At 39.9% G+C, this 125,461-nt stretch overlaps 6 protein-coding genes and 2 pseudogenes across 6 annotated transcripts; 2 read left to right on the forward strand and 6 right to left on the reverse strand.

Moving 5' to 3' along the window:
* Window positions 1-26,630: 26,630 nt before the first annotated feature.
* On the reverse strand, window positions 26,631-33,585 carry LOC125176948 (olfactory receptor 51B4-like). Its single transcript, XM_047878899.1, is given in 3 exon segments — window positions 26,631-26,994; window positions 33,009-33,330; window positions 33,333-33,585. Coding segments are annotated over 3 exon segments (930 nt in total). The 5' UTR covers window positions 33,577-33,585.
* Window positions 33,586-46,103: 12,518 nt separating this feature from the next.
* Window positions 46,104-47,039, reverse strand: LOC125176942 (olfactory receptor 51B2). The gene has a single exon (XM_047878882.1). The coding sequence runs from the start codon at window positions 47,037-47,039 to the stop codon at window positions 46,104-46,106; it is 936 nt and encodes a 311-aa protein (XP_047734838.1).
* Window positions 47,040-54,345: 7,306 nt separating this feature from the next.
* On the reverse strand, window positions 54,346-55,239 carry LOC125176974 (olfactory receptor 51B2-like; annotated as a pseudogene).
* A 9,046-nt stretch (window positions 55,240-64,285) lies between these two features.
* On the reverse strand, window positions 64,286-65,218 carry LOC125176968 (olfactory receptor 51B2-like). The gene has a single exon (XM_047878938.1). The coding sequence runs from the start codon at window positions 65,216-65,218 to the stop codon at window positions 64,286-64,288; it is 933 nt and encodes a 310-aa protein (XP_047734894.1).
* A 6,896-nt stretch (window positions 65,219-72,114) lies between these two features.
* Window positions 72,115-73,083, reverse strand: LOC125176956 (olfactory receptor 51B5-like). Its single transcript, XM_047878919.1, has one exon. The coding sequence runs from the start codon at window positions 73,081-73,083 to the stop codon at window positions 72,115-72,117; it is 969 nt and encodes a 322-aa protein (XP_047734875.1).
* Window positions 73,084-90,313: 17,230 nt separating this feature from the next.
* LOC125176969 (olfactory receptor 51B6) lies at window positions 90,314-91,252 on the forward strand. The gene has a single exon (XM_047878940.1). It carries the CDS (start codon window positions 90,314-90,316, stop codon window positions 91,250-91,252), a length of 939 nt encoding a protein of 312 aa, XP_047734896.1.
* A 6,429-nt stretch (window positions 91,253-97,681) lies between these two features.
* Window positions 97,682-98,661, forward strand: LOC125146486 (olfactory receptor 51B6-like; annotated as a pseudogene).
* Window positions 98,662-104,270: 5,609 nt separating this feature from the next.
* Window positions 104,271-105,218, reverse strand: LOC125176864 (olfactory receptor 51Q1-like). The gene has a single exon (XM_047878766.1). It carries the CDS (start codon window positions 105,216-105,218, stop codon window positions 104,271-104,273), a length of 948 nt encoding a protein of 315 aa, XP_047734722.1.
* Between the last annotated feature and the right edge of the window lie 20,243 nt (window positions 105,219-125,461).

Consider the following 125,461-nt stretch of genomic DNA (forward strand, 5'->3'; position numbering starts at 1 on the left):
GATGGGTGAAGAAGGCATTCTGACCCCACTGGCAACAGGATTACTTGGCATGACTGCCCCCAACTACCCGCCTTGGCATCATTTATTTCTTTTCCTTTTGCTTGATTGATATAAGGAAAGGATTTATCGTTCACAGAGACATGAGTGTTCCAGTTACCAATCTCAACATAGATTAGTAAGTACCCTGGTTTCTATTTCGGCCTGCGTGCCTTTTATTTTGGCCAGAATCAGCCTTCAAGAGCCTATGTCAACCTACATATTCTGCAACTCAAGAATCTGACCGAGGTCTTGCCTGCTGGGGTCTGACTAGCTCTCGCTGGCCTTCCTACTGCCAGCATTACTCTGCCGATTGCTTTGTACGTGTGCAGCAGTGGGTGTATGTGCATATTCTTTGCACTTCTAGTTGTGTGTGTGTTTGGCTATTCATTCATTCAACACTGCAGAAGTGCTAAGGGTACAGAAGTGAGAAAAGCAAAGTCCCTGTTTTCATGAAATGGAAAGCAGGGAGGAGTTCGATGAAAGTAACTAAACAAGTAAAATACAGGGAATATGCCAGTGATGGTAAGTGCATGGAGGAAGAGAACCCCAAAATGAAGGGCAGACTGTGATGGGGACAAGTGTGGAATGATATTGCTACTTTAAATAGTGTGGTAGGAATTTTCTCATATGAGGGGACACTTGAGAGGATACCAATGGATGATGAAGAAGCAATTCATACAGAATCATCATTAAATGTTTAAGGCACAAGGAATTGCCCATATGAAGATTTCTTTCTTTTTTATTTTTATGTTTATTTATTTTGAGGAGAGACAAAGCATGAGCGGGGAAGGGGCAGAGAGAGGGAGACACAGAATCTGAAGCAGGCTCCAGGCTCTAAGCTGTCTGCACAGAGCCCAACGCGGGGCTTGAACCCACACACTGTGAGATCATGACCAGAGCTGAAGTCGGATGCTTAACCAACTGAGCTAACCAGGTGCCCCAGGCCATATGAAGATTTCTTAAGTTAGTAGATGCTTAGAATTTTCAGGGAATGACAATAAGGTCAATGCAGGAACAGATTAAGTGAGGGAGAGAGTAGAAGGTGTGGTCATAGCCTAATCTATAAAATTTGGAACAATAACAATATCTCTATCATAGAGTTGCAAGAAAAAACATATATATATATATATATATATATATATATATATATATATATATGACTCTCCTGGGTGGCTCAGTGGGTTGAGAACCCAACTCTTAGTTTCAGCTCAGGTCATGATCTCATGGTTCGTGAGTTCAAGCCCCACATTGGGCTCTGTGCTGACAGCTCAGAGCCTGGAGCCTCCTTCTGGTTCTGTGTCTTCCTCTCTCTCTCTGCCCCTCCCCTGCTCACACTCCATCTCTCTCCCTCAAAAATAAACATCAAAAGAATTTTAAATGAAAAAATGTATATCTAAAACATACAGATTTGTACACATATACATATATGTTTATGAATAATGCACACATTATAATTATATCTGCAGATACACACAGCTATATGTGTATACTTGTTCCTTCTTATTGACAAGGTATGTGTTCCAAGCTGCATAGTGGATGCCTGAAACTGCAGAGAGTACTGACCCCTATATCTACTATGTCTTTTCCTATACATACATACTTATGATAAAGTTTATAAATTAGGCACATTGAGAGATTAACTCTATTTTAACAATAATAATATGGAACATTTATAATAATGTACTGTAATAAAAATTATGTGACCTCCAAAGGATATGAGGTTTCTTTTTGGTATGAGTAAATGTTCTAAAATTGATTGTAGGGATAACTGCACAATTGCAGGTATACTAAAATCATAAAAATGTACACTTTAAATGAATGTGTAGGTGATTATATCCCAATAAAGTTGATGTACTTAAAAAGTTTTCAGACCGATAAACTTAGACACTTTCTCGAAGGCAGTAGGAAAATTTTGACTGGCCCTCACCACCCCAAAGGGATATTGCAGGATGGTGTTTGAGGAAGAGAATTCTGGGGGATGTTGGTAGGGACAAACAGTGTGGGCAGAAATAATAATCAGGAGACAATGGCGGCAGTTCCATAGTCTGTGAACCAGCTCAGAGGCCTGGGGCTGGAGAGCTGGCCTAGAGAAGGAGGAACCCATTTCAGAGGCACAACGGAAGTGTCACATTGAAAGTGTAAGCAAATTGCTCACCCGATGGGCCAGGTCAAAACACCAAAAAAACATTTCCTAAAACAGGGAAGAATCAAGAACGATTACACATGTTTGCCCACCACTTCCTCTTTGGGGGTCTTCCCTTTTCCAGGCCCCTAAAAAGTGAGTGACCTCTTCTTCTTCCACTTACTATGGTTCCATGTTTGTGTCCTAAATAAATTTCACCTCTGCAACATGCTGTAAATCGCAGTCCTCTGACAATTCTGGAGATCTTTAATAAGATCTCCTAGGGGATTGTATAGAACTTTGATCAGAGCCTTTAAGTAAAAATCCAGCTGTTCTGGGCTGCACTGAGACAGACAACATGGTCAAGATGAAAGAAGGGTCAAAAGTGAACAGAATTTGACCCAGTGGTTCGGCTGCAAGCACTGATCTCTGCCAAAAGAGGCAGGCAAGTAAAAACGTATGGGCACTGGTTAAAGGGGCGGGCAGAGTTCTAGGAAAGTTCCTGCATCTCTTTCCTTTGCTAAGAAAATGAATGAGGACTGTATTTCCTCAGACTGCGATGCAGCTTCTGCCACAACTGGCCAAAGCTTACCTTTTATTTATTTATATATATTTTAATGTTTATTTATTTGTTTTGAGATGGGAGAGGCAGGGAGAGGGAGAGAGAGAATCCCAAGGAGGCTCTGCGCTGTCAGCACAGAGTCCGATGCAGGGCTCAGTCACGATTCTGAGAACAGGACCTGAGCCAAAATCGGAATTTCAAAGCTTAACCAACTGAGCCACCCAGGCGCCCCAAAAGCTTACTTTTAGACAGCAGCCTTCAGAGTCTCTCTCTAATAATATGCCTTCTGCACAGCTCATTTGTTTAACAAATATTTGTTGATCACCTATTGTGAACCACTGTTCAAGGGTGTAGGGATACACAGATAAACATAGAGAACAGAAACAAATACAAAAATGCTGCCAATCCTTTTTTACCAAAAGGAACCAAAAGGGAAGGAAGGGGAGAAATGTCACCAGTTCCTTGGGAAATATGGAATTCATTTATTCTTAGACGGATAAATTTTAGGATCTGGGTTATGTACAGGTTGAGTAATTTCTTTATAAATTTTAGAGTCTAAAGTCCACACAGGTTGAGTGATTTCTGTGAGAAAGACCAGCTTTGCCTGACTCAGAATCATCAGTGTTGAGGAACTCCTCATCTCTGAATCTTGAATTTCCATGAGCCCTGAACTTTCTGCCCATGACTGAATTCTAGCTGGCATCCCAAGCGCCTGTATTCTCATCCGATTTTCCACCAGACTATAGCAGACCACGCTGGGCCTTGATGAAACAGGCATTCACTCCTTCTCCTGGTACTGGCTCAGAACCCCGTCATTTCAAATAACTACTATAGCAATGACCTGCTAACCTCAGCTTCTTGTTGTCCCAGTTCTTCACTCATGTATTTATCCCTTTGGTCAATAAATATTGACAGAATGATTTGCTTCCATGTCAATTTCCCCATCACAACCCTTGTTATTTTGCAGGAAAAATCAACTGTTTATCTGAATGACTAGATACCACCAGAACATATGAATTCCTTGAGCCCAGTGACATTGCCCCATCTACATTTATTCACATTAATAAACTAGAGTCTAACACAGAGCTTATTATAGAGCAGTACTCTGGATATGTTTGCTGAATGAATAAATGACTGACTCTTGTCCAACTCTCTTGTCTCAAACCCGAATTATTTCATTTCCACAGATGTGATCTTATTCTTCGGCTTCGAATCTCTAATCCTCGTGTCCTCACTCTTCACCTGAAGGGTAATACTGAAGTACCTTGGCATGGAATGAAAATGTCTTCTCAGGTTGGCTTCTCATCAATCTGTAGACTCTTTCGTTCTGATTCTATTCCCATGATTCACTTGATTCCCGTAAGGGGATACACAGAATTTCTGGCCTTGTGTTATTTCTCTCTGCATCTCTATCTCCTACTGTATTGCTTGCCACAGACCCATGATGAGAACAAAAATGTTAGCAATAATAATAACAGTGGTCATTTCTTCAGTATGTGACCTCTCTCAGGCACTTCTTAGGAGTTTATATGTAACATCCCAAAGCCATCAAAACAAACAGATGATTAATTACTACTCACATGTTATATATGATAAAGATGATAAGTGAATCTTTAATTTTCCCAAGAAGAACACAAACCAAAAATGTCTGACTCCTAAACTCTTTGCTCTCAACTACTGAGCCTCCTTACTCATACTATGAGGAATGAGTGATTCTCTGATTCTTCAATTAACTTTCAAGTTTCATACAATACCACTCTTTAAAGCATGTCTTTCAACTTAAATTATACTAGTCTCTCCATGCCCCAATTTTTTTCTATGTCACTTTTTTTAGGTAATTTTTATTTAAATGTTTCGTATTTCAGCCCTTCTCTTGGTTATTACACACATAACCCACTCCCTGTATTCCACGGTCTTTGTAAACATTCTTTAGTTAGATCTCCTTTCTTTTTTTTAAAGTTTATTTATTTATTTTGAGAGACAGCACAATAAGGGGAAGGGCAAAGAGAGAGGAGAGAGAGGATCCCAAGCAGTCTCCACGCTATAATAGTGTGGAACCTGACATGAGGCTTGAACCCATGAACTGTGAGATTGTGACCTGACCCAAAATCAAGAGCTGGACACTTAACTGACTGAGCCACCCAGGTACCCCAGGTAGATTTCCTTTCTCAATGTCTGCACTTACATTAGACAGGTTTCATGTAGCTTGTCTATTCCTGTACTTAAGAAAGAAGTCTTAACATCACTAAATCTTCTCTCTGTGCTCCTATAAGAGCCAACTAGACTGACAAAGGGTCACTCATTCACCAACACCGAACAGAAGCTATGCCAAGTATGTACCAGGACCAGTAATGGACCCTGGACATCCAAAACCAACATAGCTCAAGACCTCAAGAAGCTCAATGTCATAAATGAACCAAATGTTCATCTGAAAATTCTTCATGAGTCAGTTGAACTAATCTGTCTCTCATTTAAAATTTTTTCCCAATTGTGTAATTCCTCAAGTCATTTCACATTTCTGAAACATCGTTTTGCCTCCACTTACTTCTACAGAAACCCACTTCAACATCGTTCTTCTGGATACCTTGACTGGTCCTTTACCTCCTGCTTTTTCTCTCCCCAGGCACTGTCTCAGGGTTTTTATCCCTCTGTAACCCTTGACAGTTACTGGCACATGGGAGCTCTTTTGGCTTTTTTCAAGGAATATTTCTTCCCTATTGGGCTTGGAGTTGTCTGTATTTTCCAAATAAGTGTAGTAGCACAAAGACTGGCTTGAGATGTGTCCATAAATTGAGGGCTCCTAAGGGGTATTCCCAGTTGGATCAGACCCAGCACATAACCATGTGCCCTTTAAGAGTACAGGCTCTTTGCCACCTGGATGTCTGGAGGTGCCCTAAGATGGTGAGTAATGATTTCCTTTTCCTCTGTTTCATTCCTTCCTCTTTCATACCCACACGGCAACCCATGTCTACAGGACTTTGCAAAGTAGGTGTTCAGTATGAGGGACCCTAGAAAGGTGAGAGCTGGAAAAATCCTCACCAGCCAGCCCTGCCACATCTTAATTACAGGAGGAAACTAAGATGTTGCCCTGGATCATATGGCTGTGGGAAAGAATTGACAAGCCCACTAGCAAAGGTGCGATACTTCAGATTACTCTAATAGCATTAGATTAATGACTATACATTTGATTGTCAATGATTATATATTTGATGAACTAAAAATCCATATGCATGTACTAATAAGGATTTTTTTATACTTCTAGGTATGAGGGACAATCTACAAGATTAATATTTGATGAGCAATGACTGCTCATTCTATGGCATCTATTGAGACAACCAGAAATGATCTTTTAAATCAGAAGGGAATATATTCTGGAACATGTCACATTCTTCCTCATCCATCCCTTTCCCTTCATGATGCTGGTTAGGGTGGAGTTACAGTCACACAGTCAACTTCTCCTTTTCTTGCCATCTGTCCTGTAAGTCTCCTGCTGGGGACCCAGATAGCAGTCATCACTCAAGGCTGAAAACATCTGTCTACACACCCTAAGCCTCAGTGTGACTCAGCATGATTCAGCATGGCTGTCTTGGGGCCAGATCCTGTTCTAGAAGACTGTGCAGACCAAGAAGATAGGGACCAGAGCATTGACTCAGACTGGGGCCCTAGCAGAAATGTCTATGCTTGCACTATAGGAAGGCAGCAGTGGAGGCTTAGACAAAAAATGGAATATGAATTAATGGAGAATTGAAGCTTATTCAATCAGAGACAAGGAGGCTGAAGGGGATAGAGAAGGCTAGGCTTAGAGAAAGTACGGCCATCCAGTAAATGATTTGGGAGTGCCTATTATGTGCTAGACACTAATTTCAGTCCTTGAATCATACATAACACATGCATCTTGCTTCTAGGAGTCCTAGACAAAAATAATAGCTAAATGCAATACAGTATTTTCTATACTTAATAGAGTTATATATGTGGGCATTATGACTCTCTAGGTGTGGTTCTTTTCGGGAAGCAATAGACTGAAAGATTTTATAGAATTAAGGAAATGTAAGATGGGTCTTGAGAGATGAACATGGGTTTTTCATGATGGTGAATACCTGTTCCCCATCTCCCTTCCAGCAGGGTGCATGGAATTGGCTAAAAGGTAGTGAGACAGAGTAATTTAGCCTGAGAGAGGAGCCCCCCTGGTGCATCGTCTGGGAACGAGACTTCATCACTCATTTACAATAGTTCTCCCTTCCACCTCTCTTCTACATCACAGGTTTCATAAGCTTACTGGAGTCAGGAAATCACATAAAGGAATAGGGTGTCAGGTGGGGTGTGCATCCTTAATAAAATAAGGCGGTCGGTGTTTTAGCCAAATGTTGCCATGCAGGATTGAGAAGAACTCAGTGACACCAATACCACCCACTTCTTAGGTAACTTTGGTCAATGTGCTTAATGTCTCCATGTCTCTGAACTATACATTGATAATATGACTTTGCTCATAAGGCTGTTATGAGGAGTAATTTAGTTTATGGTGTAGAGATAGGAACATAGTATATGCTCACTTAGTATTATCCGTTATTATAATGTTATAAGTATGTACATAAAACTATTAGGGTCACACCATACTTTCAAAAGATAATTGAAAATATAACTTTCTTCTCCTTTACTTTTATTTTTTAAATAAAATTGTGTATACTTATTATCAAATTGTGTGTGTGTGTATATATATATATATATATATACACACACATACATATATATGATGATTTGATATACAAATACATAGTGAAACAATTACTACAGTCAAGCTAATTAACATAACTTTTCCTCAGAGTTACCTTTTTTGTTTTGTTTTGTTTTGTTTTGTTTGGTGTGTGATGAGAACACCTGAAATCTATTCTCTCAGCAAATGGCCAGTATTCAATACTGTATCACTAACTGTATACACCATGCTGCACATTAGATCTCCAGGCTTATTCATCCTATATAAATGCAACATTGTACCCTTTGACCAACATCTCCCCATTTCCCCAACCTCCCCAGCCCAGTAACCACTGTTCTACTCTGCTTCTACATACTCAACTTTTTTTAGATTCCATATACAAGTGAGATCATACAATTTGTCTCTTTGTGTCTGGCATTTCTTGATTTTCAATGTTGGCAGCAGATTCAGCTTATTTTGAAACCCTATTCAGACCTCCCCCAAACAATCCTATTAGAGTTATTTAGACAATTGGCCATCACGTTGCAACTTCTGGTCTACCTTCTCCCTCTCTGACCCTCACATTTGCCCATTCCCTTTACTTTTTGTCCTTGCCATACTTCCCTCCCCCTAGTCCTTGGACCAGTGAGTGTCTCCCCAGGCAATGTGAGACCTTATGTTCTGGATTAGAAGAAAAAACCCTGATGGCTGATTTTTGAGACAGAAAAAGTAGGAGAACATAGCCCAACACAGATGCTACAGGGACTTCTAAAGGACTGATGCTGAGTTCTTCTAGTCTGCGTGCAGATGAGAAAGACACTGTGAAGCCAAAACTGATTTTGGAGAAGTTCATATATGAGCAGGGTCTGGCTCTAGTAACATTTTGGAGGACTCTTGTCATGTTCTGTAAAAGGACGTTCAGGGACCATGCAGAACTTCTTCTCATGTTTTGTATTCCCAACTCATCACTACAACACTACCCCTAGCACAGTCTAGTGTTCTCAGTGCTTGGCAGTAGTTAGAATGTCACACAGACTTATTTGGGGCAGTGAGGTTCCAGGTTACTGCAGGATAAAGAGAGAGGCAGCGGGTTATGCCCAAGGAGTAATGGAAGAATATAATGCATGAACTCTGTCTTCCTTAACCACACTTGCAGATTGGCCAATGGCTCAAGGGGTCACTTGGGCAGTTATGGGTCTCCAGTGCTCTTGGGGACCTACCAGTAACCTGTAATCTGACAATCACTGTAATCCAAGCAAGGGCCTCTTTTCATTATGAACTTTTTTCCCCCCAATTTTTTTTCTTTCTTTCTCTCCCAAGTTTTCCTAAGGAGGTCCAACCATGTTGAGGAAGTATGGTATGCAACTGTGGTCTAACCCCTGATCTCCAATATCCTGGGTGTGTGAGTGGGAAGCAGGGGGAAGGAGGATTCATTTGTGTCTACTGGCTCCACAGGGCATAGTCGTCTACAGCAGCAGAATGGACCTGCACCCTAGCCTCTTACTGGCTCTGTGAGCTAGGACAGCTTCTTTTACTGCTTTGACCATTAGGCCCCACCTCTAAAGAGAGGCAGTGTAATAGACAGTAGGAGAGCCCAGACCACCTGGGTTCAAATCACAAATTAGCTACTTATTAGCTAAGTACCTTCAAGACATACTTTTTTTCTGTGCCTTTTAATTAAGGGATATTAATCCAATTCTGATATTCGTGTAAGGATAAACTAAGTTAATTCATGTCACAAACTTCAATTATATCTTCGTATACACTAAATACTCAAGAAATATTATTTATCACTAGCATTAATTGTAATATGTTTAATAATATACACTTTGCAGAACTATATTGAATGAGATTATTTAAATTGAATATTATTGAATGGCACCTGACATATAAAAATATTTCAAGGAAGTGTTAATTCCCATTCTCTTTTCATTTTCCTCTAGTCTAAATGTTCTCCATTTCTTTCAGTGTCTCTCCTGTGGTTGCTGGTTCCTTAATCATCCCATGTCCTGCTCACCTTCTGGTCAGATTCTTAGCAAACCTCTAATGCTTCAGAATTACATGCTCCCAGTGAAGTAAAGTTGTTGTCAGCTGGTTTCCTATGTTCCTTGTGGCTTTGGGTGCTTAATCCCTTAAAGCTAAGCTCTGGACTTTGACTGTGGTATCTGGGAGGATGGTCTTATTGGGGAAGGGGTGAGCTTCTATTGCACAACATCTCAGGCCATTGCTAAAGTAAATATTGGACCTTGAGGTCATCTCTACATCTTTAAGAGTGAGTGGTGTTATTTTCTAGAACTTCTCCTTTGCTTTGAGACATCTGGTCCCTGGAACCCATCTCTGTTACTGGTCCAGACTGTGTGTATCTCTTTTGATCTTCATAATAACCTCGTAAGATACATACAATTATTACCCTTATTGTATAGATGTCAAAACTGAGCTCAGAAGAGTCAAAGCATTTGCCCCTAGTTGAAACAATGTTTCCTAGTTGGAAAGATGGGGAATCTCATGTGGTAGTAGAAAACCAAATTTTGCCATGCTGTGCCTCCCTACCCTTTCCATGCTCGACTGTGAACTCACGGTCTATCTCCCCTGAGCGTCCTGGGCTCCACCCAGAGGCGCCAACCTGAGCTAGCCACCTATCTAAACCCACAGACCTGTAGCCCTTTTGGTCCCTGATAGCTGGCTGCTAGCCCTGCCCTCTCTGCGACCTCTGATAGACACATCTTGCACACCACCTCGCTAAGTCCCTATGGGGACCTCGAGTTTGCTGAGTCAAAGTTCACTGAATTCTAAACCCTAAGAGACTCCTGCTCCCAAAGTTATAGTCATTGACCTCTCCATCCTGCTCCTTCAGCCACAGGCCAGTTCCCTGCTTTCCCGGGGTCGTCTGTCCACACAACACTCCTCAGCAGCGTGGCAAAGGTCTTATGAGCAGTGCGTTGAGTCTGACTTGGGTCCAAGAACCAGCATTGCCCATTACATGTCTGACCTCAGGCAAAATGCCTTGACTCTTTTGAGCTTAGTCTTGCCATCTAAAATCAGAGATAATAATTGTATTACCTTAGACAGTTGACATGAGGATGGAAGGAAATATGACACACTGTCTGCAAAGCACTTACTTCATTGATTAGACTTTAGAACATAAAGGATCTCAATAAATAATAGTGGATTTTATCTTCTGCTAATCCTGCCTTTCTTCTCCCATGACTTTCCTACCTACTCTCCATCTCCTAACTCATCTCCATTCCCCTTCACGCTGTTAATTATAGTCATTCCTTTTATTACTTAGAGTGTTTCCAGATATTTAGAGTGATACTTGGGGATAAGCAATTAGCAGAAGAGGGATTTCTTGGAGAGCCATGCTCACCAAATGGATCGTCTTAGTAAGTTTGAGGGAGGGGAGGGAGAGTCAAGGTCAATGACAGGAGCTGAGGAAGGAATACCAAACAACTGGATTCAGGACCTCCTGGATGCTGAGACTACGAAATTGCTGATGAACACCTAGGTCCTGGGAGGGGGCCCTCAGGGGGGAACTCCTTGAGCTAACAGGGGCACAGACTGTGGAAAACAGTCTTTGGATGGAGGTGAGGAGATTCTGACAGGACAGAGTGAAGAGAAGGTCTCTGGAGGTTGGGCCTGGGGGCTTGCTGTCACATGAATGTACCTTGCTTAGGGTGGACACTGGTCTCTTTCCTCTTCACATCCTTTAGGGCCCCTGATTTTATACCAGGCTTCACAAAGCCCTAAAGTCCCATCTGCCAGAGTCCTGAATGGGGAAGGAGCAGAGTGGTTTTCACTTCACTCAAAATTCCTTCTTGCTCTGCTTCTCCAGGTGCCTCAACACATACACTTGATCATTTGATTCATCCGATCATGAAGTATGGGGAGATTTTTCTTTCATGTGTGTTCATCACTGTATATGTGACAGGGGAGTGGAGAATAAAATGTAATGGCATAGGCCTTCGCAGGGCTATGTGAGTGTAGGAATTCATCAAGACCAACCTTCTGCTTAGGGTGGGAATCCACTCTGAAACACCTCTTTCACATCCATACAGTCACAGATGAAACACTCTCTGCCATGGGGAAGAACCCATGGCTTTTCCACTGAGCCCTTGTTCTTCTTAGATGATTTAATATCTCTGAAGTTCTTACCTAGATAAAAATCCTTTAATCTGATGTCACATAGTATAACTCAAATCTGTGTTCCAAAAGGTAATTTTTTCATACTGGAATGTTCATACATTTGTCAAGTTGGGAGGCATAACAGTGAACCAGAGAGCCACAGTCCTTGAATTCACAAAGCCAATAATTTAACTGAAGACAATCACCGTAAACACCACTTCTCCACTAAGTCTACTCATCCCTGACCTCAGGGAAATAAGCTAAATGATATTCGTGCCCTGTATCTACAATAGTGCCTGGCCTGTAAATAAGCCTTTCGTTAATGTCAGTTTTTTTTTATCGTTCTATTGTTATAAATGAACTGATGTAAAGTGAAGAATAAAATAGTTTTTGGCTGTAGCAAGAATGATTATAGTTAGGGGCGCCTGGGTGGCTCAGTCGGCTCAGTGTCTGACTTCAGCTCAGGTCATGATCTCACAGTTCATGAGTTTGAGTCCTGCCTCGGGCTCTGTGCTGACAGCTCAGAGCCTGGAACCTGCTTCGGATTCTGTGTCTCCCACTCTCTCTGCCCCTTCCCCTCACTCTCTCTCTCTCTCTCTCTCTCTCTGTCCTTCAAAATAAATAAAATAACACTTAAAAAAACAACAAACATTTGGAGTACTTAGCATATATAAGACACCACTTGGAACTCTTTGCATATATTTACCCAATGTCACAACAATCTTAAGAAGATGTTAAAACCCCATCTTACGTGGGGCACCTGGGTGGCTCAGTTGGTTAAACGTCCCACTCGATTTCAGTTCACGTCATGATCTCACAGTTTGTGAGTTCAAGCCCTGAGTCGGGCTCTGCACTGACAGTGTGCGGACTGCTTGAGATCCTCTCTCTCTCTGCCCCTCTCCTCTCTCTCTCTCTCTCTCTCTCTCTCTCAAAACAAATATATAAACTTATAAAAACCCATTTTACAGAAAGAGAACTGAGTCCCACAGCCAGTGCAAGGTGCTGAGTTGCCAGCCGCTCACAAATTCTGGCCCTGGAGTCTGTGCTCTCATCCTCTGCTCCCCACTGCCTAAGGCTTCCCTGCAGCAACGGGTCTGAATCTCTGAAATGAGGCCGTGGGGAAGGCTATGTAGGAAGTGTGTCGCATTCCTTTGGGGAGATGTAGACCACCAGAAAGAAGAGGAGCCTCCGCTCTTGTTCACACAGGAGCCAGCACACACACACACCTCGTACCCAGTGGGCCTGGTTAAAAAAGAGAATTTCACTGCTGAGTGGGAGGACCTGAGGCCGTCCTGCTAGGTGAACAGCACTGGGTTCAATAACATACCTGGTTGAGAAGTTAAAGGAGCTTGTGAATTTAATCAACAAAAATTCTGAGTTATGAGAAGGGTCATTACAGAGAAAACTGAAGTTCAGAGAAGGATGGAACTTTTCCACTGTGATTTAATTCATCATGGGTCTGCCCAGGCCAGGACTCAAAGCTCCTGACTTGCTGTACAGGGTGCTTGCATCTTTTGCTCATTCAGAGAGAAGGAATAAATGGAACCTAAAATATCCTAGGTGGTTTCCATGCGAGAGCCAGGGCAGGGCAAGCTTCTGGTTGTTTCTTTAAAAATAAATATGTAATTGGGGCGCCTGGGTGGCTCAGTCAGTTAAGTGTCTGACTTCGGCTCAGGTCATGATCTCACGGTTTGTGGGTTCCAGCCCCGCGTTGGGCCCTGTGCTGACAGCTCAGAGCCTGGAGCCTGCTTCCAATGCTGTATCTCCCTCTCTCTCTGCCCCTTCTCAGCTTACACTCTCTCTCTCTGTCTCTGTCTCTGTCTCTGTCTCTGTCTCTCTCTCTCAAAACTAAAATAAACATTAATTTTTTAAATAAAAATAAATATGTAATTTAAATACACAAATAAGCAAACTGTACTTAGAGACTGGGAGGGAGAGGCAGCTCCTTCTGGGTCCTGGTTCTACAGATAGGGCTATCAGAGCCTTGGCAGGCTCCCTCCCATGGCTGGGCGTTGGAGCCAGTCAGCCCGGCACAGGGGAGAACAAGCCATGTCATTCTGACCTGGATGCTGAGCGGAGGAAAGGACAAAGGGCTCATAGTCCATCAAGTCAGGCTAAGACTGTTCTCCCCTGAGCAAAGAAGCAACCCTCAGAGGTCTGTGTATACCCTGCATCCCCTTTTGTGTGCCTGAGCCCAAAGAGCCTTCTTGCTCTGAAGGTGATGGCAAGGTCATCGCACTGTATGCCATCCCATCCAAGCCTCAGGTTACCCCCACACAGCCGTCTCATGTCCACATGGTGTGTTTGCCTGAAAGTCAGGACTCATGGAGAAATTTACACTTTCCATTTTTAACACTTTCTCTTGCTTCAATGGCTCATTTGGGGAAAATGTATATGTTGGTTTTTTTTCCCCCATAAAGTGGTGATGGGTTTAATTTCACAACTTTGCTGTGTTTGTGTAAATTCACAGTTGCTTTTAATTGTTTGTGTCTGGAAAATGACCTTATGGTGAATCAAAGAGAAAGCCACTACGAGTTCGGAAAATAAAAGCTATTATCTCTAAGCTTCAGCATTTTATCAATAAGAAAAAACATTATAAAACTAACAAAATATCATGATATATATGTGTGTATACACCCACAGATACACATATGTCATCTAGCCCTACACCTGACACATGGGAGAAAATCAAGGAAAGGCATTGCAGAGTATTTTTTAAAATTTATTCATTTATTTTGAGAGATATAGAGAACACAAGCAGGTGAGGAGCAGAGAGAAGGAGAGACTGAATTCCAAGCAGGTTCCACACCATCAGCACAGAGCCCAATGCGGGGTGTGAACACGTGAACTGTGAGATCATGACCTGAGATGAGATCAAACTGAACACCTGAGAACCCACTGAACCACCCAGGTGCCCCAGCTTTGCTGAGTATTCTGATGAACAATTCCTGAGCCTGCCTGAGGGAGGTAGACAATAGATAATACATAGGTAATGTTCCAAAAGAGTGACGAGTGTAGGGTTGGGATGGAGGTGAGAATTCAATTTTTTTTTATAACCAATTCTTTTTATAATCACAAACAGGGGCTTGGATCTTCCCAACAATGGGGACTGAGTTGAGAGAGCATAGTCAGAGGCCCTCTCATTCCTGGTTAGCTGTCCTCAGGTAGAAATCTCCGCAAAGAACTAGTGGTCCCAAAAGGGCACCGCCTGGAGGTAAATATTGCCTCCAAATGAAAGTGCAGACAAGTCCTCATCCTATTCCCTGAAGCTCTCAGAGAAGTGACCCTTGCCTACCTTCAGGGTTAGTGAAGATGTGAGAAGTCTGGGGCAGTGTCTCTTGGGGTTGTCATAATTTTCTCCTTGGCCTACCTGTGCAGCTCTCCTGTCTCTTTGCCAGTAGAAGTGGGTCTGAAAGGGTTGAGAAGCTGGGATCAGATTCAGGGAAAAGAGAAGATATTAGTGTCCATTCCCTATTAAAATGCTCCTGAAACTTTTTAGTCCACTCATCTAAGAAACATGAGTTGTGGGTCAGAAAATGATTTTTACCTCTTTTGGCTGCTTTTGACATCAGTATCTAACCTATGCACTGAGCGATTAAACAAAGCCAGTTATCTCACCTGGGACATGTGCATTTCAAACAGCGTGCACAAACAATCATGAAGGGAAGCATTTACTTTATCTATTCATCTATTGATCAATCGATCTATTCATTCATTCATTCATAAATATAAGCTAAAAGGTTAGACTGTGGTAGTTTTTAAAAGCTCAGTTGTGTGTGTTTGTGTGTGTGTGTGTGTGTGTGTGCGTGTGTGTGAGAGAGAGAGAGAGAGAAAGAGAGACAGACAGAGAGAGAGAGGAAGTAAAGTGAAAGTACAGTTCTGACACTCCCTAAGGTCCCAAAACTAGCTTGTAAATCTCTGTCAGCTGCTTCACTAATTTTGAGACTGTTGGGGGAGAGTAGACCCTGCCTTCCCTGTGTTTCAATATCCTCACAATAACCAGAGAATAATAATGTTTAAATATAAGAATAGTGCCATGTGTAGGAGGGTGGTATCTAAAATGAGGCTGTGGTATTTAAAATTAGACTGTGAGTTTAGTCTTTGGAAAATATATAGGACATTGGACAATTTCATTAACTTCTAGGAGTCTTGAGGTCTTGAGTGCAAAACTGAGATAGTAGAGTCTGCCTTCTAGTGTTTAAATTAGACTTCAATGATCTAATGCATCAATTGACTTACTATAGTGTGTAGCATAAACTAAGAGTCTTATAAATCTCACTTTAAAAAAAAGTTTATTTTGAAAGATAGAGAGTGCACATGGGGGAAAGGGCAAAGGGAGAGGGAGGAGGGAAGAGAGACAGAGAGAAAGAGAAAGAGAGAGAGAGAGAAAGAGAATCCCAAGCAGGCTCTGTGCTGTGAGTGCAGAGCCCAGTGATGTGGGGCTTGATCTCATGACTGCAAGATCATGACCTGAGGTGAATTCAAAAGTTGGATGCTTCCAAGAAGCATAAAATACCTAGGAATAAATCTAACCAAAGATGTAAAATATCTGTATGCTGAAAACTATAGAAAGCTTATGAAGGAAATTGAAGAAGATATAAAGAAATGGAAAAACATTCTGTGCTCATGGATTGGAAGAATAAATACTGTCAAAATGTCAATACTACCCAAAGCTATCTACACATTCAATGCAATCCCAATCAAAATTGCACCAGCATTCTTCTCGAAACTAGAGCAAGCAATCCTAAAATTCATATGGAACCACAAAAGGCCCCAAATAGCCAAAGTAATTTTGAAGAAGACCAAAGCAGGAGGCATCGCAATGCCAGACTTTAGCCTCTACTACAAAGCTGTATTCAGCAAGACAACATGGTATTGGCAAAAAACAGACACATAGACCAATGGAATAGAATAGAAACCCCAGAACTAGACCCACTAGTTAGTATGGCCAACTAATCTTTGACAAAGCAGGAAAGAACATCCAATGGAAAAAAGACAGTCTCTTTAACAAATGGTGCTGGGAGAACCGGACAGCAACATGCAGAAGGTTGAAACTAGACCACTTTCTCACACCACTCACAAAAATAAACTCAAAATGGATAAAGGACCTGAATATGAGACAGGAAACCATCAAAACCCTGGAGGAGAAAGCAGGAAAAGACCTCTCTGACCTCAGCCGCAGCAATTTCTTACTTGACACATCCCCAAAGGGCAAGGGAATTAAAAGCAAAAGTGAACTACTGGGACCTTATGAAGATAAAAGGCTTCTGCACAGCAAAGGAAACAACCAACAAAACTAAAAGGCAACCAACGGAATGGGAAAAGATATTTGCAAATGACATATCAGACAAAGAGCTAGTATCCAAAATCTATAAAGAGCTCACCAAACTCCACACCCGAAAAACAAATAATCCAGGGAAGAAATGGGCAGAAAACATGAATAGACACTTCTCTAAAGAAGACATCCGGATGGCCAACAGGCACATGAAAAGATGCTCAACGTCGCTCCTCATCACGGAAATACAAATCAAAACCACACTGAGACATCACCTTATGCCAGTCAGAGTGGCCAAAATGAACAAATCAGGAGACTATAGATGCTGGCGAGGATGTGGAGAAACAGGAACTCTCTTGCACTGTTGGTGGGAATGCAAACTGGTGCAGCCACTCTGGAAAACAGTGTGGAGTTTCCTCAAAAAATTAAAAATAGATCTACCCTATGACCCAGCAATAGCACTGTTAGGAATTTACCCAAGGGATACAGAAGTACTGGTGCGTAGGGGCACTTGTACCCCAATGTTTATAGCAGCACTCTCAACAATAGCCAAATTATGGAAAGAACCTAAATGCCAATCAACTGATGAATGGATAAAGAAACTGTGGTTTATATACACAATGGAGTACTACGTGGCAATGAGAAGGAATGAAATATGGCCCTTTGTAGCAACGTGGATGGAACTGGAGAGTGTGATGCTAAGTGAAATAAGCCATACAGAGGAAGACAGATACCTTATGTTTTCACTCTTATGTGGATCCTGAGAAACCTAACAGAAGACCATGGAGGAGGGGAAGGAAAAAAAAAGAAGTTAGAGTGGGAGAGAGCCAAAGCATAAGAGACTCTTAAAAACTGAGAACAAACTGAGGGTTGATGGGGGGAGGGAGGGAGGAGAGGGTGGGGGATGGGTATTGAGGAGCACTGGGTGTTGTATGGAAACCAATTTGACAATAAATTTCATATATTGAAAAAAAAACAAAACAAAAGTTGGATGGTTAACCGACTGAGCCACCCAGACATCCCTTAAATGTAATTTTTTAATAAATATTTTTAAGCACTTCTGGGTGTCAGTCTGACACTGGGTTTTAAACACAGTATCTTATTTAATCATTAATACACTATACAGCAAGTATTTATCTCCCTTTTCCAGGTGAGTAAAGTATAAGTCATATTATATAAGGAAATATCTGAATATTATATAGCTAGAATATAATTTTATTTGTATTATAGAATACTCTAACAATACAAATACATATAAACTAAGAATTAAAAGGTCTCATGCAACCCTTTCTTCTTAATATCATTACTTTCCCCTAAAGGTAACCAGCTTTAGCTGTCTGGTGTGAATCCTTCCAGAAAATATTTCTGATATGGGGGAGGAAGGTGGTGGGTGGGAGGCAGGGAGTGAAGGAAAGGGAGAAGGGGTGGAGGGGTGGGGAAAGAGATTTAATATTTGTTTCTTTATCTCATGAAAAAGCTATTTCCATTACATTATTACTCTTTCTGAAATGCTAGGATAAAGACAGACAGACTAATATCTAAAATCATTTTGAAAGACTGTGACATTTTGAGAATCCAAGCTGATTTTACTATCCTTTGCTTTATTATTTGGTATGGAGAATGAAGTGTTGACATTTTTCTCAGGAGATACAACTGGGGAAAAGGGGAAGTGGGAGGGGTACCCAGATGTCCCATCTCTGCAAGGTGGGGGCTCCCACCTTCAATCAAGAGACCCCTTCAATACTTTCTCAAGTGATGCTCCACTCATCTTGGCATATTCACTTCATGGGTGTCTCCTTCCCTCTAGTGGTCAAAGTAACAGGTGCAGCCTTCTTTTCCACAGAGTTCTTCCAGATACATTAGGGAATACGTTAGTACAAGAAAAACAATATTTTCATTGAAATTATCCCTTTTTTCTCATTGTGATTACCTGTGACATTCTCAATCTTCACAGTAATCACTCAGAGTCTACAGCAAGTGTGGACCACCAGGCCGTGAGACATTAAATCCGAGAAGGTGCACTGGTGCTCACTGGGGTATGCTGAAATGGCTTTCAAAGAGTGAACTTGAAAGTTTACTGATATTTTCCACAGAGAGTGAAATGATTGGTTGCTTTTCCAGATCAGTGCATGGGAACAGATAATGGACAATGGGTCCCATATTACGATAAGCCACACTAGCATAAAGCCATACCAGTTATTAGTCCAGACAAAAGTACAGGTGCAATAGGTCATGTCAGGCTGGAGGCAAGAAGGATGAGAGAAATGGTGGGGGCAAGACATGAAAAGTCATTTGATGACAATGATATAAAGACATACGGCACCCAACAGCAAGTGGGGGTGATGCCAACACTGCTGACGACTCTGTGAATAAAGGCAGAGGCATAACACACATAGTAGGAGACAGCCACATGGCAGTCAGAGGACTGGACCATCAGTGGAGACGATTTCATAAAGACAATCTAAAGCAGAAGGATACTTGAACATAAGCTTAAAAGTTAAACTCTGAGGCATTGCAACACAGGCTCCCCATGACAGTGGGAAGGATGTAGGAAGGTAAAGACCATCTGAGCCAACATGGGGAGGAGCATGGGCTCATCAAGCAAGGGTTCTGTCCTGATGTTGGCCAGGATGGCAATGCTGCCCACGGGGACAGCGTGGAGATAACAGAAAGGATAGAGACCTGGGTGGGGAGGACTAGGGAGGCTGTGAGGATGAAGTAGAAGATTGTTGATGTTAGTCACCACAGGCATGCTGGCAGAAGCTATGTCATGTTAGCAGAGGCTAACATCTTTTGTCTTAAATCCACTTGGAAATCTGGGTTATAGCTAAAATGACAGATGCATAATGATGCAATAATGGATTTAGGAAACATTTGGCGATTCTTTACAATTCATGAAGGATGATCAATCTAGGAGAACTTGAGGAAATGGGCAAATATGGGAGAGTGAACTATGAAAATATTCATCATTTTTGGAGGTCTGGAACTGATGGCCATTTTATCTCAGCCCATGAAGTGAGAATTTGAAATGGCATGTAACAGAAACCAGAAGCAAGGTAATAAGCCACAAGTACAAAGGTACAACAGAAATATGACTTGCCTCGTTCATTTTAGGCAGTCTCTCATACAATTCAGGTTTATTTATGGCTCACATCACAGTCACATGTGAAATATCTGTCAGTTCTGGGTGCTCACCTCCAAGCAGGGGCACAGAAATGCAAGCTCTTTCCAACATTTGGATTCACCATCCCAGAATCCTTTTTGCCACATGGAAGAATGGAAAGCATGATGAGAAGACACCCCTGGCTTGGCCAGGAATGTATTACCATCTTCACATTCCAGGACCAGCCACATGGCCAATAGCAAGGGCTGGTAGAAAAGACAGAGGAGCACATAGCTTCCAGTGATCTGTACTGTTTCCACCATTCCAGTCATGAGTGGACTCACACGTCCAAAAGCAATAGGAATATTGATGGTAAAATCAAAGGCATAAGAAAGCGCGTATGTATTATGCGTAAACAGGGAGGAAAAGACCTGGCGTGCCAAAAGATCACCAAACTCCATAATATTGGCTAAATCTAGCTTCTCTCACCTCAAAGTGGATCTTATTCCAGGACAAATAACTGAGGCTTTGAAAAATGTTTTGCAGGAATTATTATTTGTATAATAGTTAAGAGCACATATTCTGGAGCCTAAGAACCTGAGTTGAATTTTCCCCTCTGCTATTCACTAACTCCTTGACCTTGGGACAACACTTTGTGTCTCTGTGTGTCAGTCTCCTCGTCTGTAGAAATGTGGTTACTACAGATCCTGACCCACAGAGTCATTGTGAATAGTGAATGAGTTAATGTAGGAGCAGTGCCTTGGGCATCCTGTCAGCCACAATAACTGTATTGTTACTACTGTGATCCGTAGTGTTAAGTAGTATTACCTTTGAGTTATTCTTGTGCGTATGTTGAGAAGATGGGATCTGAAGCAAGGACATGAAGATCACATGTGAATGGGGGTGGGAATCAAAGAATGAGATTATATCATCAAGGGCTAAACATGGGTGTTTTGCTGAAAAGGGAGAGAGATTAGTCCCTTCTAGAGAGCAACATGGCAGAAATAACACTTTCGTTCCAGAGAAGCCATTTGTCCTACATGTATTCAGTGACCAGTAGCATGGCAAGGAGAGCTCTGACTCAGAGCTTGTGGGAACCAGGAGCCATGGACAGACGCACTGCTCTTCTGGTTCCCCCATCTGTGGACATGAGACAAACCTCTCTCCTTCCCACAAATACTAAAATATAGTTAGTCTAAAAGTGCTTAGAAGACTAGGTCCTCATTTTCATGGATAAGTACTCTATATAATGATCACTTTGGAAAGGGATGTGATTTTTATCAGGTAGATCATAACCAGGGGCTATTTCCTAATAGAAGCAGCAAGAACAAAATTATAAATGGGAAATTTTCAGTAATGTATAGAGCTTTTTGACCGGAGTATGATGTAAGCCTTTGTATCAAAAATATTTAGAGGTAAGTTAGGTGATGAATAATTTGAGAGTGTTAGAATTCATAAAAAATTTAGAGGCTTTGTACAATCTTCTATATGGTGCCCAGATACGTAATATGGTAGTAAATATTTTCCAACTTCCGCTGGGGCCTTCATAGTGGTGGGTAATATAAGACATAACCTGTGCCATTATTATGCAACTCTGATTGTTAAAAATGTCTTTCCTATACTGATCTAAAAGTTTACCTCCTTATAATCTAACACAACAGACTTTATTTTATATACAGAAACTCTGAATATAGAGATTTACTTTTTCCTCCCAACAGCACTTTCATACCCATACGTTATCTACCTATCTCAGTTTTCCTAAACATGTTTTTTTAATCCCTTTTAAATTTCTATTTGTGATTTTAAGGTCTTTGTCATCCTTATTCTGTTTTCTTCTTTACATTCTTCTCTGTGTATAGATTCCTACCGCAATTCATATTTAACAACGGGCTAACAGCTGCATTTCAGCATGCAAAGTCAGATTTCAGTTAAAACACTTAACATCACCATTACTCATTAGGCATGAATATTAATTATTAAAATTGATTTGTTGCATTCATCTCTTCCATCATGAGAACATCATGAAGACATATGGAAAGGGAATTCCTGGCACATTTTCTACTTTAAGGTAACTTCATATCAGTTAGCTCTCTCTTGTCTGCTCCTCGCCATGTGAGCTGATCATCTTTTCTGTGATCCCAAAGCCTCCTGGTAAATATGCTGCATTTCCTTAGAGCTCATTTCCACATATATAAATTCTGTGTTTGTGTGTCTTTCTCCCTAACGAGACCACACAGCTCTTTAAATTAAGGATTATATTTGGGATGCCCAGGTGCCTCAGTGGGTTAAGTGTCCAACTCTTGATTTTGGCTCAGATCATGACCTCAGGATAGTGGGGTTGAGCCCCATTTCAAGCTCTGCTCTGAGCATGGATCCTCCTTGGGATTCTCTCTCCCTCTCTCTCTCTCTCTGCCCTCCCCTTCTCGCTCACTCTCTCTCTCTAAAAATAAATAAATAAAACATTTTTGAAAATTAAAAAATGAATAAATTAAGGATTATATTTTATTCACCTTCATTTCTCTCGTACTCACTGTAAGACCTGGTACATATTAGGCACTTGATGATTTTTGGTGAATGGACAAATATCAAATGATTCCTCAGATATTTATTAGATATTTACTATGATACACACTTGTCATTGGGATTTAAGAAAGTAAAGAGATATCCAGGCATGGTGGGGAGGTATAGATACCGACCAAGTCAAAGTTGTAGCACCTGTAGGCACACTGAAGCACTTACAAGCAAACAGCCCACTTTCTTACACATATTATTCATAAATATAGCCCACTGACACACAGAAGCATGATGTGGATTTTACATATACTCTTGTGAATGTAGCTTTGCCAACCTCCTTCTCCTTTCTCTTAGGGTGACCCACCCTCATTCATCTCTCATGTGATAGCTTAAGTTCTCTACCCCTTCCCAAGTCTTTAGCAGATATACGGGTCCCATGTAAGTCATGACTGATGGGATGAATATTCTATTTGTTTTCATCTGATGAGAACATGAGGATGGAAAACTTTTCCCTCACTTGGACCACCAAATCTGTTTGTATGGATATATCTGATTAAATTCCACATTGTGTGATTTTTGGGTACTACACTCAACCTACATAGAGAATATGTCTATGTCTCAGTCTCTTCATTGGACAGTTAGGAGTTATAATGAAAAGTAACTCAAAGAATTCTCATAAGGAGCGTGAAGCTCTCACGGCATCAAGTAGCAATAATAAGATCTGAATACATAATTGATTTTATTATCTTTGTATTCCTTGCAGCATCCCAGTTCTACATCTAAGCTCTCAAGCCACTTTAGAAAAAATACCTGCATCTCCCACTTATAGTTATAGAGTTGAACCTTAATCTTAAATGTAGTACCTGTGATTATCCCTACTATAACTCATTTTGCTAGTTTCGTTCCCTGGCCCATCGCCAACAATATTTTTTGGATCCAGCTGTTCAGTAGTGATAGCATTTGATAATGATGCTAAGAGGATTGAGTGAACTATCAGAGGAGGGAGGGCCAATGAATGAAGCAAGGGGAATCAGCAAGAAGTCAGATAAAGGGACTGGTTGGGGAAGATGTCTCATGATGGAACACTCACAACATGGACAGAGAATAAATAGAGAAAGGAGAATGACAGACATAATATGGAGATACCAAGGCATATGTGATTTCTATACATGCATGAGTAAGAGAGATGGCAAGATAGGGAGATCTGGCATTTAATCTTTAAATGTGATAGAATTTTATGTGAGCAAAATGTCTTAGGAATGGACATGAGAAAGGATGGTCAGAGTGGAACATAACTGGAGGCTAATAACAACTGAAAATTATTAAGAAATGCCAGGAGAAGAGCGTCCAAGTAATGGAATATCCATATGAGAGCCACTACTCAACGGTTAAAGAAAATTGAACTGTTGATAACCACAACTTACATGAATCTCAAAGGCATTATTCTAAGTGAAAGAAACTAATCTTAAAATGTTACACACACACTGTATGATTTCTGTTATATGACATTCTTGAAAAGACAAAACAGTGGTGATAGGAAACAGATTAGCGATTGTGGGTGGGATGTATAACTCTACAAGGTAGTGTGAGAAAGTGACTTTTGGGGTGTTCACAGTTCTGCATCCTCAACAGCTCAATTTTTCAGTCTGCTAATTAAGACACCAAAAGAAAAACAGGTCCAATAATACCTGTGTCTTAAAAATGGAGGAAATAAGACTGAAGTGAGGCCTGGAGAGAATTACGTGGCTACAGAGTGTTTCTAGAGACCTCCCCCTTCCACCCTCCCACACCTGTGTGCAGGGTCATGCCTGTGCCCACAAACCACCCATGAAGGAAGGGGAAAAGGACAAGACCCAGAAAAAGGAGATTTTAGAGGTTTAGTAAAATGTTTGAAAATATCAGAGTGAAAAAATATTTTTCAGATTTCAGGCAAGAAAAAAGAGTCAAAGAAAGAAAACTACATTTTCATTATTATGTTAAATTAAGTGTCTAAAACCCTCACCTTTTATTCGTGAATCAAAATTGTTAAATAAGTGTTGAATTCTGTGTCCCTAAAGAGGATGTTTGAAAGCTGTGTGTTGCTTAGATTGCTTTGTCCCTTCGTGAATATGCCACAAACTGATTCACGTAAAGCTCTTAGAATAACACCTGAAACAGGGTATTTTCTGTGACTGATACACTGACGTCTGCAGTAGATTAAATACAGCAGCCCCAGCCACACCATGCAAATAAGACTGTTTATCTTTTTCTGAAGAGCTGCATTAAGAGTTTTGGAGGTTTACAGAAGAGCAAGCAGTCATCCTCAGGAAGCTCACAAGCCGATGGGGAAACAGAATTACTGCCCTTGCTGAATACTGAATGTCACCCCAATATTCTTTCAATAAATTCCCTTTATTAACTTAAGAGAGTTGGGGTCAATTTCTGTAACTTGAAATTTTTGTTGCTTATAAAGAATTATAAACAGTACAGTAAGTATAATGGTATTTTTCACATTGGATATCCTCTGGTTCTTCACTACTAAAAAATGCATCTCCAGATATACTGCATTTACGAAAAAGACGAAGAAAGTGTAAGAGTGGAGGCAATTGATACAGGCTTCTTCCAGTGAAAATGACAGACAAGGTTTTTCCATGTTGAATGAAGTTCCTGGAATACTCTTAGAGTGCTTACTCCTCTCCCTGGATATGGCATCAGTATAGAAAGTTTCTTAGGTGAGGCAGACAGAACCTAGACTGCACTGATTATTTCCTAGGTTCCTGGTACATAAAGTTTCAATAAGAAAATAGGGTGTTGGGAGGAGATCCAACTAGAAGAACCAACTTAAGAAAAACCAGAAGCCTTCAGAATGTATAAATATTTAGGTCACAAGTATTATTATTATTATTTTCGTCTTTGTAATGTTTATTTTTGAAAAAGAGAGAGAGAGACAGAGACAGAGCGCAAGTGAGGGAGGGGCAGAGAGAAAGAGGGAGACATAGAATCCAAAGCAGGCTCTGGGCTCTTAGCTGTTGGCACAGAGCTGATGTGGGGCTCAAACTCACAAGCCATGAGATCACGACCTGATGCCAAGTCGGACGTTCAACCCACTAAGCCACCCAGACACCCCTAGGTCATAAGCATTATTACCTATAACATAAACAACAGACAGTACATGATGGCTCACCAAAATGAACAGCATAAAACCTTACAAGATTTTGAGAAATTGAAAGAAAAAACTTCTCCATCAGTGCTACCATTACTTTTGCCAGGCTTTCAGACTTGATTATCAACAGGAAAAGTTCATGAAGTGAAAAAGCCCTGAGTTCTTTTAAGCAAAGGGAGATGGAAACAGGAGATTCTTAAATCTATACTCAATTTTTATAGAAGAAAAATATTAGTAAGTAAAGGATAAAGCCAAAAAGAAAAAAAAAATAGTATGTTGGTGTTCAGCAGCCATGGGCAGAGAACACGGGGTGCTAGGGGATCTGGCTTCAGCTGGCTGATAGGATATTGGTTGTGATTAGACTTTTAATCTGTATTAGTTTCCATTCAATAATAAAATCCACTGATATACTGAAGGAAACTGAGGGTTCAGGGTAAGCTTTCTAGAGTTCTGTACGTTTGCTAGTTTTCCTTACCAAAATGTGTTTACTTTCAGACCAACATGATTTCCAGTAGAGTTAGATTCAAAACACAGAGACGAGGAAATAATATATCACTCTAATTATCCTTTATATAACACACAAAATGTACTATCAGCTGCACGTCTTCATTCGGATGAACTGTCTTTGATCCAGGCTGTTTTTTCCCTCATCTGACATTTTCTGAAGTACTACTTATTCTTCCTTCACTTACAGGATCTGGAATGCCTCATCTCACCTGTTTCTTATAACCCTTTTCCCCCCAAATCACCAGAATTTTCTCTTCAATATATATTATATCTTCTAATAAAATATTCTATACATTCTATTCCAATATACATTCTAATACATATATTATATATATTCCAATAAAACATTCTATACATATTCTAGTCTAAAATATATATTCTAATACAGGTGAAATATTAGAATATATATCTACTCAAGTCAACTTGTAGCTTTATATGATAAGTAAAATCTCATCTAACTCTGAAAAAAAGAGATGGAGTATAAAATCAAACTTCTCTTCCAATAATGGGAGATGAAAAAAATCTCAGAGATCTCAAGATTCTGAAATACAAGCTCAAGCCCTTCTGTGCACAGAAAATAGGCAAATGATACTTCTCTGAATTTGCTTGGTCTTGATGCTATATATAATGGGGTTCATGAATGGAGGAAAGAGAAAGTAGACATAGCTCATAGTAATGTGGATCACATGTGGTGCATGTTTCCCAAACCTGTGGATGAAGGTCAGGCCAATCACAGTAATATAAAAGATCAGAACACAGCTAATATGGGAGACACAGGTGTTAAGGGCCTTAGCTCGCTCTTCTCCAGAGGCAATGCCCATAGCTGTCTTCAAGATTAAAATACAAGAGAAGAGAATAATCTGAGCATCTAGGAAGAAAGTCAAAGCAACCAGAATAACTGGATATACACGATTAAATGTAATATCAGGAGTTGCGGCAAGATGTCGGCTTAGGAGGACGCTGGGCTCACCGCATGTCCTGCTGATCACTTAGATTCCATCTACACCTGCCTAAATAACCCAGGAAACCGCCAGAGGATTAGCAGAACGGAGTCGCCGGAGCCAAGCGCAGACGAGAGGCCCACGGAAGAGGGTAGGAAGGGCGGCGAGGCGGTGCGCGCTCCACGGACTGGCGGGAGGGAGCCGGGGCGGAGGGGCGGCTCGCCGGCCAAGCAGAGCCCCCGAATCTGGCTTGCAAAAGCGGAGGGGCCTGACGGATTGTGTTCCCACAACAAGCGCGACTTAGCGTCTGGGAGGTCATAAGTTAACAGCTCTGCTCCGAAAGCGGGAAGGTTGGAGGACAAAGGGAGGGAGAGCTGCTGAGCCCCCGGACGACAGAGCTCAGTTTGGTGGGGAACAAAGGCGCTCGCCAGCTCCATCTCCCCCGCCCATCCCCCAGCCGAAATCCCAAAGGGAACCGGTTCCTAGCAGGGAACTTGCTCACTCCGCGCAAACACCCAACTCTGCGCTTCTGCGGAGCCAAACCTCCAGCAGCGGATCGGACTCCCTCCCTTGGCCACAGGGCCCCTCCTGAAGTGGATCACCTAAGGAGAAGCGATCTAAGCCAGTCCCTCCTGAAGTGGATCACCTAAGGAGAAGCGATCTAAGCTTGCCCCTCCTGCCCCCGAGCACCTTGCCTACCCACCCCAGCTAATACGCCAGATCCCCAGCATCACAAGCCTGGCAGGGTGCAAGTAGCCCAGACGAGCCACACCACCCCACAGTGAATCCCGCCCCTAGGAGAGGGGAAGAGAAGGCACACATCAGTCTGACTGTGGCCCCAGCGGTGGGCTGGGGGCAGACATCAGGTCGGACTGCGGCCCCGCCCACCAACTCCAGTTATACACCACAGCACAGTGGAAGTGCCCTGCAGGTCCTCACCACGCCAGGGACTATCCAAAATGACCAAGCGGAAGAATTCCCCTCAGAAGAATCTCCAGGAAATAACAACAGCTAATGAGCTGATCAAAAAGGACTTAAATAACATAACAGAAAGTGAATTTAGAATAATAGTCATAAAATTAATCGCTGGGCTTGAAAACAGTATACAGGACAGCAGAGAATCTCTTGCTACAGAGATCAAGGGACTAAGGAACAGTCACGAGGAGCTGAAAAACGCTTTAAACGAAATGCATAACAAAATGGAAACCACCACAGCTCGGCTTGAAGAGGCAGAGGAGAGAATAGGTGAACTAGAAGATAAAGTTGTGGAAAAAGAGGAAGCTGAGAAAAAGAGAGATAAAAAAATCCAGGAGTATGAGGGGAAAATTAGAGAATTAAGTGATACACTAAAAAGAAATAATATACACATAATTGGTATCCCAGAGGAGGAAGAGAGAGGGAAAGGTGCTGAAGGGGTACTTGAAGAAATCATAGCTGAGAACTTCCCTGAACTGGGGAAGGAAAAACGCATTGAAATCCAAGAGGCACAGAGAACTCCCTTCAGACGTAACTGGAATCGATCTTCTGCACGACATATCATAGTGAAACTGGCAAAATACAAGGATAAAGAGAAAATTCTGAAAGCAGCAAGGGGTAAACGTGCCCTCACATATAAAGGGAGACCTATAAGACTCGTGACTGATCTCTCTTTTGAAACTTGGCAGGCCAGAAAGAATTGGCACGAGATTTTCAGGGTGCTAGACAGAAAAAATATGCAGCCAAGAATCCTTTATCCAGCAAGTCTGTCATTTAGAATAGAAGGAGAGATAAAGGTCTTCCCAAACGAACAAAAACTGAAGGAATTTGTCACCACTAAACCAGCCCTACAAGAGATCCTAAGGGGGACCCTGTGAGACAAAGTCCCAGAGACATCACTACAAGCATAAAACATACAGACATCACAATGACTCTAAACCCGTATCTTTCTATAATAACACTGAATGTAAATGGATTAAATGCGCCAACCAAAAGACATGGGGTATCAGAATGGATAAAAAAACAAGACCCATCTATTTGCTGTCTACAAGAGACTCATTTTAGACCTGAGGACACCTTTAGATTGAGAGTGAGGGGATGGAGAACTATTTATCATGCGACTGGAAGCCAAAAGAAAGCTGGAGTAGCCATACTTATATCAGACAAACTAGACTTTAAATTAAAGGCGGTAACAAGAGATGAAGAAGGACACTATATAATAGTTACAGGGTCTATCCATCAGGAAGAGCTAACAATTATAAATGTCTATGCGCCGAATACCGGAGCCCCCAAATATATAAAACAATTACTCATAAACATAAGCAACCTTATTGATAAGAATGTGGTAATTGCAGGGGACTTTAATACACCACTTACAGAAATGGATAGATCATCTAGACACACGGTCAATAAAGAAACAAGGGCCCTGAATGAGACATTGGATCAGATGGACTTGACAGATATATTTAGAACTCTGCATCCCAAAGCAACAGAATATACTTTCTTCTCGAGTGCACATGGAACATTCTCCAAGATAGATCATATACTGGGTCACAAAACAGCCCTTCATAAGTTTACAAGAATTGAAATTATACCATGCTTACTTTCAGACCACAATGCTATGAAGCTTGAAATCAACCACAGAAAAAAGTCTGGAAAACCTCCAAAAGCATGGAGGTTAAAGAACACCCTACTAACGAATGAGTGGGTCAACCAGACAATTAGAGAAGAAATTAAAAAATATATGGAAACAAACTAAAATGAAAATACAACAATCCAAACGCTTTGGGACGCAGCAAAGGCAGTCCTGAGAGGAAAATACATTGCAATCCAGGCCTATCTCAAGAAACAAGAAAAATCCCAAATACAAAATCTAACAGCACACCTAAAGGAACTAGAAGCAGAACAGCAAAGGCAGCCTAAGCCCAGCAGAAGAAGAGAAATAATAAAGATCAGGGCAGAAATAAACAATATAGAAACTAAAAAAACTGTAGAGCAGATCAACGAAACCAAGAGTTGGTTTTTTGAAAAAATAAACAAAATTGACAAACCTCTAGCCAGGCTTCTCAAAAAGAAAAGGGAGATGACCCAAATAGATAAAATCATGAATGAAAATGGAATTATTACAACCAATCCCTCAGAGATACAAACAATTATCAGGGAATACTATGAAAAATTATATGCCAACAAATTGGACAATCTGGAAGAAATGGACAAATTCCTGAACACCCACACTCTTCCAAAACTCAATCAGGAGGAAATAGAAAGCTTGAACAGACCCATAACCAGCGAAGAAATTGAATCGGTTATCAAAAATCTCCCAACAAATAAGAGTCCAGGACCAGATGGCTTCCCAGGGGAGTTCTACCAGACGTTTCAAGCAGAGATAATACCTATCCTTCTCAAGCTATTCCAAGAAATAGAAAGGGAAGGAAAACTTCCAGACTCATTCTATGAAGCCAGTATTACTTTGATTCCTAAACCAGATAGAGACCCAGTAAAAAAAGAGAACTACAGGCCAATATCCCTGATGAATATGGATGCAAAAATTCTCAATAAGGTACTAGCAAATCGAATTCAACGGCATATAAAAAGAATTATTCACCATGATCAAGTGGGATTCATTCCTGGGATGCAGGGCTGGTTCAACATTCGCAAATCAATCAACGTGATACATCATATTAACAAAAAAAAAAGAGAAGAACCATATGATCCTGTCAATCGATGCAGAAAAGGCCTTCGACAAAACCCAGCACCCTTTCCTAATAAAAACCCTTGAGAAAGTTGGGATAGAAGGAACATACTTAAAGATCATAAAAGCCATTTATGAAAAGCCCACAGCTAACATCATCCTCAACGGGGAAAAACTGAGAGCTTTTTCCCTGATATCAGGAACACGACAAGGATGCCCACTCTCACCGCTGCTGTTTAACATAGTGCTGGAAGTTCTAGCATCAGCAATCAGACAACAAAAGGAAATCAAAGGCATCAAAATTGGCAAAGATGAAGTCAAGCTTTCGCTTTTTGCAGATGACATGATATTATACATGGAAAATCCGATAGACTCCACCAAAAGTCTGCTAGAACTGATACAGGAATTCAGCAAAGTTGCAGGCTACAAAATCAATGTACAGAAATCAGTTGCATTCTTATACACTAACAATGAAGCAACAGAAAGACAAATAAAGAAACTGATCCCATTCACAATTGCACCAAGAAGCATAAAATACCTAGGAATAAATCTAACCAAAGATGTAAAGGATCTGTATGCTGAAAACTATAGAAAGCTTATGAAGGAAATTGAAGAAGATTTAAAGAAATGGAAAGACATTCCCTGCTCATGGATTGGAAAAATAAATATTGTCAAAATGTCAATACTACCCAAAGCTATCTACACATTCAATGCAATCCCAATCAAAATTGCACCAGCATTCTTCTCGAAACTAGAACAAGCCATCCTAAAATTCATATGGAACCACAAAAGGCCCCGAATAGCCAAAGGAATTTTGAAGAAGAAGACCAAAGCAGGAGGCATCACAATCCCAGACTTTAGCCTCTACTACAAAGCTGTCATCATCAAGACAGCATGGTATTGGCACAAAAACAGACACATAGACCAATGGAATAGAATAGAAACCCCAGAACTAGACCCACAAACGTATGGCCAACTCATCTTTGACAAAGCAGGAAAGAACATCCAATGGAAAAAAGACAGCCTCTTTAACAAATGGTGCTGGGAGAACTGGACAGCAACATGCAGAAGGTTGAAACTAGACCACTTTCTCACACCACTCACAAAAATAAACTCAAAATGGATAAAGGACCTAAATGTGAGACAGGAAACCATCAAAACCTTAGAGGAGAAAGCAGGAAAAGACCTCTCTGACCTCAGCCGTAGCAATCTCTTACTCGACACATCCCCAAAGGGCAAGGGAATTAAAAGCAAAAGTGAATTACTGGGACCTTATGAAGATAAAAAGCTTCTGCACAGCAAAGGAAACAACCAACAAAACTAAAAGGCAACCAACGGAATGGGAAAAGATATTCGCAAATGACATATCGGACAAAGGGCTAGTATCCAAAATCTATAAAGAGCTCACCAAACTCCACACCCAAAAAACAAATAACCCAGTGAAGAAATGGGCAGAAAACATGAATAGACACTTCTCTAAAGAAGACATCTGGATGGCCAACAGGCACATGAAAAGATGTTCAGCGTCGCTCCTTATCAGGGAAATACAAATCAAAACCACACTCAGGTATCACCTCACGCCAGTCAGAGTGGCCAAAATGAACAAATCAGGAGACTATAGATGCTGGAGAGGATGTGGAGAAACGGGAACTCTCTTGCACTGTTGGTGGGAATGCAAATTGGTGCAGCTGCTCTGGAAAGCAGCGTGGAGGTTCCTCAGAAAATTAAAAATAGACCTACCCTATGACCCAGCAATAGCACTGCTAGGAATTTATCCAAGGGATACAGGAGCACTGATGCATAGGGCCACTTGTACCCCAATGTTCATAGCAGCACTCTCAACAATAGCCAAATTATGGAAAGAGCCTAAATGTCCATCAACTGATGAATGGATAAAGAAAATGTGGTTTATATACACAATGGAATATTACGTGGCAATGAGAAAAAATGAAATATGGCCTTTTGTAGCAACGTGGATGGAACTGGAGAGTGTGATGCTAAGTGAAATAAGCCATACAGAGAAAGACAGATACCATATGGTTTCACTCTTATGTGGATCCTGAGAAACTTAACAGGAACCCATGGGGGAGGGGAAGGAAAAAAAAAAAAAAGAGGTTAGAATGGGAGAGAGCCAAAGCATAAGAGACTTAAAAACTGAGAACAAACTGAGGGTTGATGGGGGGTGGGAGGGAGGAGAGGGTGGGTGATGGGTATTGAGGAGGGCACCTTTTGGGATGAGCACTGGGTGTTGTATGGAAACCAATTTGTCAATAAATTTCATTAAAAAAATAAAATAAAATAAAATAAAATAAAATAAAATAAATGTAATATCAGCACAAGCGAGTTTCATGACATCTTGGTGGAGGCAAAAGGCATGGGAAAGAACATGGGAACGGCAATATGGGAACCAATAGAGTGACACAACTGGGGGCACAATGGACACAAAGTCCCTCGTTGGTACTCCAAGTCCTATTTTCATCACCTGGGAATTGGTAAGAATGGAGTTATACCTCAGAGGGGTGCGGATGGCAATGAATCCGTCATAGGCCATGGCAAGCAAGACACCTGATTCCACAATGGACAGGGTGTGAATGAAGTAGGATTGAGTGAAACAGTCACCCTGGGAAATTTCCCTCTGGAAAATTGGACACCCAGGACTGTGGGCACTGTGGTTAGTGTCATCCCAAGGTCTGTACCTGCCAGCATAGCTAGGAAGTAGTACATGGACTCATGAAGACTGGAGTCATTCCAAATGAGAAAGAGAAGTGTGCCATTGACCAAAAGGATGGAGAGGTAGATGATAAAGAAGGGAATAGAGATCCAGTGCTGAATTCCCTCTGAGCCCAGGAAGCCAGTCAGCAAGAAGGGAGCAGCACTGTTGTTGGACCACATGATAGGGTTTTCAAGTGAAGAACCTTCTCAGGAGTTATGACCTCTAAAAAGGCAGTATTCTTTCTTTCTCTTCATCTTTCTGTAGCACAACATCAGTCCATTTTTCACCTCAAACCTTACAAGTTTTTGTGGATTTTCTCAGCCTTAATTAATCCACAAAACCTTTGCCTAGATCAGGAAATAACAATAATGCTGATCGTATTAAGAACATTAACAATTTACTCTTCAGAATCCAATTTGTATTCCTTGCATTACACTTTTTACTCTGAGTCCCCCAGATCATTCCCTTGGGCTCTATTTTTCTTCTCTTTGCTTTTTCATTCCTCCTTATATTTCTTTAATGTAGACGCTTTATGTATTTATTTCCAGTTTGGGCCAGTTCAGATTTTTTTCTCTTGAAACCAACTATCTGTTTGGCTCACTGATTAATCACTGAGAAAAATAGTTAATTAATGGAAATGAGTCTATTGCCATGAAATGTTTGGGAAACATGGTCATCAATATCACCATCTCAAATGGACTGTGAACAAGATGACTCATGTAGGGGTCTAGAGAATCTGAACAAGTAGGCACAAGTGGTAAACTCAGGCTAGAAGAGCGGAATTACTCAGCGGATGGCACTCGGGAAATTTTCAGTGCTGCCAAGGATCTGATGCCTGCAACACCAGGGACAAACTTTAAAATAGGAAGAGACAGGAGCTGAGAATTCCCAAAGGAAGTGAGAAGACGGGGTCCTGGAACAAAGGCCTCTTCAGAAACCAGAAGCCTAATACTTTTACTGAGCCACAGATTAAAATTAAAAAAAAAAAGCATGAGTATTAGAAAGGCAAAAGCAGTATCAGAAGTTAATGGTTGAATCCAACTTTACACAGCCAGTTCTAGGAGGAAGATAAGGGCTCTCAGAGGAAAGGGATGAGGACTATAATGCTGGTGAAGAAAATCAGATAGAACTGATATTTGTGAATCTAGAAAGCCATGTCTGGAAAAATTAAGAATGGGCTTCTATAGGGAACTTTGAAATATTTTTATAATTTATTTATAATTATACTCTTATCAAATCAAGTTAGATTTGTTTGCATAAAACCAAGAAATTCTGTGACCAGTTGATTACTATAATGATTAAAGAAGGGGCACCTGGGTGGCTCAGTCAGTTAAGCATCTGACTTAGTCCCAGGTCATGATCTCACAGTTCATAAGTTCAGGCCCGGCTAACAGCACAGAGCCTGGTTCAGATCCTCTGTCCCCTTCTCTCTCTGCCCTGCTCACGCTCACTCTCTCTCTCTCAATCAATCAATCAATCAAGAAACAAACAAACATTTAAAAAAATGATTAAAGAGAACCACAAGAGAAACATAAGTTTCTCCCAAATCAATTGAATCAATATGTGTCCAGGATCTTTTTAAATATTGTTTTCTCTTATAAACATCATCACTGATAGCTCTAAAGAGGAATTGAGGAAGAATGAGGTGATAGTGATCTTTGGACTACCTCCATTTCACAAAAACCTATAAAAACGAGAACAGATTTTTTTTTTTTTTTTTTTTTAGAATTTGGCACACGGTGATATCTGTGACTGGGGCACCTGGGTCGCTCAGTCGGTTGTTGAGCATCTGACTTCGCGGTTCATGAGTTCGAGTCCCGCTTTGGGCTCTGTGCTGACAGCTCAGAGCCTGGAGCCTGCTTCACATAAATTAAAATATATGGTGTTGTAAAAGTCTGAGTTTGGATTTTGAGTGGGTTTTGGGAATTTGGGCTCAGCAGGCTTTAGATTCCAAAATTATGTGGTAATCCTTTTATAAATGACTATTACAATTTACTAATATTTTTTATTAACCCAATTTAAAAGTGTACCTTATTCATTATCTGTACTCCCTAGTGGTAGCCACAATGGCATTTAATTATGGCAAATTTCGCAGTGCCAGGAACCATCCACATCTCCCAAATATTCCAGGAAAAGAGCTGTCCAGTTAAAGGATTCTCTTGATATGTGCTATATGACATTAGTGCCAGTGGTAACTTCAGTGGAAATTCTCATCACCATCAGGTGAGCCTACAAGCTCAATCAGGAATGCAGAGATGGCTGGGGTTCACTGTCTCCTCACCCCACTCTGAAGGTCTTCTTTGGATTGTTGCTCTGAAAGCAGCTAATCCTGAGTCCTCAGCAGTTTCCAAGGGTCACACAGATATATCACTCAGTGTCTTCAACTTGCCATACTGACAAGGGGCTGGGAACTGTTCCAGAAAACAACTATAAAGAACTTTTGAGAAGGGGAAGAAGAGAGCACATTAGGATCATATTGACAAAACAGGAAAATCTTCTCTTTTCTTCTGGATAACCTGCAAGCACCCCATACAATCAGTATCTCCTGATTCCATTTCTTCACACTTAACTATTGCCTGAGAATTTGTGCTTTATATATATATATATATATATATATATATATATATATATAGCATACATATATGCTATGTGCTTATATATATGTATATGTGTCACATATACACACACACATATATATATAGTATATTATACACAGTGTATATAGTATATTACTATACTTATAATGGGAAGCCATGGGCTGGAGACAGCACTCAGAAAGGTTTTAGATTTTAAGTGATTGTTTAAATCTTACCTGAGGTATGAATTACTATATGAAAATAGATATGGAGAGAAAAATTGTGAACCTAGAAAAGCCTCCATTTTAGGATAAAATAAAAAAGAAGATCTCAAAGGATATGGACAAAGAAGTAAGCAGATATATAAGAGGACAATAAAGGTGATCTGTAATTATAAAAGCCAGTAACAAAGAAATTTTATAGAAGTAAGTAGTGCTGTAGTTTAATAGTGCAAAATGTCATAGAATTTCCAGGTAAGATAAAAATGGAAAATACCCATTGTTTTTGACAAATAGGCCCTTGATGCTCCTAACAATTTCAGTACAATGGTAGGAATCAATGCCTAATGACTGTGAAATGGAAAGTAAATAACCAGAAAGTAAAAAAATATATTTTTTACATTCTTTGGATGAGAGTACCAGGCCTTCACGAGGTTGAATAATTTGTCTAAGGTTATACAATTAATATGTGACATATAGGAATTCAAACTCAGATTTATCTGACCTCCAACCTCAAGTCCTCAACTGACATCCGTTGACTATAAACGGTAGTTCTCCTGTCCAAGACTGTCTTTCCATAAGGTATCCCCTCTCGTTAATTTTTCATTTCATTAACAACAATGAAAACAATGAAAATTAAATGCTTTCTTGTTCTTTACAGAACTGCATAAGCCAGGTAGAAGAGATAGTTTTAAAGCATCCCTGCTGTGTTTGAATCCCTGTGCTTCCTCACCTGAGCCACAGCTTTGACTTTATGGGTCCTGAGCACCATTGAGGAGGGGTTTGTGGCTGCTTCCTCAGTGTGTATTCAGAGTCCCAAGGAGAGATACATTTGTTAAAGAATCAACTCCCATGGGAGACATTCTAGCTCATTTCCATGTCCATTTGGGAATACCAAATAATCCTCTTTTCTTTACTAATCTGAGAAAGTTCTGGGCCACGGATGTTGTTCCCAGTGCACTCCATTTCCTCCCTGGATGGAAACTCTCTTAAGAGAATCACTGTCTCCAATGCCAGATGAAGCACGGCCTATCTAAGTCACTCTCAAGTGTTCTATGGGTCCCTGAATAGAAGGATCGGCCCCTGGTTCTTCTTAAATGTTGGCATTTGGGGAACAACATTCCATTCCTCTCTTTTTAAACTGTTCATGAATTATATTGTCACACAGCATAATGTTTTTAGAAATAACAATCTGAAAAGGCCATCCAATCCACCTTTTTACCAAATCCTTGAGCCAACATCTAATAATTTCATTAGACATTTATTTGTTGTTTCCATGATTGTAATGGAAATAATTATATAAAAATAAATATATACATTTATTTATTATTATTTACTTATGTATTTTATATGATATATATTTATATATGAAATGTAAATCTACTTTTCTGAAATATCTACCCCTTATTTCTAGTCCTGATCTCCACAATCTGACTGATCAGATCTAAACAAACATATTCATATATTCTCTCTAAATGCTGTAAATACACCGTAGGGGCCCAGGGCAGACTGCCCCCAAATGCACCATTTTGGCATTGCGATTATTTTAAATAAAGTTATTTAAGAAACAGCCAGTACAAGGACACTCAGACCCTCCTCTGTGTCCCTGAGAGCAGAAAATGAAACTCCCCCGGGAAAAAATACTGTCCCTATACTAAGAAGAAAACACACATCCTTATCACTAGAGATAGAGATAGAACTCTAAGGTGGAGAAAACTGTAGAAACACAGTTACTTTTTTCTAATCTACTATTTCAGCCCAAATTCTGCTTACGATTCCATAGTTTAATTAAAGCATCTGTTTCCTTTATTCTATCAGTTTCTAACAATTTATTGTCTTTGTATAAAATGTATAAAAACTGCCTTTCCTCAGTCATTTCTTTAGGTTTCAATTTCATTATTGGGTCTCTGTGTGAATTTAATAAAGCTCTGTTTTTTTGCTATTAGCCTGTGGGATCTCAATTTAATTCTTAGTCTAGCTGGAAGAAAAAGGGTAAAGGAAGACTTTTTCCTTCCCTTCCACATCTACATTAGTATTTCTGAGACTTTTTTCTTGATGGCTAAACACCCACTAGTATGTTAACCATTTACCACATAATGACTCCTAGTCCTGATTTATTTCCAATCATCCTGCTCCTAATTAGACATCATAATCCAGGTGTTGACACATAAACCTCATAACACATAACAGAATTCAGCCTTCCAGTTTTAAAAAAGTAATAAAATGTACATTCTATATAATATATATGTCCTTCCCACCAGGTTGTACTTTGTAACACCCTATAAACTACCACCTGCTTATATTAAGAGAGTAAAGAAAGACTAAATAACCTCTCATGTGTTCAGGTCAGATTTGACCACATTGTGATTTTAGGTCATATCAGATTTTGCCAATAAATACATTTCATAATGAATTTTCTAGAACCTTTTGGTTTCAGAATTATAGTTAAAGGGTTGTGACTTTTTAGTAACTTTATTATCAAATCAATCCATATTGCACCCATAATAAACTAAAATCTCTGAAAGATATTTTTAAGTTATTTATTTATTTATTTATTTTTGAGAGAGAGAAAGAATGCGGGAGGGGCAGAGATACAGGGAGAGAGACAGAATCCCAAGCAGGTTCTGCACTGCCAGTGCAGAGCCTAATGTGGGGCTCAAACTCACAAACCATGAGATCACGATCTGAGTGTAAACCAAGTGTCAGACATTTAATGGATTAAACCATCCAGGTGCCCCATAAAATCTCTGAAAGATTTTTAAATGATTTGCATTTTCAGTGCATACCAGAGAGATGAGCACGGTTGGTGCTCAGTTAAGTATTAGTCTAGTGAATGAATGCAAAATCATGTTATCAAGCATTAAGTTTTATGGCCAAATTATAGAGTTTTTACTCTTATTTGAAATAAGATAAAGAGTTTTAGATTCAGTCCCTTACTCCAGCATGTCAAATCATGATATCTCCTTTCCTTTATTGGTTATCATTTATGTATCTTCAATTTTTATATCAACCAAACTGCAGAAAAAAATGCATAACATGACAGGATCAAGAAGTCTGTGTCTTTTTCCTTCTGAGTTCTTTGATCAGTGAGGCTTAAGGTAAGAATTTTCAATCACCTGTTCTAGAACTTGTATTTCCATCCTGACTGAAAGTCTGCTTTGAAAAATGTTATGTGTAAATACTCTAAGTCTGTAAGCCTACCTATTCATATAATCTACACAATTAAGTGACCGGACCAATACCCATGAAAGAGAGTTTTAGTTTCAATAAAGCACTCTACCCAGCTGATATTATGCCACACATTAAACTTACTTTCTTTCTCTTTCTATAATCTCTGTCACTGTCACCATATAGGTATAGTCATAAAGCCATAATTGAAATCACGAGTAGAGCCTCACATATGGGCTAGGTAACTGAGCCTAATGGTTCAGGGCCAGGGCTGAAAAGAGACATATCAGTGAGCTGAGGATCTAGTGTGTGGAGGATTTGTAAAGGTGATTTTCCTCTGGAGACAATGGTGAAAGATGGGGTTACAGTACGTCTGATCTGACTAGATTATGGAAGGTAGAACAAATAAACACTGCTCCTGCTGTTGGGATGATGTCCGGGAAACCTATCTCCATCATCTTATTTGTACCCAAGCTGAATAAGAATTTGTGTCAACTAAACACAATGCTAAGGAATTGTAATCTCAAAGAATCATTTTGAAAAAGTTCTTCTTCAGCACTAATCGTAGCACCTGAAACTAAGTACCTGAAACACAAAGTTTGGGGACAGCTTCACCAAAGAAATACACCTTCCTACAATCCTCTTCCTCCATCTTTCCCCTGTTTTGTCCAACAGTGAGAAGCCTTCTTTAACCTCTTCAGCAGCAAATACTGTCAGATAAACACAAGCCACTGTGTGCCCAACAAGCATACTAATGATGCTGGTCCACTATAGCTTGAGTCTTCCATTTTTCTCGGACGTAAGTTATAGGTGATTGAATAAATTTTAAGTTGAAAGTCCATGCCAGGTGGTTGAGATCTTTCTCACATAGCATGAGGGAACTAATAGTGTTTTAACTTGAAGGGCCTTGGCCAGTTTTACTGGGGTTCCTTTGATCAAATGTAACATTCTAAAAGAGGTAGCCCATTCCTAAAATTTAACTATCAGAGTGGGGTACAATATCACAGTAACTGGCTCACAGGAGCCATAGATTTCCCACAGTTTCTGTGCTTCAAACATGACTTGCAAAGCCAGCCTTTGCTCAGCCATAAAAACCTCTGCACCAAGGTCATCAAGTCAAGATGGGAACAATCTGGAGTGGGGTTTTCTAGTAAGACACTTATAAACGCTAAACGAGATTTAGGAGTTTGGTTTATATTCGACATACATAAATGGCTCGAGCAGGGCACTCAGGGGCACACGACTCATGGAAACTGCGGAGGAATAATTCAGTTTCATAATTAAATAAGAAAACAGTTTTCTTACATAGCCATACAGAAAACTTCTTCCCCAAACTATTTCTTACATGTTTCAAGGATTGGATTCTACTCCTCTCCACATTTTCCTATCTTCTCAAGGTAGAGTTTTACCCAGAGTAGGCCAGAGCCAATATTGGTTGCATAGAAATCACCAGTTGTAACCTTTCTTCCTGACGATGAGCCTATAAAATGTGGAGGTATTATATTTCTAGTTCTGGAATAGTTGTATTTTCTTTTTTCTATGTTGCCTTGCCACACCATTCTGAGTCAAGTGAAAAGTTTATTTAAATAATCTCGGGGCGCCTGGGTGGCGCAGTTGGTTAAGCGTCCGACTTCAGCCAGGTCACGATCTCGCGGTCCGTGAGTTCGAGCCCCGCGTCAGGCTCTGGGCTGATGGCTCAGAGCCTGGAGCCTGTTTCCGATTCTGTGTCTCCTTCTCTCTCTGCCCCTCCCCCGTTCATGCTCTGTCTCTCTCTGTCCCAAAAATAAAATAAACGTTGAAAAAAAAATTTAAATAATCTGAAATGCAAACATCTTTCTTCCAGGAAGCTTGTCTAGTTTTCTCAGTCGAGGGATGAGTTTGGACAGTATAATATTCAAAGTGAGAGGAGGTGGAGATGTACATTTAGGTAAGTTTAGGGCATAAGTAAGGGAAAGCATGAGTAATTTACTAATGATTTTATGAAATAATCTGTGAGGGATTTATGTCTTCTTCAGGAAAACATGAAATGCAAAGTAGGGGTTCAAGGAGTCTCTAGACTCAGACTAGAGAAGTATTTGAAAGAACATTTGGAAACTCTGATTTAAAAATACTTCAGTAGACAGTTCTCCAAAAAAGATACATAGGTGGTCAATACACTTATGAAAAGATGTTAAATATGATTAGTCATTAGGAAAAAAGCAAATCAAAACTACAATGAGATACCATATCATACCTCTAAGACAGCTATAATCAAAATAACAGAAAACAACAAGTATTGGTGAGGATGTGAGAAATCGGAGCCCTTGTGCATCGCTGCTGGGAATGTAAAATGGTGCCAGTGCTGAGGACAACAGTTTGACAGTTCCTCAAAAAATTAAATCTAAAGTGATAATATGGCCTTAGCAATTCCATTCCTAGCTATAAATCCAAAATCAGTACAAGCAAATATTCAAACTGATTCTTACAGTCCAATATCCATTGCAGCTGCATTTGTAGTAGCCGAAAGATAGAAAGGATCCACCCCTTTCCTGCCCCAGGTGTTCTCGGCTATAGAGCTGATCTTAACTGCCCGGGGTCCTGGGGCGCATCCTCCCGTCTCTGCACCCGGTCCTCTCTGCCCGCTCCCTGCAGGCGCCCCTGCCCTCTCCTCCCTCCCTGCCTCCATCTTGTCCACTACCTGGTTGGACTCACACTGCTCGCGGGGTCGAGTACCCATGCCCCTTACCCTTCCCATCCTCCTCCAACCTCGATCACTTCTCCCCTTGGCCTTCCCTGTGGCCCACCATCAGGGAGATGGTGGAGCCCACAGGGGTTTCTGAGCCAGGAGGTGGTGGAGGGGTCTATGGGCTTCCCAGGTAGTGAGCTGCTCAGTGTGTCCAACGGGGGACTGGGCTGCCCCTGGACTGCCCTGGTGGGGTGTTTAGGAAGGAGGCTGTTGGGGTGGAATACACAACGCTGTAGGTCTGCCAGAATTTTTTTTTTAATACAGGAATAATCCAGCGTCCCTAAGCAGGTGAATAAACATAATGTACTATATTAATATATGTAGAACAGAATATCATTCAGCCATAAAATAAATGAATTTCTGGTACCTGCCATGACATGGGCAAACCTTGAAAACATTGTGCTAAGAGAAAGAAGCCAGACACAGAAGGGCAAATATTATATAGCATTGAACTCTATGTGATAGGTATATTCATAGAGACATAAAGTAGATTAGACATTATCGGGGCTAGAAGGATGGTAGAATGGGGAGTTATCAATGAATGGATGAGGAGTTTCTGTTGGGATAATGAAAAATTTTGGAAATAGTGGTGTTGGCTGCACAACATTGTGAATGTAATTAATTTCACAGAACTGTATACTTAAAAATGGTAAAATGGCGAATTTTCATAAGATAGATGTATCATAATACATGTAAGCCATATATAAACCACAAAAAAATAATTCAGTACACTTATTTTACTTCATTAAATTTATTGAGACAATTACAACAGGCAAGTTTTGAGGTCAGAAATAATAATATAAAACACTAAAAGATTTATCATTGTTTTATACGCATGTGCACACACACAAGTACACAAGTTCACAGCTGTAGAAAGTCTCCCATCCTAGAGATGACTTGAGTTCACCAAAAAGAGGCGGAGCTAACATAAAACAAGCATTTGTTTGGGGTCTCAGAATTGCAGTTCAGGGAACAAAGATCTGGGCAGCAACCCAGTGTCCCTCCAGGGGAACAAAAGTCAAGGATTTTTAAAGACAAAAGGGAATGCTTGTAAATGTTGTTTAGAAAGAAATCTGATTGTTGATGGTGGCAGAAAACTAATCTTGGCTGAACATAATTGGTTGTCAAGGCTATCTCGTACCGTAGCAAGTTACAGGTATTCAGGCTGAGTCCTTGGAATACTTTGGTTTGGCCCAGTTCAGAAGTGCTTGGTTCCATCTGGTGAGGACCTTTCACAGTTAACTTTGCTTTTATACATTGAAAAGGGTGATTCAGTCAACAAGTTCATTTGAGAGAAAGAATTAAGTGTAGCCTTTTTAAAACTGTACATGTTTCTTCTCAGAGACTGGTGGCTGGGAATCTGTGAAGCTATGGTGTAACTGTGCAGTAATTTACATAACCCATTATGGAAGAACTTCATTTTCTAATATATCATTATTTGCTCAGAGAGTAATCCAGGTTTCAGTTATCCATGCCATCTTCACATTTAAAGTCGTATCAGACATTCTGTCTCTAACCCATTGTATCACCTCATAATTTATGTACATCTCATATCTGGAAGTATGTTTTCACTGCTTTGTTAGAATTGGCTCCACTCCAGTAAAAATCCCCATGAAAGTTCTGGTCTGTCCTGTTTTCTCCCTGGATAGGAACCAGGTCTTCATTTGGCATCATTAGCTTCAGTCTGTTTCTCGCATATTCTCACACATGCCTGGCTTTCACCATGACTCTTAATGATTGGGCAAAATGAACAGTGTACTAAATGTGACATCAGTGAATGACTATTTAATTAATGTTTTGTTTTAAAAAGTCCAGTCCTACAGCCTGGCGTATTTCCTTTGGTCATTTTATTGAATCACAACCTCATCATTTGGGTTCATTCCCCAAATCCCAGATTTTTAAAAAACATATTACTATTCTTATTTATAAACTGTAACAGAACCAAAACTTGCTTTCCCATTGGTACTGCCATTCTTCAGATAGCATAAGACAGAACTTAAGGTTATCTTTGCTTGCTCCCAAGCCTTCCTTCTTTCTGCTTTTCTAAAAAACCTATTAATCTTATTAAATGTAGATTACAAATATGTCTCATATCATTCCATTACCTTACATCTCCACTTTCTTAAAATGAACTATTATCTCTTCCTCAAACTCCTCCAATATCCTCCTGTTGGTTCTTCTGTTTGTCTCCTGCTACTTCAAATCCATTTCATACATAATGCTGCAATGATGACTTTAAAACCTCAATGAAATCATGCTACTTCCTTAAGTAGATTTCCACATCTCTTTGAGTAGCTACTCAAACCCTCACTATGGGCAACAGGTGCTTTGAGATCTGGCCTCCTCTTCTATCTTCAACTTTCCTTCAAAGTAATCACCCTCTTCAAATAGCCATGCTATCAATCTGGTTTATTCCATAATCTATCCCACCAGAAGTCTCCACACATACTATCATCTTCTTAGAATATTCTCACTCCTGTTTTCACTAGTCATTTTCTAACTTTTTTTTTTTTTTTGAGATCTCAACTGATGGCTACTTTCCCAGGGAAACTTACTTTGACCTCAAGCCTGAATGTGGTCTCTTTTGAGACCCACAGTTTCAAAGCGCTTTCTTATTAGTCACAAAATTTATTTCCAATTTGGGTTTATTTGAATTTTGACTCTCCAATTGTTTAAAAATTCTAGAAGTGAAAGCGTTTTAGATGTCTATTTTGTTGCTATTACATCAATTTTGCTTAGCAAAGTTCCTGTCCCATAGTCATGCCTTTAAAAAATCAGCCAAATAAGTAATTCAATATTACCGTTACTCCCGTGAAAACAGACAAATGAGGACTGATTTAAATTCTGTACCCTCCTCCAAACACAGATCTTTCATATAAGATCTGTGAAAATAAATTATGTAAAAGTATAAGAACAGATATAAGTAAACCTGGAAACAGGAAGACTTCTGGAAGTATGGCCCTTATATTTCAAGAGATAAAGTAAGTTATAGAATTATTTACACATAAGCTTTTAAATTATGTACCTGAAAGACAAACAAAACTGGAAAAATATTTATAATATAAATAAAACATTGGGGGATAATACACAATGAACTCCTACAAATCAATGAGAAAAAGTGAAAATTAGCCAAAAAAAAATTTGGATCTGACAAGTCTAAAATGAGACTCGCAAATGGCTGCAGCAAACCAAAAATTTTTGTGTTTTATAACAATAAAAAAACTAATTGAAAACAAAATCTATAATACCAGACTATATTAAGATTATCAGACTGATCAAAAGTGTTTTCACTTATCCAGCATTTAAAGAAAACACTAGATAAAAAGAAAACAGATCATTTCATGAAATTATTTAATGGTAAATTCATGAACTCAGGGAGAGTCTAGGGCAAAGCTTCATAAATGACACATTATCACTGGAAAAGCAAATCATGCTCTGCAATATAGTAATTATGAGGTATAGTAGAGTTCTATGGTCCTCAATCCATATGTCTAGTTCAATTTTGTGTCAGGCCACAAAATGGAGCTCCAAATGAAGACCTTCCTTGTATAGGCTATGGTTGATCCAGGCTGGACATTTAATTTGACCTTGCCTGAAATACAACTTGTACTTGTTATTGGTATAGAATTGGAGTTACCCTATATTCTCTGCTTATTAGAGTATCTGTCTAAATTTTCACTTACAAATTATACTACCTTATATTCTTTCTCCATATCTATACCTGTACAGATATAGGTATATAGATTAGATATATAGATACAGATGTAGATATACAGATATATAAATATATAGATATATAGATATATATAGGTATACGTATATACATATATGTATATACTTTTATTACTCTCTTTATATATATATTCATTGCATTCCTGCTCAACTAAGTTTGTTGCTTCATGTAATAATTAAAATTTCATCTAACACTGATAAAAGAAGATTAGGTATAAAATTCAGGTCCCTTCCAATTATGAAAAGGTCCAGGAGTCCTGGAGTTCCCAAGATTCTGAAATAAAACCTCAAGCTCTCCTATGCATAGAAAATAGGCAAATGATGTTTCTCTGAATTTGCTTGGTCTTGATGCTATATATAATGGGGTTCATGAATGGAGGAAAGAGAAAGTAGACATAGCTCATGGTAATGTGGATCACACGTGGTGCATGTTTCCCAAACCTGTGGATGAAGGTCAGGCCAATCACAGTAATATAAAAGACCAGAACACAGCTAATATGGGAGACACAGGTGTTAAGGGCCTTAGCTCGCTCTTCTCCAGAGGCGATGCCCATAACTGTCTTCAAGATTAAAATATAAGAGAAGAGAATAATCAGAGCATCTAGGAAGAAAGTCAAAGCAACCAGAATAACTGGATATACACGATTAAATGTAATATCAGCACAAGCAAGTTTCATGACATCTTGGTGGAGGCAAAAGGCATGGGAAAGAACATGGGAACGGCAATATGGGAACCAATAGAGTGGCACGATTGGGGGCACAAGGGATAAAAAGCCCCTCATTAGTACCCCCAGGCCTACCTTCATCACCCGGGAATTGGTAAGAATGGAGTTATACCTCAGAGGGGTGCAGATGGCGATGAATCGGTCATAGGCCATGGCAAGCAAGACACCAGATTCCACAATGGAAAGGGAGTGAATGAAGTAGGCCTGCAAGAAGCAGGCTCCATGACTCATCTGCCGGTGATTCATCCACAAGACACCCATCACAGTTGGCATCGTGGTCAATGTCACCATCAGATCTGTGCCTGCCAGCATGGCAAGGAAATAATACATGGGTTCATGGAGGCTGTGGTCATCCTTGATGAGGTAGAGGAGAGTACCATTGCCAAGAAGTACAGAGATGTAGACAGCAAAGAAGGGGATGGAGATCCAGTGATGAGCAGCTTCCAGACCTGGGAAGCCAGTCAGCAAAAAGTGGGCAGCGCTAATACTGGGCCACATAGTATGTCCACAGTTAGAGAGAAAATTTATGGAAGCTATGAACACAGAATTCCAGATTTTTTAGTTTTCACTACCTCCTTATGGGAATATATTACAGCAGCCTCAATCACAATCTTTACACTTAGGATAATTAATTTGTATATATATGTTTTTACAATGATTTTCTCTTAGCAGAGCACTAGAGATTTCTAGGCTATACTAAAGGAGAAGAATCTACTTTTTTCTTAACTTATATATAATAGTAGGTTAATGCTTAACATTTTCTCAATTAAAAAATGTTTAAAACATTAGGCCACACCATATGTATATGCTAGAAAATGTTTGAAGCAATAAAGGTTAAAAAAAAGGAAGAAGAAGCAGAAGGCAAATGTATACACACGGATAATCACATTGCTTAGTTACACTGCCTCTTGGTTTGATTGTAAATACATTGATATACTTGATATATTTAAACTTGATTTAATTTTATATTTGCAATTATGATAGAGTCTTTTTTTGTTATTAGAAAACTTTGTTCTGTTTTGAAATTGAAATTCAGCATTCTATGGAATTCTTACAAAAGTCAGAAGCCCTTGTTGGAAAAAAATGGCCAAGAGCAGACAATGTCACACTTTCTCTAAATACATTCAGTTTCCTGCAGCCCATCCATGGGTCCCCCATTAAAAACTTCAAACCTGCTGTGATACATTTGTCCAAAGGGAGTCTCTGCTATTCTGTTGCTCACCCCAGGTGGGATATGTCCTTGATGCAGGCCCCTGCAAATTCTTTCTGTCTTCTCTGGACTGCATTTAACATCAGAAGGGCAAGAATTCATTCCATATTTCTGTTCCTGGGACTCACGCACTACACACTCTAATTGCTGGAATGGTTACTTCTTTCTGTCTTATTTGAGGACTTATTCCAGACCTACCTTCTCAAAAAACCTTTGAAGAGTCCAGGTTAAAGACTTTCTGTTTGTAGAAATCACCTCCCCAGAGTTTCACCTTTTCAGCCCCTTGGGAGATTCTTTGATTTTTCCTTGTTCCTTTCTTCTTTTTTTTTTTTGATAGTAGCTGGGCCATTCTACTTGTCCCCAGCCAGGCTTTTCATGAATTTCCCTAAGGATGTGTTAGGAAAACTGGAAACTTAAATACCGCCCTTGTGGGGATGCCAGGGCTTGGTTATATGACCCCAACATCCCCAACACCAGCATTTATGCATGTCCTCCTATTGTCTATCTCAAAGGTCAAAGGAGTCATAAGTGCCTTTGTTACTCCTAGAATTTGTGAATTCCAATTGCATTTTTCTCTTTTTTTTTTTTTTGTTTCTTTGGAGAAATCAGTTCTAATTCACAGGAACCTCAACAGATTTGGGAACAGCAAGGTGAATGAAAGATGTTTTATAGTGTATTTTAAAATTACTTCACTTACCATTGCTCATTTTGTGATGGGGCCAAGGTGACAAACATGTTCTTTTCATTAACAGAACCTAAAAATCTAGCAGGGACAAGAAAGAAAATATGTGCCACAAATTTACAAAACACTATCATTACCGTATCAATGTAACTGTGCTAGGGAGAGCACACAGAAGGCTATCTTAAGGATCTGGGGAAAGTTCTTAGAAGTGGTATTTAAGCTGAGAATTGAATAATAAAAGAGTAAGGAATATAGTACTTTTTATAAGATAGGACACTAATTCCATGCAGAGAAAAAAACAAAAACCAAACCAACCAAAGAAAAACATGAGCACTAGTCATGGGCTAAGAAAAAATATGATGAATTTAAGCAAAAAAATTATATTAAATTTATACTAAGAATTATAGCACCTCTGGAACAATTCATGAAAGAAAGCTTAACACAGAATGAATCTGTGGTAGCAGGTTCTGATCACATAAGGCCTTACAATTCATGTAAGGCGTTTCGACTTTACCCAAATGACATGAGTATGAAATAAGTGATAGGGCCACACTTATAATCAGGTAATCTGGTTAAAGGTATGAGGAGCACATTAGAAAAGAGGTAGAACAAGTAAGGAGAATCAAGCTACAGTAATCCATGTGATAAATGTGTTGGTGTGGATGTTATGGGGTGTTATCAGTAGAGTTGGATAAAAGTGGATGAAAGAGAGATTCTGTGACTTAGAAGGAATAGAGGGGCACCTGGATGACTCAGTCAGTTGATGGTCCAACTTTGGCTCTGGTCATGATCTTGCGGTTCATGGGTTTGAGCCCCACATCAGGCTTGGTGCTGACAGTTCAGAGTCTGGAGCCTGCTTCACAATCTGTGCCTCCCTCTCCCTCTCCCTCTGCCCCTCCCCTGCTCATGCTCTCTCTCTCTCTCTCTCTCTCTCTCTCAAAAATAAATAAACATTAAAAAAAAAGACTAGAACTTAGTGATCGGTTGTATGTGGTATACTGTATGTGGTAGATTAAAGAGAAAGAATAGTGAATAATGACCTCTGCATTTCTGATTTTAGCTGATAAAGGGTGATTTCATTTACTAACAGGGATCACAGAAATAGAATGATTCTGTTCATTAATCAACAGTTGTTTTTTGATTGATTCTTTTGTGCTAAACAATGTTTTACACACTAGATTTGGAAAAGGGATAAAAGGAACCCATCCAGTTTAGGGTATTCTGTGTCTGTAAGCAGTGAGGCAGAGATGTCTCTTAGGCAGTTATACATGTCTCTACTCAGGACCTTAGCTTCCTCACTGTAGAATGAGGATGATAGGTCTGTGAAAAGAATTGTTGTGAAAATTTAATAAATACACCTAAGAATGATATTAAATGAGTTACTTTACATTGATGTTTAGCACAAATCACGGCATATATTAAGACCCTGATAAAAGGTAGTTTTATTTTTTTTCCCTTTCCAGAAGGGTGAAGAGCCTTGCATGGATTGAAAATGAGGCAAAAGAATATACAATATTGACAAGAGAGTCTCTGAAGAGCCAGATCATAGACTCAAGCTAAGGTACGAAGCCAATGAAAATAGAAGGTATGGGAAAAGAAAAGATAATGTTCTGGAGGTCTCAATTTTTTCAGGGGAATGCTATATTGGGAATAATCCAAGGAGAAAGCTGGAAGGAGTGTCATCATTTTCAAAGGTATTTCACATTCTTTGTAATAATCTCCTTATTAGCTACATACTGCATCACATAACAGAATCATATTTGATAATCTCCCACTTTCTGATTATTCTTCTTCCTAAATTTTGAGTAATAATTGTCCAAATATTGTTATTCATTTTTGTTAATGTCAATAATGTTAATAGTAATAAAACTGTCTTATATTTATTATATATGATAAAATTAAAATACATATACATATGCATGCCAGTAGCATGATATACTCTCTGAAATCCTTGGAGAAAAACTCTTAGGAGGTGCATTTTGTTATTCCTAATGGCTAAATGACGTAACCATGGCTCAGAGATTCAGTGATCAGCTCAAGGTCACAAACATTGTCAAAGAAGGAGACAGGAGTAAAGCTGCTGTTTTATCAAAGGCCACGCTATCTACCATAGCATACCTTTTTTTTAATAAGTTTTCTCTATTCTTTTTGTTTGTTTATTTTTGAGAGAGAGAGACAGAGAGATAGAGGTTGAGCAGGGGAGGGGAAGAGAGACAGGGAGACACAGAATCCGAAGCAGGCTCCAGGCTCCGAGCTGTCAGCACAGAGCCTGACATGGGGCTCAAACTCTTGAACTGTGAGATCATGACCCGAGCTGAAGTTGAATGCTTAACTGACTGAGCCACCCAGATGCCCCGTTTTCTTTATTCTTAAAGATAAAATGGCATAAGTATCGGTATCAAAAAGAATGATAATGGTTAAACTTTTAGCCTTTTTTTAAAAGTTTTTTTTAACATTTATTTATTTTTGAAAGAGAGAGAGAAAGTGAACAGGGAGAGGGTTCTTCACTGACAGAATCTGAAGCAGGTTCTGCACTGACAGCAGACAGCCTGATGCAAGGCTTGAACTCAGGAACCATGAGACTATGACTTGAGCCAAAGTCAGATGCTCAAACTGGTTTATATATACACAGTGGAATATTATTCAGCCATTAAAAAAGAATAAAACCGGGGCGTCTGGGTGGATCAGTCGGTTGAGCGTCCGACTTCAGCTCAGGTCACGATCTCACGGTTCGTGAGTTCGAGCCCCGCGTCAGGCTCTGGGCTGATGGCTCAGAGCCTGGAGCCTGCTTCCGATTCTGTGTTTCCCTCTCTCTCTGCCCCTCCCCCATTCATGCTCTGTCTCTCTCTGTCTCAAAAATAAATAAACATTAAAAAAAAAATTTTTTTTAAATAAAAAAGAATAAAATCTTTCCATTTGCAACAACACGGATGGATCTAGAAAGTATTAAGCTAAGTGCAATAAGCCAGTAGGATAAAGACAAATACCCTATCATCTCATTCATATATGGAATTTAAGAAACTAAACAAATGAGCAAAGGGGAAAAAAAAGAGAGAAATGAAGAAACGGGCTCTTAACTATAAGGAACAAAGTGATGGTTACCAGAGGGGAGGTGGGTGGGAAGATGAGGGTAATAGGGGATGGGGATTAAAGAGTACACTTATCATGATGAAAAAAATAATAGGGCACCTGTGTGGCCCATTCAGTTGAGCTTCCAACGCTTGATTTTGGCTCAGGCCTCACGGTCTCATGGTTTGTGGGATCGAGCCCCACATCAAGCCCTATGCTGACTGCTTGGGATTCAACCTCTCTCTCTCTCTCTTTCTCTCTGCTCCTCCCTTGCTCGTGCTCTGCCTCTCTCAAAATAAACTTAAAAAAAGGAAAAAAATAATGAAATGATAAAAAATTAAAAAATAAAGTTAGAAAAAAATGATTTTTTGCACTTGTTCTTAAAATCTAACTCGAGGAGCTAATCTCCAGGTGCATGTAAGTGTCAACATTTTCAGTTCCAGTGGTCCCCTAAAGAAATCTGTGGCCAGAAATATGAGAAACTATGCCCCAGCCCTATGGTAACTTATTTAAACCCTTGTAAAAACAAAACCAAACAAACAAACTTTTCATTTTCTAATGTATCCTTGCTGTTTGCTCCCAGAGGTATCAACTCTTGATTTTCATGTTTGTATCTGCATCTGATTGTCCATCTCTAACCCACTGTTTCCTATCATAACTTATGTATTACCTCATCTTGATTATTTTGTCTGGGCTACTGATGTGGAAATGGCTTGTATTTTTCTTCTTGGGCACACTCCAGTGAACATCACTGGGTAGAAATGCTGATCTATCATTTTTTTTCTCCCTGGGTGAGAATGCAAAGACCCATGTGTTCTATGAGCTTCTTCTATGTGTCAACTGCTTCAGTTTGTTTTTATTGTCCTATATCTTCTTACCTTTCAGCAAATGCTCATACAGGCCTACCTTTTAGTGTGATAATTTGCAATTAGGCAAAAAGATACACATATTAAAAATTGTTTTTGGGCACCTGGGTGGCTCAGTCGGTTGAGTGTCCGACTTCGGCTCAGGTCATGATCTCACAGTTTATGGGTTTGAGCCCCTTGTGGGGCTCTGTGCTGACAGCTCAGAGCCTGGAGCCTGTTTCAGGTTCTGTGTCTCCCTCTCTCTCTGTGTGTGTCTCCTACTGTTCTCTCTTAAAAGCTCAGTGCTACAACATAGAATATTTCCTTTGGTTGTTTTAATAGGTCAAACTTCATTATTTGGATTCCTACTCATCCTCAAATTCCCACAATATTTTTCAAAGATGGATTTTATGCAGAATCAGCAATCATTTTGGGAGTTAATGACACTCACAGATTTTATATTTGTTTCTTCCCAAACTTTTCTTTCATATGTTTTTCTAAAATTCTACTAATTTTAGATCCTAAATATATCTTATATTTATCCACTAAATTTATCTTCACTTTAATAATTTTAACTGCTGGTATCTCTCCCTCTCTGAAATTGTCACAGTATCTTTTTTATTTTCTTGTGCACCTCTTGCCTTACTGAAATCTACATCATACCTGAGTATATAAGTTGCAAACATCACTGAAATCATGTCACACTCTCACTTAGATATATTCAGTAGCTTCTTGTAACTCTCTGAGTAGACACCCAAATCCTAGCCATTGCCAACAGGATGCTACTGATTTGACCTTTTCCCTGTCTGCCCTCTCGCTAGAGCTATTGCTCTCTTTGAGTCAGCCACATTCCCAGAAGTTTCCATGATCCATTCCAATGACAGCCTCCTCACATACTATTTCCTGTCTATTTTCACAAGGTAATTTCTAACCCACCCTCAAGTCTCAGTTGAAGACACACTCCTCAGGGAACCTTTCCTTTACCTCAGTCTGGATGTGATCCTTTTTGGGACACACACTCTCAAAATAATTCTTCCTTTACATGTTCTCACTAGTCACAGAGATAATCTTAAATTTAGGTTTCTTTGACTTTTGACCCCCCCCCCCCCAGTGGGTTGGATCTAGATCAGGCAATGTTTTGTATTGATTTCCTTGCAGTTAAACCATTTTTGTTTAGCATCATTCCTGTCTCATGCCTTAAAATATCAGCCAAACAAATGACTGAATATTACTGTTACCACCTTGAAAACAGAATCAATGAGGACTGATTTAAACTTCTTAATTTTCTCCAAATATTAACCTATTATAAAACAGAATATACAAAAAAACCTATGCAAAAAATGAGAAAACATATTTAAAAACCTGGAATCAAGGAGGTCTTTATCATATGGCCCCGAAATCTCAATAAAGTGTATAAAAATGAAGTTATTTGTGTATATAAAATTTTAAATTCTATACATAAAAGACAAATAGAAACTGGGATATATATTTAATATAAATGGCTCACTAGGTTCATTTATAATTAGTTCCCACAAATAAATTACAAAATTATGAACTCCCTAATAGGAAAATGACAAAAGAAATGATCAGAGAAGTCCAAAGTAAGCCATGCAAATGGCTACCACAAATTGTTGATGCTTTTTAACATGAAAATTAATTGCATGTACAAAAACCACAGTATCAGAACTGTACTTAATTTTCCAGACAGATTAAAACTTTTTCTATCCTCTACTTAGAACTTAAAGAGAAGAACACAGAATGACAAGGAAACAAATCAACTCCTAAACTTAACAAGTGGCAAATCTATAAATTCAAGGGCTGATAAGCTTCCTAAATGTCATTGTATCTTTAAAGAAATAGAGGCTTTTAAGACTTAGTGGAATTCTACAGCCCTCTGTTCAGAGAAACGTCAGATCCCTACCATCTGCTCTGGGCAATCACCCACCTCAGAGTTTAACTTCTAAATCTATGTTTGGATAGAAGACAGAAAAAACCATATTAAATTTGCTTGGTCTTGATGCTATAGATGACAGGATTCGTTAAAGGAGGGAAGAGGAAGTAGAAATAGCTCATTATTATGTGGACCACTGGTGGCACATTCTTCCCAAACCTGTGGATGAATGATGGACCAACCACAGTGACATAGAAGATGAGAACACAGCCAATGTGGGAGATACAAGTATTGAGGGCCTTGGTTCTCTCTTAACCAGAGGCTATGCCCATGACAGTCTTAAGAATTAGGATATAGGAAAAAAGGGTGATCAGAGAATCTAGGAAGATTGTTAAAAGAATCAAAATTACAGAGTAAAGTCTATTGGAAGTTATGTCAGCACAGGCCAGTTTCATGACTTCTTGATGAAGACAGAAAGCATGGGAGAGAACATGAGAGTGGCAATATGGAAATGAGAAAAAGCTGCAGGATTACAGGGATGATGGATATGAAACCCCTCATAAAAGCTCCCATCCCTAAAGTTACAACACGAGTACTGGTGAGAATGGAAGTGTATTTCAAGGGATTGTGGAGGGCAATAAAATGGTCATAGGCCATGGTAAGTAAGATACCTGATTCCATGATGGAAAGGGAGTGAATGAAGTAGGCCTGCAGGAAGCAGGCTCTGTGGCTCATCTTCCGGTGGTTCATCCACGAGACACCCATCACAGTTGGCATCGTGATCAATGTCATCATCGGATCTGTGCCTGCCAGCATGGCAAGGGAATAATACATGGGTTCATAGAGGCTGTGGTCATCCTTGATGAGGCAGAGGAGGGTGTCATTGCCAAGAAGCACAGAGATGTAGACAGCAAAGAAGGGGATGGAGATCCAGTGATGAGCAGCTTCCAGACCTGGGGAGCCAGTCAGCAAAAGGGGCCAGCACTAATATTGGGCCACATAGTATGTCCACAGATGGAGAGCAACTTTCTAGAAACCTTTAAACCAGGAACCTGGACATTTTAGTGGTATTTTATTACAGAAGCCTCAGTCACAATCTTCATACTTGGAAGTAATTAATCGGTGTGATAAATGTAACTCCACAGGTATTTTCCTTTTCCTCCACATGAATAGTGGAGGTTTGCAGGTTATAGTTAGATAAGGAATGTTAGTCTGTCTCTAATTAGAAAAAAAAATAGGTTAATAGTTAAAATTTTCTCAAATTAAAAGAAACATTTTCATTCATTTTTCTTATAATATCAGGTCCTACTATTGTGTGTATGCTCAATATTTTCCTCCAGTAACAGTGTATAACAACACCAAAAAGATAAGTAAGTACAAGTGGCAAAAAATCTTACTTAGTTGCTTTCTTGCTATGTTTGCTAAGTTTCTGGACACATTTAACTTTGATTTTGCATTTATCTTTCAAAGTCATGATAAATACATACTTTTTTTTTCCAGAAAAGCTTGACTTTGTTTGTTTCTGAAATTGAATGTTCACACATTTCATTCACACACAGTCACCACCATCACTTCTGATTGCTTTCTTGCTTGAACAGATATCCCTTTTTGGAGGTTGACTACCAGAAGCTTGGTCCACAGACCAGCCACAGCTAACAAGCACAGGGACTTGTTAGACATGTGGCCTTAGACTGACTGTACCTCCAACCCACTGAACCAAAATTTGCATTTGATCACCATCCCTAAGTGATTCAGGTGCACTGTAATATCTGAGAATCACTGCTCTCAACATTTCATATTTATTCCATCTTTGGAGACATGTGCTTTTGGATTCTTCTACCTGGCTGGTTTCTTTGTTCCTTCCAAAAATCCTCATACATTTTTTTCATAGCTCCTTAATTCACTGGTTCTCTTGTTTTTCCAAAATATTTTGACATAATTGAATGTTCATATTCTTTCTCTATGTCTCCTCTTACCTCTTAGCTCCTGTTTCGTTGACGCTTAATATCTGATGAGCTGTTGCTCATGGGACTGGTCACATTACAATGTTCCTACAGCCTAAAGGTGTCAGTCATTTCTACTACATCCACTTTCTTGGTGGACACAGCCCCAGATAAAGCACCTATTACATTTTATCCTGCAGTCTTCCATTACCAAAAATTCAGAAGTGGAATACTTCCTCATAAAATGTCCTTAGTATCAAAAATAAATCAGAATCAGGACAATTCACAAAGAACATAACTCTTGTATAAAAAAAATGCTCTGAAGTTACATTTGTGTGCGCATGGTACTCATTGAGATAGAAATCACCAACCCTAGGTGTTCCCTAAAATTAAAGCACATAAAGTCATACAGAGGTTTATATTACTATTATTGTACCAATGTTCTACTCCTGAAAGTTTGCTGAGGTTTAAAAACAGGGATGAGAAACCAATATATAAGAGGCAGAGAAAGGTAGTTGTGAGAGGTAGTAAATTTGAGATACCTGTTCTACAGGGAAAAAAACCAACAAAAACAAAAACAAAAACCCATAAAGTCCTGAATTTATTTAAGGAAAGGAATTCAGAATGATTAAACTGTATTTCCAGACTGCAAGCTTCTCCTTGAAAATTAATTAGGTCTTCTCAAAGATGGATAATCAAATGTCCAAGACCAACAAGGACATAAGTTCTTACTATTTTTATGATCAGAAAAATGTTTGAGAAACAAGGAGACTGTATTTCTCTCAATAGCTAGGCTTGGGTCAGAAAAATAACAAGATATATAGAAATCTGTGATAGCTCTAAGAACTTAAAAAGCAGGACATGTTCCTGAGCCTTTGGAATAAAGACAAAATCTGCCCAGGATGAAAAGAGGACTCTGATACTTATCCAGGAGCAGGTTGGGGGGAGGGTTCTAGGAGCACAAGATATAGTCATCAAACTTAAGCCACTATAGACAGTTTCCTCAGGGCTGGCACCATACTGCATGCACCTTCCCAAGCCTACATTATGTAGCAAAATTTCCAAAATCATGGCTTGGCTGCATATGGGTTTATTTATTGACAAATGTTGAGAAAATTACATCAGATACAGAAGAACTGGATAGAGATAGGAAAGCTATGGTTTTGAAATTGAGCAGCAGTTCCCAACTCAGAACATGTATTTTCTTTAGTGACTTCCTAAGGTTCTGGAGGACCTGTCTTATCAATATCTGATGAATTGTCACTCAAAGGGCACCATACATATGAAGGTATAGACAGCCAATAGAAGCACCATTCCTTAGCATCATCTGGGACGAGAGGAAAGATGAGTATTTTGAATGCGCACAGAATTAGTAATCACACACCACATGATCATTGACTGTACCTATGTTGAATGCTGAGAAAATCATTAAATAAGTGCAGTCTCTGTCCTGAAGAATCTAACAATACACACCAGCAGAGTGTATAACTGGACTTGATCTCTGTGCGGTGTTATGCAAAGTATTGCCAATTAATGTTTCAACAGGGTCCATAATGATGAAAAGATATAGATAATCTACCAACCTGATTTTCAGGTTATGATGTTTTTCTAGGTAAATAGGATTCCTAGACTTGTAACAACACACACACATACACACACACACACATCCATAGAAACAGCCCAAAGTGCTCAGTCTGAGAGTATAACTTGATTCTAAGTGGATGTAGGGGAGGGAAAGAAGCAGAGAGGGCTCAGGTGCAGGAGAAAACAATGGAGAGGAAAGATATGTGGACCTCAAAAGGAAATAATGAAGGGAGAATCCATCACAAAGTCCAAAGGCACAGGTAAACAGAGAGGACAGTGTTATTCCTCCTCCCCTTGGTCCACTCTTCCCATCTACGACCTTCCTCCTGAATGGGATGAGGAATAGGCCCCAATAGGCACAAGGCCAGGTTCTCAGGTTTTTTATTCTCCCTAGTGAGTCTTACCTGCCATTTCTAAGACAGCAGTTCCCACAGTGTGAACACACACACACACACACACAAACACACACACACACACACACACACACACACGCATGTGCTATTAGGATCTAATCAAAAACTATAAAATTGTACCCAGAAAAATGGGTAAGAGCACTATACAATGTCACATTTAATTTAGGGCATTCATGGCTATGGTGATGTGAACCCGAGGGTTCCAGACTAGAAAAGCCAAATCTACCATAGTTCTTTTAATACACTTATTGAAAAAAAAAAAAGGAAGGAATCTATGAAGTAGATGTTTCCTACCTAAGCTAGGATTTTCCCTCTATGAAATCCTCTGGAAAACATTCTTAAGTGTTTTTCTAGACTGCATATAACATCAGAAAGGAGAGGAGTCATTCCATATTTCTGTTCCTGGCACTCACCCACTCGTCTTATTGCTGTAACGGGGACCTGCTCCTGCCCTATTTGAAGACCAGGTTTAGATGATTCCTCACATCGCTTCCTCAGGAGGCCCCCTCAGAATGCTTATAAATATAGAAATCACTTCCCCAGAGTTAGCTTTACAGCCACTAGGAGACCCCTTGATCTCTCTTCCCTCTCTCCTCTCTGAGAGTGGCACAGCTACTTTGATCTTATTTGCTTAACCTGTGCCACTTAATCAACGTCCCCAGGTCATTCATGTTCCCAAAGGATGTGGAAGGAAGACGGGAAACTCAGATACGAGCAAAGGTGGAATATCAGGACTTGGCTACATAGCCCCCTCCCCCCCCAGATCCTCAGCTTCAGGGTTTAAGAAATCCATGCATGTCCTTCTTACTGTCCACCTCAACTGCCATAAGTACCCCAGTTTCTCTCAGGGGTCATAGGTACCATTGTTGATCATAGAGCTTATGAATTCCAGTTGCATTTTTGTCTTTTCTATGTCTTTGGGGAAATAAGTTCTGATTCAGAAGAACATGAGTGAATTTCTTAATATCCATGTTTATGGGGCCAGCCAACTTTCTGTCTTAAAAAATTACCTTATTTTTAGACCATTAGCCTTTTTATGTCAGCTTAACAACGAACAGAGTATAACATTATAGTGGGTGCCAGAAAGAAAATATTTACTGCAAATTTTCATCACTAATGCATAGATGATAGCATGCTAAAGGGAGCACATAGAGAATATCTCTTGGATCAGGGAAAACTTCCCAGAGGAAATGTGATTTCAGCTGAGAACCGAACAATGAGGATGGTAAGGAACATAGTAGTTGCAAGGATAAAACATAGTAGTTGCAAGGATAGAGTTTAGTGCCAAAGAGAGAGAAAAAAAGTGCACAAGCCTAAGGTAGTAAAGAAATATGATGAATTCATGGGCACCTGGGTGGCTCAGTCACTTCAGCATCTGACTCCTGATTTTGGCTCAGGTCATGATCATGCGATTCATGGGATTGAGCCCCACATGGGGCTCTGCACTTACAGTGCATCAGGTTCTAATCATGTAGGGTCTTACAAATCATGTAAGGAGTTGTGACTTCACCCTGAGAGCAATGAATGTGAAATAAAGGGGCAGGGGTCAAGATCAGATAATCTCTCTTGCAATTGTACTTTGGTTAAAGTATGAAGGACACATTGAAAAGGAGAAAGAGTGAGTGAGGAGAGTGTAGGATACAACTACAATAATCCAGGAGAGAAACAGTGTTGGTGTAGATGTGATGAGGTATTGTCAGTAGGGCTGCACAGAAGTGGAAGGGAGAAGGATTGTATGGCTTAGAAAGAGGAAATGTTGGTGGGGTGCCATGGTGGCTCAGTAGGGTAAGCACCTGACTTTGGCTCAGGTCATGATCTCATGGTTTGTGAGTTTGAGTTCTGCATTGGGTTTTGTGCTAACAGCTCAAAGCCTGGAGCCTGCTTCAGATTCTGTCTCCCTCTCTCTCTCTGCCGCTCCCCTGCTCATACTCTGTCTCTCTCTCTCTCTCAAAAATAAATAAACATTAAAAGAATTTTTTTTTTAAAGAAAGAGGAGAGGTTGGTGACTGAAGGCAGTAGATTAAGGAGAGAGAATTGTTAAAGATGGTATCTGCATTTCTGATTTTATCTGGGTGGAGATATTAAAATAGGGATCACAGAAGAGACCGACTTTATTTAGTAATCAACAGTTATTTGTTATTTGACTCTTTTGCACTAAGCACTGTTTTACATACTGGATTTGGGGAAAGAATGAAGAGAATCATTCAGTTGAGGGCTTTCTGTGTCTATAAGCAGTCAGGTAAAAATGTCTCCTAAGCAGTTATACATGTGCATCTTGAGTTTAAAAAACAAATATGAGAGTAGGAGGAAGGACCTTAGAATGATCAATAATCAGATCAGATTGGAAACTGTTTCAAGTTACTAGAAGTAGTGATTAAGAGCATGGGCCCTGAAGTATGAGCGTAGGTATGAGCCCAAAGCTACTTCTTACAAGTTCTGTGTCTTTAACACTGGAGTTTCCTCATCTGTAAAATGGGGATGGTGGACGTAGTGGAAACAATTTTCGTGAATGTTAGTAAAGAATGATGGTCAAAACTGTGTAAGTTAACTTATATATATATTGGCACAAGTCCTGGAAAGTGTTCAGATCTACATAAGGGGTAATTCTGCTTTGTTTTGTTAAGTTTTCTCAAAAGAGTATAAAAGAATGAAATGTCTAGGATCAATTTAAAATAAATCCAAACAGGGACACCTATGTGGCTCAGTAAGTTAAGCTTCTGACTTTAGTTCAGGTCATGATCTCACAGTTCATGAGTTCAATCCCCAAGTCAGACTCTGTGCTGACAGCTCAGAGCCTGGAGTCTGCTTTGGATTCTGTGTTTCTCTCTCTGCCCCTCCCCTGCTCATGCTCTGTCTCTCTCTGTCTCTCAAAAATAGATAAACATTAAAAACATAGATTAATTAAATTAAATTAAATAAACCCAAGCAAACAAACAAACAAAACATATAGGATAGTGATATCAGAGCCTCCAAAGAACTGAAAATAAAACCATCTAGGTTGTCAAGGCAAATGAAGACAAGAAGGAATCAGAAATAAAAGTGTCAGTGGACTGGATACCCTGTGTCGTCCCAGGAGAAAATGACATTGGGAGTGACCCAGGGAGAAGCTTGAAAGAGCATCATTTCCAAAAGCTATTTAAAACATATAATTATTATTCTTATTAGCTATGTATTTCATCATATGAAAGAATCATTATATATTTAATGATTTCCTACTCACTGAAGTGTTCTTCCCTCCTATTTGAGTGTTGACAGGTCAAAATTTTCAGATGTTTGGCTTTGGCAAACTAATATAATTAATACTAACATAATTAATTATTGATACTAATACTAAGATAATACTAATAAAATTAATAGGACATATGAGTGCCAATAGCCTGCATTTTGTTATTCTTAACTGACAGATAATGAGGCTCAGAGATTAAATGACTTGTTTAAGATCACGAAGGTTGTAAGTGAAGGAGGCAAGAGGAGAGGTGCTTTTTTCTTCAAAGACCACATTCTTTCTGCCATACTGTGCTTTTTTAATTTCAACAAATTTTCCATACTTCCTAAGAATAAACTGATGCAAATAAATAAACTTACTAAATTCAAAGGTATTACATGATTAGTTTTAGCATTTTTAAATGTAATAGTGTGTTCCATACCTCTAGATATACTCCATCCATGTTATCTGAGCAAGTTTGAGAACAAGTATATATTGTAAAAGTTAGAATAAAATTTTATACATAATAATAAGGTGAAGTAAAATTGGTAACTGTATTTCTATGAAATGTTAAATTTTTAAGATGTTTTTGCTTAGATAGATGATAAAAATAAAGATCATGCTTATTACATCTTGTTTACATAGTGTATAAATATGGAATTACTTTGTCTAGTTCATTGTTTTTATTTGAATTCATTTCTAGGCATCACTCTATTAGAGATACTTATTATGTTAGACTTACTTATGTCACCATTGTCTTGATTTTTTTTAATGTATCTTTTCCCTTGCTTTTAAATTCTTGTTTTATATTTTTATTTTTAATTTTTGAACTGCTTGGACTACACAGACTTATTATTCTTTTCTCTTTCATAGAATTAATGGGAAAAACCTAGTTAAAATGAAGAAAAAAGCTAGATGAATTAAGAATGAGAGCAAACTGGGATGCCTGGGTGGCTCAGTCAGCTAAGCATCCAACTTCAGCTCAGGTCATGATCTCACAGGTTGTGAGTTCAAGCCCCATGTCGGGCTCTGTGCTGACAGCTCGGAGCCTGGAGCCTCCTTCAGATTCTGGGTCTCCCTCTCTCTCTACTCCTCCCCCACTCACACTCTATCTCTGTGTCCCTCAAGAATAAATAAACATTAAAGAAATTTTAAAAAGGAGAGCAAACAATGATAGAAGATCTAAATCAATGATTTTCTTTTTTGTTGTTTATTTATTTATTTATTTATTTATTTAAAGAGAGAGCACACACAGAGAAGGGGCAGAGAGAGACAGAGAGAGAGAATCCCAAGCAGGCTCTGCCACGGTCAACACAAAGCCCAAGGCAAGGCTTGATCCCATGACTGTGAGATGATGACCTGAGCTGAAATCAAGAGTTGGACACTAGAGGCACCTGGGTGGCTCGGTCAGTTAAGCGTCCGACTTCGGCTCAGGTCATGATCTCACAGTCTGTGAGTTCGACCCCCGCGTCAGGCTCTGTGCTGACCGCTCAGAGCCTGGAGCCTGTTTCAGATTCTGTGTCTCCCTCTCTTTCTGCCCCTCCCCTGTTCATGCTCTGTCTCTCTCTGTCTCAAAAATAAGTAAACATTAAAAAAAAAGATTAAAAAAAAAAAGAGTTGGACACTTAAGTGACTGAACCACCTAAGTGCCCCTAAGTCAATGATTTTTCAAAGGTTATTTTATAAATAGCCATCTTCAAAGGAGAAATAAATTATTTTACAAGAGAATCTGTTGGTTACAGGAAATTACTCTGGGGATCCTGACAATTCCTTTTCCAATAAATAAATAAATAAACAAACAAATAAATGTATGTCATGGACTAATTATTGATTGAATACATTAGCATTTTATTTGCCAACACAATTTTCTATAATTTTGCTGAATGTACACCATTCTCCCTAGCCCTCTTTACCTCATGATGAACTAATAAAATATAGCTTCTCTTCCTGTATTGCTCATGGACAGATTCTCATCATGTTTACCCCTGTATGGAATAAAATGCCTGGGAAGCCCTGGGAGAGCTTTCCTTAAATATCTTAAGTGTTTTAAGTCTGGAAAATTACAATATTTCCTGAAAATAGTTCATTTTACTACTATCCCCTCAATCCAGAAAAAAAAAAGACAAAATGTTGCCCCTGCATACATATTGGAATGCTTCCTTGACTAGTATCCCTTTTCCATTAGGCATATGTTGAGGTTCTGAAGTGCATATCACAGAACAAAACTTCAGGTGTCCAAGAAATGGAACTTTATTTTATTGCAGTGGTTTGAATTCCTCAGCCCATAAGTTTGAGGACACCACATATTATCAACTCAGAGCCTTCTCATTAATCCATGGTGGGCATCTAGCTATGCTGACACTGCTGGAATCCAAGCACTTGTTTGGCCATGGGTTGTTTTGGTGGCAAGACCTCTCTTGGTCTGAATATCTTATTCTCATTTCCTTCCGATCCACTTTAGTGACATGCAGAACCGTTAGGGTTTTCTAAGACCCTCTGTCATCTCTGATGTACTCTCAAGCACACAAGAAATTTTTAACTGTTTTCCACAAAGTGTTGGGAAACTCTTTCAAGCTATTTTATTCCCCTATCATCGTATAGACTCTGCAGCCATTTCAAATATCATTGACCTCAGTTAACCATGAAGACAAATAATTCTGACCGACTAAAAAATGACAGTATACAGCAAACCAACCTATCAAACAAAGCACCAGGACTAAGGTCAATGTCCCTGGGAGTATGATGGGGGCAAGGGGTGAAGAATCAGCATGATGAGTCTGTGTCATTTAAATGACAGGAATGCTGGTCCCTTTGACTGTGAGCCACATTGGCTTTGTATAGTCCATGCTCCCAAGAAACACATCCCACAGTGGGGACAGACTCCAAGGTAAATAGATCAGAATCAAATTCTATGCAAAGAGAGAAGGCGATTGATGCCATTCCTTATCTGCTTGGTCTTAATACTATAGATGATTGGATTCATAAATGGGGGGAAGAGGAAGTAAATATAGCTCATGATAATATGAACCACATGTGGCACATATTTCCCAAATCTATGAATAAGGGTCAACCCAGTAACAGTGACATAAAAAACCAGAACACAGCTAATATGGGAGACACAAGTGTTTAGAGACTTAGCCTGCTCCTTACCTGAGGCAATCCCCATGACAGTATTAAGGATTAGAATATAAGAGATCAGGATAAGCACAGAGTCCAAGAAGCCAGTTAATGAGACCAGCACTATAGGATAGAGTCTATTGAAGGTGATGTCAGCACAGGCCAGTTTGATCACATCCTGGTGTAGGCAGAAAGCATGAGAGAGAACATGGGATCTGCAGTAGGGAAATCCAGAGAGGGTGATGATTACAGGCACAATAAGTATAAATCCCCTCATTAGAACCCCCAGACCTATCTTCACCACCCTAGCATTGGTGAGGATGGAGGTGTATCTCAGGGGACTGTGGATGGCAATGAAACGATCATAGGCCATAACAAGCAAGACTCCAGACTCCACAATAGAGAGTGAATGGATTAGATAGGCCTGAAAGTAGCAGGCTCCTTGGCTGATTGCCCTGTGACCAAGCCACAGAACACCAAGCACAGTGGGCATTGTTGTCAAAGTCACTCCAAGGTCTGTGGCTGCCAACAGAGCCACAAAGTAGTACATCGGCTGGTGGAGAGTGTGGTCTTCTCTGATAAGGTAGAGGATGGTGCCATTGCCAAGGAGTATGGAGACATAAATGACACAGAAAGAGATGGAAATCAAAGGATGAAATATCCCCAGACCTGGAAAGCCAGTCAGTAGAAAAGGGGCAGCACTGATGTTGGACCACATGGTGGATGCCTGAAAAGAAACAAAAAAGCTCTCTCTAGACCAACCCTGTGCAGTAGGAATATAATTTGAGCCATATGTGTGATTTTACATATTCTAGTAGCCACATTAAAAAGAATAAAAAAAGGGGTGCCTGGGTGGCTCAGTCGGTTAAGCGTCTGACTTCAGCTCAGGTCATGATTTCGCGGTCCAAGTGTTTGAGCCCCGCGTCGGGCTCTGTGCTGACAGCTCAGAGCCTGGAGCCTGTTTCAGATTCTGTGTCTCCCTCTCTCTCTGCCCCTCCCCTGTTCATGCTCGGTCTCTCTCTGTCTCAAAACTAAATAAACAAAAAAATTTAAAAAGAATAAAAAGGAAAAAGTCAAAAGTAATTTTAATACTACATTGTATTTAGTCCACCATCTCTAAAATACAGTCCATCTATATCTGTATCTTTGTCCATCTCTGTTTCTGTCATCTAGTTTATTCTCCTCTCTATGGTGAACATATTATATACTGTAGGAAAGAAGTCAGTCTTTTCATTTTGGATCCACCATTCACAATATGTGTCCACTGATTCTCCAAATAGGAATTGGTGATACCTACCTATATGAGGGACTTGACTTGGCATTAAGGACACAAACCTCATGGTCTTGTCACAAAAAAAAGCTCTCTTTCGATGACACCATATATACTTGAATTATAGCTCACACTATAATAATTTGTGTGGGTAAGTATATTATGCAACCACAGAGGACCAACTCACTCAGGACACCCCTGAGTGGGGTGCCTGAAGCTTGTCCAGGTACCTCCTAACCCCATGGGACTGTTATATTACTAAACTTTTTGCTTCAAGGAAGCATTGCTTTTGGTGCTAAAGACAACAGATGAAAACTTAGAAGTGACTATTTCTTTTCAATTCCTAAATTCTACCTGAGGTAATCATATTTAGCTCATTAAAATGAAATAAGCTATTATTAAAAGAAGATGCAGGGTGGACCTAATCTAATCATACCCTTAGAAGCAAAGATTTTTCACAGACTAGTGGTGGAATGAAAACCCAAGTATTTCAAAGTTTGAGAAGAATGTGACAGATAGTTGCTAGTTGGAAGATGTAAGGGACCACATAGGGAGGAATTCAGGCAGCTTCTAGGAGCAGAGAGAGATCCCAGCTGACAGCCTGTAAAAAATTAGGGACATCAGACTTATCGCCATAAGGAAATATATTCTGCCAACAACATGAATTAGTTTGGAAGTGGATTCTTCCCTAGAACCTTCATACAAGACCCCAGCCCGGCCACTGCCTTGACTATAGCTTCATGACACCCTAACAGAGACCCAGGCAAGCCTACCAGACTGTGACCTACAGGACTGTGGTATTATAAACAAGTCTTGTGTTAAGCAGCTGTTTGTGGGAATTTGCTGCACAGCGATCGAAAATGAAAACAGTAGCATTAAATATTAAACTAATATATAAAATCTATGAAAGTTAATGTGTCAATTAGACAATCTAAAACAAATTGCCCCGTGGCAAAGTCCTATAAAGCCTCAGTGGCTAACATTACACAGTTACTTTTCCACTCATATACGTGGTTCAGTTCATTTCATTTGGCTGTGGTTGGGCACATCTGGTGATTTCTGCCTCTCTTGCACTTGCACCTAACATTCAGCTGGATGTAATCTCCATCCTGTCATCTTCCTATTCCCTCCTCCTTATGTCCATTACAGTTTGTGCGTGTGTGTGTTTAAATCTTATTCCTCACTTTGCTCTCTCCCTGTAGCTAAGTCCCATATGTCTCTTCTGCATCACCCAGGCTCCTGCACAAAACTTAATGCAAAATGTTTTGTCTTTTACATCATATTACTAGCGTCTCAGACGTAGGGGCTCTAATTAACTCACCCAATTGAAACATGGATGTATTTTCAATCCAGTGCTAACATTGCTTTCTTTATTGACTGCTATGGGAATGCATTCAGCCTTCCTGGAAGCAAAGACACATTTTGACATAGATTATCCTGTCATTAATGAAATTTCAGTAGTCTTATTTGTAACACAGTGATGCAACAACTGGCTGGTAAGCTGACATTAAACTGAGTTATGTATTGACATTGACTTCCAAATACTACTTACTGATATACTAATTGGCTAATGTGTAAGCTGATTGATCGAAGCACAGCCTTTACCAAACAAATGTCCAATTAAGAGTGACCAATAACTCACCAACACCCTGCATATGTGGTCACCCTCAGGCCCTCCAAACTCTAATATTTTCTCAAAGGTGGATATTCCTGACCAGTCCTGACTGGGTCTTACCCCCAGTGGAGCTCTTACACTGTGACCACCCCAAATCTTAAAGGAATGGCAACTCTTAAGGTTAGGCATAGAGGTAAGAACACACACACAGAGTTTTGTCCTATAACTAAAACTTCATCAAATTACTGAAGGCAAAAAGCACAAAGAAGAGGAAGGGGAGGACAGAAAGGCAACATAGGGAGATATGAGAGACAGAAAACTGAACGTAGAGAATAGCATGAAGAGGAGGAAAAGATGTGATGTCAGAACCTGTGTATGTCATGATGGCCCTGCCCTGCACCTGTACTCCCAACAGCAGCCTCTTCCTCTTCCCACCTCTTCCAAAGAATATTCCTGTTGTAGGAAAAATAATATTGATAGCCCTGGGCTACCAAAAAGGTCTAGGTAGCAACCTGGATCTCTCGATTATGCGTATATGCACCCACGATTTAAAAATAAAACAAGACAAAACAAAAAAAGCACTGCATATCTCAGAGAGTCAGTATTTTCTAGGGAGTTTTTCTTTTTAGGGAACATTTCTGTTAGAATCTGTTACTCTGGACACAATCCATGGATACACATAGCTTTCCTCAGTTCTCTATTCACCATCTTGTAACATCTACATGAAGGAAGAGTATTCCAAGAAGAGCAATCTTTATTTTCTTCCCTATTCTCTCCCTCTCATTCTCTCATGGTCACCCCAGCCTTACCTGGGGCACTAGGAATTAAGGGCAGAGGCAACTGTGGTCTTGATATAGAACCCGATGCAAATGTTATCTTTGAAGAGTGCTATTAGGACTAATTGGTAAAGTTATTTGTATAGGAAAACGCTTCCCCAGGGTCCCTTTGGCTGCTAAATAATTAGGCTTCTGAGATATCTTCTCCTGGCCTCCTCTGGGGAAGTAGGAGGACCCACAGAGCTGTGTCCTGTAACCCCACATTTTTGCTACAGACAGAAAGCAGGATTATAGCTTCTTCTATTATAGCTTCTTCTTCAGATGGAAGTCATGCTGTCAAATCACCTTTGTCCTTTCTGATCTCTACCTGAACAGAGAAGATACCAACAAAACTGCATTTGCCTTTGTCATTCCTGAATCCAGGAACAAGGAATTTCATGAAATTTAAGTGAAGTTTGATAATTCCCTGACAATTACCTCCCCTTGGTTTCAAATGAGATGACTTATTATACAGTATTTCACACATGTATTCTTTTTTTATGTTTATTATTTTTTTTCTTTTAGAGAGAGAGGGAGAGAGTGAGCATAAGTGGGGAAGAGACAGAGAGAGAAAGGCAGACACAGAATCCGAAGCAGGCTCTAGGCTCTGGGCTGTCAGCACAGAGTGGGATGTGGGGCTCGAACTGACCAACTGCGAGATCATGACCTGAGCCAAAGTTGGATGCTTAACCAATTGAGCCACTTAGGCGCCCTTCACACGTGCATTCTTAAAGTGATATCATTTCACAAATGAGTGCAGTTACTGATGAATTCTTTGAAACAGTAGGCTTTTTATCTTTCTCTTAGTAAGTCTTATCCAGAGATAATAGTTCTTGCCTTCGGAATATAAGTCAAATAAAAAAAAATCTTCTTTTACTTTAAGTAATAAGGAATTTTACTTAGAATAAATTTTACTTTAAGTAATAATGAATAGTAATAATAATAAATAATAATGAACAGAAGTAGTAGAGATGGAGAAGGTGTTCTTTCCATCCTTAACTTCCTCTGATAATTTGTACTTGAGTAGAAAGGGCTGTAGTCACATTCTGGCATGGATAAGGATCTGATGAGCTCTCTTGTCTTGTCTTAGCCTCGTCTCCTAAATTTGTCCTGGAGTCTAGCCCAACTGCGAGAAATTAAAATGAGAACGGGTCCAATGTAGTGAACCATACAGGTCACAATTTAGCTTCTGACATTTCAGATTCAGTTAAGTTCCTCTTGAACTCTCCTCAGCCCATAAGTCTTTCTCAAAGTCAGTAGGATCTGAGAAGTCACAATTAGTAGGAGTCAGTCTCTGAGAATGATTTGAGTCTGAATTCCCTTTCCCTGAAAACTCTTTGCCAAGTGCAAACTTAAGGGTGACTTGATTTGGAAAATCATATTTTGAGCTGAAAATGAGGTAACATAATGAGAACATAAGACAAACAACAAGAATTCCAATGTTCTCTCTGTTTCATCAGTAGGAAAATTTACCCTCTCATCCACAGAACTTCATATTGCATGTGTGTAACTATTTCTGGAAGCACCACTTTCTCTAGAACAGATGGAAGTCATTTGCTGCAAGACACCCCAGTCAGGATAACTTTCCAACATGAGGCATAGGACAAGTCATTGGAGAATGGGAGCAGCTGTTAGCCTTTATCAACCAACACTCCAAACAGCCAGGTTGGAGGGCACTGGGAGGAAGTGGGTGGGGCACCATTTCCTTAAGTGGCCATTATGGCTCTGCTCTGCATGTGTTTTCCAAACCTTATTCATTCCTTTCATATTCCCTGCAATACTGCCTGTGAAGTACAGAATCCCAGAGGCATAATCTCTCTGATTTGGGAAGACTTCCCATTTCAGGTAGTGAAAGCCTTTCTTTGACGTAGTGTTTCCCGACAAAGGTCACACCATCAGTGCCTGTCTCTTGTGGGTCACAGAGCTCAATTTTCATGAGACTATGTGTTTTGAAGATATTGAGACAGCTTCATTAGTAAAAATATCTAACTTTCTGAGTTAAAATATTTCCCTCTGGCCTTACCTGGCAGTGGATCTCAGCTCTGGTGTCATGCAGTTTTTAAGTCCTATTCTTACCCCATAATATTCACGATATAGATGAAGGTAACATTCAGGCATTCTAGGTACCTTCACTACAGATTCAGAGAAGTCTTTCTCTTGGGAATTTTTTACTATTTGTTGATCAAGGAGCAAGAGAAAATAAAAGGGTAGGCATGGCAAGGAGATAATCAAAGACATAGTTCCAGCTGGAGTTTAGCTTTAGAAAGGAAAGAGTTGGTATTTGCCTGTGGTCTGCTTCCTGGGGAGCAGGGGCCATAATCTTGGTGAAGCAGTTCCAATTGACTTGAGAATAATAACCTGAATTAAGCAGCAAATGTGAGTGATGAGTAGCTAACACTCATAAGGGGCAAAGAGTAGGTACACAGTTCTGTAAAGTGATATGGACAAAGCACCAATCACATCAATAGCATCTTCTGTATATTCTTTCTCCTGACTCATCTACTTCCTTCTTTGCCCCATTTGTAATGTAATGTAATGTAATGTAGACACAGCATCCACCTTGGGAGGATATTTTGACTTGAGTCACATTCTCTTCCCAACTCATCAGAAAATCTCAACCAAAATGTGCAAATCTGTTCCTTCAATCCCTCAAGTTTTGTTCATAATAAAGGATGGAGGAAAAAAAAAACATTTCTTCCATTCAGACAGACCAGTTAGCCATTGGTAGATGTTCTGGATATGGTACCAACATCAGAGCTAACAGTGGAATAGTAGGATATGAATGAGGGCAAAGATGGAAGGGAACACTATGTCTATTTCCTCTTTTTTATCCATTGTTCCTCTTATCACAAACTAGTTTTTCATAAGTTAGAAGTGTCTTGGGAAATAAATACAAGCTTATTTTTTTAATATTTTTTAAAATATTTATTTTTGAGAGACAGAACACAAGCGGGGAGGGGCAGAGAGAGAGGGAGACACAGAATTCAAAGCAGGCTCCAGGCTATGGGCTGTCAGCACACAGCCTGACATGGGGCTCGAACCCACAAACTGTGAGATCATGGCCTGAGCCAAAGTCAGACACTTAACTGACTGAGCCACCCAGGTTCCCCAAGCTTATAATTCTTTTTTTTTAATTTTTTTTCAACGTTTATTTATTTTTGGGACAGAGAGAGACAGAGCATGAACGGGGGAGGGGCGCAGAGAGGGGGAGACACAGAATCAGAAACAGGCTCCAGGCTCTGAGCCATCAGCCCAGAGCCTGACGCGGGGCTCGAACTCACGGACCGTGAGATGGTGACCTGGCTGAAGTTGGACGCTTAACCGACTGCGCCACCCAGGCACCCCCCCCAAGCTTATAATTCTTGAGACAAATTCATGGTCATTTGATGGAGAGGGGAGGAATCAATGATATGGTTGGGATGATAAGTGATTACAACACTGAGTGAGGAAGAATTCATACTTCTTTACTGGAAAGTTACAGAACATCAGTGGTCAGACATACAAGTTCCCACAATTTGTGTGAATTCTGTGGAGCAATTCATGGGAATGACATTGTATATAAACAGACCAAACTTTATTTCATGCAAACCAACTCATTATTTTATATCCTTATAACTCTGTTCCTATCTGCCACCTTTCTAAAACCCTAAAGATACGTATTATAAATACATTATAGACACAACTATAAACACCCATGGTGTTGTTATCACAAAAATTGAGTGGCAAACAGATATTAAATATACAATAATTTTCTTTAAGAAGAATTGCACAAACTAGATTAGACCAAAGACCTGAGCTTACAGAGATAATATAGGGAAATTTTTAGCTCTACTTTGACAATTATTTTACCAAGAGATTTGATCATGGGTGTTTGATATGAGATTTCTTTGCTCCACTGCCAAAACCCAGATTTCTTACATTCTGTGCGAGGGACTATGATGGTTAGTAAAAAGGTGAAGAAAGCCACTCCGGATCTGCTTGGTCTTGACACTATAGATTATAGGATTCATTAGTGGAGGGAAAAGAAAATATACATAGCTCATAGTGAGGTGGACAATATGTGGAACCTGCTTCCCAAACCGATGAATCAGAGACAATCCAATGACTGTGACATAGAAAACCAGGACACAGCAGATATGGGAGACACAGGTGTTGAAGGCCTTGGCCCTCTCTTCTTTGGAGGCAATTCTCAGGACACTCTTGAGTATCAATACATAGGAGATGAGGATGATCAGAGAATCCAGCACAAATATAAAGACTACAAGCACAACTGGATACAGCCGATTGAAGGTGGTGTCAGCACAGGCCAGTTTGATGACATCCTGGTGAAGGCAGAATGCATGAGAGAGGACATGGGAATGGCAATAGGGAAAAAAATAAAGGGGTACAATTGGAGGGATAACAGATACAAACCCCCTCAGCAGAACTCCCAGTCCAATTTTCAGCACTTGAGTATAAGTGAGTATGGAGGTATATCTAAGGGGGTTGCGAATGGCAATAAAACGATCATAAGCCATAGCAAGCAAAACACCAGACTCTACAAAGGCAAGTGAGTGTATAAAGTAGGCTTGAGAAAAACAGGCTACTTTCCCAATCTCCCTGTGATCCAACCAGAGGACTCTGAGCACCGTAGGCATCGTGGTCAAGGTCAGCCCTAAGTCTGTGGCTGCTAGCATGGCCAGGAAATAGTACATAGGTTCATGAAGATTGTGATCTTCCTTAATGAGAAGGAGGAGGGTGCTGTTGCCTAAAAGGACAGAGATGTAGATGAAAAAGAAGGGTGTGGAAATCCAGTGGTGAGCTGCCTCCAAGCCTGGGAAACCAGTCAACAGGAAGGAACTGGAATTGCCGTTCGGCCTCTCGTCGGGTTTATCCAAAGACATGTCTTTTTTTTCTGTTATTACCACAGAAATACAGCTCCACTTTCAAGGTATCCCTCCAACTATATCGTCTCAGAATTCTTTCTTAAAGGTAATAATGACATCAATATAAGCTATTGTTTCTCAAAACATATTCTCAAAACAAGTTGTATCTTCTGTGTTCTTAACTGCATATTCCTGGGACCATCCCTTAACTACTTAATTAAATCCTTGGTGTTTCATATGGTCATCTGCATTTTAACAGTCTCCCCAGGAAATGTTTAATCCATACTACATTTAGAAACCATCTATATCAACTATTCAGACTTCACAGAAAAAGCCCTATTTTGTGGATTTCAAGGAACCCAACCTTGACCTAATTATACTTGTCTTCATGGTGATTCCTAACTCACATTATCCTGTATATGTGTGACTTTGAATTCTCAACAAAACTTCCAGGGGTCTAAGAGAAAAAAAAGGCATGGAAAGAAAAGCTGTACCACTACCACTGTTGCTAAGGAGCAGACAGATATGAGGAAGAGGTGCTGTGCCTTCCCAATTCATGGATCTGTGTTGGAAAAACAAACATTACATTTTAATTAGCCTCCCCCTGGATACTACATAACTTTTAAATATCACTACAATAGCCTAATTTTAAGTTAGATAATTATAGACCCTGGAGCTGGAATAAATACTTAGGCAAGCCAAGGACATGGCTCATTGACTTTATCCTTCAGTTTGAAAAAAAAAATTATCTTATTTCCATGTAATTTCCTTCTCCCTCCCCATTATTTTTCTGTGGACCCACCCTAGTAACTCCCTAAAACCTGATTTCTCCCCTTTCAAGCTCTCCATTTGTGTGAAACATCCACCTTCTTGATCTCCTTCCTTCTATATCCAGCTGTGGGCTTCTGAACCTGTCCTACCCGTAATAAATGAGAGCCCTTCTGCTGCTTAAACAGAGTTGCCTGTTAGTGGAAGGAAGAGTTATGTCCCGGTTTCATTGTCTCTTCTGCTACTAGATTATGGACTACTTGAATATAGAAACTATGTTTTATTTGCCTTACTCAACACCTAGTGAAGTACCAAACATGTTGTGTATACATACACACATATTACATACATACATCAATTATATGTAAATACATGTATACATACATACACATATACATACATACACATACATTTATACAATTATGCATATATACACTAATTCACCCAATATGTTTTCAGCATCCACTATGTGATAGGGATGGCATATTAAGTACTGGGATTAAATGCTAATAAGACAAAGTCATGGATTTTATAAGCCATAAATTAGGTTAGAAAATAAATAAGAAATATTTAGATAAATATAAGTGCAATTTTAAAATAAAACAGCACTATTTAATAGAGATTGATTGGGATGATATTGCATACAGTTTATTAATTTGGATGATCTGTCTCTGAGGAGGTGACATTTGAGCTAAAACCTGAATAACAATGAAGGTTGGCCATATGAAGATCTGGAGGAAGACTCTTCCATTTAAAAGGGAAAATTAGCATGTCTGTAGCTTGGTGAGCAAACAAGACAGAGACAATAGGTACTTTCAGAGACCCAGGTGGTGGTCAAGGGCCTTATAGATAACATAGGGCCTTATAGACAACACTGGAACTCTATTTTACTACAAATGTGATGAAAACACATTGGACAATGTAAAAATCACAGTGGAGGAGGGCATAGTGACATACTGAAATCTGCATTCTTAAATTATCAGTTGGAATGCTTTGTGAGGAATGGATAATCAAGCAAGATCCAAGAAAGGATAGTAGTTAGAACACTATCAAAATAATCCAAGCTGGGTATGGTGATTATGACTAGGAAAGCAGTGGAAATAAAGAAAATTTAAACAGATATAGATACATTTTTTAGGTGGTACCAAGATTTGCTGATATATTGGAAATGGGAATGAGGGAGAAACAAAATAAGACTGGCTCATTTCTTTGTGTGTGTGATTTATGGCTTGAGCAAATGGAAGGATGGTGAGGTCATTTCCTCAATGGAGTAAGTCTGAAAGACATATATTTACTCACAAGGAAATCAAGAGTCATCAGTAAATATGGTTGAATTGGAGCAAATGGATGTCCTTTTTTTTTTCTTTTTACATACCATAACAGTTTATTCAAGCTTTTTTCCTAACTTAAAAAAAGATATTCTCATTCAAGTATGCTTCTTTGAAGTTATTTTGCCAGTGGAAACCACCACCCTTAAGGTGTTCTCAAAGAAAACCATCCTCTTACCTTGTACCTGTACAGATGAGATTGAACTGCAAGCTTCTAGCAATGAAGTGGTGCCAGACAACTGGGCATAAGATGTTGATTTAGCCCTTTGGGGCTGACACTAAGCAACATAAAATTGGCAGAATCATTTCTCATTCTCCACACTCTGTCTTCAGGATTAAGATACATAAATTTAGAGTTTATTGAAAATATAATGAGTATTGTTTATTTTTCAGTCACTGAATACAAAGATAATCCCACATAGGTGTTCCTCTTCTTAGGTATTCTAAATACAACCTCATTCCCCTTACTTCTCTGACTCTTAAGCAATGATCTTAACCCAATGTCTTAAGGCAATTTTGTGAAGAATTCTCATTGTAAAAGAATATGTAACACAGTAATATAAATCACAATAAAGCTACTCAAAATGGAGGAGAACCATTCTATTTTTCCAATAACCTTCAATTCAGTTTCCTCTTCTCTATTTCCAAGAATTCCATTCAGATCTAACTTGTACTTGGTGCTATGAGAAATTCACATGTGTTCAGCTAGGAGCTTCTCTTAGTTTCTGAGAAGTACATTGAGGAATGATTCAAAAGCTGAGTAAAGACCACAGGGGAGGAAAGAGGTTATGAAAATTTGGAATAGCACTAAGAAGAAGAATATATAGTTGACTAAATTCAGGCAATCTTCTACCATTTACAGCTATAACCATTCTCTACCTCATTTCAATATAGTGTGGGATTAGAGGTGCCTCTGTGATCATCCCCTAGAAAGGACAGGAGACATGTGAGAGGGCCAACCATATTCATACCATGGAGCACGGCAGGTGTCTCATATGCCCAGATACCTTTCCAAGTGCTACCAAATTCACTGAGATCTGTGCACTCATAGAGAGCCATGAGCTATAAAAATCCTTTCCTTCTTCTTCCCTCTGTTTTCTCTCTAGATAAGCTTATAGAGGAGTGCCCGAGTACCCTTTCCTATATATGCTGGGTGTTTGCCCATACTCACATGCTGCCTCGCTTGGATGTTAGGGATAAAGAACAGGGTTCTTGGGTCCTGCCTGGGGACTCAGATCACATGGCTCCTTTTCAAAGTCAGTTAAGAGATGCAGTCAGTTGAGGCTATTAATGAAGAAAGCACCTCCCCAGAGTTTTCCCTTTTCCAGCCACTGTAGCTCTTAAAAAGCATTTTCTCTATCTTAACCCCTCCTGCGAAGGAGATGGAACATTTAACTAATCTCTCCAAGGTCTTAAAGCATCTTCTCCCAATCAGGTAAGGGGTTAACAGAGCCTCAGGTGGCAGCTTTATGTGTGAGAAATCAGAGTGCTTGTCTTTGTGGCCCCAGCAGACCTTGGTATCACCTATGGGAGACCATTTATCCTCCACATCTACTTCAAAGGTCAAATCTCTCCCAGTTGATCTCAGGAGAAAACTTAATGCATCTTATTAGCCTAAGGCTTTTGAATTAATTATATTTTCTGCTTGGTTTATCTCAAAGCTAGCTTGAAAGTGGAAAATTAGGTAGACTGGAGTCAGTATATAAAAGTCAGTCAGCCTCCTCTAGTAACTAACATGAATCTTCAGTCCTCATTTTTCCCTGATTGGCTTCACATCGCCAGAATTTTTGTTTGCTGGAAATGACATGAACATACCTATAACACAGTGTATGCCTCATCACTTTAGCCCCAAGGATGATAATATCTGTGGTTTCTCCTTTGACCATGCATGGCAGGAACCATCTTCCCTGTTACTGGTTTTAGAGGAAAAGAAACATATAGTACTCATGAACAAATTTCCTGTCCCTAAAGATCTGTTTCTACCATGATTTGTTAGGATTAAAGCAATGTTTAATGCAAATCTGAGATGCAAATGACTACTCTTAGAATCATCAGCTGGCTACTAACTGTGATAGGCTGAATTGTGTCAACTTGAAAATATTCGTACGTTGAAGTCCTAACTCTCAGTACCTCAGAATGTGACTGCATTTGGAGCTATGCCTTTAGGGAGGTTATTAAGTTAAAATGAGACTGACTGGGCCCTAATGCAATCTGACTTGTGTCCTCAGAGGAAGAGGAAATTTGGGCATGGAGACAGACAACAGAGTGCACAGAGGAAAAGCCTTGTGAAGACACAGGGAGAAGATGGCCATCTACGAGGCAAGAGAGACCTCAGATGAAACCAACCCCGCCAATGCCTTGATCCAGGACATCGAGCTTCCAGAACTCTGAGACAATAAATTTTTTTTTGTCTAAGCCATGCAGTCTGTGGTACTCGGTTATTGCAGCTCCAGAAAACCAGGACACCAGTAATGTAAACATGGACAAATTACACAACCAACCTGTTTAATACTGAATGTATATTTAGGTATAAACTTAATAAAAATTATACAAGACTGGATGCTAAAAGTTACAAAATTCCAATCAACAATATCAAAGAAGACCTGTGTGAATGGAGAGATGTACTTCATGGATCAGAAAACTCAATATAGTAAGCAGGTCAATTTTCCCTGCTTACCAATTTCCCTGCTTTCCAATTGATATATAGGTTTAGTACAATTCCTGGCAGTCACAGCAAAGTTTTTTTGTTTTTTACAGACATAGACAGGCTTATTCTAAAATATATATGGGAGACAAGAGACCTAAATAGCTAAAACAATTTTGAAAAATAATAAATGGGAAGAATAATTCTGTTCAATGTTAAGGCCTAGCATATAGTTCTTGTAATCAAGGTGGTAATGGTATTGATGGAGGACAGCTATATAGAAATATGGAACAGAATAGGAAACCCAGAAATCGACTGACCTAGATATACTCAAATGATTTTTTAATTTTCTTTTAGTTTTTATTTTTAAAAAATTTCCCCAGCTTTATGGGAATATAACTGACATAACAACATTGTGTGAGTTTTAAGATATACAATGTGATAAATTATATGCATATATATTGTACAATGATTAACACAATAATGGTAATAAACACCTCCATCACCTCACATAATTACCACTTGTGTGTGTGTGTCTGTGTGTGTGTGTGTGTGTGTGTGAGAGAGAGATGGGAACATTTAAGATTACTCTATCAGCAACTTTCAAGTACGTAATACACTATTGTTAACTATAGTCACTGTGCTGTGCATTGATCCCCCAAATTTACTCATCTTAAAACTGCAAGTTAGGTCCTGTGGTCAACATCAGCCCATTCCTGACCCTCAACTCCCAGCCCCTATCAACCACCATTTTACTCTTTTTCTGAGTTTGATTTTTTTAGATTCCACATATAAGTGAGATCATCCAATATTTTTCTTTCTCTATTTGACCTTATCATAATTTCACTTAGCAGAATGCCTTCAAAGTTTATCCATGTTGCCAGGATATCTTTTAATGACTAAATAATATTCCATTATATGTGTATGTATACACATAAATGTATGTGTATACAGTAGCTGTTAAGCAACTGACTCTTGATTTCAGCTCAGATAATGATCTCATGGTTCGTGGGTTGGAACCCCATGTCAGGCTCTACACCAAAAGTATGGAGCCTGCTTTGCATTCTCTCTCTCTCCCTCTCTCTCTTGCCCCTCCCCTGAACATGCTATCTCTTTCAAAATTAATTAATTAATTAATTAACTTAAAAAAAATAAAACCTGATATATATTTTTTTCTTTATCCATTCATCTGTTGATAGTCACTTTGGTTGTTTCCATGTCTTGGTTACTGCAAATAATGTTACAATTAACTTGGAGGTATAGATATCTCTTGAGATAGTGATTTCATTTCCTTCAGCTATATACCCAGAAGTTAAATGCTGGATAATACGTTAGGTCTATTTTTAATTTTTTTAAAGTAACGTCCATTGTGTTTTCCTGGTGTACCAACTCAATTGGTACAGTGGCTGTACCAATTGACATTTCCATCAACAGCACTCAAGGGTTCCCTTTTCTCCACATCCTTACCAACATTTGTTATCTCTTGTCTTCTTGATAAAAGCCATTCTAACAGGTGTAGGGAGATATCTCATTGTGGTTTTCATTTGAATTTCCCAGATGATGAGGGATGCTGGGCATATTTTCATGTACCAGTTGGCCATTTATATGTCTTCTTTGGGAAAATGTCTATGTAGGTCTTCTGCCCACTTATTAATTGAACTGTTTGGTTTTTTGTGTTGTTTTGCTTTGCAAAAAACTGTTTGCTTTTTTTTTTTTTTGCTTTGTTTGCTACTGAGTTGTATGAGTTCCTAAAATATTTTAGATATTAAGATCTTATCAGATGTATGGTTTGCAGATATTTTCTCCCATTCCATAGGTTGCCTTTTCATTCTGTTGGTTGTTTTTGTTTTGTTTTGCTGTACAGAAGCTTTTTAGTTTGATGTAGTCTCATCTCACTTGTTTAATTTTGCTTTTGTTACTTGATCTTTTGGTGTCATATCCAAAATATTGTCACTGAGAACAATGTCAAGGAGCTTTTCTCCCATGTTCTCTTTTAGCAGTTTTATGCTTTTAGGTCTTACATTTAAGTCTAATTCATTTTGAGTTACTTTGTGTGAGTGTGTAAGATGGGGATTTAACTTCACTATTTTGCATGTGATTATCAAGTAGTCCCATCACCACTTCTTGAAGAGACTTCCTACTCTCTCCATTGAATATTCTTGCTTTTCTTGTCAAATGCTAGTTGGCCATATATGTGTGAGTATATTTCTGGGCTGTTGATTCTGTTCTATTGGTCTATATGTCTATTTTCATGCCAGTAAAACTTTTTTGATTGCCCTAGCTTTGTAATAAAGTTTGAAATCATAAAGTGTGATGCTTTAGGTTTTATTCTTCTTTCTCAAGATTTCTTTGGTTATCTGGGAATTTTAGTGGTGCCACATGAGCAGTTAGGCAAGAAAAGTGTTTAAAAGGCATCCAAATTAGAAAGATAAAAATAAAATTATCTCTGTTTGCAGATGATATGATCTTATATAGAGAAAATCCTAAATACTCCATTACAAAAACTATTAGAAATAATAAGCAAATTCAATCAGGTTTCAGGGTACAAAATAAACATAATAAACTGAGTTTCATTTCTCCATACTAACAATGAACTATCTGAAAAAAATCCGAGAGAAAAAAAATACCATTTACAATAGCATCAAAAACCATGAAATACTTAGGAATAAAGTTAACCATGGAAGTAAAAGATTTGTACACTGAAATTTATAAGGCATTGATGAAATAAATTGAATAAGATACAAATAAATGGAAGGATATTTCATGTTCATGGGTAGGAAGAATTAATATTTTTAAAATGTCCATACTGCCCAAAGGCATCAAAATTCCAAAGGCATTTGTTTTTTCCTTTTTAGAGAGAGAGAGAGAACACAGCAGGGGAGAGAGGCAGAAGGAGGGAGGGAGAGGGGGAGAGAGAAAGAGAGAGAGAGAGAGGGAGAGAGAGAATCTCAAGCAGGTTCCACGCTCAATGAAGAGCCTGATGCAGGGCTTGATCCCAAGACCGTAGGATCATGACCTGAGTTGAAATCAAGATTCAGATGCTCAACCGACTGAGCCACCCAAGCACCCCTCCAACGACATTTTTGAATTGATTTCTGACAAACTTGCAAAAGTAATTCAATGGAATAATGATAGCTTCATCTAAAAATAGTGTTGGAGTAATTAGCCATCTCTGGGGAGGGGGGTGGAGGGAGAAATACTCCCACTTTATACAGAATTAACTCAAAATTAATATGGACCATAAATTTAAGTGTAAAATATGATACTCTAAAACTTTTAGAAAAATACAAGGGCAAATCTTTGGGGCCTAGGGCAAAGTGAAGAGTTATGTTTGACATGGAAAGACTCTATTAAGAGAATGGAAAGATGAGCTACAAACTTCGAGAAAATATTTACAAACAACATATCTGACAAAGACCTAGTATATGGAATGTTTTAAGAACTCTCAAAACTTCACAATATAGAAAAATCTAACAGTAAAATCAGAAAATAAGCAGAAGACATGAACAAGCATCTCACTGAAGGGAATGCATAAATGGCATATAAATTCATGAAAAGATGCCAACATCATTAATTATTAGTAAAATGCAAAGTAGAACCGCAATCAGATATTACTACAGCATTTCAGAATGGCTTACATGAAAAATGGCACCAAATGCTGTCAAAGATACAGAGGATTTGGAGCATTCAGACACCGCTGGTGGGAGCAGAAAGTGGTACGGCCACTCTGGCAAACACTTAGCAGTCTCTTGTAAAACTAACCATGACTTACCTTATGGTCTAGCAGTTGTACTTTTGTGTATTCATCTCAGAAAAAATAAAAACATACACCAACCCAAAAACTTGTGCACAAATGTTTATAGCAGCTTTTTAAAAATAATTGCTAAAAACTGCAAATAATCTAAATGCTCTCCAGTCACAGAATAGTTAAACAAACTGACAAATCCATACAATGAATTGCAGCTCAGCAAAGAAAGGAAACAAACTATTAATACATGCAACCAGTGGATACTTTTAAGAGAATTTTGCTGAAGAAAAGGAAAGAAAGAAAAAAAGAAAGAGAGAGAGAGAAAGAAAGAAAGAGAGAAAGAAGGAGAAAGAAAGAGAGAAAGAAAGAAAGAAAGAAAGAAAGAAAAGAAAGAAAGAAAGAAAAAGAAAGGGAGAAGAAAGAAAGAAAGAAAGAAAGAAAGAAAGAAAGAAAGGGATAGAGGGAGAGGGAGAGGGAGAGGGAGAGAGAGAAAGGGAAGGAAGGAAGGAAGGAGCAGAGAGAGAAAAAGGGAGGAAGGACGGAGAGAGGGAGGGAAGCAAGAAAGCCAATTGAGTCTATTTATGTAATTTTCTTGAAACAACAAAATTTTAGATACAGAACACAGATTAGTAGCTGGCCAAGGTTAAGAACAAGGGGAGGGGGGAAGGAAGAGAAGTGAGTATGTCTATAAAGGAGTAGCATTAGGTAGCCTCATACAGATGAGTCAGTTTTGTATGTTGGCTGTGGTGATATTTATAAGAATCTGCAATGTGACACAGTTGCATAAAACTGTATGCACATACATAAAAGTTGAGTGTATATAAAAATAAGTGCATATTTAAATAATCTCTGTGGATCATACCACTGTCGATTTGTGGTTTTTGACATTATACTATATTTATGCTAGATGTTTTTATTGGAGAAAACTGGGTAAAACTTCCACAGGATCTCCCGATATATATTTTTGCAACTTATGAGTTAATAAGTATTTAAAAATAAAAAGATAAGAAGACAAATACTCACCCTTAAATATAAGGTGTGTTTTGTTTGTTTTAATGTTGAACTTGCAATGAAACACTCTATGTATATACTCCTGTGAAACTTAAGAACCCACACGTGCTGCTGGGAGCTGGTGGACCCTTGGAGATATTCCTTCAATACCTGGATAATATGCTCCAACTGTCCATTGGTCTGGGAGTGGTGGAAACAGTGATTAGACTAGGAGATATAAATCTGAAAATTCTTGGGAAATGACCTCCAAATATAGGGTATCAATAAGGAAGCTGTTGTAGACCTGTTGCTCTGCAGGCTAGATTCCCCTTCAAGGAAAGACTTGCTGTCCAGCCCTGGGAGAGGGGTCACCAGACAGTCTCCAACTCTCAGCTTCTACAGGGTCTCTCAGCTGCAGGGTGCCATTTTGCCAAAGGTCATGACCTTATTTCTTAGGTGACAAAGTGAAGAGAGGTCTTAAAAGCCTGGCCATTTCAACCCCCACACGAGGTAATACTGTTGGGTAATAAATACTTGCTCCACAGTTTCTTGCTATGTTGGCTGACACTTTGTCAGCCCATACCTCAGTTCCATTTCTTCCTTTGACAAATTCTGTCTCTTCCTTTCTTTCCAAAGCCTAACCTCTAATAACCAACCTTTACCCCCAACTCAGTTTGTATCTGCTTCTGGAGAACCCACCCCGTGACAGGAACATACTCAGCCTTCAGGTGTCCTGACAATCTGTGAAAGTATAAATTTCACTGCCCCACAAGAATGTAAGTGTTCTGGATAGAGAGCTACTGGAGGTGATAATCATGACTTTCTGCTGACAAAACCATGCTGTGACTATGTGAAAGGGTGCAAGAGGGTACCTCAAACTACAGGTCTTTCTGGGATCAGAACAGAATGTGGCCTAAACAAAGGCACAAAATTAATATGGACACCAAAATGGTTCTTGATCCCAACTTTATACCATAGAAAAAATTCAGTTTGTGGTAAACTTAAAACAAAGCTATTGTAAAACAACAGAGGGATTTTTATTCACCAATTTGGGATTTAAATTTTCTTACATATTACACACAAATAAGAACCATAAATAAATCTGCATTAAAAATAACTTATTTTAGGGGCGCCTGGGTGGCGCAGTCGGTTAAGCATCCGACTTCAGCCAGGTCACGATCTCGCAGTCCGTGAGTTCCAGCCCCGTCAGGCTCTGGGCTGATGGCCCAGAGCCTGGAGCCTCTTTCCAATTCTGTGTCTCCCTCTCTCTCTGCCCCTCCCCCGTTCATGCTCTGTCTCTCTCTGTCCCAAAAATAAATAAAAAACGTTGAAAAAAAATTAAAAAAAAATAAAAATAACTTATTTTGTGAAAAAATTATAATAAAGAGAATTTTAAAAACGAGCTGTAGAGTAGCAGAGATATTTGCCATACTTATATTTGATACAAGACTCATATCAATAATTTATAAATAACACCTGAAAATCAATAAGAAAATGATAGCCCTCTTCTTAGAACGGGCAAAAGACTAAAACAGGTCCTTCACAAGAGGCAACTGACCAGTAAATATATAAAAATGCATGGACATTATTGGTCCTCAGGGAAATGTGAATTAAAACCACAGTGAGATACCACAATACACTCAGTAGACTGACTTACAAAAACCCTGAAAATACCCAGTGTGATTAAAGATGTGAACCAGTTGAGACTCATGAACTGCTAGTGGAATATAAAATTATGTAATCACTTCAGAAAATACCTGGCAGAATCTATTACCATTGGTGAACATAGTCTTTCCAAAGACTTGTATCCCTAATTAGTCTAACAGAAATTCATATGTACGTGTGCACAACGATCAATTGAACATGTACCAGAATGATCAGAGTAGTGTATCTGCAATAGCCAAGCTATCACTATTCTATTTTACTATTAAGAGTAGAAAAGTAAATATGGGCTATATACATACAATGGGGTGCTATACAGAAATAAAAATGAACATTCTACTGCTCCATGCAAACACATGGATATTTCTCACAAACCTAATGAGGAGCATAGATGCCAAACACAAGGAGCACACAGAGTATGATTCCACTTACATAAAGGTTACAACTGGGTAAAATAATCAAGTAGCTGGACCGCATAAGGGCACAAAAGGGGCTTTGCTGTGCTGGTAAAGGTGTGTTTCTCGTTATGGGTGGTAATTACCATGGTGAATTTACTTTGCAACGAATTCATTGAGTTAGACCTTTATACTTCAGCTATATTTCTTGATGTAAATTTACTTCAATAAGTTTTTTACTAAAACAAATGCTCATTGAATTATTTTCTGATTGTCTATTTAGGTTTATACATTTTCCCCAATACTGTTTTCATTGTAGCAATAATTACATGATCAAATAAATGTAAGTTAGCCTGTAATTAAATTAAATTGAATCTCATAATTTGCTTAATAAAAAAAAGAATACATCTGTGCGTTTATCTGTATATCCTCTATCTATACATCTATGACTAAAATCTAACACAGTGAATTTTTTAAAACTTTTTTCTAAGTAGAATGGTGTGTGTTGAGTTTGTGGTTTTAATTTGGAAATGAGAATTACTCTTCATCAGGGACACATCATTAAATTGCCTGTGACATCATCTACCTCCAGTAGCAGAAACTGGGGAATATGACATTGATTCTATAGTATAATCACTTGGATATCGATGTACCATTAAATTGCAAAGATGAAATTTACTTCTCAAATAATTCACTGTTCAGTGGGGGAATCTAATCCAAAATATAAATAATTAAAATAAGTGTCATTATGACAGAGGTAGTAATAGCTGACATTGACTGAGTGCTTATTATATGTCAAGTACTATTCTAAGTGATTTATATTTAGACCTCACAATAACTTTATGCAATGGTGATTATCATTACATGATTTTAGAGATATGGAACATAAGGTGCACTGCGGTTAATTTCTCAAAGTGTCAAAGCAGCACAGCAAGAGTCAGAGTCACAGTGTAAACCAAGTGCTCAAGTTCCAGCATTCAAGATGTTTTAAAATATATATTTATTTATTTTGAGAGAGAGAGAGCAGCAGAGAGGCAGAGGGAGAGAATTCATGCTGTCAGCACAGAACTCAACATGGGGCTTGATCCCATGACTGCAAGATCATGACCTGAGCCCAGACCAAGAATCAGGCACTAAACCAACTGAGCCACCCAGGTGCCCCGGCATTCATGCTTTTAATCGCATGTATATTGTATTGCCACTTTTTGCATGAGAAAAGACATTAAGACTTTTGGCTTCCAGATAATTGGCATTATGGTTCCTGTCCTCCATATCTGAACTCATAATGTGATTACAAGTGACTCCCATCCTTGTTTTGTCTTCTTATGGGGAACATGGGGATGGAGGATGTAGATGAAGGGAAAAGAGGAAATCGGGGACTGGAGAGGGCAGCTCCCTTCTCTGAGATGGGGCTCTGGGCCAGACATCAAGATTAGGAGAAAGGCAACAAGATGGGAAGAATTCTCACTTCACCAAAGTGACGGCCTGATCTCCTCTAGTTTGAACTCAATCCTCATTTCAAGGAGAAGGGTTGGGAGTTCCCACATACAAGTGAGGAAAATGCTTTCTCGAGAACTCTGTTTCAGTCCGCAATCCTAGCTGGTCTGCTTGTCCTTCCATATGCCTACACATATAAACAACCAATCACTCTCCTAGCAACAGAGCTTAAGTAAAGGCCAGGACATAGAGACCTTAGGGACTGCTGTTCAAACCCCCAGATCCCCCACGTCAAGGATTCAAATAGAGATAAAAAAGATGAAAAAAGGGAGGCACAAAGGGAAGGAGGGGTGCAGAGAAGGAGGAACAATGAGTGACCTAAATCAGGAATGGACCCTGAAGACAAGCTTCTGAAGTCAATGTTCCTACCTGCCAGAATTTTGTGCAGACCATGAAAAGAATGGCATTATGACTAAATCCTTAATAAGGCTCAGGGTTGCAGATTCATGCCTATGGAATGAAGAATGAAAGAAAAAAATTCAGGTCAGTGAGGGTATGTAATGAATTTTCTCTCTGATATCTCACTGCAGGTATCAAAGTAGAGAGGACAGGAAATAGGGAGCTGATTTCTTGGCAAAGAGAACCTGATAGTATTCTCTGTCAAGGGAATTTGGAGAAGAGACACGGGTCTTTAAGACTCTCCAACATCTATAAAATCTGATTTCTTTAAGGATTACCTCCTCAGATGTATCTAAGAAGGCCAAGAATCCAGACAGATTCTGGAACACACGAGGCAAAGAAGACTTATGGGAACAAACCAAATGGTAGGTGTAAGCTTGGGGATAAATTACGCATTTCTAATTCTTGTTCTCCCCATGCCTGCACCTGTAGCCTCTCTGGCCTCTGTTCTAGCCCCGTGATTTTCTGCATGGACTTTTCCCCTACAAATCCAGAAAACTGACGGGGTTAGAATCTCTTGAAAAGTGTGAGAAAGGGTAGCTTTGTAATTACAAGAGCTTCAGACACTTCCTGGAGAATAGTCCCTACCATGCAAGACTGTTAAGCCAAGTCAAAGTTAATCTTGGATGGAGTGTGGGCAGTGTGTGCCATTAGATTAGAGACGGCTGTTTGCATAGCTGTGTATCTTCAGCACCTGGAAAAGTCCAGTGCAATAGGCATTCAATTGAGGATAGGGTACAGTTTTTTCTCTCCATATCCCTTATAACAAACAACCCTCAGGTCATCTCGCTGGGGATACACAACGATGTATTCAGAATCAATCAACCACTTAGGAGGGCGTACCAAGCAATCCACATGCTTTGATGATTTGATACCCTGCTCAAAATCAGGCATGTAAGATGGTCAGAAAATCAATTTGTTTGTGCCAGCAAACCAATCATTCAGTGACTAGAAAAGAAAACAAATCATGTGCAAGGCATTCTGCTAAGAAGTATGTATTGAGAACAGAGCCCTGCAGATAGAATAAATAGAAGAATGAATTACAAATGTGAACTATTCAGAAAAGAATGATAACAGAGAAAGGTTAGGAGATTTTTAAAAAAGGAGGAGAGATTAAGTATTTATGATAGAGGAAGTGTCAGGAAAAGGGGAGGAAAAGAGTCTAAGGGAAATTGAGGGAGCATGTGAAAGATAAAAATCTGAGCAGGATCTCTGGGGTGTCTGTACAGAGCCCACAGTTCATGTATCAGGGTTTGAGACTTTGGGAATTAGCTTCTCATCAAGGAAAACCCAGGTCCACTCTAAGATTCTGGGAGATGATAGGTGGCTGCAGGGATGAGGCAAAAGTCTAAGATTTTTAACCCCCCAACATTTACAGATAACCTCGTGTCTAACAAAAATAACTCAGCAAATTAAGTAAAAATGTTCAGATTTTCAGTATGAATACATAATAGAGAGGCAGTAAGCTTGGTTGTACTCGAAATTACTACATAGATTTCACCATTCCTAGAGTCTTTCTAATTAATCCACAGTGCATAAACAGGACTGTGCCACTGGCTGACTGTATCACCTTGGACACATAACCAATATGACTGTAGACTGGGGAAAGAGACTGCTATAAAGACTCTACTCCCCCACTCCCCCCAAAATGAGGCACATGTAGTGTCCTAGTGTCTTGATACATAACGGAAACTCAGCAATGATGTATTCCTTACATTCCCTTTTTGAGGCTATCTCCCCTGTCTGGTGCCCCCACTCCTGCTTCTTTAACGTCACATAAGCTGAGTATTGTCCAAGCCTTTCACTCACAGGCAGCAGTCAGCTATTCCTCCTCCTACCCCTATGAAGACAGAGTTGCTTTTCCCTCAACCTACTCCAGTCCCTGGGCTCCTGGCTTTCGCAGCTTGCAGAAGTCCCCACCTTCACTCACCACCCTCCTTCTCTCCTCTTTCTCTCCACCCCAAACACCATCTTTTATCTACTGTTCAAGTGAACTCTAGTATTTTCAGATACAGCCATACCCAGCCTCCTCAAAACCCCCATCATCTTATATTGGTTCCCCAGGCTTGTTAAGAAAACTTGACACGTCTCAGAGTAAGTGGATAATCAGAGTGAGTGGATAATCATGGTGCGTAGCCACCAGGAAGAGAGTGAAGAGGCTCTTCTCCATAATAATAACACCAGAACTTCAAAAGTGAAGAACAATTTACCCCTTGCAAAGCACTTTCTCACTGGCAATCCATTCCATTTTCACAACCTGTGTCAAGAGCATCACTGGGCAAGACAGAAATTGCCAGTACCATTTAATTTTTTTTAACATTTATTTATTTTTGAGACAGAGAGAGACAGAGCATGAACGGGGGAGGGTCAGAGAAAGAGAGGGAGACACAGAATCCAAAACAGGCTCCAGGTTCTGAGCGGTCAGCACAGAGCCCAATGCGGGGCTTTGAACTCATGGACCGTGAGATCATGACCTGAGCTGAAGTCGGATGCTTAACGGACTGAGCCACCCAGGCGCCCCGCCAGTACCATTTAAAGATCATGAAACCACAGCCCAAGATTAAATAACTTTCCCAATATTATTATTGTTACAAAGTAGCAGAGCTGGAATAACAAATGCTTCTGGAGGTAAAAACTCAATAATCTTATACACCTTTTTTCATGGGCAAAAAGATGTCCTAGGATTCATATATCAAATTCACACCAAGATGTTCTTTTCAAAGCACGTGAGATACACAGTCCCTACCAACCAGAGTACAAGGTGGCTCTCCTTTTGTCTGAATGATGCAATGCATGTTTTTTTTTTTTTTACTCCTAGAGTTTGGCTACGTATACCAGGTGATGCCTGAAATTTGAATGTCACAGAACCTTCTCACTTTTGTTAAATCTCATCACACTCCACAGTTTGTAAAAAATTTTCTTCTTGAACTTGCCTAGATAACAGATTTCTATCTTTGTACCTCCAGACAGGTGATATGTTAACAGTAATCTGTGCTGTTAACAAATAGTGCTCTCAAATGTTTGTCATTAAATCCCCTTTTTATTGCTCATTTTTGTATCTACACTATAAAATTTTGAATTCTTTGAGGCACATCACATCAATAACCAAAGAATTATGATGCTAAGCAACATGGATTTTGATGTCTATGTGTTGTGGAGATAAACACATATAATTTGCTCATATCATTTTTGTGATAAATGTGATATATGATATCATATCATTTTTCAAAAGTCTCTAGAGCTTCAGGTTTTTTCCTCCAGACATAATGAGTATTGATCATTCCCTCAAATCAACTAAGTCTATTTGATTGACTGATTGATTGATTGATTATTTATTTGTTTGTTTTGCTATTGATGTTCATACTTGCTCGTCTTGGAATTAATTCTCTACTGATCTTTCAGGTTTCATACTTTCTGAGAAATATCACAAGTGAAGATAAAGAGCACATTGAAAAATACACTGTAAGTTCCAACACTATCATAGCACTATTCAAATATACTGATGTCTTCTTGCATTTTGCCTTTATTTTCTCGGTTATATAATTTATAAGGACATCAACTAGGTCTATTCTGTCAGCATTGCTGTATTTCCTGTATGTTGTACAGTAGCAATGAATAATACATAGAGTTCCTTATACGCTCTATTCTCCCATACCTAGAAATCTCCAAATAATGACTACATTATCATCCTTGCTATCACTGGAAGTCAAGACTGATAAACATCTTATGAACAGATAGCACACTCAAGGGCAACTTCTACAGAAGAGCTTCTACTGCATTACCTGAAGGGAGCATTTTCTTCTTTGCAAGGCTTGCAATGTGGCTCAACACCACCACTTCGCTGTTTCTGCTTACTGGTTTCCCAGGCCTGGAGAAGGCACACCACTGGATCTCCATCCCATTATTAGGGGTTTACGTCTCCATACTTCTTGGTAATGGCACTCTTCTCTTTCTTATCAGGGATGATCATAACCTTCACGAGCCCATGTACTATTTCTTAGCTATGCTGGCAGCCACAGACCTTGGAGTGACTTTGACCACGATGCCCACAGTTCTGGGCGTTCTATGGTTGAATCACAGAGAGATTGGTCATCAGGCCTGCTTCTCTCAGGCTTACTTTATCCACACTCTTTCTATCGTAGAGTCTGGTGTTTTGCTTGCCATGGCCTATGACCGCTTCATTGCCATCCGCAACCCCTTGAGATATACTTCCATCCTTACCAACACCAAGGTAATGAAGATTGGGATGGGGGTATTGACAAGGGCTGGTCTGTCAATCATGCCAATAATTATCCGCCTTCACTGGTTTCCCTATTGTCGATCCCATGTACTCTCTCATGCTTTCTGTCTACACCAAGATGTCATCAAGTTAGCTTGTGCTGACATCACCTTCAATCGTCTCTATCCAGTTGTGGTTGTATTTGCAGTGGTCTTGTTGGACTTTCTTATCATCTTTTTCTCCTACTTTTTGATCCTTAATACTGTCATGGGCATTGCTTCTGGAGAAGAAAGGGCCAAGGCCCTCAATACGTGCATTTCTCACATCTGCTGCATCCTGGTCTTCTATGTCACTGTAGTTGGTCTAACATTTATTCATAGGTTTGGAAAGCATGCTCCTCGTGTGGTCCACATCACAATGAGCTACATCTACTTCCTTTTCCCCCCTTTTATGAACCCTGTTATATATAGCATTAAAACAAAGCAGATCCAGAGTGGTATAATTCGTTTATTCTCTCTGCCTAACTCTAGAGCATAAATTTGACTCACTGCTCTCCAAGAATAACTCGGGGAACCTGGACAAACTGACAGCTTTGTTATTAGGAGCAACTAGGGAAAGACATGTCAGTGGAAACCTACCTCTCTCTGATATTCAGAATATCATTTCACATAGCCCATTTATTGCTAGATAGCAAATGGCATAATATGTGTACATGATTAAGCACATCTCTCAGGTGTCCAACTGATTTATTCTTTTCAGAAGTAACTCACCCTGTTTAGTGGGCATAAGACACCTGATCACACAATTCTTGGATCTAGACCATTGGTCTCTAACTGAGTCAAAGCCCATTGTTTTTCCAAATGTTCTGCATGTCTTGGCTCTGATATACTTAGCAATGACAATCCTAATCTCAAACATTCATCTATTTTTTTTTTGCTAATATGGAAATAGTTGCTATTTCTAGAAAACTGCACTAAGTGAAATGATGAGCCTTACCCAATCCTCAGTTCAATATGGCAACTCTAGGGAACCTATATGTAAGCCTGTCCAGTTAAATGTTTGATAAATATTTATTAGATGTTATTATTATTAATAACATATATGTAAACATATGTAAAAATATAATAACACAGAGATAATTCCTAACCCAGATGACCATTATCTTGATGAGCTAGTTCTAGATACAGGGGAGTAGAGATATATATTTTCAAATAGTAAAATGGTATTAAAGTTCCAGCTTGGCAATATACCACAGATAAGACTAGACTGAAGGAATGTTAAAAATACCAGAATTGACAAATAGTTGGTCACACGTGTGAATGGGGAGGAGGAAGGCAATGCCTGTGACAAGAAGAAAAATGGTCTTTCCTGGTTCCAAATAGCTATGAAAGTTTATTTTGGTCACAGTCTAGACATGGGGAAGAATTCATGGTCCTATGGCCAGCTGAAGAGTAGTACACATGACTCAGGTGACAGGTTTTAAAGTGAATCAGAGAAGATGTTCTTATGAACAGAAGACTGAATACGAAATGCTAGGATCATACAAGGTGCCACCCAGTGACTAGACACTTCCCTTCACATAGAGGGAGCCTATCACTGGGCTTTGTCATGCTGGCATTCAAAGTGGTCTCGGACTCCTGCCCCTACTCTTGCTCATACGAAGGTAAGAATTTTCCAGAACTCCTGGGATTTCTGAGTAGCATGGAAAAAACAAACATGAAACCAGACCTTTAGAGCAGCTTCCAGGTTCATAAATAATCTCTACCAGATCAGCTCAATGGACTGTTTCTTTGTTCATCCATTCATTCATTTTTATTCAATTCAGCTGTGTATCTGGTCTGTATGACATTTGTCTCTCTCCTTTCATAGTTTATAGACAGTGTGCTCCAGGACGACAATGATATTATAGGTCTTATTTCCTACTCTATTATAGAAACTGTCACATGGAAAATCCTTAATAAAATACAAGTTTTTGATCAAATGAATAAAACTTAAAGTGACCCACGTTTCTATGTGTCCGTTGGTTTGCTGGTTCTTCTTCTATTTTTTTAATGTTTATTTATTTATTTTGAGAGAGATAGTATGTGTGCATGGGAGGAGTGAGGGGCAGAGACAGAGGGAGATTGAGAATCCTAAGCAGGCTCCATGCTGTCAGCACAGGGCTCTAAACAGGGCTCAAACCTATGAACCTGAACTGTGAGATCATGACCTGAGTTGAAATCAAGAGTTGGATGCTCAGTCGATTGAGCCACCCAGGCACCCCGGCTTTTCTGATTATTTTTCTGAATCTGCATGTCCTCTGAATGTCTCTGTTATTATGCCTGGTAATGTCTTCCAATATTTGGGCATCTAAGTTGTATTCTCATGGAACACCCTCAAAAATATAAATAAGCTCACAACTCTTTATGCCACGATGCATCCTTTCTCTGTACTCTCGGGAATCAACTCAGAGGGATATAAACTCCATCAAATGAAATCTTTCTTGACTTTCTCTCTAGGCCCAATGATCCTTGGGCCTTCCATAGCAGACTAATATAAAGGGCATTAGGATAACAATATCTTTTAGAAAGTCTTCAAATGGCTGCATTTGATTGACACCTCCAAAAGTTTCTCTCTTCCCTTTCTGTCCTTCCTTACATTGCAGAGATGGTATGGAGAGATCTGAGAAAGAGCTCATAAGAAATATAGGACTAGGAAGTCAGTTTCTTTTTGATGGAGGTGAGTTCTATGAAACAGAGCAGAGTTCTGGGATCACAATGGTCCCAGTTGAACACCTGGGCCAAGGGAGTTAGGGTGGGGAAATTTTCCTAATAGAGCAATTTAATGCCCTGCTGTGGTCCTTTTATCCACATATGTTTCACTGTAAAGGCAAAGTCCTGGGAGTTCTCCAAAAAAAAAAAAAAAAAAAAAAAAAAAAAAAGCAAAAAGGCCATCCTCTCTAACTTTTCTTCCCTACTAGTATGTGATGCTTAAAATTAATCACCTTTCTGGTGACAAGGCTAAACCCAAACAAGGATACAGCTTGAGACCTTGGGGCACCACTGTTCCAAAGCTCCAAAGCTGGGAGAACAAAGAAGGGAGGAGGCAGAAATGGGCCTTGGGGAGGACCTTCTGAAACAAATGCTCCTTGAAGCTTGGCTTCTGGGTATGATCTAAAGAGGAGGTGTTGAAGCCAAGATTTTGGCCAGGCTTAGGGGTCTAGGGTCACATCTATGGCACCGATGAACAAAAAACTCATGAACAGGTCAATAAGAAGCTCCAGTGTTTCTTGTCCTGGAAGGCTCAGCATAGGGAACAGGTCATGGGTAGGGTATAGAGAGTTGGTTTAATGAAACTTACAGAGAAAGGCAGCAATATGTCAGTCAAGAGGTGATGAGGCATAAGAATATATCCCAAAGACTCCCCTCAAAACTGGGCTCCCAAATAATCTTTTCTTACAGATTTTTGGAATAGAGAAAAGCCAAAATCTGTCTTCCTTACTAGGCAGATGTAATTTGGAAGAAAAAAGCAAAAGACCTGTGGGAATAGAGGCAGATAGCTCTAGAATAATTCAGGACTCTGGGATAGATTATCTATTTCCCTTCTTGCTCTCTTCAGCTATTCATATGAACTTCCTCTTGACCCCTGTCAGTGCCACCAGGTATTTACCACCACCCCCCCACCCTGCCACCCAGAGCCTAAATCAGGTTGAGGAGGGGAGGCACTATAATGACCATGGGTGTAGACTAACAGAACAAAAAAAACAAAAAAAAAAAAAAACTTGCCAAATAGACCAGCCTCAGATTAAAGCAGAGGCAGACTTTACAGAATCTGACATTAGACACTTTACTTTAAATTGCTGCGTATTCCCAGAAGTGGGCCTATTATCCATCAGGAACTAAGTGTGCAAATTCTGTAACTAAAGGCAGAGTAGAGCTTCTTTGTTCATTCCCTTCTTTATGAGCTATAGGCACTGTAGATTTGCAGGATCTCAAACCCCACACAGATAGAGAGCTATAGTGGATCTGGTGCTGGGGTGGTGTGGGTAGGGGAAGGTGGTCACCATTTTTATCAGCAAGGGATGCTGGTAAAAAGGGAAAAAGCTGGAGGATTTGGGTAGAAAGCCATTCAGAGCCAGTATTCACTGGTATGAAAGTCAAGAATTTCAGTTCATGGCTTGGGAAAATAGAACTATTATGCACTGAGCCATATAATGAGAATTTGGTGATTAATTTGCATCTACTACTGCACACCATGTATGAGAACAGATGGTATCGCTCGGTCTAAATAACGTTGCCAGACAGTAGAGAGGATGTCAGAAAATCGGATGATAAGAAGAAAGGTTACAAAGCAGACAGAGATTGGGGAAATGAAACAAAAGGGAGAAGGATCCAAAGGCAAGGCAAATGTGAAGTCTGTTATGTGAACGTCTGGGTGGTGTTCCTCCGTGAGAAGTCACATGAGAGATGAGAGACTCAGAGTGTCTTCTTGAAGCCGCCACATTTTTGGATTAGAATGATTAGTTTGGGGAAACAGTTTTTCATCAATCCAAGATCTTAAGGGCTCCCCAGGAGTGGACACCCCCGTGAGTTGATGTATAAACTTTTCAAGGTCATGAAGCAAGAGTTGTAGAGTTACTGTTCTTTGCAGTGTTAAAAATGATTAAAGAAGACCATGTAGGGGACACAAACAAACTTTATTTAACACGTCACGAAGTGGAGTCTCCACCTGGAGAACTGCAATATGGGAGGGGAGGTGGGAAAGCAGAAGTGTTTCATAGGATGAAGAATAAAGAACAAAGAATAAGGAAGAGACAAATATCTTGAGAAAATATCTTGTCTGCAGTCACCTAGGCAGCCTTGTGTGGGGTGAGAAAGCTTAGAGTTGGCTTGGAGTTTGGGGCCTGCCTGACTGGATACACTGCATGTATGGTCAAGTGCAGTGTTTACAGGGACTGAAAGTTGTCTAAGTTTGGTGTTACTGATGTGGCACCACTGGGCAGGAGAGCTCCATCTTGTGCCCGGAAAATTATTTCAAAAGCATGAAACTATGTCATTGAGTACATATCCTAATTACCAATTAATTGAAAAATGGGGAAAGTAAGATGTTTGTGGACATTCTATTAAAAAATAGGGCACACTGGCCACACATCCAGCCCACGTCTGCTGTATAATAGGTAGGAAGCAGTTATGCTCTCCAGCTGGGTCTTCCCCAGCTGTCTGGCTCCCCCACCCATTTGGGTCTCAGCATGTCAGAGGAAAGAGACCTGGCTAGACTTGTGACAATAGGCAACTCAGACCCATCCCTGCCAAAACCAAGTTTCTTTTTTTGTGTTTTGGTTTTCACATTCTGCTTCTCCCAACTCTACCAGGACGAAGTTCGCTTCACCCCCACTCCCATGTGAAGCCCAAGGTTGCAGGCTTCCCTCAGCCTGGTTGGTGCTTACCAAAGTGCCCCTCCCCTTATCCCACCCACTCCGCATCCTGTCCCAGACACCAGGAATCTTCACTAGCCTCTAACTATTCTCAGTCACTGTCATCTTAAGGCTTCTTAAATCCCTGTTATCTTATACCTCTTCTCCAAATGTTTTGAGCAAATTGGAATGACTCAGCTTATCTGAGTGTGAGTGATGCTGGCCTTCCTCTGCCAAACAAATTCAGAACGGCCTTCTGATTAAGCGTAGCCCAAACCCATCACAGAGGCACAGTGTCGCCCCACTTACAAAGTCCACTCCCGGATGATACTGCATTTAGTCCTCACAGGTCAAGGGACACTTAATTCTCATTTATTTTTCAGAGGAGGATCACAGGCTGAGGGAGTAGAAGGGGTCTACCCAAATTACATGGCTAAAGATTGGAGGAGCTGGAATGTCAGCTAAGGAATTACCTGAAAGTGAGTCTGGAGGTCTCAGAGGCTTCATACAAATATGAGATGAACTCACTCTAGAATATTCTTCTTAATGCTCGTGGTGATATACTGGTATTTACCCATGTCCTAGCTTATCCCAACGCTGATAGAAGTATTTACAAAGCATAGATGCTTAAATGTTTTTGAGCTTTACTTTGTGGCAAGAAGGCCACCAGGGTAGCCCTTTGGTATGACTTTTTGAAACCAATAAAACCTCTACAGTCTAATCATTTGTTACTCCCATCTTGAGTTCTCTAACTGCATTGAGCACAAATTATTTCTTCAAGCCCATTCTTGCCTCAGGAATTTCTCCTCTGCTTTTCCCTCAGGGTGAAAATACCCTTCCTTTTTACCTGATTCCCATGTACCTGTCAGATGTTACATGCTCTGGGAAGCTTTCTTTGACCATGCCCAAACCTTGCCAGATTTAATAAAGTAAGCCATGCTCCCACAGAGTTCTGTAAATCTTCTATTATAATTTTCATATTGCTGTTATTCCTCTTTCATTCTCTGAATCTATTTTTAATACAATTTGTTGTCAAATTTGCTTATATACCACACCCAGTGCTCATCCCCACAAGTGCCCTCCTCAATGCCCATCATCCATTTTCCCCTCTCCCCCACCCTTCTATCTACCCTCAGTTTGTTCTTTGTATTTAAGAGTCTCTAATGGTTTGCCTGCCTCCCTCTCTGTTTGTAGCTATTTTCCCCCTTCCCCTCCCCATGGTCTTCTGTTAAGTTTCTCAAGATCCACATATGAGTGAAAACATATGACCTTTGAATCTACTTCAAGCTATAAGGACAAGAACCAGTTCTATCTCATAAACTACTATATCCATGCTGCCTAGTACATTGCCTGGAACATATGTTAAACACTGATTTGCAGTTGTTGATCGGATTACTTTTTTCCCCCCCTATCTCTAAGGCTTTCCTAAGAAAGAATGTTTTATTTCTCTGGAGTCACTACAGTTTAGGGAAGAGATACAGGAAGTAAAAAAGTAGAAGTGGCTAAAGAAGAATGTCTGAATGCCTAACGTGGTCTTTCCTAAACAGAAGATTCATCCTACTGTAATGCCCATTATGGAACTCAACACCAGTGCCCCACCCTTTCTGCTGACCGGCTTCGTGGGCCTGGAAAAGGCTCACCACTGGATCTCTATCCCGTTATCTGTCATCTAGATTGCCATACTTCATGGCAATGGCATTCTCCTATTTCTCATCAGGGTTGACCATAACCTCCACGAGCCCATGTACTATTTCTTAGCCATGCTGGCAACCACAGACCTCGGGATGACCCTGGTTACAATGCCTACAGTGCTGTGTGCGATGTGGACAAATCATAGGGAAATCAGCCATGGCTCCTGCTTTTGCCACGCCTGCTTCATCCACACTTTCTCTGTCATACAGTCTGGGATTTTGCTTGCCAAGCCCTATGATCAGTTTGTTGCCATCCACAACCCACTGATATATACTTCCATTCTTATCAACACCCAAATGATAAAGATTGGAGTGGGGGTTTTCATGAAGGGATTTACAGTCATCTTGCCTCCAATATTCCCTCTCGATTGGTTTTCCTATTGCAGATCTCATTTCCTCTCTCATGCATTCTGCCTCCACCAGGATGTCATCAAATTAGCCTGTGCTGACATCACCTTCAATTGCCTATATCCTATTGTGATGGTATTTTCTATGGTCCTAATGGACTGCCTGATAATCTTTTGCTTCTATATTTTGATTCTCAAAACTGTTATGAGTATTGCATCTGGAGAGGAGGGGTCCAAGGCACTCAACAAATGTGCCTCCCACATCTGCTGTATCTTGGTCTTCTATGTCACTGTTTTGGTTTGACATTCATCTACCGATTTGGGAAGAAATGTTCCCCATCTAGTACACATCACAAATAGCTACATCTACTTCCTTTCCCTTCTTTTATGAACCCTGTCATCTGTAGTATTAAAACTAAGCAGATTCACAGTAGTATTCTCCAGTTCCCATCAAGAACATGGTATTTACTTTCTCCTGTCTGGAAAAGGACTGAGAGATTAAAAACAATAATTTGACAGTCATAAATTTCTAAGGAAGACATTAAAATAAATGTACAAATGCCAGAAAAAAGTATTTCAGATACAACTGTTTTTTTTTCTGCCACTCCCCCTTTTTTTTCCCATGAGGATAAAAGGAAATAAGTCATGTAAAACACTAAACAAAGAGCAAGGTGCTTAGCATAGCTCAATTGATATTCATTTTGTACTTACCTCTCATTCAACTTGCAGCAGCTCTGATGTGACTCTGGGTTCATGGACTCTGAGTGGCATGGTCCAACAAATTGAACACAGATTCCGTTCTTGGTTGTTTTTTCATATGGGCTGGACATCCTTGCAACCTTGCAACCATTAACTTTTATCTGTTGTGTCCCATGTGTGCACCACCTGCCTTTTCTAGAACTTGTCATCAGTGAAGCAGAGTCTTTCTGAGCTAATTTCCAAATGGTTGCTATTGAACACAGTACGCCAAGAAGGCAACTGCACAAGTAAAATAGGAATGCTCTATTTTTACGTGAATTCTATTTTAAGTGAATTCACATCAGCAAGTAAATCAATTCCTGATCTAGGGGAAGAAGTTTTATTATGATGATCCCGACGAAGGGAAAAGGTGCTAGTCAGAAATTATATATAATCAGAGCCTCAAGAGGAAATTAATTCAGAGTAGAACTGGACTTGATTGGTACTTGGTATGTATTCCTCACGTGTGCAAAACCAAGGTAACAAAGGGTAGGTTATATGTGTGCAATTATGTAGGAAGAAAGACAAAGAGGAAACACATGTGTTAGGAGCAGGAGAAGGCCTGGGCTGTTGAAAAGGGTTTCATGGCACGCTGTAGGGATGTTTCACGCACATATCAGGTAAGGAGGGATTCAGATAAGGTCTCATTCTTAATGGTGGAAGGAAGGGTGGTTATAGATTCAATATAAGAAGAGGAAGGAATACATTTGCCAGAGTTCAACAAGCCTTATACAGGCAACCCATATAGAGTAAGATTATTTCCCTAAAGACTGATGAAATCAGGGCCAAATATAAATGAACTTCTGTCTTCTGCACATTCCCTTGCCCTTGATCGCCAAAGAAGAACTTCCCAGAATCTCTAGATTTTTGGGTAATATGGAGGCAAGCCAAATGTGCAAATATGGGACTCTGGCAAATGCTCTGGTGCAATTTACAAGCTATGTAATGTGCCATGTGTGTGTATCAGGCACATGGATGAGCATACCTTCATATTTAGGAGCACCTGCCACACATGAAATTTCCTCCTTCTTCCTCCTCCCTTATTGGACTATGAAAACCACTGTAACCTAGCTTTAAGCACAATGCTTTGAGTAGAGTAGGAGCTTAATAAAATGTTCTTTATTAAACTGAATAATAAACGAGGAGTGGATGATGTTCCTGTGTCTCTCTATTTTTTTTTTAATCCTGCATCATTATATATAGACAGTTTACATGTAGAGGTAGAGAAAGAAGTCTCTGTATTTGGGGCATCCCACTAAGCTGTTTGCACACCACTATGTGACAGGAGACTCCCGAAAGTGAATAATCAAAGTCTCCTGTGTACAAGGTCTGCCCGTTCCTTCCTGGGCACATAGTCTGAGTACACTGAGGCCAACCTCATAAGACACCTTTCTTAACTTCCCTAACTTTCCATTGATGAATTTTCTTTTGAATGTAGATACATGAAATGCTGATGTTTAGTGAACAATTTTCAATCATTGGGGTGTCCATGTTTCCCTAAGAGCTGCAGGATACCCAAGGAGAGAAAAAAGAGAAAAAAAATACAGAAGAGGTTTCTCAAGCTATGGCTGGTTCTTCACCTCCTTGTCATAGCAGCCTACTCAAAACCAATTACAAAAATAATGTATTTTTAATAACCTTGAATTCCAGCCATAGTTGATTGCATCTGACAAGGAATATTTTTTTTCTTTTTATTCTTTGAAGGAGAGAAAGAGTGAGCAGAGGAGGGAAAGCAAGAGAGGGAGAGAGGGAGACAGGGAAAATCCCAAGCAGGTCTACATTATCAGCGCAGAGCCCAATGTGGGGCTTGAACTCACAAACCATGAGATCATGACCTGAGCCAAAATCAAGAGTCAGACACTTAACCAACTGAGCCACGCAGGTGCCCCAGAACATTTCTTTTATCTGGGAAGGAGTTATATAGACATTTAGATCATTAGTGCCAGGAACTGAGCCACAATTGAAAATAAAGTTTTTACTATGTATCAGAAGTCCATGGAAGTATCTAGCTAACTGAAGGACTGGTGGTCACTGAGTAACAGGTTCTGCACCTTGAGAGCAGTGTTATTAGAGTATCATTGGTGTTTACCAGCTATGGAAACCATGAAATAAGAGCGTAGGGTAATGCCAAAGACAAAACTATGCCAGGCTGGTTCCATCCCAGCAATAAGTTGTCAGCATTATCTTACCCACCCACCCACCCCCCGCCTTGGGGAATAAGGAAGAATAAGATCATGTGGTAGAAAATACCGTGAAGAGATGCATTTAGATAGAGATAGAACAACCCAGTATTCTGCGGTACCAGTCAGCAAATTTCTTCTCCTTTATACACAGCCATGGATATGGTTTTACTACCCCAAAGAAGTTCTCCCATAAAGAATATTCACACATTAAAACATAGTGAGATACACACGTCACCCTGTCACCTGACAGGGCTCTAGGTGTGACGGACTACTGTCTTCACACTATTCTGGGTACATTAAGGCACTGGTGGGGCTGAACATTGCAATAAAATGCACTCATGTGAATTTAACACAACCTGATACATTATGCAGTAATGTTTTTAAAAATCTTTAGATAGAACCTTTGAGTATCAGGGTTTGGTGCAGATATCACCTCCACTTCAAACAACATTCTCAACAGTGTCATAGATGTCATTCATCTAACGTCATATAATGTCATACCTACTGGCTTGAAGGCAGGATGAAGATTATGTCCCTATCCATTCTTAGAGGGTCTCTGTCTGCCTTTCAGGGGATATGAAAGCCTGACTGTGGCCAGAGAGGCACGACTGTAAGCTGGAGAGGGGGGCCCAGGCTCATCAATAGCACTGGGAATCACACACAGTGAAGCACCAGTAAGTGCCAGTTAGAGAGGGACTTAGGGTCAGTCAACCAGCCACGGAGGAGCCAGGCAATCAGTTATTTGTGAGGGCTAGCTGGTGACGCAAGGGCCCCTGAGTGACACACGTTGCTCATCCAGCTCTATGCTTAGGATCGAGTAACTTAGAGGTGAGCCCAAGTGGACAAGATGAGGAGAGACAAGCCTCCAGTAGGAAGAGAAGGTAGGTGGAACAGATAGGAAAGAAAATGAGTGAAAGACAGGTAGAAGACAAAGGAGAGAAGGCCAGGGAGACAGGGGTGAGGGTCAGAAAGGGAACCCAAGGGGAGGTCTCAAAGGAAACCAGGGTGTTCCCCTGGGACCCTAGTTCAGGGAAATCATTCTTCATCAGTGACACATCCTTACCTGTCCCCAGGCAGGAGTCCCCATGCATGCAGGGTTGAGAGGTCTGAGGCGGGGGTACTATCTGAGCCATGAGACAACAGGAATCAATTGCTCAGCCCCTCCCTGGACTTGGAGTCTTATCTCTCAGGCACAAGCCTTCTGCTCTCCAACCATTCCCCTCCCAAGCTTTGCAAATACTGCCTCCTGCCCCTATAGTGAAAGACCCATCATACAGCCTCTAGGAATGGGGCAAAGGGCTATCCCTCAAGGCTCCTTACAGTTCAGATGGAAGAGAAGCTCTGTCACATGCACCTTGCAAAGTCACGTAACCCTGAGTCTTAGTTATTTCACTGTTAGGTAGAATAAAACCATTTTCAACACACAGTGTTTTATTTTTTTTAATTTTTTTAATGTTTATTTATTTTTGAGAGAGAGAGAGAGAGAGAGAGAGAAAGAGACAGAGTGAAAGCAGGGAGGGGCAAGGAGAGAGGGAGACACAGAATCCAAAGCAGGCTCCAGGCTCTGAGCTGTCAGCATGGAGCCCAATGCGGGGCTTGAACTCATGAACCCTAAGATCATGACCCAAGCTGAAGTTGGACACTTAACCAACTGAACCATACAGGTGCCCTGATTTTTTTTTAAACATCTATTCATTTTTGAGAGACAGAGAGACAGAGCATGAGTGAGGAAGGGGCAGAGCGAGAGGGAGACACAAAATCAGAAGTGGGGTCCAGGCTCTGACCTGTCAGCACGGAGCCTGACACGGGGCTCAAACTTAGGAACCATGAGATCATGACCTGAGTGGAAGTCAGACACTTAACTGATTGAGCCACCCAGAGGCCCCTCGACAGAGGTTTTTGAAGTTACAATGAAAAAAAAAATTCTTCTGACATCCTGGTACATCAGAATAGAGACACTGACACACTATATGCATTTAAACATATGTAAGCATTCTGCCATCTTGACAAAGACAAGGCATTTCCCAGTCCTTACTCAGCAGTTAGAAAGAAGTCACACATTTCCCAAAGTTTTACTTCACCAAGGAGAAACTGCCCCTCTTTCAATTACACCTCACAAGTAACCCAAGCTTCACTTGGGCCCTTTGCTCCCAAGGGAGCCCCCAGCTCACTCACAGCTCCCATGGCTCTCCAGAGGGAGGTCTGGAATCGCATTGGTGCATAATCTGCATGTCCAGAATAGTGGACTAAGCATTACAATTATTGTAAATTTCAGGTGTGTAATAAACACAATAAAAACTACAGATGTTGGGAAAGCTCTTGGCTTTCCAGTTATATCCTGCTCACTTTTTTCAACATGTTCCACGGCAAGAATTTGTTCTTAGCTACATTATTTTCATCAGGGACCAAAACCAATGATATAAACCTTTTATGAAAACAATCAGGCTAGAAGAAATTGTAAATGACTCATTCCACCAAAGCCTAAGAGAGTCTTTCAGGAGCATTGATCATATTATCACTTCCCAAACAATGTGATCCAGGGAGATGAGATTTAGTTGTAAAGAATCTTTTTATCCAGAGAGAGCAGAAGATGATAAAGCCAGAAGCAGTGAAAAACATGTCTGACAGAGGACTCTATGGTTACAATCAGGGAAAACATGAACTCATGTTAACTGATAGATAAAAATACTATTGGTTAAATAGAATTAAGAATTTAAATATTTCATGAGTAAACTCAAGCAAAGAGAAGAAGCTAAGAATTACAGCTTTGAGGAATTTGGCAGGCAAAGTCTCATGTAAATGGGGCAGCTACATAATGGGTAGATGTTTCAGCTTAGTTTAAGTTACAAATTCAGGGAGCATAATAATATATGTACCTCAATTCCTGCTTCGTGATTCATACATGACTGGACACCCAAACCAAAAACTTTCCAAGTTTCCCAAGTTCTTTTTCTTTTTAATTTTTAAAAATAATTATTTTAGAGAGAGCAAGAGAGCAGGGGAGAAGGGCAGAGGGGAGAGAGAGAATCTCAAGCAGGCTCCATGCTCAGTGCAGAGCCCCATATCAGCGCTCGATCCCATGACCTTGGCATCATGATCGGAGCCAAAATCAAGAGTCAGACGCTCAACTGACTGAGCTACCCAGGTGCCTCACCCAAGTTCTTTTTTATAAGCAATAATACCCAAAACCTACTTCTCAACGCTCTAGTGCAATTGTCTATGAGAAATGAGGTGAAAAATTCTTTGACGGATCTGCTTTGTTTTAATACTATAGATAATAGGGTTCATCACAGGAGGTGCTAGTAGATAGATGTTGGCCAGGATGACATGTACAATTGGAGGGGCATGCTTGGCAAAGCGGTGAGTCATGGAAAGTCCCACCAAGGGCACATAGAGGACCAGAACAGCCAGAATGTGGGACAGACAGTTATTGAGAGCCTGGAAACTTTCACCCTGGGAGCTGATTCTCAAGACACTTCTCAGAATGAGTGCATAGGAGACCACAATGAGCAGGGGGTCCAATGTAGTAAAGACCAGAGCTATAACAAATCCATACCAATTATTGATAGTGGTATCAGCACACACCAGGCGAATCATGTCTTGATGAAGGCAGTAGGAGTGGGAGAGATGGTGGGAGCCACAAAATGGAAGCCGTTTCAGTAGGAATAATGCAGGAAGAACAGTCAGAACACAGCGGAAAATGATGGCTATCCCTATTCTTCTGATGACCCGGTTGGTAAGGATGGAGACATAATGGAGGGGGCGGCAGATGGCCACATAGCGGTCAAAGGACATGGCCAACAACACGGAAGATTCCATAAAAGAGAATCCATGGAGGAAGAAGAACTGGGCAAAACAAGCCTCAAAGCTGATCTCTGAGGCATTAAACCAGAGGAGTCCCATGACTGTAGGCAAAGTGGTGAGGGTAAGCCCCAGGTCTGTTAGAGCCAAAATAGAGAGGAACAAGTACATGGGCTCTTGAAGGGAGGGCTCTATCCTGATGACAGCCAGGATGGTGATATTGCCCACAATGGAGACCGTGTAGAGACAACAGAAGGGGATGGAAATCCAGCCATGGGAAACCTCAAAGCCAGGGATGCCCATGAGGATGAAGAAGAAGGGGACTTGAGTGGAGTTAGTAACCCGAAACATGACTGGAAGAGGCAGCCTCAAGACCAGAGCTCTTTCCCAAATCTGTGAAAAGTGGACAACATAAGGATTGAAATAAATAGTCTATGACTATCCGAAGTCACTCTGTGATAGATCATCAAGTAAGACCTGGGGAAAGAGAGCTATCTGGGCAATGAGTTTACAAATGTTTTATCAGTTTTGCTTGTTTTAGCTCTTACCTTGCCATCTCTCGTCAACCACTGAGTTGACAGCATGAAGTTCTCATTAGTTTTAACCCAAAGACTTCTTTATACATCCAGAAGGCAGTTATGCCTTTGCAGCAGAAGGTATAAGGGTACATTATGGCCATTGGAAAGAATAACTGTGGAGAAGAGATTACTGTAGGACACCTTTGGATGGCATGGGGCTAGGAGAAAAAAAGAGAGAGCCGAGACCAGTAAATGTAAAAAAAACCGATTCCAATATGCTTATTGACTCTTTTGAACCAAGTGAACAATAAAGAGAGACTTGAACTGAGGTAACAGAGTGGGGAAAGATAATGCCTGTCTTCAGAGCCTAGGATTCCTGAGACAGAACTTTTAGAGGCCATATGGTGCAAGGACTCTGTTGGAAAGGACCTTCCATGAGCGAAATGGGTCAAACTTGGGTGCTCAGATATCTGTCAAAAGAACCTATATTAGAAGACTAGGCCTAGGAAGCACTTTCTTGGAAAGAATACAACAATAATAGTAGGAACATCTCCACAGGAACAGCCTAATAGCATTGGAATAAGGCAAAATACCCTCTTGGTGCATAAAGCAGTTGGATCCATTGGATCAGCCAGTAGATTTCTGGGAAGCTGTTTAAGTTCATATTGATGGATGTGAAAGGGAGCAGAATCTGCCACCCCAAAATATGCCTGTTTGGCTTAATGATTATCTTGAGTTGATTATTTCTAAGAAACAGCAGACCTAGAACAAAAGCTGAGTAGATGTTACCTTTCTGATCCTTACGCTGACCAGTAAGGGACATTTGCATTTATAGGGGAGATCTGGAAGAGGAGAAGGAGTAAATCTTTGGAAATTCTTACCAATCTCTTCTCCACAACTATTCTTTCCAATGGCTATAACACACCGTTACACCTTCCTGCTGCAAAGACATACTGTTATGCATGACAACCATTCCCTTGTTTACTGTGCTTTTCCTGGGAACTTCCCACTAGAAGCCCTCCCTCCTACCCATCCAGCCCCCAACGTTTTTCTTCATCTTTATTCTAAGAAGGCATTCAAGGTGATGGTTTGGACCATTTCAAGGAGTTACTCACTTTTATTGGGTATGTCCCAGGTAGACTGGAGGTATATATGTTATTAAAATTTTAATCATTTGTCTCCAATTAATCTTTTATTATAAGGAGTCTTCAGCCAAAAACCTAGAAAGGTAAAGGAAAATTATTTTTCTTCTCTTACAGTGGTTTGGATAAGCTATTTCATCTTTTTGTTGTTGTTTTGTTTTGTTTGTTTTTAACATTGCTGTATGGTGAACCTTCCTTGTGCTTTCTCTAACTTTGCTCTTGATAAACTCAAAATATCTTGCTCTTTTTGTCCACCACCAAAAAATGGAAACCATTACTTGGGAATCCTCTTGTGACTGAGGGTGATCATAGGTGTTATCTTATCCACTGGGAAGACTGACAGATTGAGGAAGCAGAAGAGAATAGGAATGGAGGAAATCCTGGGCTATGGAAACCAGAATCTCTTTCTATTGACCTATCGCTACCCTGCCTCCATAATGGCTTCAGAGCTCTGGCAGCTTTTTCAACATTCATGATGAGGAAGCATAAGGCAAGCTGAAGGCAAAGTAGAAGCTAACAACAGGTCCCACACACACCCAGGTGGGATGTGTGTGACATTCCTCAGGCACTCCTGGCTGCCCAAGAACAAAGGAAAGGAAAGAAAACAAATGGTTCAACTGATAGAGTCTCCATCAGTTTACAAACATCTTAGTAAATTACAAGAAAAAGGCAATCTTATCAATAGCCTAATCTCCAGGAACTCCCTACTGTCTTAATGATAATGATTTGCCAGAGGGAAAAAAAACCAACAACCTTAGCTTAACAAAAGCTAGGCCTCCAGTAATCTGTGAGTCTTCTTTAGCAAAGGAAAATCGCTTTGGAAACTTCCCCTTGAATTTATCTCCCCCAGCTCCATAGTATATAACCAGGCACCCTTCACAACCCCAGTACAGCTTTTTTCTGCCCACAGGTCCTATCCCACGCTTTAATAAAATCACCCTGTGTGCACCAAAGACATCTCAAGAATTCTTTCTTGGCTGTCGGCTCTGGACCCCACTATCACTCGGAAAGCCATCATTAAGAGACTCTTTTTTTGGTGCCCTTTCTCCAGAAGTAACATTACCCATAGAAAGTTCCCATCAGCAATCTGTGCCCTGGCACAATACCATAATCTAGTTTTAGCTCATGTCCCTCAAGCTCCGGGAGCCTCACCCTTCCTTCCTCCAGCTTGGTAGTGACATGTATCTTTATATCCATAAGTCTTCCTGCTCAGCCTCACTTTCTATCCTATCTTTCTGGTAATTCATGGCCATGTACATCACCTGTGTCTGTTAGCCAGATGCCTTGGTTTTTCCACAGAACTGCCTTCCCTGCTGAGCAGAAGCTCAGCTTTGTATAGACTTCTATAGGTCCTCAGGGAAAGAAGTAGCCCTTGGGGCTCACAAGAGTCCAAGGTACAGAAGAAAGAAAGATTTGTGTGACATAGTATGCTGTGGACCACACCTAGTTAAGGGACACAAGGTGCATACACATTCCAAGATGATTTTCCAAGAACAACCTGAGCAAACTCAAGACCAAACCGAACCAAATAAACAAAAAGCTCTGTGTAGTTTCTCTAGAGATACCTGACGGAGAATTTCTGAGATTCTTTTGACAGAAATTATTGGGAGGATATTCTTTTTGTGAAGTATTTACCAAATGAAACACTGGAGCAGGAACTTTCCAGCACTCTTCTCCATTGCACACTGTGGTGGGGTTTTTTTTGTTTTTATTTGTTTTGCTTTGTTTTTTGTTGTTGTTGTTGTTTACCATTGATCATAAAGATAAATAAACTTAGAGCCAGGAAAGTGCAATGATAAAAGATGGAATTAAGGATGAGGTAATTTAATTTATTCTCTACCAGAACAATACTAGTATTTTTCTTTACAAAATATTTTCAAAATTTTTATATCCTTTTCCCCATTATGCTCAGTAATCCTTCCTTTTTTTAAAAGAAGCACAAATATTGCATTTTCCTACCTAAGTGGTTGTAAGTTAGGCTAATTTGGATTCAAACCCTAATTTTAATACTCACGAATTGTGTGACTCTGGTCTGGTGACTTAAACTTTCTTTGCCTTATTTTACTTTCAGTATGTCAAGGATAATAATCCTGTTTGGGAAAGTGCTGAAGACACTTCTTGGTACTTATCAAGGCCTAAATAATTGTTAGCTATAAATACTAATTGTACTAATAGCAGACTGCTATAATAGTCATTGTTATATTATTACTATTATTATTACTAATATTATTATCATTAGCATTATTATTAGTCTCCCTACTTTCAAGGACCCAGTTATTTTAACTATTTTCTTCAATCTGTCTTTTTTCCTAATCTGCAGGCATGGCACCAAGATCTTGATAAGAAAATTAGATTATTAGGAATGTGTTCTTGTTAGCAACTTAAACGTTGTTCGAGGATCCTCATGTTTGTTCTCAGAAATGTTGGAAAACCTATCTTACTTAACTCTTTAATGCCAGGAACATTGTTGTATCTTGGTAGCATAAACCAAAATGACACACTTTTCCCAGAAAGAGTAGACAAAACACTAAGGCGTAAGAAGGAAGCCAAAGGAAATGTGTTATCAGTACTTTTAAGCAAAGGGAGCAAAGAAAGCTGAGATATATATTTCTAATGATATTTCAAATCCATAGTATTATTTCAAAATAAGCTCTCTCCCAACAGATACTACGAAAGACTGAAATTACACATTTTGACTAGTATGCCATTCACTTGCATTTTAGAAAAGAGGTGAGCTCTGACACTAAACCTCTTTATTCAAATTCGGACTCTCATCCACCAGCTAGAGATCTTGAGCTATTTAGTGAAACACACTGTCCTTCCACACCCCAACTCTCAAGTGTTTCCCAAACTGTTGAAGAATTTTACTCTTCCACAAGCAACATCTGGGAGTTCCAAGTGTTCCACATCCATAACAACATATGGTACTATCTGTTGTCTTAACTGTAGTCATCCTGGTGTCTAGAAGTCATTTTATGGTGGTTTAAATTGGCATTTCCTTAATGACTAATAGTTTGATCATCTTTTCATATGCTTCTTAGACATTAGCATATCTTCTGTGAAAATACTTACATTAAAAGTTTGCCATGGGGCGCCTGGGTGGCGCAGTCGGTTAAGCGTCCGACTTCAGCCAGGTCAGGATCTCGCAGTCCGGGAGTTCGAGCCCCGCGTCAGGCTCTGGGCTGATGGCTCAGAGCCTGGAGCCTGTTTCCAATTCTGTGTCTCCCTCTCTCTCTGCCCCTCCCCCGTTCATGCTCTGTCTCTCTCTGTCCCAAAATAAATAAACGTTGACAAAAAAAAATTAAAAAAAAAAAAGTTTGCCTGCTTTCATTGGACTGTCTTCTCATTATTGAGGTATAAGAATTCTGTATTCAATCTGGATCCAAGCCTTTTTCAAATGTACATAATTTTTTTTTTTCAATCTCTGGATTGACTTTATTTCCTTAACAGAGTCTTGTGAAGGGCAGACTTTTTTAACTTCAATGAAGTTTAATTTATTAATTCATTTTTTTTCTTAAAATAGATCATAAAGATTTTTTTCCTATATTTTCTCCTCAATGTTTTACAGTTTGGATATATTTTTATTATGTACACCTAGGTCTTTGCTGTGTTAAATGAACTTTTGTGTAAGGTATGAGATAAAGTCAAAGCTAATTTTATTTTTGTATAAATATACAGATGGACCAGCACCATTTATTGAAAATATTATTTTTTCTTACAAAAATAGTTGGTGACTTTGTCAAATATCAATAATTGAGTTATGTGAAGATCTCTTTGTGAACTCTCTCATCTGTTTTGTTGATGTGTTTGTCTCTCATTATGCTTATTTGGCACTATTTTACTGAAGATTTACAGTAAGTATTGAAATTAGGTAGTATATGAGCTGTACAAAACTGTTCTTTATTTGTAAGGTGTTTAGCTAATCCAGATCTTTTGCATTTCTATAAAAAAATGTGAAAAATCTATGGAATTCTACAAAAAAAAATGCTAAGAATTTTTTTCCCCCTACCTTCCAAATGAATGTGCTAAGGTCTTATTCTTTTTTTTATTGTTACTGGATTCACTTACTATTATTTTGTTAAGACCTTAAAAACAAACAAACAAAAACAAACAAACAAACAAAAACTGTTCATGGATGGAAAATATAAGGTGGTAAGTTTCTTTCCTCAGCAAAATCTTTGCACTGTTTTAGAATCAGAAATGTGTTGACCCAGTGTTGGTATGTTTCTTTTTTATCTATGATAATGTAATTTCATGTATAGCCTAATTTAATCTTTGTACCACTGTTCAGATATGCTTTACCTCTACTTATATGATAATTACAGAATATTTTGTTATTATTTTGGTTTAATATCAATTGTGTTTTAAGGAATTCAATAGAGAGAAAACAGTCTTAATCTCAATTGTTATTTAGCCTAAAAATGTTTATTTTACCTTAGGTTTTGAGGTAAATTTTCACTAAAAATCTACATGAAGAGATTTTATTTCCACCACATCACAAATGAAATCGCACATTTTTTCCTTTGACCCCTGTTGTTTCTAAAGAAAAGTCGTACAACATTCTTTTCATAGTTTATTTGTATGCAATGTGTGTTTTTTAATATTCATTCACCTGTATGTTTTCTTTAATTGGCCTTGCTCCATATTTGCTGAGCATCTGAATTCATGGGTATCCTTTATGTTATAATATTTAAAAACTTCAGGCAATAATTCTTCAAAAATTTTTGATCCTTTTTTCCTCTCTTCTTCCCTTCTAATACACCAATTGCACATGTGGTCGACATCTTGATCTACCATCTCTGAGAGTCTTTTAATTAAAAAAAAATATTTTTGTTTCATTCAGTGCTTCTGTTTGGATGATTAATATTGATGCATCTTTGAGTTCAGTTACCCTTTCTCCTATGCTGTCCAATCTACTCTGGATCCCATCCAATAATATTTTGATTTTAGTATTTTATTTTTCTCTAGTCGGATTCTCATTTATTTTTTCATACTTTCCAAATATTTCCTGAAATTTCTAATCTCATCCACATCTAAATTCCTCATCTTGTCTTATCCAAAGTGGAGGTACATTGGGAAAAAGACAAACAGCGTTAGCTTAATGGAAGATGAAGGGTAAATTTCAGTCAAACTTTTTGAGAGAACACTTCTAGGCTAGGAGAAAACCCAAGAATATTCTTCAAATACCATTCAAAATGACTCTCTTCTGGGTTGAAGCTAGAGGCAGAGAGCACAACTGGATATAGCCCGTCAAAACTGAAAAGAACAGATGGTGACCATTCCAAGATTCTATTGGAGGCCACTTGTGGCATCTCTTTTCTCTGTTGTCCTTTGGTATCTACAGAATAAATAGGCTTTGAAAGGTCTTGTGTCTCCTCTCCTATTATGGTTGTTGGAAGGAGAGGATATTCTTTATGTACTGGAATTATAAGTAGAGAGATGTGGATAGACCAGAAACCAGAGAAGGCTTGGTCTGACCATCTACTGCTAGGAAGCTCTCATAAGAACTGTGAGTCTGAGGAGTAGTTCAAAGAAGGCCACTCTCTTGTTTCCACAGCTTTGCTTTATACTCAATGTGTCTAAACAGGGATGATGTAACAAAAATACTTCTGTAGACTTTGAGGCTCATGAGAGTAGAGACCCTACCATTTATCCACTGCTCTGTCCTAAAGCCTTGTGCCTGGCACATAGTAGGTTCTTAATAAATATTTGGAGGATAAATGCATAATTGTGGGTCTCTGTGAATGTCTCTATGGAAGCCTGCATGTTTCTGGGTGTATGAATGTGCTCTGTTCAACTTCCCTAGGTTGACTAAAGAGATACTTTTATTCTCCAACTTTGACAACTAGTATTCTTCTTGGAGCATATCAGGCACCTTCCCTGAAGTGAGTACTCAAGGTCGCAGGTCAGTGGTGATGGTTGTTACTAAGCGATGAGTAAAGTTTCTTGGGATCAGAGTCCATATGAAGCTGCTTGCAGAGGCCAGCTGAAGAAATCGGAGCAGAGGGGTCCTGGATAAATGCAGGGCCCCAATAAACAGTATGCTGTTACTTTGAAATCAGCCAAGAAGTTGAGCCTCAAAAGTGGGAGGAGGGGTAATGCAAAGCCTATTAGACAATACTGTGATAATGTGTGCTTACAAAGAAGCAGAGCAACAGCCCAGTCCTTTGTCACCAGTAGATAGTCCACCTCCTTCCTCATTTGCCTACTAGTAACCATCCCACTGACTACATAGCATAAAACCTGCATGACATAGATAAGAAAATTTAGCCCTTAGCCTTCCTCATTGCTGTGAATGAGGAAGCACACAGACAGCAAGAGTTTGACTCTTTCTCAGTCTCCATAAGAAAGTATATGTAGAGCAGTTCGCGTTAATTCAGGATACGAAGAGCTACTTTATTTTTTTCAGAAATTATCATGGGCCCCTGGGTGGCTCAGTTGGTTAAGCATCTGACTTAGGCTCAGATCATGATCTCATGGTTCATGAGTCTGAGCCCCATATTGGGCTCTCTGCTGTCAGTGCAGAGCCTGCTTCAGATCCTCTGTCCCCTCTCTCTCTGCCCTTCCCCTGCTCTCTCTCTCTCCCTCAAAAAATAAACATTTAAAAAGAAAAAGAAATTATTACTTTGTTGTTACACATTATTGTCACAACAGCTGCCAAAATGATGTATACCATAAACATTTTACTTGCTAAAAAACAAAATTATAAACCTGAGTGATTTTGAAGATTTAATTAGCTTTATTAAATAATTCATGAATCCAGCAGCACCCCTTCCAGCAAGTAGAGGGGAGCTCCTAGGATGTGAATAAAATGGAAGGTTTTTATAGGAAGGAGAGTGGGGCAAGAAAGTCATAAGCAAAAGAAAAGAAAGAATTATTCCAGGCAAGGCCATTTTCCTTTAGGAAGAAGAGTAGAGTAGTCTCCTCACGCAGCTGACCTCAGCTTCCTTTGGGGAGTTGGGAGTGCTATGTGACAGACTTCTTGGTGCCCATTAGAAAATTCCTGACTGACCTGTCAAGACTACATTTCTGGGAGAGACTGAAATTGATATTGTTTTTTCCAAACAGTCCTAGCCACTGGACTGTTTTCCAATGAGGATGAACTCATCCTCTTGGAAGTTGGCATGAAGAAATGAAAGTTCTTAGGACTTTGAAATTCAGTCACATCACTTCATTTAATGCCAGCCATGTGACAAAAAGCAAGTGATTTAATCTTTTCCAGCTTCACTGCCTTTAGCACGCTAAAAAGAAAACCAGAGGCCCAAAGTGGCATCGCCAAGGTTAAGGCCCTAAGTCAGTAAACCAGGGCCAAGATTCCCTTTTGCTCCTAGCAAAGTGTCATCACCAAGGCAGCTGAGCTCCTAGAGAAAGGTCACTCTGCTTGTTTCAAGGACTTGTCAATGGGCTGTAGGCAGTAAGGGAATTTTCATTTGCCTTTGTTTCCCACATCACCATGGCAAGCCCTTAAACCCCTTACCGTTGTTCTTGGATAGCCAGGAGTGTCCCAGGAGTATAACACACAGTCCACCTGGCAGGGAGAAGGGAGTGTTAGCTTGTACTTAACCCCTGAGCTTGCCTTATGCTTTCTCATTAGAGTGGCCTAGAGAAAAGTTTGGGAAATGTCAGGCTTGTTTTGGTGAGACAAGTGTTTGAGTTACCTGAGCTAGATGGGCTATGAGCAGAGACAGACAAAACAAACAAACAACAAACAAACAAAAATACCAGGTAGACCTTAACCCAAGCTAGGGGTGAGGGTAGAAGGATTGATTTTTTGGCTTTTCAAAAGGGGTCTCACCAAAAATCTGTCACAGCGAAGACGAAAATTGGTTCTTCTTTGGAATGACTGGTGAGAGACAGGATATGAGGAAAGAAGAACTTACTAAAAAGATTGCTACAGGAAGATGTGGAGCCTTCCTCTATGAAAACATTCTAGACTTTCTATGCTTGCATAGATGCAGACATCCAGGGAGGCAAGGCAATGGGAAATATAGATTCCAACAAGAAGCTTTCTCATGGGCTCAGACCAGACTGCAGGATCCCTTTGACAATCCCAACATGCATAGGTCTTTCCAGCCTGGAAAGCCCTTAACAATCACATACCAAAAATGTTTATCTAAGGAGGGCCTTGCTCACCAGGCCTGGACCTTGGATCAGAAAAAGGTGTGCTTTGTGGGGTCAGAAAAATAATTTTCTTTCTACCCTTCTAGGTTCATGGCTGGGACCACCTCCTTCCCCCATGATAAAAGGCAGATTAACTACAGAAAAACAAACAAGTTTAATAACATGCATGCCTCCTGTATACATGGCAAGTACCCAGGAAAACTGAGTAACTCCCCAAAATGTCCCAAGCCACCATTTAAAATCCCAGGTCCAGCTAAAGACAAAAGATGTTGGGAGTTGGGAAGCCAGTTATGGGAGGCTAGTGGAAAAGCACAGTGATCAAGGGTAAGTTTGTTAAGCAGATTTAGGTCTTTGCCTTCCCCACCGACCAGTTTCCAGAGGTTTAGTCCTTTTCCTCATCCTGGTAATAGAGGGAGACATCCTTACAAATGGAGATTTCCTTACAAATGTAAATGTCTCTTACCAGAGGGTAACTTCTACTTGGTTGGTTTTCAGAGGTCCCTTTGAGCCTTGCTGTTTCTTAAAAATGATCAGCCTAAAATAAGCCTTATGCCAAACAGGAATATTTTGGAGCCACAAATTCTGCTCCCCTTCAGGCTACAGCCATTTTCTGCAACAGAGACCCCTCCCCCAACCCAAGTGAGTCTGAGTCTGGAGAAACCAAAAACCTTGAGAAAGGATTTCCTTTAGTTCTGTGTCTGGTCTGACTGGGGATTCAAAGCTTGGTTAATTTAACTGGGACTAAAGGCACTCAGACACATCTGCATCCTATGAGGTTATCTTTAATATCTGAGAAAGTAGAGAAAAATATCTCTCCATTAATTTCACGATTTTATGTGGGTTATAGGGTTTGGGTATGCCTGTTGTCTGTATGCACGAGACAGAGGAGGAATGCACCAGCTGGCATTTCTCAGAACTCTGTGGGAGATCAACAGGATGTGGGAAAATGAAGTTGGAAGATGTATTTTCTTAACCTGTTGGGAAAGGAGGTTTAAATTTAAGCCCGTTTGGGGTTGAAGGCTCCCCCTGGTGGTTGTATTGGAAAACCACAAGATGCATATTGACCTGGCTGTTTGTTCTACAGTAATCTCATACCCTGCCAAGCCTGACTCAGCTAGGTATTGATACTGGGTAGAACCTCCCCTAAATATAACTTGTATGGGGATCCTGAAAAGCATGCTAGGATCCAATATATCCTTGTCTCTCCCACAGGCTTTCTCAATCTCTGGTACAGAGTAGGCTCACTTGTTCTCCTTGTGGATAGGGAATGAGCTAAGACCGTCATATTCTCACATACACACAGCTGTCTCTGTCTGTATCTTTCACACATGCACACACATACACACACACACAGGCACATGTGAAAATAATATTATATGCACTGAAAGCCACACTAGCACACATAAAAATAGATACACCCTTACATTGATACTTTTAGTAATGGATTTAGATACTCTAGTAAGGGATTCTTTTTTTTTAAGTTTATTTATTTATTTTGAGAGAGAGACAGACAGAGTGATCAGGGGAGGTGCAGAGAGAGAGTAAGAGAGAAGGAATCTCAAGCAGACTCTCTGTTGTCAGTGTGGAGCCAAACATGGGGCTCAAACTCACAAACTGTGAGAACATGACCTGAGCCAAAACCAAGAGTCAGCCTCTTAACCTACGGACCCACCCAGGTGCCCCAATACTTTAGTAATGGATTCTAATACATTCAAGATTAGACTCACACCAACATATTGATATACCACGTCTCTAAGAATCACCTACCTACATTCACTTCATTTTATATTCATAAGATTTCATTGTTGGGAGGCGAAAAATTTTACTCTACCCTTCAAGATTCTTCTAGCTAGTCTAAGAATTAAACTGACATGAGACAGATTAATCATTAATAAATCATGAAACAGAAGAAATTCAAATTTAACTACATATATACGGGGGCTCCATAAGCATAAAAGGCCCATAGAGAGTCAGTCAAGCAATTGAGGCTTATACCATCAAGAACTAAGGAGAAGGGGACAGGGATCTGGGACTTTAAAGGAGAGAGAGATAATTCACAAGAAGATGAAAAGAGTAAAAATTTGGAAAGCAAATGTTTCCTGGGCCTCAGAGAAACAATGAGACAGAATAATTTTAACAAGCAGATTTTGCTAGGTTCCTCCCTGTCTACCACACCTAGTTCATATTATACTGTAGTTGTCTATGGTAATAGTTCTCTTCCTGGAACAGGTGTCCTATCTAAATTCTTTTAGGCAGTCATGGGAAGCAAAAAGAAACCTTAGAATTTTGTTTCTTAAAAATAATCAGCCTAAAATAATCCACACACCAAAGAGACACATTTTGGGGCAGCAAATTTTGCCTCTCTACACCATCATTACCCAAAGGGACCGAGATGTGCCCAAGAACTATTCCTTTGTTGTTCGGTGCCACCAGTCTTCAGAAACAAATTCTGCCTTCCCAGCCTGGGATAGTCAAACTGTTCAGTAAACTGTGTTTAACACAATCTGTTTTCTTTACCAAATATGATCTTCATAAAGAGAAAACTATGTCATGTCAACTTATGTATCTGCAAGGCCTTGCTCAGGGTTTTTCAGAGAAGACATTTAATAGATGCATAGCAAATGAAAATTGATAAGAATGGTTAATGTCATTTCAATCTTCATTCTAAAGGATTTTTCTGTGATATAACAAAATAAAGCAAAAAGACCTAAGAACATTTTGTATTTCTTAAAATGACAATTCCTTGGGCGCTAGTCCTTCATTTATTGTATAATTCAGAGAAGCAGAGTAGAAAGCTATTATATAGATGCTAGCAAGAAATATAAGGCAAATAGTATTGCAAGCCCCCAGATAAGTGGAAGGTTATCCATCCATTCCATAGTATCATTTAGCCACGTGAAAAGCTAGGAGTTATTCTCACTTAGCACCGTGCACCAAATAATGTCTCTTGCCAGTGCAGATTTTAAATACTTTATACATATTGCTAACAATATCTTCCATAAAAAAAATACAAGGTCATTCCTTGCTTTGTTAAACTCAATCATCAATATGCATACATTCTTCCAGACTCTTATCTCTGCCTACATCTACTGTCTCATTCCAAGGTATTACTTCTCTCAAATTTTATATTTGAGTTTTGGAGAATTTTATGGTTCTCAGAAAAATTTCCTCACCTCTATGCCTTAGTGTATACCCCTCCTTCCTGCCATTCCCTTGCTATAAAGTACTGTCTCATGATTAATTCTTACTTAGTCTTCATAACTCAGTTGGAGTGCCTTCCCTGTGCCTCCCAGTTGGGCTAGTTGCTATGCACCCAAACTCCCATAATTGCTATGTCCATGTCTTTGGTTGTCCATATGATAGTTGTATTATTTCATATGTCATAGAGGCCCCCAAATAATAGCAATAGTTGCTGCTGATGGTAATAACAGAAGCAATTGTTCCCTAACTTGGCTCCCTCTAGGCCATGACCAAAATTATGTTCTCAATAAAGGCAGAATACTCTCAAATTTTTCTGGTAAGAATTTTCTTTCCTACAAACCTAATTGAGGATTTTCAACTCTCTCCCTCTGTTGCCTGAGCCAGAACTCTCTTCATCAACTACAATTTCAAAAGATGACCTGCTCTCTGCATCCTGTCCTGTCACCCTAACTCTGCCTGCCTACAGTCTGTCCATAATTACTGGCTATTTACCTCGTCTGAGGTGAGGCCATCTTCTATCTAGGTGTATTCTGATCACACTGGCATGTCATAAACTTCAGGGGTCTCTGTCCTCACTTTGGGTCTATATGTCCCATTTGGGGGGTTCACACTCATGCAAACCTGATCAACCATCTCCTGCTTATGATTACATTATTATAATACTTTGTTCATGCCAATCTCCAAGTGTGTGTGTGTGTGTGTGTGTGTGTGTGTGTGTGTGTGTGTGTTTGTGTGTGTTCCACGGGAAGAGAAGTGTACATACAACCTGACCACATAAATCAATTCAGGTTTTGTAGCTTGGACTGAGGAAGAAACACAAACTGACTTTCCTGAGACGATGGTATTTGTTACCAGAAAAGGGAAGAAGGCAAGAAGAGAGGGAACGTTGGGGAAAAGACTCCTTGCATCAGGGCTTGTTGAAGTAGGGTCTGCATATTCAGATTTGAGTGGAGAGCCTCAGGAAAGCCTGAGAAACGGTCTGGAGCATCCATTTGGGATGGGAGTGTGTATGGAAGGTTTTCCTCTGGCCAGCATCTAGGCTCAAAGGTGCAGTATCTGGCAGAGACAAAGAGTGAAGGAATGATCTCATCAAAGGAAATAGGTAAGTGCGCCTGAAAATGACTTCGAGAATGGGAGGACATGGGAGTGCTGGGGGCTCTGGTACTTCCAGGAAGGTGAGCAATGTGAGCCAATGTGGCAGCTGCGTGGGTGGTCTTCATACACCATATCCGGCCTTTCTGGCAAACTGTGGGACCATTCTGATGAGCACAGGAAGGGATCAAATGAGGTAGCAGGTGGCTGGGATCAGTTTCTTCATAAAGCAGGAAAAGGGGATGAAGCTGTACCATTTTTCTGCCAGCAGAGATCCAGCAGCCTGGAGATTAAGTCCTATAAAGTGAGGGCTCTTCAGCCTCAGGTGAACTCATGGAAGGAGAGAGGGATGTAGAGGGGAGAGGAGTCGTGTCGGCTCTTGCCCACAGGGCTCCCAGCCCTGGGGACTCTTTGTTTGTCCTCAGCTTCTCCCAGCTGGTGCCATGGTGCTTCACATGCACAGAGAAAGAAGGAGGATAAATCCTTCCCTGGCAGGACAGCCTGATGCGTCACACTGATGCTGTGCCATTCTGCCTAGCCGCTTCCTCTCCTGGTACAGATCACCTGAGCTTCACTTTTTTAAAACGAGCATCTGCAGGTTAGTCTCCACTGCTGCCCTGAGCCAGGGTTTCAGTGGGGGTGAGGGTCATATGAGAAGAAAGAGAGAATGCAAGGAGTGGGGGATGTAGAGTTGTCCAGGAAAGCAGAGACCCTGGGAAAATGTGGCCTAAATTCTAATTCCAGCTCCGGCACCTAATCCTTGAATGACCTTAGACAAGTATGTTCAGCATGCTGGGCCTTAGTGTTTTGCATTTGTAAAATGAAGTCTTGGACTCCATGATCTCCCAGAAACTCTTCCACTCCTGACACTAGCAAAAGCCTTTGCAAAGAACCAGGGCCAGAGAAAGGAACAGAGACTGCCCTCTCTAGAGAAAAGGAAAGCCCATCTACAATAAATATTATGTTACTGAGGCCACGAGAAAGGGCTGCCTGGCTCCCCAGATGTGCACAAGCCAGGCCCTTCTTGGATTATTTCTGGAAATCATGGATATCATAAACCCTCTGGTCTCCACAGACTCCTCCCTGTCTTCTCATCAACCAAGCAGCCATTAGCTTCTTCAGTTCAGATTTTGTACATTTTGTACATGTGTACCAATTGAAGTACATTTTGTGTGCCGGACCAGTGAACATGGCAAGAAGGATCTTGCCCCTAGTCTTTTCTATTAACACAGTTACCCTTATGGCTTCCCCAGTATCCAGAATATGCCCACTCCCCTCCAAAGTCCTCATCCACCCTGGTCACAAAAGGCACACTGACACATTGAATTTGACCCTTGTGGGAATGCTCAAAAGTGAGGTATCTTCAAAAATAAGGTCCAAGTCCATCTGGGTATTCTCCTACTCATAAGAAACAGCAGCCTCTACCACTAACTCAGTTTTTTTAAATAGCAAATATTAGGTTGAAACAAAAGAATATTTCAAACACAAAGGTAAGGTGGAGATCTACCTGTTCATAGTGAAAAATCTCTTTTCAGGAATTTCTTCTTTCGGCCTCTGCTGTGAATACTATAGTTACATTGTCAGTAGCCACGGCTGTATGCTGACAGATGGGCTTCATGGGTTCTTTTGTTTGTTGTTGTTTCTGTTTTTGTCTTTCAAAACCTTAGTTACTCCAAAACCTTTATCAGACACATGGTTCTCTTTTGGGGTGGGGGTGGCCTCAATCTCCAGAGTGGCTCTGATGTTTACCCCTTTCACGCAGGACAAAGCAGGATTTTTCTTCCCCAGCGAAGGGATGCAGGCTGGAGGCCAAAGCCAGGGTGGGGAGGCAGCCTCGGGCCTCTGAGTGCTCACCTCAGATGGGAAGATTTGGCCCACTCCAAGGGAGGATCAAAGTTTGGGCTCCGGTTTCCCCTCACTCTGGAAGAGGGTGGGGTGAGTCTCAGGGGAAGCAAGTGGCCACCTCTCTTTCTGGTTCAGGGAGCTGGGACAGAAGCCAAGAGGGGCTTATCTGTTTCCTCAGGACAGAAGTCCTGCCAGTTCTTTTGAGTAGGCTGGGGATGGGGATGGGGTTGGCTCTCTGGCCTGGGTCTTTTCAGGCCAAGATGGAAATGGGGGCCACTTTAGGAAGGTGGAAATTTGGGGAGATTTTTTTTAAAGGAGAAACACCTGTTTCTCTCTTAACATGGACAATTATCTTTCATTTTCAGAGAAACTCCTCAGAACTTCCTTTCCAGGAGAAATAACCCCAGCCCTATCATTGTCTATAGACCTCCTTTCTCCCAGAGCCTCCTTCCTGTCCTTATCATTCTGAAGTCAGTGAAAATAGCACTCAACACCAAACTCCAGGCACAGCTAATCAGGACAAGCGGTGAGCACTCGATTCATTCGCTTATTCATTTAGTTTTTTCACGCAAAAGCATATAGCAGTGCCTACTATGTGTTAGGCACTGTTCTGCACTCCTGGGGTCTTTCTTAGAGTTCCACTCTCATCAGTATAAAAAGTGAGTCATAAATTCTAAACACACACACAAACAACACACATATAAGGAGTATATATAAGATACAAATAACATATTTCATATATAGGGTATATAACAAATACGTGTATGTAGGTGTAAGTATAAATATCTGTAAGTATACTTATATATAAAGAATATATCTATGAAGAAAATATATCATATTATATGAAGTATGTATAGGTAAATATACTTATTTTTGTTATAGTATACATATTTGTAATTGTAATTGTTACTTTTGTGTAACATATAAGTAGATACTATATATAAGTATAAATAAGTATATCTATACATTTGTTTCTGTTTTTGTATATAAACATATGTGTGTGTGTGTATGTATATATATATATATATATATATATATAGGATGTATGTGTGGAATTTACACTTAAAAAATTTCTTTAACATTTAGTTATTTTTGAGAGAGCATGAGCGGGGATGGGGAAGGGACTAAGAGAGGAGACAGAATCCAAAGCAGGCTCCAGGCTCGGAGCTGTCAGCACAGAGCCCGATGTGGGGCTCAAACCCATGAAACCATGAGCTGAAGTTGAATGCTTAACTGACTGAGCCACTCAGGTGCCCCTTTTATTTATAGTATACATATTTGTAACTGTATATACTTATATATAACATACAAGTAGACATTACATATAGTATAAATAAGTGTATTTATAAGCATGTATATACTTATCTTTAATATATATGTATATATAAAGGATATATAAGGATAAGTATAAATGTGTGTGTGTATATATATGTATGTATATATATATAAAGGAAGTATGTGTGTGATTTACACTTTTTTAAATGTTTATTTATATATTTTTAAGAGAGAGAGAGAGAGAGAAGAGCACAGAGAGAGGCAAAGAGAATTCCAAGCAGCCTCCACTCTGCCAGCACAGAGTCCAGGCAGGGGCTCAATCTCATGAACCATGATCATGAGATCATGACCTGAGATGAAATTAGTAAGACTCTGTCACTCGGGGCACCTGGATGTCTCAGTTAGTTGAGCATCCAACTCTGGATTTCGGCTCAGGTCATGACCTCCTGGTTCAAGAGCAGTTCATGAGATCATGCTCTGCATCAGGCTGTGCACTGATGTGAGGAGCCTGCTTGGGATTTTCTCTCCCCCTCTCTCTGCCCCTACCTCCTCCCTCAAAATAAATAAATAAACCTAAAAAAAATAGGGCACCCAGGTGCCCCTGTGATTTACACTTTCAGTGCTGTAGCAAAGGTATTATGTCAGTACCGAGAAAGATTTGCCTAACTCTACACAAGAAACTCAAGAGAGATTTGTCAGAGAAAATGATATTTGTGCTGTTTTGAAGAATCAGCCAATGTTCACTGGTCATAAAAACAAGATTTTTTTTTCAGGAAAGCAAGATATACGGCAATGTGAATAATATCAACAAGAGGGGTGCCTGGGTGGCTCAGTCAGTTGAGCTTTGACTCTGGCTTAGGTCCTGATCTCACCGTTGGTAGGTTCAAGCCCCGTGTCAGGCTCTGTGCTGACAGCTCGGAGTCTGGTGCCTGCTTTGGATTCTCTGTCTCCCTCTCTCTCTCTCTCTGCTCCTCCCCTCCACACGCTCTGTCTCTCTCTCTCAAAAATAAATAAACATTAAAAAAATTTTTTTAAATAATGCAACTAGAAAAATACATATAGGGAATTGTAGAGAATTGTAGAAAGAGTTGCATGGATTTGTCAACTGCAAGAGAAAAAAGGTCGGTTTAGAAAGATGCTGAAGCCAGAAGGACCCGGCTACAGAATATTCTAACATATTCAGACCACACATCTTGGAATTCGGCAGACAGGGGCTCAGATGCTCACTCAGACATTAGCTCACCTGGAAGCCTTGGAGAAGTCATTTACCTTTGCTCTAGTTCCTTGCTCTGTGTAGTGGGGACAGAACATTTCATGGTTATGAGAAATGTATGTGATGATGCTAAGTCTCCCCCAGAGTCTGGCTGGGGCACAGACTCAGCAAACCGCAGCCCTCGCCATAGCTCTTCACAAGTGTGAACCGCATTCTGGTGAAAGGGGGCTGGGAAGAACTGGGAACAATGCAGAAGCTCAGAGAGTTAGCATTCTCTGAACAAGCCCCAGGACCGCAGCGGGGAATGGATCAAGGGGAGTCTGTGTTAGGCGTGCAAGTTAAGCGACAGAGAGGTCAGGTGAGCAGGTGAGGTGAGAACTAAGAACTATGTCAGTGAGCACAGGCGTGGAGACAAAGCAACAGACTGCTGGGATATTTAGGAGGTAAAAATTACTTAACTTAGTTAGAAAAATAGATATGGGAAGAAGCAAAGGGCCAAGGAAAGTATACAATATTGTCCAAAATGTATAAATGGGAGGAGAATCACGTGTGGAGAGGGTAGAGGATGGGCTCAAGATTAGATGTATTGGATTTAACTGGCATCCATTTTGAGACTAGCAGGAAGGCAGAAGTTTGAGCCTGATGCCTAGCAGAGCTGTCCGGACTAGAGATAAATAGTTAGGGGTATCAGTCTATAAGTAAAATAATAATAGCTTACATAACGAATGAGAAAGTATTTAACGTCAGGAGCCTGAGTAACATGAACAAATGAACATTTGTGCAATGGATGGGAGGGACTGAACAGGAGCTGTCATAAAAATTAGAAGAGAACCAGCAGATCCTGTCATCAAGAATTCCAAGAGAGAGCCTTTAAAAGAAGAAATAGCTCTAGAGGTCAGGTGTGACTAAGTTGCCATTGAATTCCACCCCTAGAGGTTGTTGGTGAGTTTTAAAAGCTTTGCTTTAGCTAAATTAAAAAAAAAAGTCATTGGACGGCTGGTTGAGTCGTGAACTTAGGGGTGAAGCAATGGAGAGGATACACGTAGATAATCCTTTCACCCCTTGTCAAAGTGATGAAAGGCTGGCATTGGTCTTCTAGAACATGTTTCCTTCTCACCACCTCCTCTGCACTCTTTCCACTGGTTGGCAGCATGCACCATCATCGCTAACCCCTCCTGGTTGCATCCACAGCCCTTTCCAGTCCCATTTTATTGGCTAAAATTTTAGCACTGACTCACTTTGCTCTTTCCACTACTGATCCAGACTAAATTTTTATGGTTCCAATATTCCCTCCCCTAATCCAATCAGCAGCCACACTTTCAGCGCCCTGACCTCCTCTTAACAACGATTGCGTCCTTTACCTTAAATTGGCAGCTCAACCCCATCCCACACTCTAGATAGCTGGTCCTTTTTCACCATCTCTCACTCCTTCATGTCTTCACTTTTCATTTTACGCAGTGCAGTGTCCACAGCACATCATCATAATTACTCCTTTGATAGACCCTGAACTGTCATCATACAAGCCTACCCTAACTTCAACTCTCCACATACTTCTCTTCTGCATTTGAGCAGATAAACACAGTGGTCAAAAACACACAAGAATGCTGACCAGTTCCACTTTGAATTTATGAACAACCAATGAGTCTCATCTCTGCCTGGAATCCTACACTGCCTCCTTCATCTGAACACTAGAATCAGATTTGATTCCCAACCACTCCATGGAAATGCTCTCTCACAATCAACCATGACTTCCTCGTCCCTAAATCCTCTGGTCACTTCTCAGTCCTTATTACCTTGACCCCTTAGTGATATTATATTTAATTGATTAATCCCTCATGAAACTTACACCCAAAACCATCATCTCCTGTTTTTTGCCTGATGCAACTGGGATTTTATTTTCCCTCAGAATATTTTAGTGAAGCCTCTCTTCTCTACTTCTAAATGCCAGATTTTCCCAGGGCTCAATACTAGAAACTTCTCTCTACACTCACTTCTTAGGTTTTGTCCAGCCTATTTACTAATATCTCTCTCAAATATATGTCTCTTCCTCAACCTATTTCTGGAGTCTACATTTCCTATACTGAGTTAATGAAAACATAACAAATGAAAACCCTACTGGGGGAAGTGATTATAAGTTGAATTTTTGACATGCTTTTGAAACAACTAGATGTAGATGCTCACTCAACA

This window comes from Prionailurus viverrinus, chromosome D1 (assembly GCF_022837055.1).
Source record: "Prionailurus viverrinus isolate Anna chromosome D1, UM_Priviv_1.0, whole genome shotgun sequence".
NCBI lineage: Eukaryota > Metazoa > Chordata > Mammalia > Carnivora > Felidae > Prionailurus > Prionailurus viverrinus.

Excerpts from the sequence above, each read along its gene's own strand:
- LOC125176942 (XM_047878882.1), bottom strand. The coding sequence starts at position 47,039 with ATGTGGCCCAGTATTAGCGCTGCCCACTTTTTGCTGACTGGCTTCCCA.
- LOC125176968 (XM_047878938.1), bottom strand. The coding sequence starts at position 65,218 with ATGTGGTCCAACATCAGTGCTGCCCCTTTTCTACTGACTGGCTTTCCA.
- LOC125176956 (XM_047878919.1), bottom strand. The coding sequence starts at position 73,083 with ATGTCTTTGGATAAACCCGACGAGAGGCCGAACGGCAATTCCAGTTCC.
- LOC125176969 (XM_047878940.1), top strand. The coding sequence starts at position 90,314 with ATGTGGCTCAACACCACCACTTCGCTGTTTCTGCTTACTGGTTTCCCA.
- LOC125176864 (XM_047878766.1), bottom strand. The coding sequence starts at position 105,218 with ATGTTTCGGGTTACTAACTCCACTCAAGTCCCCTTCTTCTTCATCCTC.